Source organism: Gymnogyps californianus, chromosome 13 (assembly GCF_018139145.2).
Source record: "Gymnogyps californianus isolate 813 chromosome 13, ASM1813914v2, whole genome shotgun sequence".
Taxonomy (NCBI): domain Eukaryota; kingdom Metazoa; phylum Chordata; class Aves; order Accipitriformes; family Cathartidae; genus Gymnogyps; species Gymnogyps californianus.
This window is the reverse complement of record NC_059483.1, coordinates 8,554,521-8,668,034: the sequence shown is the minus strand read 5'-3', so window position 1 is coordinate 8,668,034 and position 113,514 is coordinate 8,554,521. Positions and strand designations below refer to the sequence as shown.

At 39.7% G+C, this 113,514-nt stretch overlaps 3 protein-coding genes across 7 annotated transcripts; 1 reads left to right on the top strand and 2 right to left on the bottom strand.

Annotated features, from left to right (window-relative positions):
* Positions 1-297: 297 nt before the first annotated feature.
* On the bottom strand, positions 298-9,535 carry THOC7 (THO complex subunit 7). Of its 3 annotated transcripts, none has more exons than XM_050904612.1 (8): positions 9,339-9,535; positions 8,692-8,809; positions 7,717-7,838; positions 7,282-7,368; positions 5,771-5,828; positions 2,152-2,218; positions 1,958-2,027; positions 298-865 (listed from the first exon to the last, which is right to left on the bottom strand). In XM_050904612.1, the coding sequence occupies exons 1-8, from the start codon at positions 9,355-9,357 to the stop codon at positions 798-800; spliced, it is 609 nt and encodes a 202-aa protein (XP_050760569.1). In that variant the 5' UTR covers positions 9,358-9,535; the 3' UTR covers positions 298-797. The 3 variants fall into 3 exon arrangements, with proteins under 3 accessions (XP_050760569.1, XP_050760568.1, XP_050760567.1); XM_050904611.1 differs by having other exon boundaries at positions 299-865; positions 7,717-7,844; positions 9,339-9,532; XM_050904610.1 differs by lacking the exon at positions 9,339-9,535 and having other exon boundaries at positions 299-865; positions 7,717-7,844; positions 8,692-8,941.
* A 26,563-nt stretch (positions 9,536-36,098) lies between these two features.
* ATXN7 (ataxin 7) lies at positions 36,099-97,201 on the top strand. Of its 2 annotated transcripts, XM_050904913.1 has the most exons (12): positions 36,099-36,225; positions 36,364-36,624; positions 37,291-37,359; positions 60,186-60,290; positions 87,990-88,242; positions 88,939-89,201; positions 90,006-90,088; positions 91,821-92,086; positions 92,505-92,703; positions 93,613-93,734; positions 94,023-94,980; positions 96,299-97,201. In XM_050904913.1, exons 2-12 carry the CDS (start codon positions 36,375-36,377, stop codon positions 96,314-96,316), a joined length of 2,586 nt encoding a protein of 861 aa, XP_050760870.1. In that variant the 5' UTR covers positions 36,099-36,225; positions 36,364-36,374; the 3' UTR covers positions 96,317-97,201. The 2 variants fall into 2 exon arrangements, with proteins under 2 accessions (XP_050760870.1, XP_050760871.1); XM_050904914.1 differs by lacking the exons at positions 36,099-36,225; positions 60,186-60,290 and having other exon boundaries at positions 36,521-36,624.
* Positions 97,202-106,021: 8,820 nt separating this feature from the next.
* On the bottom strand, positions 106,022-112,520 carry PSMD6 (proteasome 26S subunit, non-ATPase 6). 2 transcript variants are annotated; one of them, XM_050904915.1, is made up of 8 exons: positions 112,354-112,520; positions 111,477-111,682; positions 110,776-110,921; positions 109,453-109,672; positions 109,236-109,344; positions 107,885-108,053; positions 106,475-106,552; positions 106,022-106,326 (listed from the first exon to the last, which is right to left on the bottom strand). In XM_050904915.1, exons 1-8 carry the CDS (start codon positions 112,496-112,498, stop codon positions 106,230-106,232), a joined length of 1,170 nt encoding a protein of 389 aa, XP_050760872.1. In that variant the 5' UTR covers positions 112,499-112,520; the 3' UTR covers positions 106,022-106,229. The 2 variants fall into 2 exon arrangements, with proteins under 2 accessions (XP_050760872.1, XP_050760873.1); XM_050904916.1 differs by having other exon boundaries at positions 111,477-111,684; positions 112,473-112,498.
* Between the last annotated feature and the right edge of the window lie 994 nt (positions 112,521-113,514).

Genomic DNA, 113,514 nt, shown 5'->3' with positions numbered 1-113,514 from the left:
ATTGACAGATAAAATCCAGAAGCAGATTGTAAATGGTATCAGGATTAGATTCCTGGTTCTATAAGAACAAAGCTTTTAAATTGCTGTTTTAAACATGTCATTTCAAAATGTGACTTTTGATGTGCTTGCACAAAACACAGCACAGCGAGGCTCAGATCACTGCAGTTCTTTGTATCACCTTAAGGAAAAAACCAAAGCTAGTACAGTATGATTTTTGTTGTTTTACACCCCTTGACAAGCATTAATTCTATAGAAGTAATTTGTTTTCTATGAAACTAGCAAACTTCTAGTCTTGTCACAGGTAAGTTCTAAAATGGCAGCTACTTTGAAAAATTAAGTCCCTACTTAGTTCAGTTTTAGGTCCCATCTGGACTAGGGTATGGAAGCTGGGATTCATGCAAAGATGCACTGTCCTCAGTCCAATGTCAAGTAAGAAAAGGAGCCCTTACTATAAGGCTCAATGCCTACTAGAAATAGGAAACTCTCTGGAAACACCTTTTATTGACAATGTTTTGCAAACATCTTAGTTCACAAGTACCGTGCAGAAGCTTCATCCTTTGTAAACCAGAATGTATTTCTTGTCACAATTACAAAGTTTGTGGATTAACGCAAAGTGCCTCTCTGCACAGATCTGTAACTGTTTTCCCCTCAAGCATATGCAAAACAAGTGTTTTCGTATAAAAATTCACAGAAGCAGTAGAAAACTATTTTTCGGCTCAGTCTCTTACTGTTGGTTTCAACACAAAGTGAAGACACTGGGACATTCTTCAATAGTACAGTCAGTCTTCATATTACATCTACTGTTTGGTCTCTGTTTCCATCTGAGTTTCTTGAGATTCTTCAGCTTCTGAAAGTTTTTCATCATCTAAAATTCAGTATTACTGTTAGTCAAACACGCTTGGTTATATTTACAGACTATATTGCAGAGCTGTGTCCCACTTAAATATTTTATGTTGATTGCCTTAAATAGGAAGTTGAGTATCTCATTATACAAAATGCTATGTTCAAACGAAAAAATCCTTCAAAGCTTTAAGGCTGTTATCTGTAACAGCTATTACAGGAAACATGGGGTAAACCCTATAGTATCAATCCCAGCAAATAGCACCGGATTGCTTCAAATTACTTGCCTTCTCTTTGCCTATTAATGGTTTATCTCAAACTGAAGCTGTGCCTCCCACTAAAATGTTACTTCCTTCACAAAATTCTAGAAGCTGAAAGGTAATCTATACATTCATGTGAAAATGTATTTTAGAGACTAATAATTAAGCAAGTGTTAGTAACACATAATAACCTTCTGCTAAAGTGCACCTAGGATTAACAGTTCATTCTGCTTAAGAAGATCTAGATGGCCTTAGAGAATGAAAGTCTGCTCTTACAGCCATCTCTATGTTAATCAGGTCATGCTCAAAGGCTATACCAATTACTCCGTCTTGGAAAGACATGGCAAAAATCCAGCAAATAATATTTAAAACAATATTATCCATATTAGAGCATGAAAAGTAAGCGCTGATTTGAAAACATCAAGTATTTGTATGAGAAATTATGTGTATGACTAAATTCCTGAATTTAGCTCTTGTTTATGATAGTTTTAGTCCCTGCTTCATTACAGACTCACTGTCTGAGTAGGTAAGTCACTTAGCTTTCCTGTATTCCAATTTCTTTTTAGTAAAGCCTCAAACGATACCATGATGGCAGTGACGTGTTCAAAACCACCGAAACACGAATTATACAAATGAGTTTGGAAACTATGCACAAGAATACTTTTCTGTAAGAAATACTTTTTCTGTTTTAAAAAAAAAACCCTCAAACTGCTATTCTCAATCCCCACATTTTAAAGTCTGTTGCCTACAGATTAATCTGAAGCTAGTCAGGAAATGACATGGTGTGGCTAGCTTGTAGAAGAAAAAAATTCTGAGCAGTTTCAGGCTCTGGACTGTTACCTAAGTAAACCACTTACTTTCCAGGGTTTGCTGAAGTTCATGAATGGTGCTCAGGAGAACATGAAACTGCTTTCTTCTCAGCTCCAACTGGAACGATAAAATATATATTTTAGGAAACAGAGAGCACATACAGCCAAACAACCCATAGCAGATTCTCCATTAATTATGTAGCTAATAAATTATTATATAACAATCTCAATGAAAAACCTACCTTATCTTCAACATTTTCTTTAATGTGAGAAAGATGTTGCAGTTCTTTTCCCAAAGCTTCTAGCTGCCTGAAAAGAAATTGTCATAGCATTTTTAAAAAGTTCTGTAAAATTCTTGCAAAATAGATTTGAACTAAGTAGAGGGAAAAACAACCATTAAATAAACAGCATAGGTGGACAAAGCATAACAAATGAAATGACACAGAGGTAAGACCACGACACGTAAATGTTAAACTATTATGTCATAAACTTGTAATTTCAGGACTTCTACAGAAAGCAAGGCCTCCAAGCTGGAATACAGTTGTACACTGGGCATTCGGACTGTAACAATTCAGTCCTGCCACAAACATGTTATTTACTTGACCATACAATGAAAGTTAAAGAAGTGGGTTACATGAAACACCCATGGCATTTTCATAGGCCTTGCTACTTCACAGATTTTTTTATGTTGACATGAATAGATTAAATAAAAACATAGCATCAGCATGGAGAACATATTTGATAAACCTACATACCCAACATACAAACACAACAATTCCCAGACACAACAGTTGACCAAACACAGTCAAGCACCTTATCTCTGACAATGGCCTGACCAGACAGAGTACTGGATAACATGTACTTTACAGTAGGCACATGTAAAATAATCCACGTTTTTGATGAAACTACGTGATATAGCTTATGCCTCGGCACACAGAATTTAACACTGTGATCCATGTAAATACTCATTTCCTTCTCAAATGCCAGTTTTTATTTTAATTGATTGCCTCTGGCATTAAGAGATAAGGGAAACATGCAACACCTATAATCTTCATTATTATTCATATCCTTTTGAAATACAACATCTTTCAACACCTCTTCAGGATCTTTCTGCAAGCGTTTGATTGTTTTCTGTTCTCACGTGGACCCACCATGGACTATCACAATCCTTTTTGAGGTAGGGCAAAGCACAACAGGTACCATAATGTACGCTAGCTTTCAAATGAGGATGGAGCATCAACTCTTACACTCAAATCTCCAGTTTGGCCCTTCTACTTTTCCTGTAATGCCTACCATAATTTATGCTCCATGCAATGAGAACACTCTGTTTCTTTAAAGGTGAAGTGGATTGAGGCTGACCATCCCTGATTACTTAGCAGGCAGAGCCATATAGGGGTCATCAAGGAAATAAAACCTTTTTTTCTGAAGCACTGACAGCTGCTGCAACTAGTCTGGGCAGGGAACCACAAAAAGGCCTCCAGTCCTAACTCACCATGGCTGTGAGAAAGGTCTGTTTTAGTGCTACCTGAGGGTGTTGTCTTTTTTTGAGCCAGTATGCTTGGTACCTTGAGGGGAATGCCTGAAAGAGGGTTGGGCGTGACATTATCGCTTCCTTTAATGGAAACAGGCTAACAGCTTACAGGCTCATACAGTGATTTTGCTTGTATTTGGTTTCTAGTTTCTGAATGACTTCCATCTGGCTAAATCTTGCTGTTTACACTGTGCTGTCAGGTATAAGCAGATTGTGAGAAGACATGCAATTTTTTTCTAGTAACATTCAAGCTACGTCTGGAATTTTACTTTCTACTCCAGAGACTCTTTGCCTAGCCTTCTCATTTTTGTATCTCCTTTTCTAAGACTCAGTGTCACTTCTTGGTCCCCTTAACAGCTCTTCTGATACTGCATCTAATTACAGTGGGCACTGCCATTTAGTAGTTCAGCTCCTGTCACTTCCTGAATTGGCTCCTGTGCATTACTTGTGACTAAGCTGATAACAGCTTCTCTTCTTTTGTGCTGTATGACTAGCTGTTCCAAGAAACAGTCCTTTAAAAGCATAAGGAAAGTATTTTTCTGAACTTTGTCCTATTGTACCATATAACCTGCAAAAGCTATAAATGTAACTCTTGCAATAAACCACGACATTTCTCCTCAGAAGAAGTTTTCTCAAGTGTTTTTAGTGATTAAGAGTTCCATTGAAAGTGTGACATTGTTAGTGAGGCTTCCTCCATTCTGATTTAAAAGTGGCCCTTCTTGGGTCATAGTACGATTTTCTGTATACTTTCCTCAAACTGGAGAGAAAGGAAGCCTTGTAATTAAAACATCGGATGAAAACTTCATCTAGTTCCTATATTTAAAGTCTATTCACTTGGAGAGGTCAGTTAAAGCTAAAATACCTACGAACCAAGCTCTCTTTAAAAATGTTCCATTCTGTTACTATGTCTTATTTCCTCATCTGTAAAATGGGGGATCATACTCTGCTATAGTTCAAGTCTGTGTCTCTGACTACAGATACGAAGGACTAAGGACAAAAGGGCATACACTGTAGCCATTCTTCCAGTGGAGGAACACACTGGTATTTCTAACTGTAATATATTCTTCTAAAGAGACGATAAAATTAAGACAAAATACCAAATTTACTAGCTGTAACTTACCACCATTTCTAGCTTTGCTCAAGAAACTTATGCTTGGATGTATTAAGCAAAATTAGAACAACCCTCCGAACCTAAACAACTTGGCATCCTCTAAGAAACAAGTATTATCATTTAGTTGTTTCCATTCTTAATCAATTGACTTATCTGAAAAACTTCACTTTTGATAATTCTTTATTATGAAGCCTCACTTGATAAACGGCACATGCTGACTAATGAAGTAAGAAGTAGTCAAGCCTCATGAGAATTGCCTGTAATAATCAAAGTTGTGGTAACAAAATCAAGGCACAGTAAAAAAACATACAAGAGAAATGTGTGAAATATTCTCGGTGGCTTATAGCTATAAAAATCCTACTATTACCGTAATAATGTAATAAAAAAATCTTTCTTTTGCTATAAAAGGCCATGGACGTGAAAAGACAGCCTCCCTCTGCAATTTCACTGAAAGTGGGCAACAGGATAGGTGCAAGCTGCGCTTAAATGAGAACAGTAACCCCATGCTACATCTTTAATCAGGCTAAGAACAAACTCATAGATGCAATGAGTCCTGGAATGTTTCTGTGGCTTGATAAAGTTAAAAAGATTATGTCCCCACAACTGCCCAATATGACCCAAAAGCACAGATCGTGATCCAAATCCAACAATGACACAAGCAATACTCTAAGTTACATGTAAGACAAGTTGGACAACAGGTAGGTCTAACCTGCATGCCAGGGCAGGTTATATTGTGGCACACAACGTAGTAATTTATAACCGGGTATGCAGGAACAACTACTACAAGGAAAACATAAAAAAACCCAAGAGCTTTCTCCTGCTTTCTCTCATTTGACCTTACTTGCCTGTGTGTTATGTATTTTGTGTGACTACTGAATCCCTTGCTGGTGCGCTTTACAGCACTTCCCCCCTAACTCTCTTTTCTGAGCAACTCATCCCAGGTAAACTGACATTAGATGCGCATTTACATCTGAGTTCACTTATTCACCTTAACAATGGAAAAATTTCAAATACAAAACGATTAGCAATGCTTCTGAACCCATACAGATGGAGATTAATTAAAGCAAGCTGATAAGGGCACAATTTGAAAATGAAACCCAAGTTTTTCTTGTGTCAAAAGAAATTATATAAAAGTGAGGAAAGGTCAAACAAAGCAAGGAACTGTCAAATCTGGTGACTTCTAGCTTACTGGCTGCTTATAATGCAGTCTCATACTTACTTCAGTGTTTCATGTCTATCTGGATGGTGCTGTATGACTTTGGCCAATGCATCATATTCTGAAAGAAATTTAAGTAGTTAGTCTAAATAATTCTGGAAGTATAGATTCAAGAACCAAAAATCAGGTACCATAGAATGTTACAGATTCTTTCTCCTTGAAAAACTGTTTTAACATTTTTCAAATTTTTATGTATGTTATGTACAAAAGTAACTGCAAATATACATATATAAAAATGTATATAATTTATACCATGCTATAACATTTCAAAGTAGATGATTACATCAAAAGAGATTTTGAATAAACTACAGATATGATTGTAGGCCATTACCTACTCACTCAAACTTACTCAGTGCTAGTGATTCTTAAAGGATGAGGCCAGAAAACACAACCTTTAGATAGCTCTGCATTGCTGCACACTTTTGTCTTTTGTGTATGATTCATAAGCATTGAGTTTTAGATACAATGTAATGTATATGTACAGAAAATGGTGCTGATAAGATGTTACACATAAACATTTAAGATTTTTAGGAAAAAGTATAAAATGCTGCATGAGAAACAACAGGATTTTTTTTTTTAAACTGTATTACACATAACAACAACATTATGGTTATACAGGCAAGTAACATAGCCATTTCCTTTTAGTAAGATAGTACATACGTCAACTACCTCATTCACATGGAAAAATCTGTGCTGCGCTGGACAGAACATATCAAAAAGCAAACACTTCAGACCTCTGTTTGTGAAGACGTAAGAACTCTACATTCCTACCGGTTAAGGTTCTTTTAATTTCCAGTTGAGTCTAAAATTATCCACAAAATCGATCAAACAGTTGTATTTAAAACCTTTCATCTGTTATACTTTTAATCACTTTCTTTTTGCATTTCATTTATCAAGAAAAAACAAATTCTTGCTTCTCCTTAATTGCTAATCTTTTGATAACACAGTATTACAGGGAAATGCTTTAATTTTCAATTGAAATTATCAGTACATACTTTTAAAAGTAGGGAAAAAATACACCTCTCATAACAGGTATTCAGTAAGGACACATACAGAGTTGTTGGGTGTGTAACTGGCACCACTGTGTATGCCAAGACATTACCTTCCCTTAATAGCTGAAGGAATACACTTGCATGATCATCAGTGCTGGGTCTAAGTCTCTTCAACTCTTGTCTCACTGTTAACAATGTGTTTTAGTTCTTCTCAAGTCACCTGAATTGTGACAGGATGCTTTTGGGGTTTTTCTTTGGCCTGAAAACATCTCTCTGAACTACTCTTTTAGGTTTTCCTGATGTTGTATGTCATTGAGATCTACTGATTTAATCTTGCCTGCCTCATCCACCAAAAACTTTCAGTAGTGGGTGTGGAACCCACCAGACTAAATATAGGATTCATGATGCCAGTATATTCCCTTGCACTTTCAAAAATTTGGAATCTATTTTCTGATACAATGTATTTTAAAAGATAACAAAATAATGAAACTGACCAGTGTAAATACAGATATTGCTCCTTACCCTGGCGATTTTTTCGAATCCTTTTTGCTTGCAGGATTTGTTTTTTGCATTCAGAAATTTTCTCATGTGCTGCAGCTATGCTATTTTCTTAAAAAAAAAATATATATACAGGGTTATACTGAGATCAAAGAATACATGTGAACAAGCAATTCTGCTAAATTAGAAAAAGATAGAGAGCTATTTGTGACATGGTGGCCTGCTAGCTCCATCAGCTTCAAAACTACATACACTTCAATAGGTTAAAAAAGCTTTTATTTATATGTATTTTACATACTGATAAGATGCTTACAGCATATGTATGAATGCTATCCATTAAGAAAAAGAAAACCCAAACCACTCATCATATATATACATTATGTTCACCAGAACTGGCTCAAGCTTGTTCATAAAAGAGAAACTGTCGAACAGAAACAAGTAATATTTTCTCATCTTTACCTATATCCTTATAGATTTTTTCATAATTTTCCATTTCTCTCAGGTTCATATCGTACACCAGGAGAGTTTTTCCCATTGAAAATTCACACTGTGATAAAGTACTCAGCATTCGTTGGTACTGGCTGTAACTGAAAACAGACAAGATATTTATTCCTAAGCAGCATAAACATACCCCCTACCGTTACAAAACAAGAAAACAAAGCCTCATGTAGCGTAAGGAACAGTTAAATAACAATTATTAAGGAAATAAAATATTTCAAAGATTCAATGTATAATTTTTTGAAAGTGCTGTTAGAAACACTGCACCCATTAATTCCACCATCACGTCCTTATAGGTGTAAAGTGAGTATTAAAGCAATGGGCAGATTGATCCAGGGCTTATAAACTCCCCGGCTAGGGCTGGCTCTGTGACCACCGAGATGAGTATTTTAATACTGCAGTGCTTCTCCATACACACAACCGTTATATTGTGTCCTTCGGCAATTTATATCTAGTACTAGTACGGACCCCACAGGAGAACACCACGTTGTCACTCATCCCTTACTACTTTAGCATGTTTTAAAAAAAAAACAAAACAAACTGAAGCAGCAGTAATACCAGCAGTACTACCCTTCCCTAACAGAACAAATGCAGAACTGCCAACTAAAATATTCGAGTCATGATCCTGTCATAATAGCGGGACTCCCGGACGGATCACGCAGCGGCACGACAATCCCGAGGGCATTCGAGCAGCGCTGGCAGATTTCATGATACAGCCTGCAGCCTTCAGTAATTTCTGACCCGTCTCTAGCCCTCATCTCCTACCACAGTGCTCAGCGTTTGTACTGGAAACACCACAGAGCCATACCGAAAAGCAGATGCATACATTTTAACATGGATCTTTTCAAAACGGATCAAGCCCAGTTTTCCACTGAAATGCAAGCTAATCAGTTCTGAGACTAAAAAAAAAAAAAAAAAAAAACAGAAAACAAATACCCTTCCTCTTGAGATCCGGAATTGCACCACTTAATGAAACTCTTCACCAACAAATTGATCCGCCTGTCGTCACCAGCACCATCGCCATCGATCAGCAGTCGCTTGCGGATAACTTCATCTGAGGAAAAACTCCTGTTTAATGGCAGCCGCATCCCAGAGCCGAGCGCGGGTTTCACCCCAGGCCTTCAGGGAACGATTCCCGGGGCTAAACCGGGAGGATCTGTTAAACAGCAGGCGTCCCAGGGCTCCGGGCCGGAGCGCGGGGCTGAGGGACCCTGGGACCCAGGCGGAGAGGCCTGGGGGCGGGGGGCGCCCAAGGCCCGGGCGTGCCCCGGCATGAAGGGCCCGAGAGCGGGGCTGTGGGGTCGGGGCCAGGATGGAGGCCCGTCTGCGGGGTGAGAGGCCGGGAGTCGGGCTCGGGGGGGCCGCGGGGAGAGGCCCGAGGCCGGGACGCGGGGAGCTCTTCCCTGGAGGGCGGCCGGGGCCCTGCGGCGGGCAGCCGGCGGGCAGCGCCGCGGCGGGCGGGAGGCGAGGCGGGCCCGGCGCTGAGAGGAGCCGGGCCGGGCCGGGCAGGGGTCGGGGCGCGGGGTGGCGGGCGCGGGGAGGGAGGGAGGAAGGAAGGAGGGAGGGAGGGAGGGAGGTCTCACCGTCGGTCACGGCCCCCATGGCGGCGAGTGCCGGAGCCGGCGGGGCGGCGGCAGCAGCGAGTGAGGTCAGCTTCCCACAATGCAGCCGGCGAGAGCGGCGGCCATGGAGGGGGAGGCGGCGGCGGCGGCTGGGGCCTGAGCCGGCTGGCGGCGGACGCGCGGCCCGGCGGCGGCTGCGGCGGGGAGGGCCGGCGGGCGAGGCCTGCGCCCCGCGTGGAACCGGCCCCCTGGCGAGGGGCGGCCCCGCCAGGTGAGGGGCCGACGGGGGAGGGAAGCGGCGGTCCCCGCGCCCGCAGCCAGGCTCCACCTCCCCGCCCCCGCCACCGCGCCCCCGGCCCCGCCGCCCCCCGCCCGGGCCGCCCCGCCATGCCCCCGGCACATGCTCCCTCGCCCTCGACGCGCCGCGGCGGGGAGGCCGCCGGGCCGGAGTGCGCCTCGGCTGCCCTCCCGCCACGCTCCTGCCTCAGAGCGTCTTCCCGGGGTCATCGTCGCCATCGCCCTTGGCGGCCCCATCCTCCTCTCAGAGGGCTCCCGCACGGCCTCGGCCCCGCGATGATGGCGGCGACGGCACAGGGGAGCAGGTGGACGGTCCCGCCGTGGTGCCGAGCACCGAGGCGATGGCGCCGTGAGGGTGGTGGGACCCACCGCGGTGGCTGGCCGGTCCCTGTGGCTGGAGGGAGCGGGAGTGCCGGCCCCTTGGTGCCTGCTCGCTGGCGAGGGTGCGGAGGACGTGCCGATGGCGTAGGCATGAGGGAGCTGGGCTGGCCTCCCCTGGGCCACCCCTGGGCTCATCCCAACTTGCTGCTGGGAAGACAAGCAGCAGGGCCCAGGGTGTGCCAAAAATTGTTATTCTGATATGTTTCCTGGCAAGTTTGGCTATCACCAGCAGATAGAAACAAAAGTTGTTTCTTCCTACCCTGAAAAACTAAGCTGGCCCTGGAAAAAAAGGCTGGAGGTGTCTGGAGAAAAGAGAGATTAAGGTGTTACCGATACCAAGTGTTGAGTTTTAGGCTTTTCATCCAGAGACTTTGACACTTGGGCACTGCTAAAGCTGGCAATGTTATTGTAGTATATATCATGGTACATGAGACATATGTCCGGAGCCTGACACCCTCCTATTCCCTCTTCATTTTGGTTTGGACAATTGTTCTGCTCAGCGCTTTGCATTTACAATTTTAGGGTTGTGGGGAAAATTGGGGTAAGAAAAGAAGAAAGTGAATGTGTGCTATAACCTGTGCTTTCCTGGTTTTAGAGCTGTGAGTGATTACGAGGCACTTTTTTGTTCTGGATAGCGGCATTTAATAGCTATTTATGGATTTGTAGATTGTTTCAAGCCAATACTTTGTCTTCAATAGGCAACTGGTCAGATTCTTTGGAAGGTGCTATTGGGAAAGCATTGCAGGGAGCAGTCATTAAAACTCTGCCTGAACTTTTGGGAATAGTTTCCAACATAGAAAACCTGGATAAGTGATTTCTGTTCTTGAAATTTTTATGTATTATTATGTGATTTGTGAGTGATATAATTTTATGTGAAAACCTAACTCTCTATTCAGTTATACAAAGTTTGGGCCAAAGAACGGGCCATGAATTCATGAGCTATGTAAGCGCTATTAAAAACGCTCACTTTTATGAACTCTGACTTTGTTGCCATTGAATATAGTTGGTTTGACAAAAACCTTTGTTTTTTCTAAGGCTTTGGTCACTATGGTATAGCCCTAGTATTTTGCCAAAGGGTGAGAAGACGACCTATCTGAACTTCTATACACAAATTGTATACAGTGTGGTTTGTTGCTGCCTTTCCCTCTTTACCCACTGATTACCTCTTGGAAGTCTTAAGTATCTTGAAGCATCCAGTCTTATCAAGACTTAATATTTTTCTTGCCCTTCTCTGAGCTCTTTCCGTTTTCTGAGCCCTTTCTGTTTCTGCCACAGAGAGAAGTTGATCTGAACCGAAGACTATTGTAGGTGAAAATCCACAATTATTTATTTAATCACGTTAGAATACTTTTGTGTTATTTTCTATCATTTAATCCAATATAATCTTTTCTCACTTTTTGTTCATCATTCCAGTGTTGGTCAGATAGTCTTATTAAACTCTCCACAATGACAAATAGATGGTCCTTGAGTAATTAATTTAGAATACAGTAGTCCGTATGATTAGTTAATAATATTTAATGACTTTTGTGCCATTCTTGTCTTCATATGTGTTACTAATTACAAGATTCTTACAAATTCTCTGTTCTGGATCTTAGGCTCATAAGAACAATTTTGAGAACAAAGCCATTATTTCTCTTTTTAAGACAGGGCTTTCAGGCATCATCCATGTTCATTAACTTTCCTCTTTTAGAATGGGAAGTAGAACCTGGTAAATATGTCATGAAGAATCTCACTAAGGCTACGTATTGATGTAATAGCCTGTTCTCTTTCCTGCTCTGTTTTGCCATTTTAAACATCCATGAGATGTTTTGGCCAGGAAGCCAGTTCCAGCTTGCTGGGTTTCTATACACACTTGAGTATTCACTATGTCTTTGGAGTCTTCCTTCGATTTGCTCCATTTCCAAGTGGAGTTCTTCATCTTTTAAGTATGAAGCAACCCTTGTTTCACATGTATGGAGTGTGTGTTGCACTGGGCTGTATACAGGCATGTTTTTTCCATTCATTCAGTGTCATGTATGATGTAGACCTCTGGAGCAGGGTTGACCTACTCTTATTTATTTGTCTTTCACCAGTTTGTGTATTCTGTGCAGATTCTATTAGCTACAGTCTTTTATATAATCTTTCAATTGACTGGCAGAAATACTGACTGGTATTGGACCTTCCTTAAGGCATCAGTATTGGAGATTCATGCAGTAGGAAAAAATGTCTTGCACAGGGTATAGCACCTTACTCCGTGCCAGCTCTTTTGGAATAAGTACCTGTGTGTGCAAGCTTTCAACCAAGCTAAATGTGATGTAGTTTTCCCTCTTTCCTTGAGTTCCTTTATGTGTGCCATATGGTAAGACCCTGAAGCAGCTTATACGTAATAATTTGTTGCACACCTGTCCTTGTCAAAAGTGTTAAATGATCCTCTGTAATGTTTCCAGGTGACTCTGGATACAAGAAGTATAAGCTAGGTAAGTTTAGTACTGCAAGATGTAACACGTGTGTGGAACTGGCGCAGATTTTTCATTAGTATCTTTTTTTTTGCTGAAAAAATGGCTTTTAAGTACACCGTTGTTTTTTTTTTTTATTGAGGAAATCTGTTAATGTTGAAGTTTTCTTTCCTGAAAAAAAAAATCTATGAGAGTCAAAGTTTAAAGTGACTTTATACCTCCTCCCCTTTTCTTTAACTATGCATATATATTTTTTTTCCAACTGCAGAAGAAGTTAAAGGGGAGGAAGCTTTTTATGGTATTCCAGGCTATAATGAGCTATGATTTTTAGAGCTAAGAAAACAGCTTTAACTATTGATGAGGTGGATTTAAAATATTTTTCCTAAGCCTCCCTAATAATTTATGAGGTGGTTTTAGATTCCAGGTTTTCTTCGTGTTGAATAACTTCTAAATCAGACTGTTGTGTGGCACTAAATCTTACAGAGATCTAAGTATAGTAGGTCAGAAACTACAAGGTATTTTTATCCAGTCCAACCTATATTCTTGTCAGAAAGCCATACCAAATTTATTTAGCGAGACCTATTTTCTGTAAGCCTATGTTTAGCATTACTTTTTACCACTGTCCTTTATTTCTTTGTTGATTGTGCACCATGATTTTGTGTAAGATTGATATCAAGCTAACCTATTGGTGTCACCCTGTTTTCTCATTTTAAATTATGTTAGTGTTATATTTTCTTTGCAGTCTTCTTTAGCCTCAGTGTTTACTGAAAACTGGCATCAGTGTTTCAAGAGCTTGTGATCTTGTTCTGTAAAAATTCTTAGACACTGGCTGTCTAGTTCTGCAGATATTAAAATACTCACTTTTGGCAGATAAACCTGAAATTTTTAAAGCCAGTGATTTGGGTAAAAAAGTAGTAGGTTTTTGGTTTTGGTTTGGTTTGGTTTTTTTTTTTTGATGCTAAGCGATGTGGTTCTTAGCCTTGTAAAAAGCTTTCCTAACATGGACCCTTGTGTTTCTGCAGAGCTAGCACATTTTCACAGAATTACAACATAACGGGAGAAGGGAGAGTGAAAATACTTGTTGCGACTGTAGTGACAATAACAATAATTGAAAAATGCAACATTTTATTATCCGAACAGTAATCAATTTTGCTGTCTACTGCCTGTGTTACCAAGATTGATTAAATGTGCTGTTAATACTGTACTTTAAAAACCAGGCTTCTATCAGATAATAATGTAACCGCAAGTTGTGGGCTACAGGATTGTTTTTCTTTCTTATTTTTCACTTTGTAACTGAAAGAAGCATGTAAAATTCCAGAATTTTTGACAGAAGCAGTTTGAAAAATGCAAGTACTAGAAATACTGTGTTTGTTATAAAGACACTTCATTACTACTACTACTTTTCTCATGAAGGGAGACAAAAGCTTATCTTAGTAATTAAAAAAAAAAAAAATAGTGCTGCAGGATCCTTTTAAATAACTTTAAGCCCCTAAGTAAGGGCTCTGTCTCTTGGTTAATCTAGATTATACAGGTGGCATTCTGATATTGCGCTTTTACAGATATCTTCACAGGAATTATGTAACAGCTTTCTACATTTCATATCTGGATCCTACTGAATATTTATGAATTTTGAAGATCAATTATTTTACATTTTAAGGTGATCTGTCACTAATTTATTAAAGCTTATGAAACTCAAGTTGAAACTACATGATAGTGGAAATTTAGGTATTCAGTGTAGAAAACTGAGTTTACAGGTGCAGGGATGTGCCCAGCAAACGAAAGCATGCCTTGCATGCATGTCAAAAGGTGCTTTACTTGAGGCAGTGGAATTATCGGAAGTTAGAAATGGTACACTGGGTCATGATACCTATTCCCAGTGACTTGTTAGGTTCCCACTTGGCAAGAAAGTCAAGGTGTTTTAACAGGTATCTCATGAAACTCAGTGTCATGAAACTGCTGCAAGACGGATTAGATAGTTAGATTTTTCTTTTAATCGAAAAATCGTTAGCACTGTAGACTTCAGCTGCCTGTGCGATGCCTCGGAGATCCTGCACGGTGTCTGCATTCTGTGATTTAAAATGACTGTCAGGTAATTTTAGGGTGGCATTTCGTGTTTCGTGTATTTTGTAAGGAAGCAGCCGTTTATTCTTTTGGAATTATTTTTGGCAGGATTAGTTAGTTATCTAGTAGCCTCTTAGTTTGTTGGCAGGATGTTTTCAGTGTGGTTTATTTTATTTTTCTAATAAAAAAGAGCATATTTTAATTTTTCTTTCCCCAATCATTCCGTTCATGGGTTTGGTAGCATTTACATTGTGCCCTGAAGATCATCAGTGGCGTGCCAGAGTTTTCAGAGGAAGAGATGGATGTTGAATGAGGTTTTAACACTGACTGAGAAGAGGAATTTGTCTTTGTTGGCATTGGGCCAAATGGTAAATGTTTGTATTTAACTGTGGCTTGAAACATTGGATGAACAATAAGAGAGTTGTGAATATCGTATTTACTTGTATCATGTTTAAATAAGTAACTGTTAGTGCTACTGAGGAAATTTTGGACAAAAATTACAAGGGAAAACAGGCATTTCCTCCTTTGGAAAGCAGCTCTTGCCCGACTTCAGAGCGGCGTTTTCTGAATCACGTGGCCAGATGCTTTGACTCGGCTAAGAAAGCTGAATCAGAGCTATTGCGCAGCTTCTGAGTCAGCTTTTCAAAGTTTAATAAAAGTTGGTTGGTTGGGTTTGTTTTGTTTTATTATTTTTTTTTTTTAAAGCAGTCCAAATTTGTAAAAGAAGACCTAGAAATTTTACAAAGCTTTGAGCTTGGCCGTGTCATGGAGAGATGTTGGAAGAAACACTTCTATCTCAGAAGATGAAGAAAGAGAGTATCAGGTCTATATCGATAAACATATGTTTCTCGTTTTAAATGGGGTTTATATTTTGCTTTGGATTATTTTATGGTTTATTTTCTTTTAATAAAGTAACTCTGTCAGTGGGTAGTGTTTAAGCACAGCTACAATTTACAGTTCACATAAAACATGATACATTGAAGCATGTTCTCACCCCCTGATTTCTGAGTGAGGTACAAGTCTGAGCAGTGAAACAGAAATAATCGGAGGCATGGTCGCACGCTTTGGTGATGCCTGCTCAGTTTTAGGTTTTAGTATGTCATATGTTGAATGAAAACACTGAACTTTGTTTCTGACCATTGTTATCCTACCAATAGTGACTGGAAGCAGGGTAAAACCCCAAAGAGAAGTTGTGGCCTTCTTAGGAAGAAGGCACGCTCTCCTCAGTTTCTTTTTCTTTTTTGAGTGGGCCAAATGTAACTTCTAAACTATTGCTTCAGTTGCCGTCAAAGCAGATGGTTTAAAAAAATATTTCGAGAGATGTATGATGAGAAGATAACTGGTCTTTTCCAGCAGAGACTCTCAAACCCAGCAGGGGCAGATTCAGGTTATGGCATTTCCTTACCTTTCTCAAGCTGGTTGTACCAAAGGGAAGGTTGGTCTGGCTGAGGCCAGTTGGGTTGTGTTTCCATGAAGGTGGATGGGGGCCAAATGCTTCAATATTTGCTGGTGTTTCATTAAAATTATATCAGCCGGAGCAGCTTGAAGGAGATGATGAATCCGCACATTTTCTATGCAGTAGCCAAAGTAGGAATGTGTTTAAATCCCGCCTATATCCAGGGCTAAGCACCTTTCTCTAGGGAGCATTTTGGATTCATGCTCTCTTGAAATTAGGATCATAAGCCCTTTCTTTCAAAAAGGGAGCAAAGGTCAATCTTTGCTTTCAAAAACCAGGAGGTGGCAATGGTTCTGGTTCCCTTTTCGTCATTAGCAGAGCTGTTATCCGCTAGACTGCTCACCACATGTGTGGGAGACTTCAACCCAGCTATCCTCCTTCCTGAGGGGATTAATGCCCATAATTCTTTCCATCAGAGTGAATTTTGTAATCACCAGGCTGTTGACTAGTATGAGGTGGTGGTGCTGTCAGAAAGATAGACTGAACACGACGGTATAGCCCAACACAGAAGATACTAGACAACTGAGGACTAAGGTGTTTAAGGAAATAATCCATAAAAGCAAACTAGTAGTTTCAGAAGTGCAAAAGAAGAGCATGCAAGATAATTTTTGCATTGCAGATCAGATTCTGTTCAAAGATGTATGAGTGCCTTCCTGGTGATTTCCAAATTTTATTTGCAAGCAGGGATAGAATTTGGGCTTGAAAAGTATAGGCAAACAGAAAAAAACAAATTGTGGAATAAAATAATCTGTTTCATAAACTGTTTTGGTGAGTTGCAAAAGGTAAATAGAAAAATTAATGTCAAGCATTGGGAAAAAGAGAAATTGGACACAAAACACATTATCTATAAAGAGTGTATATATGCGTATGTATTTATATATACATGTAAATTTTCAGTTGAGATATGAAAGTGATTATATGTGTGCCCAAAACATTAAGCCCAAAATGTTATTTCTCTTAATAATATTTACAAAACTCCCAAGGTAACTTTTCTTATAATAATGTTTTAGTCGAGACGTGGTATAAACAAGCATTCAGGTTTGCTTATTGTTTTTTCTTCTGCAAAACATTAGTGCAGAATGTTTGAGAACCATGAGGAGTTCTTTTTGGTCCTTTGCCTTTTGCCTTTTTTTAAATAAAAAATTAAATGTTGATTATACATGGAGAGAATTGAACTAATAAAAGAGGCAAGGCAGATAAATTGGATTTTATAACTTAAATGAATACAGATTGGCTTGTAAGAGATGAGAGTAAAACAAAGCCATGCTAATAATAACTACAAGTATGCACCTGTGATTTTGTGGTTCATTATAAATATTTTCACTTCAGTTTCATTCCAGTGTCACTTTGGCAGTTATGGGTTGGTTGGTTTTTTTCATTTTTGAGATCTGCTTGTGGTTTTTGGTATATGTGTGTGTGTGTATGTAAAGTTAGAATGGTGTTGAACAATAACGTATCCTGAAATAAAATTGTGCACATGTATATTAAAATAAAACATATGGGAATTTTTTTTTTAAATTTCATGAATTTGAAATTTAATTTTAAAAGTACCTAAATTGTGCTTGAGCTGCAGCCCCTTTGCCTGGATTGGAATAGGGGGATATTTACAGTCAGGTTTTCTGGTAAAGCTTTTCTTTCCTGTTGTTACGTGAAAGACTTGCACAAACAGGAGCAACTGACTGTAACTGTAGTTTATGTCATCCAACAAATGGAAGGAAATAGCTCAAGAGCTGCTGTTTTCAAATGTTTATGTTAAAGAAGTCTGTCCTGCTCTTGCAAGCTCTTGAAGGGATTTTGAACTTTTACTAGTCCTCTCAAATGTTGGCATAGACTTGTAATATGATGATAATACAGGTAACGAGTTTCCTAATGACTGGATTATTCTCATCGAATCTTTATTTGTAATTGCCTCTTTATAGAGTCTGTTCCCCATCGTGCCTTTCTAGGACTGGCCTACTAAATTTGGCACAGAGAGTTACAACTCTGACAGCCATTTTGCAACCTACATTTTCTTCTCTTTCTGCTAGTATCAGTGAGTATAATTGCTATTCTGTATCTTTTTTCTGGTGGTGGCTCTTCTGTGGAGATGGATGCTATGAGAGAGAATGCGTTGCTCCCTTGAAGAGGCCTCTTAAAGTTTTTCGGCAAGTGTAGTCGTCTTTAAACAAGCAGTTGTTCTCTGTTGGCTTCTGTGCAGGTGGTATCTTTTAAGCAGCTGCAATACTGTCATTGCTTGGGGAAAAATAACTAACGGGTAGCCCTAGCACAAGACAGCTTCTAGTAGGTATGGGTAGGGTACAGGACTGTTTGTTGTGGTCGAGAAATATATTACAGTAATTCACGTCAAATGTGGATTTTTTTTTTCACAAAGCTATAGAAATAGGAAAATATTACCTTAACTATGTGTCACTGTAGTTAAAGAAGAATGATTTCTGCTAATCCAGTTGTCAGCAGGGCCCAGACTTTGCTGGGCTCCATTATCCTTTTTGTTGAGGAAAGAGGAAAGAGTTACTGGAGATTCCATGATCTCTTTTGCCAAAAATCATCTGATGTCAAGCCAAAGATCTTCCCAGGCAAGTGGGATCATCAAGAGGAATGCTGAGACTGTGATATAGTTGCCTGTTGTTATCAGAGAGTTTAAAGGTTAAGAATAAAATTTGCTTTAGAAATACAAATACTTCAAAAATAGAAAATGTAACTATTGAGAGTTTATGCATGTAAATATATTGGAGGATATATAAAAGAAAACCCTCACTTTTATGTGGTCATATTTTGCGAAGCTTTACTTTGATGCTTTCAGAGTAATTTTTGACTTTTTATTTTTCTTGCCATTTGGCAAGTATTTTTCTCTGTTTCTAGTGCTTCACCAGCTCTTCTTTGTGCACCATCTCTGATATCAGTAGGAAAGTGCATAGTTTTGCTGCAGGGCAATGGGGCCAACCTCATTTTTATATTTGTGCTTACACCATAATAATGACATTTTATTATCTCAGGAACATGATTTGAATTTTTAAAGTGATAGGAATATCACGTATACTTTTGCTTGGTTTATTTATAAGTACAAAACACTACATATGGAAGGAGTGCCTACTGTGTTCCAGCTGAGCTTCCCAAACTTTGTTAGATAAAAAAATACATACATTATTAAGGATCCTGAGTTTCTGAAAATCAGACTACTCAGTCTCCTTTAGTTTTGAAATAAAGTTTTAATTAACTGCACACAGGCAGGACAATAGGGTCTGTATTGAATGAAATGAGGAAAGAGGAAGTATGGAGACGCCAGTGCAATTGCTTAAAGATCTGAAAAACACGATGCACAAACAAGTGCCAAAAGAAGGCAATTCCCTAAGTAAGAGGGGACTGAGAAAGTGAGAAGACTGATAGATTGAAGAGCATTGCAAAGCGGCGGGGGCTTATGGCGGGTAGGGGAAGAAATAGATCAAATTGCAGCAATGAAGATTCAGCATGGACAAACACAGTTTTCTAGTGGAAGTATTGAAAGGCTGGAATAATCACCTGCGGGGACAATGGTGCTTCCATTGCCCAAGGTCTTTAAGAACAGGTTCGATTACCTGTATTGTTCCCACCAGATAGTTTCGTTATCATGCCCTGGGGCTGAGTGACAGACTGTCTGACCTTTGGAGGTTCCTTCCATCCCTCCTTTGGTTAACAGACCTCTAACTACATTGCACAGATTTTAATAGGATCAGAGTACATAACTGATACATGCTGAAACCTATTTTCCACCTCTGTGACCTGTTGAGCAGTTTTGTTTCGACTGGAATTTGTTACATCTGTAAGAAAGGCTATGGTAGTTGTCAAGTAAAGATTATGTTTTTCAATGGGTTTGGTTTTTTGGGGGGTGTTTCTTGCATGTCATCCTCCAGGACCATGCTATAGTGAGTACCTGTCCTCCTCCTGTTTAAATACTGTTCTCTGCTATAATGTTGCATCCAGGCCAGTTACAGAATTGTTATTCTACTTGGAAAAACTAAGAGGATTTGTGGAGTGCCTTGTAGCAAAGAAGTGTGGCCTGAGTGTGGATCAGAATGAGCAATTGTTCCAGCTGACTGCATGCATGCACGAGGTAGAAATTGCTGATTTCAATAGACTACAGCTTGACGTTTGGTTCATACATAGGTAGCCATGTTCAACAGCAAGCTTTGTAATCCCACTTAATTTAATTTTATCTGTGAATATGTATCCCCTTAGGAAAAATTAATTCTTAGTGGGACTAGCAGTAAGAGGAGGTATACTGTGTGACCTGGAGGTTGTTTATCTGTTACAATGATGAATGTGAGAAGAAATCTTGTGTTTTTCTAATGCTTCATTACCAGTCTTCTTGACCATGAGTAGAAGAGTGAGGAAACTGGAGAACTGATGTCTTCACGAGACATTATTAGCCATAGCTAATAAATGATTTTAATAGCTAAAGAGTATGCTAGGACTTACTTACACAGCTGTGGCTTCATATCTGTGTATGGTTTGCAGAGAAGGTAACTGCTACTGGGAATATGTTAAAATGCAAATTATTATATTCTCCAGGTAAATAATAACAAAAAAAATCCTTCCTTTTATTCAGTTAAAGAGTATCTAGTGGTTGTTTGATTAATGCTTGAGTATTGAGTGCCCTATTAATAGCTACATAAGTAGTAGTAGTAGTAGTTAGAAAAAGATATGATTTTTATATAGTATAATAAACAGCCATGAATTGATACTATATATAAATATGTGTCAAATTTACAGTGTATGAGGAGTGTTATTGGCTTGGGTAGGCTTTTGTAGACATTTAAGCCACTAGTATATTTGGGTTAGTATGAATGTATTTCTTAAAATGTTAAGGTTTTTAAATTGTTTCATGCCACTAGAAGGACATTTTTGATCTCATTAGTATCACTAATGTCATTAATGTTAAAGCCTTGTCAGCATTTTTACACAGGTAGTCTTTGAAAGGTGACTTGCATCTTCAGCTGATCATGAAATGTTGTATTCGGTTTCTTAGCATGGCCTAGTATATTCCTTAGCAAACAATCTGAACCACAGGATTTACTTGAAAAGCAGTATAGTGCTATTTTATATATATTTTCCCCAGATGTACAACTTAAGTGTTTAGAACAAAATGCAATTGCAGTTTTTGGAGAAAAGCAGGGAGACATGGGTCAAATGCTCGTTAGTCAGAAGGCATGTTAAGAACAGAAACCCAAATAATTTAATTTTTTAAGCTAGTTGTAACTTTCTAGAATGTGAGTTCTTGGGTTTTTTGAATGGGATTAACATTTCTCTCATTGCTCTAACATTTTTCTCCTCCTTGTTACCAATACTGTTGTTTCATGTGAGGCAGTGTACTCTGACTCTAGATGGCAGTCACTGGTAGGCAAAGGGAAGGATTGTTCTCGGTTGCTTGGCTTGGACCCTGCAAGTCCCTGCACCGGTTGGCTTCTGTAGCTGGAATTTTTATGGTGTTGGACAGCAATAAAAGTGTCACCTCAGCTTCTCTCCCTTCCGCACTGCAACAGAGATACTATGAAGAAAGAAAGGGGAAAAAAAAAAGGCAAAAAATAAGAGAAACTGAGAAAATGTTGCAGTGAAACATTCACAAAAGAGAGCTTTAGTAATGCTGACAATAGTGAAGAGATTTCTTTTATATCAGCAACACTCTTGTCCTAGATTAACAGAAATAAATCTGTTTATAATGGAAGAAATACCAGTTTCCCACTAAATTCAGTTTGAGAGAGTAAAATAGATTGACCAAGGTGCAGCCGGGGATAATAGGAGTGGAGGAATGTGTGATTGTAATCTCATTTAATCAAATGAGGATTTCCTCGCAGTCTCATGGACACATGTTGTTGGAGAAATAGTTCTCTCTCTGCTTAAGACCTCGTGTCTTCCACCCCCCCCCTGCCCCCCCATCCTCCCTTTGCAGTGTCCATCCTCTCTTAATTTCCAGACTCCTTCCCATCATTTTACAGGTAATTCCTTCATACTTGTTAGCAATCTGTCTCTTGACTCTCCACTGTCTCTTCTCTTTAAAGTAGGATGGGCTTTAAGTTTTTTCTCTCCCTTTCTTCGTACAGCTGCTGTTTGCCTTCCGAACTTGTCACTACTAAACAGTTTGATATAACATTGCAGCTAGAAAAGGCAGAAGCACTCAAGCAAAGGAACAACAGTTTCTCAGCACTTGCTATATAGGGATGATTGCACTTCATGAGATGAATACTGCTTGATAAGAAGGCTATTGTTATAATAAATACCATTCAAAACCAGGAATTAATCTATACATTTTATTGATCTCTGGTTTCAAACGCAGTGCCAAATTACAGTCTTGTTTACGTATGTGCAAATCCCAAGAAACTCTTGGGAAAGCGCTGGAGTCGATCTGGATTTACAGAGGTATACTTACAATCAAGTTTTGGCCTTCAGTTTCAATAATAAGAAAATGATTTACTGTTACATTGCTTATTGTATTAACTACCAGCATTAGTAAAGGGACTGTGATCCTGTAAGCGCTTTGCAAATATTCTGCAGGACATTTTTTGCACTAAAAAGGAGTACCTAAAAATCAGAAGATCTTGATTTTTGCTTAATACAATTCTAGCAACAAGCTTTTAATTTCTTCATGTACTGGTTTAACTGTGGAAAACTGCTGATTTTTGAAAGGAAAGATGCCTTAGTTGCAGAAGAATGAAAGATCAGCAAAAGCTTTAATTAGGTCTTTATTTTGACATGTTTATAGTGAAAAATACCACTGGCATTTTATGCAAAGTTTTACAATTCACAGTCAAGTGCATTTCCAGAGCCAGTTTGAGAAATGCGGTGTATCGTTTGTGAGGGAAAGCTCTCTGAGAGTTAGCAGTAATCTAGTACAGTTTCCTGTGTGAAGTTCACGTGCAAGAAAGACAAGATACAGATAATTTTGGTATTATGTCAAGATTATATATTGGGATGACAGGTATCACAGTCCCTACTAGATTGCACAGTGCAGAGATAATGAAGAGTGATGCTTTCTGTTCCTAACCCTGCCTTGGGCCTGGTAGGTAACTGTGGGCAAATCTCTCCTTCTTCCTCAATGTCTCTGTCTGTAGAAATGATCATAATGATGTGGATTATTTTGTGTTTCATTTTGAGATCTAGAGGGAACACATAGAAATGAAGCAGTAGGAACATGATGGGAAATACAAGGTGGCAAAATAAGCATCTATATTACAGACAGCTTTCTACTGGCAACTGATTATAAAATTATTGATTCTACTGTTCTTTCCTGTTGAGGGTATTACTATGTACTTGTTCACAGGATTGTAGAAAAAAAATCTTGCTATTTCTTATGCTAGCCTATCTTTCAGCTTCTCATTCAGAACTTACCATAAGGCTATTCTGCTTTTATTCTTGCCCATTACATCCCCACGAGGGACAGTTAAAGCTGTAGTTAGTGGAGGATAAGGACAGCAAAGGTCTGTCTGTCTTTCTTTTCTCTATCTCCTCCCTTTCTCTCTCTCTCTCTCTCTTTGGCCATTGAAAATGTAGGTCATATTGCATCACCATAAAATGGAACAGTCAGAAAGGTGTTTGAAAAATGCTGACATCCTTAGCCTGGGGTGCATGCCAGTGTCCTTTGTTTACATTGAGAATAGTGTTGTACCTGTGTAAGAACCAGCATCTCTGTTAAGGTTAGTGGTATGGTACCTAAATTATGAGTCAGATTTTAAGATGACTTTCATCTGCCTGCAGTAATTTAAAATTAGACAGATAAAATGCAACCACTCACAATAATGATATACATGAGGAGCTAATTTGAAATCTTTAATCTGCAATAACCATGACAGTGTAGTTTGAATAATATTACCTTTAACAGAGAAGCTCAGTAATAAATTTTGCAAATCATGTTAATCATGTACTTTGCATTGTCTTGATTAGCTGTGCCTTTCTGTCTTGAAAAGTATGTTTATATTATACGTTTGTATATTCTTTTTAACATTACTGTTTTACTTCACGCACCCTTTTAAATAAGCCAATCAGAATTTTATTTATTTAAAAAAATGGGAAATCCGATGTCCAGTGTCCTATTGCTTGCTACCAGTCTTTTGTTGTTTGTGTTTCTGATGTAATACAAGTTGTAATTGGTATGAAATATTCCTATGGTATGCCAAATGCAGAACATATCTTTTTCTTCTCTACAGTTGTATATAAATACCATTTTTAAAGAAATGTATAAGTACAATTTCAACTGTCCTTATTTATCTTAGATGCAGTAAGCTAATATGTTTTATGGATTGAACTTTCAAATGGTGATATAAATCATACTGCAAGATGCAGGTGTTTTGAAATATAAGACAAGATACTCGCTTCTAGAATATCTTTCATTATTTCTGAAACCAAGTATTTTTTTAACCTGTCCTATGCTTTGTGTGGTTGTACTTAAACAGTTGAAGTGCAATATGCAAAGGCTTCTTATGACTGTTAATCTTACTGCTAATGAAGACTTCTAAGTTAAAAGAGAAATTCTTGGAAGATAAAACTAAAATTAGTGATAACATGGTTTGCTGAGCAAAATAATGAATGCAAATCTTTTTCTGTTGCCATTAGACAAAAGAAAATGACAGTAGTCAAAGTTAAGACCCTTCAAGTGCACTTTGCTGTGCGTAATTATTTTGCAATTTTTATCAATTTATTTAGAATTATCCAAAAGGTGTTGTTGCTTCTCCATTGACTAAGATACTAGTTATTTAGTAGCTAAGGTATTAGTTATTTAAGTTTGACCCTTCTCATTATCTATGAAGATACCTATGCATGTTTGAAATAGTTTCAGAATAACTTGTATCATTACTATATTTTGCACCGAATATTCTGTTGCATTTGTGTTTGCACAAATAATAGTAAATATTTAGGTAATTCTGAGAAATATTTTATATTGGTGTACATAGGAACTATATGAAATCTTGAGATGCTGTAATTTCGTAATTGGTATTTCCAGAAGTTTGGTATCTAATCTCTGTTTGAAGCATGTAGCTGGTATTTATTTTTTAGTCTGTGAAGATGTAAAGAATTGTGTTTCCCAAAGAGAATAGGAGGGCCAATTATGTATTGGTAGAGCTTGTAGTTCTTACACCATCTTTGACCCCCTGAGATTCTGTAGTTGGCGGGTCCTGAGTCAGTGTCCAGCACAAATGAGATTAGCCTGAGAACTGCTCTGATTTACTTAGCAGCCCCTAGTCTTCTGCTAGCCAGCTCGTGTTCCTTCAACACATGCCTCCTGCACCCATTTTTCCAAGGGACAGAATAAGACCTCATTAGGTTATCCCCATAAACAAAATGTCTAAATGAAGCCCAGTATTGGGGTGATTATACCTAGCATGTCCAAATCTTTGTTTATATAAATGTAGACATTGTGTTTTAACTTAAATTTGGATATTTAGTAGATAACAAAGGAGAAAGAATGTTCCAAAATGTAGGCACATTCTTTGGTGCCTGTTTCTGACAGCTGAAAAGAAAAAGAGTTAAAGGAGTTTGGATAGCTGAGGCATTAGTTTTGATACTTTTAAAAGTTAGGGATGTTTTATCACATACAGTTACATTTCCTTTATTTTAATGAGTTGCTTTGCAATTACAGTTTTGATGTAAGTATGTTTTCCTTAAATGGATAATACGCATTAGTCATCATAACTATGCCTTTATTGTATATGTCTGTGTAGATACAATTTTGACTGGGATATAGCTTTTGCTCTGTCAGGCTGTGGTTTCCTGTCTTGCATATCAGTAACTCCTCAAAGTATTAAATAGCAATTGCAACCAAGTTTCTTTGATAGTCAGACATCGAGAGTGACATAATGCTAAGTCTGCTTTGCTGGTTTGAAAATGCAGGCCTTTTTCCATTTTCTTGGATTGCTGCTTTCACTATTTTTTGTCATCTTTCCATCTTTGAACTAGCTCTCCCTTTTCGAGGGTACCAAAGTGCTTACCTTCTGGAGAGAGAGCTCCTCCTGGCTTATTCTCAATCATTCTGTCGCTTCTTTGCATTACTCTTTGCTGACAGTTGTGGTTGTAATTGACCTGCTGTAAATTCTCAACAAGAATCATTCCTGTTCTTTGCCACCCATTATCCAGAGAAAGAGTTCTCTTTAAAGGGTCGTTAAGCTGTCACTTTACTCTTTTGAAACTTATTCTCTTAACTGCCTTCAAACTCAACTCCAGATGTAATCCCTACAGCAAAATTCACAGGTGGTGACATAGTATGCTCTGATCTCTCCTATATAGGAATAAAATTTTTGCTGATCCTTTCTTCACCCTCATCTGGTCCGTTTTTTGTACTTACCACTTACTTACTGCCCTGTTTCTAGATTTTTAAGTCTTTGGAGAAGTCTTCTGTTTTATAGGTAGGGTTTTTTTTCATTTTTGCATGAAGCAATGGAACTTGCCTGTTATGTAACAAATAACATTTACGTCGGGATAAAGGAAAGAGCGTTTTGCGTGCAGAGCTCTCATATCCCCTAAAGAAATTGGGGTAGAGATGAAGGAGTGAGTTACTTCCACAGCAGGGAGGTCATATGCTTGAAGGGATTGGGATTTTGAGGCTAAACATTGAATGATCTTCTGTGAAGGGAATGGTCCATATGAATTCAGAGTCTCTTGTCCTAAACAAACGAAGGAGAAAAAGGATTTTTGACAAACACTGCATGGCCTTTCCCAGTGAGCAGCAGCAAGAGTTGAAGAGAAAGTTTTATACTGTAGTATTCAATGAGATTTGTATGTGTAACAAGGAAATACAATGTTTTCTGAGACTTCTACTAGTGTAGAAATTTGTTAACAATCAGTTTTATTAACCATAAAGCAGAACAATGATTGCAGAGGAGAGAGAGAAAATAATACTGGACTTGCTCTCAAGTGTTGTCCACTGAAGACAAGAAAATCTTGGATTTTGTGGAGTAACTAGAATATAATAAAGCTCGGATGTGCTTCTTAGGATCAGGTATGTCACTGAGCAGAGTAAAGCTTAGAAATAGAAAATATATCTGTAGGTGATCTCAGTCAAGATAGTGTCAGCTGCTAAGCTGCAGTTTAAAAGAAAAGCAAAAAAAGGGGTTTATCCTCAGTACATAAGAAGACTTTAAAGACATGAACTCAGTTTGCAGACAGCTTCCCAGAGGAGCAGCAGAAGCCAGGAAAAGCTTCATTCTGCACTTTCCACAGGGGCAGAGCCCTACAGCCTGTGGGACGGCTTGGATGCCCTCTTGGACTGCACTCCTCTTGTCTGGACTTTAATCCTTGCAGGGGAAAAAAATAGTTTTCTCTGAAGTGTCATCTGGTCCCAGCGCTAGATTGGCTTATTTATATCTATCTTCATGACTTTTAGTAGATGAAAAAAAATCACCAGTTTAATTTCAAAGCACTTATAAAAATCAATTATTAGATCTTTAATATAACCTGTGCACAAGGATGGTTGAAATATTTTTTAAGTTTTAACAGGGCTTTGGTTTAGCTTTAACCAATTAGGCATTGATTTATGCTAAATCAAAGCAAACTGGGCTTAAATTTGGTTTATATAAATAGTAAGTTTATAAGCGTTGAATGAAAGGATTTTAAAAACCTGAGCTTGAGATGATAAAAGTTCCTTTTGTGGGAAAGGCCTCAATCTGTACATCCTCTAATTTTTGTTAAATTCTTCATCAGCGATACAGTAATAGTCACTAATGACTGTTACGTGAGGGATCATTTTTAGCTATCCACTTTCTATGACATGGTGGTAAAAATGTCAGTGACTGCGTACCGAGAGCCCCTGTTGTTGGAGTCGTGCTATATTCTAGAAAAATCCTGTGTAGAAAATCCAGCGCTGTTGTGTTACCAGCTTGGGATACAGACACAACCGTCTGCTTGGAAATCTGGTCAGTAATCGTCAATGTAAGTGCAGTAACTGGGCTGAAGATTGAGATTTCATCCAATGCATACCTTTCTGGTAATGTCAGGCTGCCATTTAAAGAGCTGCTCTGTACATAAGAGTGCATAACAGCTCCCTGCTTACCTTTCAATTTTAAATCCATTGCAGAAACTGTATTTGTAAAATTGATAAAATGCTTCATATTAGTTTTTAAATATATACATTTATAGTTCTGAAACGGAGATAAGGTTTCGAATGTCTTATTGCTGTACTTTTTGTTTTCTTTCAGAATTAATCAGGTACAAGTTAGAAAAAGCTTCCAAAATCTGAACAGATGAAGATCAATTGATAAATCAACCCAGCGATTCACCATACTTTCAAGGTACTGTGACATGCTTACCCAAATATTTTCCTTAAGCATAATATTCACATACTTTAGATGTGAGAAGCGTGGAGAACAGGATATTAACAGGGTTGCAAAGCAAGTCTGAAGTGTTACCAGATGCAGTGAGGAGACTTTTTTTTTTTAAAATGCAGGTGTTTAATATATGTTTCAGTGGGAAATAAAGTGACCTTACAAACAACCTAAAGGGAGTTCAATGCATGGAACAGTCAAACTTAAAAAGATAAAAGTAAGTTGGATTATATCTCTCAATCACTTAGATGAAGTGATTTGGACAAGTAAGATGTGGCAGACAGGCGATATTTTTAATTTATTTATTGTATTTTAGAAGAAGTAAACTTCTTTTTCTGAATAATTATTTTTGTCTATGTCCATGTTTCCATGACACTTTAAAGCATTTGAAGGCTGTTAGGCTCTGGTATATACTGTAGCCTACCAGCTGCATCAGTTTTGTTATCTTACAAGTTCAGAAAGTAGAATTGTAAACTGAGGCAAAGCCTGTATGGTTGCCTAACAGTGGGGTTATTCTCCATGACTAGCATTCCTGGCAGAATGTTAGGAAAAATAGAAAATGATGATAATAAATTGAAATTTTGACTAAAAGGCTGCTAGTGCAGATTATTTTGTCAGGTACTGCTAATTCATTGAAACAATATCTGTTTCTTTCTCTGTTTCCCTTACATGTATCTCTACTCTTTATCATCACATGCATTTCACCATTTTGTATATTTTTGCTTGACATGACGAAGGAAAAGCCTTCACTCTAAGTTTGCATTTTTCTTATGCACAGACTTGAAGAATCCAGTCTGTTATAGCCTGGCTAGTATTTGCTATGCAAGTCGTCTTTTAACATATTTAAAAATAGATTGCAGCAGAAAGGGCCATTACAGTTAGCATGGAGCTGATCTGTAGAACTTATTTAAGTGGCAGAGTTAACCTGGGCTCAAGAAGAGCGAGGAATGTTTGTCATGGTGTGGCTCCTGCAATATATAACATTGGAAGCTATAGTATCTGAAGTTTCTTTAACAAAATGCTTCCCTGGATTTACCAGCAGCCTGAGAAGTGGCTATATTAGTGAACCCAGAGTGCCTGGGGTTGTGAAAATTGGCTTTGTACTTATCTACCTCCTTGCTCCTCATCACTAAATAGGGCCACAACATCTGTCAGATTTTCATATAATCATAGGAAGGTCTAGATTGGAAGAATCCTCTGGACATCATCTGGTCCAGCCTTCTGTGGAAAGCAGGTTATCCGAGGCCTGGTCAAGCCAAGTGTTAAATATTTCCAGCAAGGGGAAGTCCACCATTTCTCTGGGCAACCTGTTCCAATATTTAATTGTTCTCACGGTGAATATTTTTTTCTTGTATCCAGACAGAACTTCTGAAGCAACTTGTGCCTGTTGCCTCTTGCCCTGTCACTGTGTTTCTTGTGAAGAGAGTACCTCCATCTTCTCTATAATTATCTTTTACTTATTGGAAGACTGTGATTACATCCCATCTGAGCCTTCTCTTCTTTAGGCCAAGCAAACCCAATTCCTTCTCATATCTTCAGTAAGTTTTCCAACCTTCTAATCACTTTGTTGGCCTTCTGCTGGACCCTGTCCATTTTTTTAATGTGTCTCTTGAACTGGCCCAGTCTTCCAGCCTGTCACAGTCTCTGTACATAGTGACACTTCCTCCGGGGGTATCTACCTGTCTTCCAAGTTTCGTGTCATCTGCAGACTTGGTGAGGATGCATTTATTCCCATCATCCAGATCATTTTAAAAAATATTGAATAGGATTGAGCCCAATATTGACCCCCAAGGAACTCCGTTTGTGACTGATGGCCAGTTTGATTTTGAGCCATTACGACCCTTTGAGCACAGTTTAGCCGGTTTGCCAGCAATCTCATGGTCCACATCCATGACCTTTCAAACTAACTCTCTTAGCACCCTTGCATGCATCCTGTCAACTCCCATAGACCTGTCCGTGTCCAATTTGTATAATATTGTTGCTAACTTGCTAAGCATGTGGTCAGTGTAGGTAGCATCAGCAAGCAGCAATCAAATGTGAGAAGAATGGTATAAATTTAAATTTCCTTGTGCCAGGGTTCTCGGGATACTTGATTTGATGTTAATCAGCATGTCAAACTTCTGAGGGTATGAGGACTCAGGCAGCTTCACATCATAGGTAGGCATCATTGTGGTCTCAAGGAACTCTTGAGTCCTGTGGGCTGTGCTTGGACCCACAGTCTTCGGCCTCAATGAATTGCCAAGGAGCCATGTAGACAAGCTGGCAAGAAACCAGGCAGGGTTATGAAACCTTGCGTGGTAGTTAGGTTCCATCGGAAGATCATTGATACCAAACTGTTCCCATTAAGTGCTTTGATTTCAATAAATGGAAATTCAGCACTAATGTTTTGTTACGATTGACCTGAATAGCTGTGTATTTTAATCATTCTAAATTGTAATATCGTATTCTCTGTGTATAAATGAGAATTTAAAAGGTCACACCCATTTCTGATTCCTCTGATTACAATGATTCATCTGCATAGTTAGGTTGCCGAAATTGTTTTAACATTTCCAAATTCAAAAGGTGATTTCAATACCTTATGTAAAATTAATAAACATTAGTTTGATTTCCAAATCATTAATTGGATGTATTTTGTATAGTTGTACGTATTTACCTTTAACACTTGAAAACTTTGTGTCACTATTCAGTGTTTTCTCTGTAAAATTCTCTTCAAGAATTGACAGTATTTAGTGACATCTAAGCAGGGCAAAGATCTGTGTTCCTGTATTCCTTATGTTCCTTATTCTGCTTTAGATTGCTACGTCATCAATTCTTGCAGAAATTTGACTTGCATTTAAGACATATTTGATAGTTAAGTAAAGAAGGAAGTGGTTGCAATGTTTTGCTATATACTGTATATTTTATTAACACATGGAAATGACATTGGCTTATAATTTGGGTGTAAAAATGTTATACTATCTTCAGTATAGTCATTGTGATGTTTGGATAAATATATAGGGGCATCTCTTGCATTCTCATCCTAATGCAGAATTCTTTGCAGATTTACTTACATTTTTTAGCCTCTGTTCCCCCATTCCTTCTCCTCAGAAAAGGATACTTTAAGTTAGTCTTCTAATCTTAATACTATTGTTCTTTCCCCTGGTACAGGTGGTTTATAGTAGGTATCCACAATAATTTCGTATTCCAGTATTTAAAGTAGCTGTATTCCAGCACTTCTGAGCATCTTCAGCTCCCCCTTTGAAGAGTTACTCATAAATAAAATTATACACATCAACCTGTTCCCAGGATCTGTGGGAAAAACGATAATAGACTGGCATGGTTTGTTGTATAATTTTTTATTGTGTGCTGCTCATGATTATTATTCTTCGGGATCACAGTCCTGTGTATAGTTATAAAGGGAGAAGTTGCTTGATTTCACTGGAGGTGAGAGTGAACTAAAGATTACCATAGTGCATTTTTCTTAATGTATTAATATTTTTCTATAGCGAGGCTTAAATGAAATGGTCTGTTTTGTTATGGCTGGATAGTTCTCTCATCATCTGGACGTCCCGATTCATATGAACTTTTTATCTCTTGCTTCCCTACTTGCCCAATTATATTCTTATACTTCTCATACTGGAGACATATTTTAAAATGTACAAAATGTACTCCCAGTTCCACTGCTGTCAGCAGGAGCTGACGGGAGGGTCAGGACTTCACTTTAGCGTATCAGCTACTTGAATTGTCATTTCATCCTGAATCTCATCTACCAACAAGTCTTCACTAATGATATTTGTTCTTAGTTTTTAAGAACTTCTTGATCATTTCATACCTTTTGGCTAGAATTAACTTATTTGATTTCCTTTAATGCTGTAATGCCCCTCAGATCTTTTCCTTGTCAGACTTTTTTTGAATTCACTATTTTTCTTTCTTCTGAGTACTGATAAAGTGACACCCTCGTAGGTTCTCCCTGTCTCTCCCTTCGCACGTCAGTTCTTGCATCCTTTCACTTGCATTGTGGAAAATCATCGGTGAATCATATCATTGTCCTTCTGTTCTTAAAAGAGTTCGGCTGCAGATTCATCCTTCCTTTTTCATTCCACTTAAGAGTTATCATATCTCAGGTCCTATACGGAGGCTGTCTTACAGATTCTAACTGAACAGCTGAGGTAGGTGTTCCCTGTTTGAACGGCTTTCCCGGACCACCTGGCAAAAGAATGAAACCTGCTGGTACAGGTGAAAAAATGCCTGCAGTGTCATGCCACAAAATAACCATCCTCTGCAGTTTTAAGCAGTTGCATGCTGTTTGTAGGCATACATTTAATCATAGTATCGCCAACCATGTTTAATATGTCGTTAAATCTGTTCAGTGAGCTTTGAAATTGTGCGTTTTCTTTTTTTGTATGTTTTGTTTTCTCTTCTTGACTCCTTTCCTTCTTTCCTTTTGCAAGCTGTGTTATATTTTTTGTTTGTTTATGCTTTCTTCAGCCCATTATTTGGCTGTTTTCTCTACATCATCCACTGTTTTCTGCTGTTTTCCTGCCTCATGTTTTTCCTTCTCCACTTTCTATCTGAGCTTAACTTAACTCCTCCTTGTTTTTTCTCTCTGTTCTCTGAATACCTGTTCTCATTCACACATACGAGCAGTCTGTGGTTATTCACACACTGTCTCAATCCCAATGCTACTTCTTAGGCTATTTCGCTTCCTCAGTTAAGCCCTTTGAACTGATAGCGTTTCTGGGCCCCTTCTTGTTCTCTTAAAGGATCATTGGCTTCTGGACAGTGCTTTCCACACTTGAGTGTTCTGCCGACTCCTGACCAGATTCAGCCCACTTAATGCTGGGTGCCTAATGCAGGTGCCTAATTTATGTGCATGGTCATCCTTGACTACTTCTGTGGTCAGTGGGAAGAGAAGGGCTTCTTCAAAAAGTGCTTCGGACCAGGAGGGACCAAACTGATCCCAAAAGTATCCCTGGCTCTCTGCTGATTGCCAGGGGAGCTTTGGATGACCATACTCCTGACCTGGATGTCTCAGATTTGTAATAGTCACCTCTGCTCAAAGTCTACAGCTTGTACATGTGTTTTCAATTCTGATCTCCTTCTAACATGATGGATTTTCAGGGTTTTCCCCTATTTTTCCCTAAAATCATCAATGCATCCATGTATAGCACTATGGAAACAATTTAAGAGAATTGAACTTGTGTGCTTAAAAAAACCCAAACAGATATTCAGCCTAGTGAGTTTGTGGGAAAAGAAAATTCTCTCCACCTCCAGTCCTTGTAAAATTAGTTTTTCATCTGCCCCTATTCCTGCTCTCTGACTAATCGGTCTTGTGCATTGAACTGATGAACTGATCTTTCTGCTGCCACTTTCCTCCCTCTACTGGAATACTGATGTATTCACGGCATAGTGGGAAAATATTTTACTAGTGGAAGAAGGTTTACTAAAGGACAGCCTGAGGCCCAGACTGCAGAATTAGATCTTGAGTGGGCATATATAGGAAAAAAAGAAAAGCTGTGAAAGAGGGAGGGGAAAAAATGCAACAACCAGTTTGAAAGAGCAAGAAAGGGGATAATCAAAGTTGTATGAAATAACAGCGGTGTGTGCTTTACCTGTTTGGCTGGCACTTTTAAAGCAAGAGGCACTTTTGAGTAACGTGATGAGTGTCATACTTAGAAACTGAAAAGTTGATAATATATTGGCTTGTTAAAGTAGCTAGCTAATCAATGTAATTTTGCCAAAATAAGCCATTTTACTTTTGTGTAATTTGACATACATACATCAGTAATGTTTATAGAAAAGAACCATGTGAGTTGTGAACTTTAAATTGATATGCCATGGTAAAATCTGTCACTATTAAAAGGTAGATGATGGTGTTCTATGGCTCTGTTTGGTCACCCATCACTATATTTGCTTTATGATCTATGTGAAATAAATAATAGAAAAAGCCTTTACGAATTTGATGGACACTTGGACGTATTGAGAATTCTTTTTCAAACTGCAGCTGAGGCAGCTTTCTGACAGCTTTCTCCAGAACAAAGGAGAGCTGTATGAATGAAATTTGTAATATAAACCAGAATATTTGACACACAGAATGTAGTTCTGTCTGTAACTTGCCTTATGCTATGGCTGGAGTCTCAATTCAGCTATGGATGTTATGTTAGACTGCATCCATGGAGCACTTGAAGAACTAAGCTTGAAAGAAATCAGTCATAGATTTTTTTTCCTATCTGGCTTCTACACCACAAAAAAAGCTTAGGTTCTGTTCAGAAATTGTTCAGCACCTGACTGACATTTTTCTTCCAGTGATGTCCTTCGCTTTAATTATAAGTAGTTTTCTATGTTATGAAGTATACTATTTGATAAGTAATCAAACAATAATGCCCTCCATTCATCTTTTATCTTTAGACTCTGGTTCCATAAACACCTTTACTCATGCTCAGACTAAGATGAAGAGTTATTTCACTGTTTTGGGAAGCTACCGTACAGTGAAGAGCAAGTGTAACTGTCTGAAAGATCAGGGCCCGGCTCAGGAAGTTGATAGCCTTTGTTAATTAATCCTGCTACAAATGTCTGCAGTAGAAGTCATTGTTGCTCTCTTTATCTAAATCTCACGGTGTTTGCCTTCTATTAAGGAGTTAAGTTAGACTTGCAGTGATCAAGAGGAGAGAAAAATCTCACTAGGTATTCTGTATTAGATTTACAATTTTACAAGATACATTCCGAGTGTGACATAAATTATCAGTTGGGTGGAACACTGAAACTATTCTTATAATTATAACCTATCCCATCCGATATGACGATTGTCGATGAGCTTGTATTTATACATCCTTTATATGCATAAATTTGGAAAGAAACTTCTATAGCTTGTATAGTTCCACACTTCAAATGAAAATAGCGAAGCCTTAGCTAAGCCTGCATGTATATACACCTCTGCAGGAATGGGACTGTGCGGTCTAAACAAATTTATTTACAGTTTTGATTTCTGCTATCTGATTTTGCAAATACGCACATGTGATCCATGAGCAGTTCCACTGACGGCGCAAGTCCCATGCTCTCGAGCTTACGCATGGGCTGAGTACCTACAGAGGAGGCGTCAGATCAGATTTATATACGTTTTTAGCTGTTTGTTGAGGATGTTATTACTGACGGTGGCATCAAGCGTGGCCAGAAATCTTTGCAGGTCGTGGCCTGAGAGTTTAATTTGACATCGCTACTTGAACGTTTTAGTTGATTGGAGAGAAAACCCTGTAATAAATGGATCCTAAACCCCAGATTTTTAATCAAATAACTTGATTTTGCAAAGCTTAAACTTTGTTACGAAGCGTTTTCAGGCACGAAAGCATCCTTTAATCCTCGCTTTCGACACCGCTCAACGTCATCCCAAAGTTTAGGGGGGGGGGGGGGGGGAAAAGCTGTTGTTTAAAAAGAAATACGGAATAACAATGAACAAGACACTTCCCCCCCCCCCGGGAGACAGGTTACGAGTATAACGAAGGCAGCGGCGAGCAGGAAACTCGCTCCGGGCGGGCGGCGTCCCCGTCCCCGTCCCCCCCCCGGTCGGGGGGGGGGACGGGGACGGGGACGCCGCCCGCCCGGAGCGAGTTTCCTGCTCGCCGCTGCCTTTAAGGAGGCGCCGGGTTTAAGGTGGACCGGTCAGGAGGGGCGGAGTCGGGCTTGCGCGCCCCGCCCCGCCGCGTCGCGTCGCTGGTCCGCCTCCCCCCCCCCCCCCCCTTCCACCCGCTTCCCGGGGCAGCGGGTGCCAGGCGGGGGTTGTGATGCGGCCGTTGTTTTTGTAGGGTCGCGGGCCGTGGTGCGGAGAGAGAAAGGCGGCCCATGGAGCCGGGGAGCGCCTGGCGGGCGGTGTAGCCCTGCTCTTCCTCCTCCCCCCCCAACCCCCTTCCGCTGCTTTGTTAGCGCAAACATACAAACGCGCCTCACCTACACGGTGAAGAGGAAGGGAGAGCTCCCCGTACAATAATGGGCACCCGGCTCCTGCCCCCCGGGCCGCCGCAGAGGTGAGTCGACGCCGCCCCAGGGCCGCAGGTTCCCCGCGGGGAGGAGAGCGAGCGAGCGGGCTGACAGCGCCGCGGCGCTTCCTTAAAAGCGCGGCGCCACCTTAAGCGCCCGATGACTTTTTTCTCGTTACATTATAGCAGCGGAAAGAATGTCGGCGCGGGCCGCGGGTGACGTCAGAAGGGAGCAGCGCAGCGCGGCGGCGGCCAGGCAGCGGCAGCGGCGGCCCCGCCACGGCGAAGGAGGCGGAGGCGGAGGAGGCGGGAGCGGCGCCGGCCCCGCCGCCACCGCAGCGGCAATGGCGGCCGTCGGGGAGCGCAGGTCCTTGCCCAGCCCCGAGGCGATGCTGGGGCAGCCCTGGAGCCACTGGGTCGATGCTGCTAAACTTCACGGGAACGACGGTGAGCGGCCGCCCCCCTCCCCCCCCCCCGCCCCAACCCCCTCTACCGGCCCGGCCCCCGCTCCCCGCGGGGCTGGGGGTGCCCCGGGCGCGGCCCCGCCGCGGGAGGGACCGCGGGGCGCTGATACGACACGGCAGGGTGCCCGGCAGGAGGGCGCCGCGGGTCCCGGGCCCGGGGAGGAGGTTGGGTCCGTCCCCCCCCCCGTCCCCCCCAACGTCGCGGCCGAGTTCGTTGTCCGGTACGCGGTTCCTGAGGCGGCGGCGCCCCGCGGCCGGGAGCTCGGGAGCGGCGCGGAGCGGGCAGCGCTTGCCCCAGTTCCTGTAATCCGGGACACGGTGCGAGGAGGTCTGAGCCAGTCCCCGGAGGCCGGCACCTCCTGCCCTCGATTCAGGCTGGGCTTGGGGCGGGGGCAGCTCCCGCTTCAGGTGAGGCATCCCCCTCCGCTGACAGCGGCTCGGGCAGCCCCGGCCCCGCACCCCGCTCCAGGGGACGGGACGGCAGCTCTCAGTCTCTCTGGAGCTGTGTTTACTGCCGCAGCGATAGGAGCGGGTATCCCCGATGTGCTGGTTTGTTCCATAGGGGAATGGGCTACAGGTCAGTAGCGGGGCGTCAGCCCTACTCTCTGGCTTCTGCGTGGATTGAGATCTTGTGGCTTTTTGGTTTTAGGAACAGCGTTAGAAGAAAGTTTCAAGGAATATGGAAGAAACCGAGAAGCAATGCGACTTTGCCGAGAAGGTGAGTGCGATTCATTCTCGAAGAAAAGTGCACGGAGAAGTTTTCCTGCTCGTAACTAGTTACGAGAGGACGTGCATGGGAAAGAGAAAGGAAATGTCAACCCTATCGCTTTGGATTTGGGACTTGCGGCCTGTCAGTGAGTGGTGTTATTAGCATTATTATTAAATTACTATATAATCTCAAAACTACAAGGTAGGGCATAGGTTACTTATTGTCTTTACTGTGTTTCTAGTTGGATTTTTTTTTTTAAGACTATAAATAGTCCTAAGGAAGCTGTGTGACCAGTACTGATAATATCTTTTCTTGAGCTAAAACATTTTGATTCTTAATATAATCCATGTCAGTATTTGAACACTGATCCCTTTCTCTGTCATGTCAATGTGTTATGTTTATTTCTTAGTGTACTGCTAAATGAGAGTGACCTTTCACCTGTGATTAGCAAAAGCCCATTAACGGCCCAGTTCGTTTCAAGAGTAACAATGCTACTTGAAGTTGTAAGCAGATGATGAGTGAAAGCTATAGATTATTGGTAACTTTGTAACAGGGAGTAGAAAAAAACAGTAATGAGTCTGATTTGTGATGTTCAATTTTTTTTTTCTTTGCTTTTCCAGTTTAACAATTGTTTTATAGCAGAGAAATGTTCTAAAACTTTCCTAATATTGTTGGCGCTAGCTCAGTTCTGTCGGAGTTTCTGAGAAGTATGCCATAGAGTAGGCCTCGTTGTTTTAAATACTAGATCAGTTAGACGCGAGTCATTTATTTGACACTGTTAGAAATGGAAGACTGAGTTTGTAAACTTGGTTTATGATCACAGAATGCAGGACTTGCCAGGGACCTTGGGAGATGATCTGATTCAGCACTTATTTGCTGTTTGTAGCTCACAAGTAGATGAAACCTAAAGCAAGGTGGCATGGGCTAGTAAGATTGGGAGGCAGTGATCCATATTGAGGCTGAATCAAAATATCTGTTTATTGTAGAATTCCTAGTGTTGCTAAAATTTGGAAAAAATCAATTTCTAGGACCAGAGTCAGTGGTCACTGACCTGTAAGAAAGATGTAATAAACAGCTATGCTGCGGCATTCAGAATCACTTGTGCCATTTTGCCATCTTCTAAGTGTATGTATAAGTTCTTAGGCATTTGAAAAATCACTTTATTACTTCATTGCTGAGTTCCAATCTAATAGTTGTGTTGGATATTTAATTTATTTTTCTGAATAGGCAAATCATTCGAGTGCTAAAACAGCATTTATAACAATAAGCATACACATTATCCTAGTAAAGATTTTACTAATAAGGATTTTCAAACATTCTTTCTTATTTCTACCTCTTAAAATGCAAGCATCTAAGGTTTCCAGATTTTAAAGATTAGCTGGTAGGGTGAAGAATAATCTTTTTTTTTTTTCTTCCCTCTCCCCTCTGGAGAGAGATCATGAAACTGTTTTTGCATCGGCTGACCACTGAGACACAGCTTCTCCGCACTGACTCCAACCATGTGAATGATTTGTAGCGTTATGAGTTGAAGGAAGTTCATAGAACACTTTGAGAATTAAAAGTGAAACTTGGTAGCTCTGTCAGGCTTCCAGAAGTCTATTTATTTTGGTTGCTTTATGACATATGAATGAGCCACTGACTTGGCGTATACCTGTAGCTAGTCTGTAGGGAGCCTGGCCTACTGCAAAATGAAGGACAAGAAAAAGTAGTATTAATTAAGCTTGCACGTAACTAGGGGAGCAGCAAAACATGCCAGCATATGTATGTGTTGTGTTATCAAATAAAATTTCGAGAATACTGCAACCGATTCCTTTTCCCTGGAAGAATTTTGCATTCAGAATTGAGGAACAGACATTTATTAAATAATTGGACTGTCTAAACCATGGATCTTAACATAGAGAGGTGAACCAAAGGTATAAATTTTGTCAAATCAACTCTAACCTCAAGATTTTTGTCATGGTACCACATGGTATTTTAAATACAGCTAACAACAGAACTCGTTGTGTAAGAAAGTTATTTCTCTACAGATTGGGAGTTGACTCAGAGGCCCAACTTCACAAAAGGATTTCAAGGTTATTTAGGCTAATTTAACCTTGCATTGCAACTCTTCTAGTTTGCATAAAGGAATTAAATATTCATGGCCTGGAGAGGGAGCGAAGGAGGGAACATGACTTTACAGCCCACTTAGTTCTTGGTTTTGAACCCCATTCTAATATTTTCTTTATTTAACAGTTGTCAGTTTTCAGGTCAGGCTCCCACCGGCCTGTGTACCCACTGGATTGTGGATTGTAGTTGTTCCCTTTCCCCCATGCCGTTTCTGTGCGTCTTCTAGTGGGAATAGCTTCATCAGCCTGCCTGGTGGCGAAGACGTGGATTTCAGGCTTGCAGGCAGTAGAGTCTGGGTCTCCTGAATGAAGAGTGAGCGTCCCCGTTGTCATAACACTGTACTAAAAAGGGGCTTAACGTTACCAGCTTCTCCTTTTGTTATGCTTTAAAGGAAAAGAGTGATGCCTGTTATTCTTTTAAGGGAATAAAGGACATAACTGTGTAATTCCAGGACAACGTTTGCAAGCTGTGGAGAGAGGCAGGATTTCAGACACACCTTTTGTCACTGGCGATTCCTATTTGCTGATCAGGCAGCTCCTCTCTCAGCATGCTGCTGGTTGTGAAGCCTGATGAGTGCTTAATACCTGTCAGTGATGCTAGTTCCATGTAGGGATCAGGCAACTAAAATTAGTTCATAGTGTCAAACACTTTTTTTCTGTATCTAACCCTCCTTGACGTAACCAAGCTGACATGGAAGTAAGAACTAGGAATTGAATTTGGGCTTCCCAAACTCCCAATGTTTGTCTCTCATACTTCCTTGTTTCTTTTTCACTGCTCTTATATGCTTTCTCTTCTGCTAATCCATAATATGCAATCATTCCTGCCGGGATCCTCACAGACCTTCACCAAAGTGAGAAACTTGCTGGATGCTTTCCTACATGTTGCTTTTTGAGGCAGTAACAGTCCACGCTGAGCTTTGATGTAGGAATTAGAGCTGCAGGAATAAGGTACGGGCCCAATGGACTTGGCTCACTTTTGGTACAGAAAATCCCCAACAGGTGGAAATGAGAAAGGGGCATCCATCATCATGGGACAATTTTACTTTAAAGTACCCTTTAAAATTTACTTTGACTTTGTACACTGAAATCTTCTTGTGATGAGCAATACTATCAGTGTAAGAGTGTGTTAGAAGCAACTGTACTTCAGTTATTTTCACATGTGGTTCACATGACAGAATCTTTTAGCTCATACAGTCACTTAATTACTTACTGCTTGTGAACCAGCTAAAGGTGTGATTTCCCTGCCACGCAGCTTTTGCTGTAATGAAGCAAGTATAACATGTTGTGTTATAATCTGTAAATGCGTTCTAAAACAGCGAGGCAGAAAACGTAGTCGTCTTCATGGAGTTTTCTTACATTTTAAAATGAAACTTTGCTGAAGTGCATTTTTCAAACTTGTTTGTGTGATACTGGGAGCGTGTGCCATCAGATGCAACCAACGTGCTCACGTACACTCAGTTCATCTTGGAGACACAGCAGGTCTCAAAAGGCGGTTGATGTGTCTGTAGCATCTGATACTTTTTCATTTCAAGAAAACGATTCTTAGTGTCAAACTTTGTAATCAGTGCTTGAAACATTTTGGCAAACAAGTTCATTTTTCAGAAGATTCTTGCTAACCTGTGTTGAATTTGGTTTGCTTTTAAAAAAATTTCTAGCCCATTGTTGTTGTGAAGTTGATCTCTAAATAGAACTGTGTTTGTAAGCGTAAGCGTTCATTTGTGGTAACCTTGACAGGCTTCAACAGAGTGAACTTTTGCTTCTTGCAAAATTTGACAACAGGTTGGCTCGTTTTGCTCTGTGGAAGAATAGAGAAGCTCTGAGTAGACACAAGGAGGCCTAAAGTTGTTTACTGGGACTGGGGGCTTAACCCTCCCTCATCCCCCGAGAAACTCTGACTCTCCCCACAGTAAATTTCCGGTTGCTACCAGTTATCTTGTATGTTGTTTTAAAGAAAACAAAACAAAAAAAACCCCAGACCACCACTACCCCTAAGGCTGTGTTGGAGAGAGAGAGAACCTATCTGCTCTTAACAGAGGTGATCGTTACTTGCAGTAATACTTGTTAATCTGTGCAACCCTTTTGAAGTGGTTGGGGTGAAAGTCTGTTAGATTCTTACACTGACTCATGAAATAATTTTGAAATATGTGTAATAATAAAAAGAGCGAAGGAAACTATAGCATCTCAGAATGGAAAATAAAAGCGTGGAGAACGAGAGATTTGGTTAGACAATTTAAAATGGTTCTAAGAGCGTATTCAGTGCATGCTGAAAGCATGGGGTGTCTTTACTAGAGCTGAAGCATCTCATTCTTTCAGTTACACATACAGCCCCTTTTTTTGGTTGAGTATTTTGTGTGTGTGTGTGTGTGTGTGTTACATCCTTTGAGAGGTGAATCCCTTAGTACTGCCTATTTCAAGCACTTCACTAGTACCGTGACCATAGTTTATAGCTAACTGGCAACAAAGGATAGGAGGAGGAGGAGGACAGAACATTTGTAACTTGTGTCTTGAGCTTGACTTGATCAATTGTCATTGATCAAGATTGTTGAATCTTGGCTAAAAAGAGGTCTTTGCCACCCTTACAGCATCCATACAGTCTGCCAGTGATTTGTTCTAACTGTTTGTACTTGGTGCTCCTGAGAATCCCGAGGAAGTTTCTGATTGCTCCCTGTACGTAACTGAGCTATTTCGGATTAGGTGGTCCTCTCTATGGTCATGGAGGGAGATGCAGAAGAAGCAATTATTTTATCGTAGATTGAGGTTAGTTGAGCGATGGTCACTGATGCATTAGATGGTGCTCGGAGGTATCGCAGGTCAGAATTGATACTGGCTGCGTGGTGATGTAGCATGGTACCAGTCTTACAGTTTTTAGACTATACTGGATTTAATAAAGCAAGTGTTGAATTTTCTGTGGGAATGCAGATTGTCGGTTTTTGGTAGGCACCTTCAGAAGATGCTCCAGAAGACTTTGTGACCATAGGAATCTATCAGGAGAGCAGGTGGGAGCAAATTCTGTTCAGCGTCGTGTCACCTGATAACAGTTGAACTTCTGGTCTTGGACAGTTAATATGTCCGGGGGCGGGGGGGAAAAGAGACTCTATGACCCTCTAGGGCATTCAGCAGAAGCTTTGAGATTTAATTATATTAATTGTTATTAATGGAAGTTACCAGAGCTGTGAGGGTACTGAGAGCTATGCAATGAACCCTTGTTCTTCTTGAGCCTGTGCTGGGCAGGGTTGAGCAGTGAAATCCAGGACTGGGCCAGGAGGGCTCACTAGAACCATCTTTATCTTTATCACATAGACCCAAGGTCTAGAATTTTCCCAGCAGCATGTTCAATAAATAAATAAAGCATTGGTGAAACTTTTGTTCCAATATTAAGTTGTAAATAAAAGTAAGAGACAGCATCTTATTTCAAATTTAAATTTGTTTTTGTTCAGCCTTGGGAGGTGCTCAATTGAGTTGATTTTTGTTGGGTTAAATCATGTCAAAGATGCTTAGAGGGCTCTGTAGTCCTTGACTGCCTGCAAATACGGTGAGAATTTTTAATAGCTTGAAATAAATATTTTAAGGTAGCAGTACAAAGTGCCATGCTTCTTTTTTGACATTCTGCATAGCTATTCGCAGTCTGTAATCAGATAAATCTCCTCTTCATTTCATTGCATTTTAATTGACTATTTATACAAGGCGTTTTAAGGATTTGTGGACTGGTTATCGTAAAACAATTACAAGGAGACTTTAAAAGTGCATTGAACCGTTTAAGAAAATTGTAGAGATTTTATGAGATAGCCTGAAAAACATGCAATTTGAAAGGATGCTACTTTTGAGATTATCTGCAGTGACTGGCTCTCGTTTTCTTCTTGTTATTTTTTCCCTTAAATCCAAGTTCTGTTTACAATATTTAATTATTTCTGGTGAGATGAGTCACATGTTATAAATAGAATATTGTGATGTTAGACTGCAAGTTAGAACTGTGTCATCTTTTATGCTTTAAAGATACTTTGCAGGTTTTAGATATTACCATTGTATTAATGTGATATTGCAAGGCCTTGGGGACTTTCACTGGAACTGCAGCCACAAAACTGCCTCAATATATCCATAATTTGTGAGGAAGCAGGATTTTTTTTTTTTTTGTAAGAACTTTTGAACTAGTTGTCTATATACATACATAACAGTCAGGAATTCACTGTTATCTAACGCTTCTTAAGTGGTATGTGTGATTAGCTCCGTTATCCCTATGCAGAAAAGGTGATGTCTTGATAATACCTGATTAAATACTGCTTTTTATATAGTTTCTGTTCTATATATTAAAATGAATGATCAGTAAGAGAAGAACAATGCAATAAATATTATGTAGAAATATGACTTTCACACGAGTTGATAACGCTATCATCTAAGTAGAGCAGGAAAGGCAAAAAGGCTTAGGGAAGGGTACTTTTAAATAAACTGGGTTAAGAAGATGCAGATTGCTCTCTCTAAGGTAACTATTTTAAAAGCTATTTCTTCCTTTGCAGTGGATCTAGAAAAGAAAATGCGTACAGTTCTTACACCTTTTCTGACTATGCCTAGCCTATAGCTGTAACTGCCAAAGGCCGGCTGGGGATACATGTGACCTCTTATCACTTACAAGACAGAAAAGATTTCATCTTTCACAAATCATTACAATATTTGATTTGTAATTAAGTATTCTAAGTAGTCTATAAGATGCTTAAAAATTGTTTCTCTTCCCTTTTAATGAATAAAATCACCACTGCTGTGGAAGTTGCCCATATGTATGATACTCAACATTATTTCCTACACATTCTTACAGTGTAGGTGACAGCACAGAGATGAATACAGCTTTGTACTCACACTTTAAGTTTTTAGCAGCAAGTGTTAAAATCTGGCAAAGGGAATGCAAAGTATAATAGAGCAGAGTAGCATGACTGTAAAAGCAGTTGTCATGGAAGGCAATGAATTTATTGTAATCGGTGTTCCTGTTGCTAGAAGGCTTTGCACAGTCAAAAGTTCTCCCTGCTTGTACAGGCTGTGTGCAGCTGTGAGCCAGGACCCGTGGTGCAGTGGCTCTCAGAGTGATTCTCGTGGTAAGTCAGATACTCGTGGTAACCCCAGATAGTACGGGGTATGACTTCATCAAAGTAAACTGCACACGCAGCTGCTCCCACATCACTTGGAAGTCATGATCGCTAGCTTTGGAAATGATCCCTGTAATGGTAAATATTCCAGGTTATGGGCTCAAGTAGATTAGAAATACTCAAATGCTCAGTTATTTGTGTGTGAACGCTGCTTGTCAGTCCTCGTGGAATAAGCTGTTTTGTGGTAACCTGTTTTCCCATGAGAAAGATCGTTTATTTACAAGCTCACTCCCACCCTGATTTCAACTTTCGATAGCTTCAGCTTAGCCCATAGACAAACTTCATTGATAATAAAAGGTGAAAGGGATAATTGGTTATGCCTCCCTTCCCTTCTGGTAGGATTGTAACAGCCAGAAAATTTACGCAGTGTTCTTGATCAGCTTTTCTGTGGCTAAGCAGGACTTGCATCTTTCATCAACTGTTTGTAGTGTAATAGAAAATGCAGTGTTCTCAACTGGCACTGATAAAATGTATACAAAGCAGCTGAAGGGCCAAAATCCAATAGGGAGCAGCTTTGAGGTTGTGAGTTCGTGATGTGTGCTTTTGTTCTGAAATCTAGAGCGCTCTCAGTTTTATTTGCAAGAAAGTTTGTTGGACAATTTCACACTGATATAGTTGCCTGAAAGTCCTATAGGAGCTTGCATTAAAATGAAGTATGGAAGCTTTAATGAGTTAAATTTGAAAAGCAAATAATATGCTGAATACACAGTAAATTGGATGTTTGTTTTCCTTTAACGTCAAATTCTGTGGTGTTTTGGCCTTCATAAATTCAGTTTTCTGTCTACAGTTTTTTTTCGTTGACTGCATAAACGACATAGTAGATGTTGTCAGTGGGAAAATTGGAGTTCTGGTAGTTTATTAAGTGGTATCTGGGGAGGTGAGGTCTTGTCGTGAGCCACTGAAGTTAACGAAGGTTTTGCTTGTGACTGGAGGGAGGATGCAGGACCAGGTTATGGGGCTTGGCAGGCGAGAGAGCTTGCATGTGCGAGACAGCCATGTTCGCTACAACCTTGTGATCAGACAGCCGGCAGAGAAGTACTTCGCTATGCAAACATTTTAATTGTCAGTCCTGAGATATTGTAGCCATTGCTTTGTCAAGGTGTGTATAGCCTAAATGACACCCTCTGGCTATTGTTTCAGGCTAAAATACAGAAGAAAATCTGTATCAGTTTACACCTAGGGTGTGGTTCTACAATCTTTTTTTTTTTTCCTCCCAGTAATGCTGGATTAAGCAGTTCCTCCATCTCTGCTGAGTGAAACATTTGTGAAATAATGGTTGCATTCTAACTTTAAAGTTGTTTGCAAAACAAGGTAATGGTTGCTTAAAGAAGATACTGAATTTTCCAGCACGTATTTGGTCTGGTAATCCTAGAATCCATCAGACCATCCTTGATTATGTATCTTTTCAGAGTGAATCTGATCCGATTTTTACATGGCTACCTACATGATTGTATAGCATAGTAGATCTTGTATCTTGGTTATCTTTAGGAGTGTTAGAGATATTGTATCAGTGAATAACTGCAGTGTAAATAAGGATCAGTTATAAGTAGTATATTGTGAAAACTAAACAGCAAGTAAGAATTAGTTTATATTACTTAATGTATTGGTTAGTATTTTTTTTAAAATTTGTTTTTGGTAATTAGCTATGTCAGAAAGCCAGGTAATAGAAATCAAAAGTTTCTTTGACTGAAATTCCCAAGGCGGTTCCCAGTAACTTTGTGAACTGGAGAAAATACCATTTGAATCTGGGTTACTCTGCTGAGGAAGAGTTACGGTGTCATTTATTTTTATCTCTTATTGGAGGGCTGTTGCAAATGATGCCAAAAGGAGAAAGAGGCATCATCTATACAGTATACGTAAATGTGAGCCATACCAAATATTATCCTTACCCCTTCAGAACAAATCTGTAGTAGTGCGGAATATCCAGAGGCCTCAAACTCTGCAAAGATTTGGGTTAATTGGCTGTATTTTTGATTGGATATGTCAAAGGAACGAAAAATGTTCCCAATAGTCAGACGGTGTGGGTGTTGGATTATTAAGACAGCCATGTAAAATAATTTGGAAAGCAGCTTTCAAAGTAATAAATTTCCCAGGAATTTCCCCACTTTTCCCAGGAAATGTTAAAATTGTCCGTTTCATTCCTGTTCAGTTAGAATGACTCTAGAAATGTATTAAAGGAGTTTAACTTGCCTCTGACAACTAGAAGGCTTTGGTTTGTAATGAATATAATTTTGGTTTTTAGCACGTTTTCTTCAGATAAATTGTTTTTTTAAAACGTAGAATCTGTGTTTGAATGTGTATGTTCTGCTCTGCTAAGAGAGATGGCAGTCATCCTGCTCTTGCTGGTACTAAATGGAAATATTTGAGGGGAAAGGGTTAAATGAATTTCCTGATAGGCAGCATTGACTTCATAAAAGTACTTAAAGATGAATTTCGGAAAGCAATTTTGTTTTTCATTGCTGTGTAAGTTGTGTTACCCAAAGCAACCGTCTAGAAATCATGCTTGTTAAGGAGCTTCTGTTCCGTGTTGTAGTTTGTAATTTACAGAGAAGTTTTGAGCCAAATTCAATATATCTGCATTGCCTACCAAAGCTAGTGTAATACGTACTTATATAATCGATTGCAAATTTTTGTCCTAAATACTCTTCTTTTGTGGCTAAGTGATTGAAGGAAGACTTCTAGTACCAGTTGCGTTATGAGACTCTGGGGGAAATACCAATGTCTGAACTATACCTGATACGGTTTGATTATGTTTTGTATCTAGGCTGAGCAGAGCCCTCTCCTTCTCTGTTGTTCCTTCTGTAGAACCTGCTTTAATAGCCAGCTGACTTGGTTTGCTTTGCCTGGCTATTTCAACACCGCTATTTCCGTGGGGTGTTTGGAGAAGTCCAAAATGCATCAGCCCTTGTTTGGGAAATTTCCTTTTGGTTCTGCCTGACTGTCAGCTTGTGCCCTGAAATGTAGGGGTACAGAACACTGTGTCATTTGCTAGAATAAAACTTGCAAGTCTGTTCTGTTGTTTTTGTGGCCTGAATTTAATGATCTGAAGTGTTAGCTTGATAGCCTTGGAGATAAGAATGCTATTTTTATCTGCGGAGTAGGTAGAGCACAGGAGTAAAATCTTCAGTATGTCTTGTCTGAGGCTTGTTTACAACTGCTTGGGATGAAAAAGGGGTTCTCTCTGCAACACTGCAATTCTCTGTCCTCCTGCTGACACCGTCGAGAGTCGTTGTGGATAACCACGACGATGTGAAGGAAGGCCCCCGTCCTGGGAAAGGACCAAAACCACAGTCTGGATAGATGGTGCTCTTCATTGTAAAATGGGAAGACACGATGGTAAGGTGCAGCAGCAGCAGTTCTATTTATAATTTAATCACGCTCAGAGTTTTCCTGCACTCCTGTGAGTAGTGTTGTGAGATCAAGGCTTCACAGGAAGCGCTGTGTTGTTCGTCATCGCAGTGAGTCAGGGTGATGTCACCATCTGACAGGAGCATTTGGGGTGTCCGTACTGTTATGGTGGCCCTGTGATACCCTTTCTTGGACTCCTTTGGCATCTTCCCCAAGTGCTCCGCGCTGTTGCTGGAAGCAAAAGCTTTTGAGCAATTTCCAAACGCGAAGCGGTGCATTGTGGGCCAGCGCTGGGAAGACTGGCTCAACAAGTTTGGCAGCAGTGGCTTTGGCTTCCTGCCTACCCTGGATAGGCACCAGTAGAGATTGCCATAGTCTCCGAGCAGGTTTGAGCTGAAGACCTCAGCCTAGGTCCTGAAATTCATGTGCGTGCAACTGCTGTGTCTGGCAAAGGATCCGCTTCTGTTGCAAACCACGGTTTTGTTATCCTAGATATGTTTGCAGTAGTTATCTTTTGTCTGCTTTAGGAAGATGGATGTGTTATTTGTTATCAGTGTACTGGAGGGTGGTAAACTCTACAGATTTGTTATAATATCAAAGGATCCTGTTTACCTTTGAATTTTCTGTTATCTATTTAATCTTACTTACCGTTGTCATCCTGAGTCATCTAGGGGCAGTTAACTAGTGCTCTGAAATGTTCTTTTCCATGCCTTTTTTTAAATACCAGCTCCGTATGTTCTTTGCTGTGCCTCTTGCTTAATACTGACTCCATATGTCTTCTATGACATCTCCTCTGCAGACCTTTGCAAACAGGCCTAGTCTTGTAACACAATGCATCGGGACCACTGTTTGAGGTCTGTGGGGTTCTCGGCAGGGTGCAGGACATCACTTGCCTGTGTCTCATTGTACAGTCATGCACCGAATGTGCATGTGTCGAATCTTCTTGTATCTGCATAAGGATGTCTTGCTGCTTGTATAATCAGGTTTATTGTTTTTATGTCCTTTTTGACAGGAGATGTCTAAAAATTAAAACTTGTGCCCAATTCAGTACTTTTTTTCCAAGAGTAGAGCATTTTGCTTCCTAGCTGGCCTACAAAAGGAAGAAAAGTTCTTTTTTCACCTCCCCCTGTGTATTTAGGTTCATTCATACGTATCCATATACCTTCTTCCCAAGTGTGACAAGAGCGCTGTTAGCTGCAGAGGGACCAGAGGAGAGAAGTAGTCTTAGAAGTATTTATCAAAAACATGAGTTAGACCAAACCAACCAAATCAGTACATTAAGTAGTCTGAGCAAATTCTTCTCTCCTTTCCTTTCCTTTTGTTTTGCTGAAGCTATTACCTTCTGTGTAGATCACAAGTGGGCTGGTGTTCCAGTTACGTTACAGAGGCCCAGACCATGAAAGAGCAGAACAATTACTTTAAAGCACGTCAGCCCTTTCAGATCTTCTGCATGTATAATGTGATCTAAGTGATCTTCATTTTTGAATACATCTAAATTTAAAAATATTAAAAGTTGCAGTCCTTCTCAACCTGTTTCTATTTAAGAGTGAAATGGGTGATTTCAGTAGCACTAGTGCCAGATATGGAAGAATAATTCAGATTTGTTCATCCAGTGTTTCGAAGTCTTTTTTATTCTGTAACAGGTATCATGTATTTTATGTGTAATGTTTGGAGATGGAATTCTGGAAAATTTTGTGAAGGCGGGCTCCTAAAATAAGGCAAATCACTCTTAACAGTGAAGAAATACATCTTGAAATAAGGATAGTGATGGGCTTATTCTAAAAGGGAGATGACATGCAAAGGCAAAACCTAAATTTCTTCTTTAGAAGAATTTGAAATTCCATAACAATAAAAAAAAAATTCACTTCCATAAGGTGTTTTTAGGCTGAACTGGGTTTGTGTTGTATCACAAACAACCAGCGGTGGAATTACGGACCTTATACTGTGAACAGGCAGCCTGATTTTCTTCAGTGCTTACCTATTTAGTTACTATAACTGTGTGTCAGAGGACAACTAGCACTGGTTTAAAGCCAAACACTTTTGAACAGATAGATCGCCTCTTGGAAGGGAAGCTCTGACGACTGTAGCTCTGTATGTGCTGGAATATGTCAATTGTGAGAAGTAAAGACTTATGGTTTACCGGTTCCTCAGCTAGATAATTGAAGTAGGCATATTTATTTGTCTAAAGGTATGCAATAGCCAAGTTTAAAATACTTTGTGCCACTACATGTGTGTTCAAATACATAAGAAATAGGTTAGCTCTTTTACTGCACTATAACAACAAAAACATTGTTTTATTTTCCACTTTATCTTTTAATCTTATTAAATATCACAGTACTGTTGGGTTTTTTTTCGATACAGTACATTTATATGCCTGTTGCTGTGCAACTTGCTTTTTTTTTCAGTTGTATCAAATCAACTGCTAGTAAATCTGTAAAGCAAAGGAAGTAAATTTTAATGGAAAAACTAATAGTGCCTGCCAAATTGAGAGGGGTGCAGAAATGTAAGTTGGTATGTGGAAATCAACAGGCATCAGTTTCCTTATAGCTATATTAGACATGATTGAAACAGTCTTATTTTTGAAGTGGACGTTCCAGTGCATGGAGAATGGGAGGGGCAGGGGTGGGGTGGTTTTAGGTAGTTGGGTTGCCTAATAAGAGGATATACTGAAATAGAATTCAGTTGACAGGTTGTCTGTATTATTTTCCTTAATTTTTTTTTTTTTTTGCATATGCTGATTTGCTCCCTCAGGTATCAGGTGCACGATGTAAAATGTATGCAGAGTATTCTTTGTGCAAAGATGCACTGTCTTTGCACAATTAAAGAATAATGCCATGCTGCTGTCACACAGGAGTTGGGGCCGCGGTCAGCAGGGAAAAGGGTAGAAGAGGTTGAAAGAAGAGCACTACACGTGTCCTATGTGGCAGGGAAAATAATGCGTTAACTGATGATGTTTTTAGTATGAAGATTGCAATAATGCCATCATGCAAGAGATGCACAACTGTCTCTAGTTCTTATTTTTATTGGTTTGAAAAAGTTTATATTCTTAAAGACTGTATTGGCTCTGGTGTTTCTGATGTCACTTTTTTGGTTTTTTTTTTATTATTACTAAATTTTGTTGTTTTCTCCTATCACAAAAGACGTAGTCATGGGTACATTGTATTCCTCCAGTTCTCAGTTAGTAAGAAAATGTGTAAATCTGTAAGTGAACGGTTGTGACCGCTCTACTTCCTCAATTACTGGGCGCCGAGATACAGCCAGCACCCAGTTGCGTTGCTGTGATATGGACAGTTTCAAAGGGAAAGATGGCAAAAACTACACATGCCAAATTTTTTTCCTCAAAAGCATGTCTAGAGAGGAGATGGGAGAGGGTGAGGAGCTTGGAACACGTTCGCCATTTGCAGTCACGAGGTATCAAAATACTGCTGCTGCAATGAGCAGTTTTGTGTAAACTGAGTTTAGGTTTAAATGAAACTAACTTCCTTTTTCCTACTACAAAAGTACAGCTGCTGCAAAGTACACAGAGTGCTGTGTGTGAAAGAGGAGAAAAGTACCAAACCTGTTGATGTTAAAACAATTCGTAATAGTAGCATGCTTTAGGGTATATGACTTAAGATACAATTTAGACTGTTCTATGGATGATTTATTTAATTTTAGTTGAGGCTTCTTTTGTGACTAGTTGCTTATCCAGAACTTTTTTCCCCCCTCATAATAGACCCTGTTTTTCTGCATAATAACTGAAGTGCTTCTGTGTACACTTTCATATTAAATTAGCCCAGATTTTGATTTTACTGTGTAAATGCCAAGTTTTTTATTTCCTGAACTCTATTTAATTTTTGTGTCATAGTTGCAAAATTAAACTCAACTTTGAGGGTTCCTTAAGCTATTTTAGGAATGGATATGTAACAATGGGGGGGGGGTTGACACAAAAACATAAATAATTTGTTGGCTTCCCTAAAATACAGCAGTGGCAGGATGAGATCATGTCACCTAAAAATAATGCATGACTTCGAATGAAGATTTCTTACGTGACAAATTGTATTTTCAGCATTTGCGTAATATTATACAAATTGGCTGGAGAAGTTTAAAATGTCTTCAACTCTGAAAGCTCATGAGTAAACGGGAATAGTTTTTGCAGATGACTGACTTCATTCAAATCGCTGATGAAAACCTGATGTAACGGAATACAATGTGTGGGGGGAGACTTTTTCATCTGCTGAAAAGCTTTAAATATGCTACTTGTGTTTCATTGAGAAATTTATTAATCAGTCTCTCTACAGACAATCTTCTGTAAACTTGCTCACTGAAATTTTGTATTCTTCTGTATAATAAACTTAGAAAACCTGTTTAATAGTTTTGAATGAACAATTGACATACGTTTTGTGTTAGGTTTTCCAAAAGATTAATTGTGTGTAGCTGAATTCGTATACAAAGAATTTAACTAAATACTTAGATGTCTGCTTTAATATGTGTTTTATGTATAATTACAGGAACATTCAAATCTTGGGAGCCTAAAATTAGAACTCCCAGCTGCACGCTAGGCTGCAGGTGCATCTGTGCATGACACACTTCTCTTTGGTATCTGCTGCTCAGTTTTTATCAGTGGGCACGATACAGAAATTTCCCAAGACTTAAATTTTAGAGATCAGGAGACGTAGCGACTGTCAGTGATGCATTCTGCATCCTCGCAGAGAGAGGGAGGAAAGGCTACAGGAGAATTGCAGTGATCATGTGCTCGTAGCCTTGCAAAAGGACTGGTGTTTGGATTTGCCACTTGGGTATGCACGGAGGAGTGTTACTGCCCGCAGCATGTGGCAAACTTTTTTGCTGGAGGTGAAGCTGGAGAGGGCGGTGCAGGGGATGGGATTTTGGAAATGCAGCATGGCTGAACCCATGGAAAACGTGAGCCAGGAGAGGTAGGTCCTCCTTCACCTTTTCAGGTTTCACTGGGCAAGATTCTGCCTTGAATTTGGGAAAGCAAAGTAAAAACTGCAGAACCGTAGCTTTGGAAAAATAGACGGTCTTGAGTTTCGAAAGGAGACTGGACAGAGGGGACTCTGCTTTTAGAGATAAAGCGCTCTAACACTAGTAAAGATTTACGACAGTGATCAAATCTCGTAATGCAGCTCCTGTGCCTAGTTAAACTAGATTGTGGGGTTTTTTGGTCTTGAAGTGAAATTCATTTCTCTGAGCCAAAACTTTGAGGTTTGGGTATTCTTAGGACTTCAATAAAATGCTGTGTAATCGCTATATTTGCCAAAGTGGAAAATGCAGTAAAAACATTTAATCAAGTCTTCAGCTGTTCCTTCCTTCATCTGATCAATCAGCAACTGCACGGTGAAACAAAGTTCATGCACTTGTGCTCAGAACCCAAGGAGAGCTGTGCCTTTCAAATGTCTCCTCAAATAGCTGGGCTTTCAAGGCTGTATGTGCAAAAAATGTAAGTTACTTAATGTACAGAGCGGAGTTGGCAAGGGATTTAAAAAATAGGTAACCTTGCAGAAAATACTTTAGCAGTGCTTCCCTCTGAACCTAAATGAAACAGCTCGTGTATGGGAATGTCCATTTGTTTTGCTTTATTTTGTATTAAAAGGTTCTTTTGTATCAACATAAGCACAAACCTTATGGGACAGATTTTTTAAAAAAGTGTTTCTGTATGTAAATTTGATCGCTTTGTTTGATTTGTTTGATTATGCATATGTTCTTTGCAGGCACAAATTTGTTATGCCTGCACATATGGTTCATAAAATACTTGTGTTCTATTAATACATAAGTGTTCACTACTTGAAATTTTGCAGAAAACCCTCAAGTATGTGTATTTTACTGAATCTCTTATTTTGGTTTAAAACTTCTGTAGACCAGAGCACTCTGAATATTATATGGTTTTAGTTATTTTGTTAACAATATCTGTTTAGGAATATTCTTTTTTTATTACCGTCTTGCATAGTACACAGTAAAAAATTTGCCAGTAGTTTAAATTCACTTCAACATTGATAAGTATACAAAAACACATGTGTGTTCATGACTGATAAGCACTTGAGTATTTCTGGAAAATAGTTTGGAAAAATATTGTGTAGAAAATAATATTTTAGTTGCAGAAAGTGAAGTATTTGTGTATGAAAGGTAAGTTTTGAGATGCTAACTTAGATCACTTTATTTTTTTAAAACATTCATATCAATTAAAATAAAGGACTATACAACTTAGAATTGATTGGAGCTTTACTTAAGATACCTAAGTTAGTTAAGATACCTTGTACTGCTGTTTGTGCAGAAAGCTTGCTGCCTCAGGCTTACATCTAAGATCCTCCTTGCACCTGAAGATTACTGGTTGTTGACAACTAATATCAGCAATAGATCCAGCAAGACTCGCCTGGTGTACAGTTTTCTTGGCAGAATTTTAGCTTTTTGGGCTGACTATAAGCCCTTAGTCTAGTTGTAACCAAGATCAGCTTTCTGTCTGAAATCTGCCTGGGTTTGGTGCAGGCTGTTTCACGTGGTCCTCAATGCTAGTGAGTTGCCTTCCTTCTCCCTCCTCGTGCTTCTCCCCCAAATAACAAGCTCTTAAAAGTAGTAATTTGGGAGGTTTTGTCTGCTTTTAGATATTAAAATGACATTCATATTCTCCACAACCATAAAGGGTAAAACAATAGAAATATTTTTATTACTTTAACAGGATCTGACAGGACCTGGGACAAGTGTTATAAGCGAATTACAGGAGGTGGCACAAAACTTCTTTTCCTTCAAGATGTCAGCTAGTTACTGCAGCTGTGTTTTTTCTCCCCTTTTCGAAATTTTTTCGGATGCTAGTGGAGAGTTGTGTTATCTTAAAGAAAAGTTCTAATAAAAGCATGCCTTTAGAGAAAAAGCTCTACCAGTTAAGTCAAGTTAAGACAAGGTGTACTCACGTATTTTTTACCTCGGTATGATCAAGACTAATTCTCTTCTAATGAGAAGAGAAAACACAGCTAGTACGGAGCAAATGTATTCAAGATAGCTGCTGTGGACATTATTTGAACTTACTTTGTCCATGAAGTAAATAGTTCAAACAATCCAGATTTGGCAACATATCAAAATAATGGGATATATTTACAATTTCTTTATATAGTACCTCCAACACAGTTCCCTGATGTCTTAATGGAAAGCCTAGTGAATCGATAAAAGTTGGTACATTTACTTAGGGTGGATTTGGATCGGGCCTCAGTAAAAAGAAAAATAAATCCTGTGTTTGGGGAGTTGTAAAGATAATAGGGAGTTATATCTGTTGTGAGTGTAAAGTTAATAGTCTAGGGCATTGCGTTTTTAATACATCTAATATTAACTGTAGTGATTAAAAATATTCTGGAAGTACAATCAGGTTGGTGTTGTGCTGAACGCGTGTTATGCTATGCTGTGGGGATATTCATAGTCAAAACATTTTACTGTTCATATCGGGCATCAGCTTTACATGTCCATTGTCAAATTACACTAAATGGCAAGCAGTGCATACATATTTGTGATAAATCGGACTCAGACTTTTAAAAATAATAAGCAGATGTTTATGCTGGGAATGGATGGGGAGGAAGTGAGCATTAGCAGTGTTCTGGCTTAAAAAATATTTCTGCAGTACTTTTATGTATTCTTGTTGCTCTTTTATCAAGCTTTCTATTCTTTTGCCCTCACTCTGATAGAGTTTGTTCTTTGTCCTTTCACTTCTGCCCTTGCTAGTTTTGCTTTCTCTTCCTCTGTTTCAGTTTTCACTCTCCTTGTTTTTTCAGTTGCAGTGAGCAGACTTCTGCAAAATAAGAAACTTGTGTTCTGGTCACCGCAAACAGCCAGGATTAGGGCTCCTTTTACCCCTTTCTCTAGAGTTTGCTGTCCTGGAGAAGATCTTGACCTCACTTTTTTTGGTGATACTTCATTTCGCTTCTAGAAGGGACGTTGTCTTATTAGATGCTAGGATGGATGGATGGTGCAATGGTCCCAGTCTGAAAAGGGACAACAAGACTTGTAGGAAATTTGATGAATTTGGGGGGTTAAAAAAAAAATCCAATAAAAATATGTAGTGGAGCTGTGGTAGTCACTGAATCTAGTGGCTCGATAAATGCAAACTGCCGACCTGTTCTCTAACTGCAAGTTTTTTCGCCTGTTTTATTTGTTCTGTTGTCTGTGATGTTAAGTAATAGAGTTGAGAGTACACAGGCACAGTTACTTTTAATGACCACAGGCATGAATTTCTGTAGTGTAACTGTCTGAAAGAGAACGCTGGAAATCCTAAGAAATTACTAGATGACTTACGTGCTTCTACTTCCCTCTGGAGAAGAGGGGATGGCACCTCAGTTTAAGAAAGTTTTTCAGAGTAGACATACTTGATGTACGGTATGCCAGATTGTCCATTATTGGTTTTCCTTTTTTATTAGAAAAGGTGCTATGTTGGCCCTTTCCACATAAGAAGCATTTTCCTTATTACACGCTCAACAAATAATGCAGTTAAGGTATCTCAGAATTGCTTATGGCACGGGCTTGTTCTAGTCTTGGTAAAGAGTACAGCAATATATCATTTAAAGTTACCTTTTTAAAAACACACTAAGTTACATTTGAAAGGAGAAGTGAATTCTGGAGGTCACAAAGTTCAGAGGTTTCATATTGTGGAGGTAAATGAAGTTGTTTTTCTTTATGGTGTTAATAGAATTAATGTAACTAGCAGTTCCTGTAACAGTATTTGTATGTTGATACCATATAAATACTGCATTTATGGAAAAATAAATGGAAAGTTTGAGGTCTTGGTTTAAATTTTTAGTTTGACCTTGAAAAACATTCCCAGATGGAGAGAGTTAAATGAGCCCAGCTTTGAAAGAGGAACATATGAATCATGGTTGCTAGGCTCTTCCTTGAGAGGCATGGGCTTTACATTTACAGTGAAGTATTTCAAAAAGTAATCTTTAAACTCAGAGGAACAGCGCATTTGAAATGACACTGGTGAAATACTATAAACTTCATTAGAATTTTAAATAGAGAATTTGCATGTCATTAAATGAAATAGGTATAAAGTATTAGATGTTAGAATATCAACTGCAAGACGTGAACTTTCATAAGTGGTTGAGGGCGGAACAGAAAAATTAGGCATCCATCTCCTACTCTTGGTGCATACTTCTTACATAAGTTTTGTTAAACTATTCTGTATATCATTCTGTAACATTTGCATGGTCTAATTTGTCATTCTCATAACAGTGCTGCATAGGTGTTTGCCCCATTGGAACACAGAAACAGAAATAAGATTTTCCTGTAACCTGCTCTTGCTCTGCTCGACTAAAATGACAGCGAAGCACGTTAAACACGTGGGAGCTTACCTGCCTAAGACTGAGGCTCCTGGGTTGGGAAGCGTGGATTCAGATCTCTTCCAGTTGTCTTAACTGATTTTGGATGGGTCACCCTCCTTACAGTTTCAAACCCATTGTTAAAACTAATGTTCAGGTCTCCGTGAAGTGTTGATACTACTTTTAGCCCAGTGGTATCTAGTCTGTGGCCCTTACGGGTTGGTCTCGTGTGTCCATGCAGTGCTCAGCATAGTCAGGTTCCAGTGTTACTTGGGGCCCTATGGGTTTCTCTAACAAAAGGATTTGATTGTATCTATTTTAAATAAATACTTTGATAATAAAAAGCTATAGTTTATTTTACCTCATATGAGAAAACAAAAGGAATTGCATTTAGGGCTCTAACCTTCACTACTCCCTCGCTGGTTAGGTTTAGATGCTGCTTTATTATCAGTACCGTAGGAGAGTGCTGTAGGGGTAGAAGATCTTTTACACTGATTTGTGTGATCTGGCTGGAGTCTTGTGCGTGACTTCCTTTGAAATCACGGTTGTGATTTTGGGTGTGCAGCAAATCCTTTTTTCTGTGTCAAGTGGTTTTACTCTTAGAATAGTTCTTTATGAGTTTGTCTGTTTCCTAGTATTTTGGCACTGCTTTCTGTCAGTTGCAGCTTTGATTTTAAAACTCTGAAGGTGTGCTTCCTTGGGCTCCCCAAACTGAAATAGGAAAACATTTCTGTTTACATCAATTTCTGCAAATTTTTTTCACTTGTCATTTAAAATTGCAGCTATGTATTGCCAGAAAATATTCATAAAAGGGTACTTAAATAGAGTGAGCATGATGTTTCAGACTAGTGTCAAGGAGTGCTTTATCTTGCAAGAGACACAGAAGTAGGCAATCCTTTTCTCGCATTAACAATTTCTCCCCTGCATTCTGTACAAGCTGGTGTAAAGTCTGCGAATCCAGTATTGTCTGAAAGGTGCGGTTATGAGAACAGGTTACAGGTGTGGATTTACAGTTCGTTAGACATTATACAGTAGTAGCCTGTCTGTGTGCTATTAACAATGTAAATAGCAGGCAGTGCACGCTGTTACTGTCCCATTCATCATGGTGTATTAGTAGTCAAATGGAAGTGACCCTGGAGTATTTGCTTGCCGCGTGGAAACCTTTTTATGCAGGCGTACCTAAAGAGCTCCTGCATGAAATATTAGCAATGACATTTAAGGTTGTACTTTTTTTTTTCTTACCTAGCTTAATATTACATCACAGAAAGTACATATTGAAAAATTGAAGTTTATTATTCCTATCTGGTTTTTTTCCCAGCATATATTTAGTAGTTTTGCCTAGTTTGCACTAAGTTAGGTGTGCCTGAGGTCTTAATACTTTTAAAAATAAATATCATATAAATAAATAAGCAAGAGTTGCTACTTAATGAAACGCAAATCAATTTATTTATTTATTTATTTAATGTAACCTCAGTTGCAAAAAGGTGCCTGTGACTCTGATACGTGTAGCTCTGATCTATCACAGCCATGTCAGATGTCCATGGTCATTGTATTTGCATCCAACTGCAAGATCCAGTTGCAACTGTTATTGCAGGTATCATGCTTAATTTTAATGTAGCACTAATAAGGTTTTTGAAAAACCTGGGATAGACCTTATTTTTTAAGGAAAAGTAATTAAATTTTTATGATGAAGATACTTACTACAAAGGGAGCCCTTAATTCTGGAAGCCGTTTGGTGTGGATACATTCTTTTGTCTGCGAGGAACAAAGTGGAGTCCGTGGGGCTCTACAGGGCTGACAGTATCGTTCTGCCAGAGGTTACCTTGCGTTATGGCACGTTCACTCTTAAAATGCAGCCCACTCTATTTATTTCATAATTGGTGTTCCATTTAATGAACAAAAATACGGATGTTGTTAAAAATACACGTAGGCAACTTAATAGCTTTAAAACAAAACTCTGGGGTCAGTTCTAGCACAGACATAAATAAGTGTAACTTAATTTCTAAGTTACTGTCAAGATAAATCTATTGGTTGAGTATTTTTTTAAGAAAATAAGTTTTCTTATATCAGTTTTAAACCTTTAAATAGTTTTATAGATCCCTTAGCCACATGTTTGGCAATAATGAATTTATACTATTATGTTTGCAGTTTCCTATTTTTTGTCTTCCAGTGATTGAATAACATTTTTAATTATATAAATGTAATATATCTTTAGGTTGTGTAGTAAATGTTGTATTTAATGCTCCAGTAGTCTCTGAATGCAGTTTTAACTGCTAAGCTATATTTCTAAGAAACCGTATTCTTAAAAACAAAATTGTAGAAACTAATTTTATTAGTAAAAGTCCGCAAGTATGTGTGTTATCTCTGACATCCACACATGCTCTGACATACTGTTATCTCTATTTCTCTCTCTTATATAGCTGTTACACAGATCTCTGGCAGCAGATGGCTGGACTATAATGCACTGTTAAACAAATAAAACCATTAGGCATGTAATACTGCCTGGTAAACGACTGTGTGTTTAAAATGGTTTAAAAAAATTAGATAGAAAATAAAGTTCATTTTTTAATTCATTTAATGAAGTTGGAATAAAATCCAAACCCCTTTCAGAATACATAAAACATCCCTCTTATGTTGTGTTTGTCATTTGAAGTCAGTCTTTTTTTATTACATTCTTGCATCTGGTATAAGATAATCACTCCTAAATCAGTTTTCTAATAGATGTTTTCTACAAGTAATCGCTCATTTTACATTTATCTTTGTAGGAAGATTTTTGCTTTTGTAATACTCCAGCACAAAATTATCTATTGCATTATATGCTCTTTTTTCCTCATTTTCAAATTTGGTACAAATGTATTAAAATTATGATTCAACACTGGTGTCATGGCTCTGTAATTAAACTGTTTTTCAATAATTGTCAGCAGCTGAGAGATGCCATTTTGTCTTTTTGTTTTTAGATATGCCAATATTTGGTCTTTGCCCGGCTCATGATGATTTCTATTTGGTGATGTGTAACCACTGTAATCAGGTCGTAAAACCACAGGCATTTCAATCACATTATGGTAAGTGCTTAACTATTTTTAATAATTAAGGGTAAGGTTAAATCAGGATTAAGCCTGGCAATTTTTTTTTTAAATTGATGGTATATAGATCATTACATTATAAATAATGTCAAAGAACATAACCTGTGTTTAATCATTTTATATACATTGTAATGCAGTTACGTAAAGATCTTGTTCCTTTTAATTTTTTTAATGCCTTCTTGAAATGCTGCATACAGTTCCATTTTGAAATGACATACATATATAGTGTATTTCACAGACAGTATGTGTAGTGTGTTTGTGTCTGTGTGTGTCATTTCTCCTTGTGTATTTATACAGATGATTTTTACGCAGGTTCTGTTACAGTGTGAACTGTGAACTTGAGCTAAAAGCTAAACTTACAAATTTTAAAATAAAAAATAAAACATCGTATGCTTCCAATGGCCAGTAAGCTTATTTATTTATTTTCAGAAGTATCAATTTGTTTTACTGGTCTGATGGTTTTGTATATAAACTATGCTAGGAAGCTCTTGTTGTGTTGGTTGGTGTTAGCCAGTGTTTATAGAGGACTGAGAAAATGTGAAGTGCTACGCAAGTTCAAGTGCTCAGTTACTTCCTACAAAGCTAACTGGAGGAGGTTGGCAGTTCTTCTTTTCCACACTTCTCTCAAGATGAGAAATTAACCTCAAAACAATTTTATGCCAATATTTGGATAGGAGGTTTTTGGTATTCAGCTTTTCGTTTCTTGAGAAATTCATGAGATGTTTTCTGACCAAGTGCTAATAAAAAAGACGGACACAGCATCTTCTGAACTACTCCTTCCTCCCTCTATGTGTGCATATTTGTATGCATTCCCTTTTTTCTAGGCCAGTGCACCTACCGATTGCCTCGGTGTTTAAAAGGATAGAAGATGCTGGATATGGGTAGGGAGCCTCTTCTAGTGTTGAGAACAAGGGATAACTTTTCTTGCATCTTAAATAATCCAGCCCTTTGGCAAGAAAAGATATACCCACTTCTGTTGCTTCCTGGAGACTGGGAAAGGGTCTTCCTATGCTGCACAGAGGGTGAACTTCTTATCTTTCCACCTCTCACTTCTTTGTTTTTGTGTTACAATGCCTTCTGGATTATACCCCTACCCCTGCTGCTGGATTCTGCAGTTGTGTCACACAGAGTGACTCAGAGAAGAATATGAATAGGTTTTGTGACATAGTTCTTTGCTTGTTATTCTGTGGATGGCAGTACTAATAAAATTTTTTTAAAAACCCACAGTTTTCTGGACCTAAGTCTCCAGAGCTGTAGGGAGGCAGAAGAAAAGGGCATCAGCTTTTCTTACTCTGGTTGCTATAAGCCTTTGTATCAGCCAAAAGCAAGTCCATCCCTTGCCAGCGTGGTTGCTCACCTGTCACTGAATATCAGTTTGGGATGTCCAATAAGTCCTTCTAAAATATCATATTAAATTGATTCGAACAGTTAAAAATAAACTTATGGGGGAGGACTGGATGGTACCGAGTTCTGAGTGTTGGCACATTGAATCTTCCATCTTGAGGTCAGGAACTGGCTTAGGTTGGTGGTGATGGAGAGCTGTAGATATCTGCAGACGCTTTGGGTTGTCTTTCTGAAATGAGCAGGTGATCTCCAAATACTGTCTGACAAACAGGTATCCGTACTGTAGGAACCAGTATCGTAGTTGCTGGCAAGACAGCCTTATGGGCAGATTGAAGAAGCAGCTCAGGAACTGAATAGGTACGGCATTGCTTCTTGACCGTGGACATGAAAACATGGGGTGTTGTAATGCTGCTTGTACCAGTGTTAAACTTATTATGTGAAGTTAATTCAAACTCTTCTGTAAGCACTACTTGCAATTTAAAAGGGACAGAGCAAAGAGGGAGCTGCAAAATGAAGGTATGGAAAATATTTAAAAAAAAACCCAAACCATTAATGTAATGTTCCCATTCTGTATCGCATTGTAGGAGCGTGATCTCTAAACATGAAAATTTCTCTAAGGTAAACCTTACATCAGTGGCAACTTCATACTTTGAGAGAAATGTAGAGGGAGGGGATGGAAGTGACGAGGTTATTCTTAGTATTTCTTAAGCCCATTCTGAACAATGAAGACGCTCGGCAAGGGCTGCGGTGTGCAGAGGAAACAGGCGGGGTCATTCTGATGAGAAAAACAGGCTTGGGTGGGGTGAACGTCATTAAAGGACCTTAGTTTGCCAAACTAACAGCCTCAGAAAGGTAAGAAGGCTGACTTGGTGATTTTGTGTAGCGCTAGCTCTCATTGCTTTTTATCAGCCTTCATGTTCTTGAAATCCTTACGCAGTTGTCCCTCGTTTTAGCAAATTGAATGTGAAAGCTGATAAATATGGCAGGTGATTGATTACCAAGCAATGGCGTATTTTTTTTTTTTAAACACTGTACTTCAGGAGAAGGAAATTGCTGAAGTCCTCAAAACACACTTTTAAAACAGAAAGTGTGCTGTCGTGATAACAAGAAAGTAAAACACTCTTTGGATTCATCACAGTCAGTTTGCCCTGAATTAGGTCTTTTGTTTGTGGCCTTATTTCAGAGATTGATAAAGGAGAGATTACTTAATAAGTTCTGAAAATTGCAGTGCATCAATGAAGCTGTACCTTTTTGTGATGTTCTTAGGGTCTTTTAAAGTTATTCTTAATTGTTACCAGAGAAATAGTAATCTCTTAAAATATTCTACAACTCCTGGTGGTATGTGTCGCTTGTACTTGGTGTTCTTTGAAACTTGTCATGTGGGATTTTGTTTTCTGAAGTAGTAGAATATGCTCTTTTAAAATGTCACTTTTGTCAAAGGAAGGCTAAACAAACTATTAACTAAATCTAATGAGCTAATTAATTTCTTCCAAAGCATATTGGTGATAAACTACTTAACTAGGTAGGCTGAAAGTGCATTGCAGGACATATGCTGGCTTTTTTTCCTGGACCACAAGTAGTCAGAAATAATTTAAATGTAACATTTATGCATCAGAATATTTGACCCTTTTAGTAAAATATTTTATTGATAAAAATCGCAGGTTTTTGTATGTAACTGATACTTTTCTATTTCATGGGTTTGACTAGAAGAGAGATTAATTAAAAATTAAATTCTACTTTTTGAGGCAATCTAGGCATGCATTTGGAGTATGAATTGTTTTAATAGTTTATTCTATACTGTTTGTAAAATTTAGTGATGTATTTGGTATGCATAACACCACGTGTAGGTTAGTTTTTAAAAGCAACCTAATATACTGAGATATCTGAAGTCTGCTTGTGGTATTTCTTCTAGCCTGTGTACAGCAGCTGACTGTCAGTACACTCAAACAGTTTTACCCTCTTGGCATAGGGTGGCAGTGATGGTGGGGATCTGGCAGGGCAGGAGCAGGCCGGCCAGCCGAGGAAGAATTGTTTCAAGACAAATCCTCTGTTCTGTCAGGTCTCAGCTGCTTCATTTGTGGGGCTGGACAAGTGATTTAAGTCCTTTATTGCTGGTATTCTTGCTGCTGCTTTTTGAATGGTTATGCTTTCATGGTATCAGCATCTTCCTTGGATGGCTGAAGATCAATTCAGAGGTGAGAGATGGAAAAAAGGTACAATGTTCAGGCATTCAGTCTTGTGGGTGAAGCACCTGAGATCACTTATCATGATACCTGTTCTGAGAAAACACAGTATTTTTCTTCAGCTGGAGTATTCCTCTACACTCTGGATGATCGTGCCAGCCTCTCCAATTTCCATGCCACGTAGACCCTCCCTCTGTATTTAAATCAGGTATATTTCTTAAGTCCCTGCACAGTTTCTTCTCTTAATATATAAATTCTTACAGTAAAAATTATTTCGCTGTCTGTCAAATTGCTAACTGTCACGCTCCTCAAGACAGCGGGATATGCCTGTGTCCCTTCTATTTTCTCTCTCTCTCCTTCCCACAAAAATGTGCTAGATACAGTTCTCATGCTGCACCGAAAGGTTGCTCTTTGAGGAAGCCATCGCGACAGTTATTTCGGGTTGTTCGTGGAAACCCTGAAGTGACGTGGTTTTCGGGCCATATGACCTTTCATTGGTATTTCAGCCGTTCCGCAGGTTTATCGCATCTCCCTGTGGTTATCAGCCTCCTGTCTGAGGAGAGCTGCTTCTCTGCACCATCTGGGCTGCTTTGTGGCTCAGAGAGAGGAGATAGCTCAGCAGTGTGAAGTAGCATCAGTGTAGAGATGTGGGGTTTCTTCCTTCTAATTTTTCCTAGTTTTTTTTGCAGAGTTGTTTGTTTCCTCTGTGCCTTGGTTTCCGTAAATACAAAGTGGGGTTAAACTCTCAGCAATAATAATGAAGGCTACCTATAAAACTTAAACTGAGAGTGCCTGTGAGTCATGTAGTGATTGTGAAAACCATACAGTACATATTGGAAAGAGATGATGATAGTGTGTTGGGCTCTTGAGTCATTAAAAAGCTATGTCTAGTGTTTTGATTAACTTCCATGGGTTTGACATGCAGTGGCAAAGGTGAGCAACTACTGTGAGCTTTGCTTGCTGCTGCTCTGTGAGCATTTCAGTTTCCGATCAGTGCATGTTTAAACCTGAAGCATAGGGTCAGAAGCGGGATGATAATACAGATTTACCCACCTTTTGTGATTTCTAGGAGGTTGTGAGATTGGAATAGAGGTCATCACACAACCTTATACTCAGCCTGGAGAGACTCAGAGGGCAGACCCTGGCAGTAAAGAGATGTTCACTTGTGTTAGTTACTTGGGTCCATCCTGCAAGTCAGTGTAAGGTCTCTCGTGAATCTCCTTCATCTAATTGTATAAACATACTTCTTCCTGCCTCAGCCAGTTCTCACACCCACCTTTAGTTAGCAGGTTTACTACTTTGGCTAGTCATAAGGGGGTTTTTTGGTGTTGGTGTTAAGTGCTTGGATTCAGAGAGAACATGCGATATTTGTTGTGATTTTAATTGGGATAAATGATCCATTAACGATCCCTGCCAATATGCTGTTGTATTTTGGATGTTATATCATATGTAAGTATTACAGTCTGCAGCATTACATATTTGGGTTCTTCTGACATACTGTGATTTGAATATAAATTTGTCCTGCCCTCTTTCTGTTATCTCAAATTTGGCAGCAGCTAATTGTTCTGGAAAATCTGACATCAGTATTTAATATTTTTATGTTTTATTTTTTGAAGTTGTGCAGATGTTGCTTGTTTAGAATAGAATAGAGAGAGCGTTTAGCATGGATTCCAAAGTCGAAGATAAAGTGTCTGTACAAGGCAGCATTTGAAGCAGATAGGAAAAGAAAGGAATGTACTGAATCTTGTTCCAAAGCCATTCGACCTAAGGATCGGGAGGGTTTGTTGTTTGGTGGGGGGGGGGGGGTTGTTTTGTTTGGGGGGGGAGAAGTTGGGGGGGGTTCTTCCTCGTAGGAGATTGCCTGAGCTCCTCTGCATTTTGGAGGGATAAGCCTTCATTATGGCCTGCATACTTTTGGCAGCAAGCAATTTGTTTCAGTAATTAAGTGTCCACTGTTCGCTAATGTCTTTTTAAAGCAGTATGAAAACGCTTTATATAAATCATAAGAATTTTCTTGGGTATCAGTAATCTTCTGTAGTAGTCTAATAACCAAAATAAAACTTGAATGTTATGTGGTATGTCACAGATGTGCTGCAGTAATCTGCCAAACATATTGCCAAACGTGTACAGGTGGCATTTGGCATATTATGGCTTGAGTTAATGTATATGATTTAACAAATTACCATTGGCAGCTTCAGCAGCTTCTGTTTAAATACACGGTCCTCTCACAGTCGTTCGCACAGTCCAGATTTCAGCAGTTGGATCTTAGTCTCTGGGTCCAGCAACAACTAGTTTCATTTCTTGGCAGAGATTTGTGAAATTCTGTAGCTTTTGCAAGAATCATCTTGGCATATTCCCAGAAAGGAATGGGCTCAGAGGTCAGCACAGGATTCATTTCAGAAAAAAATGTTTCAGCTGATTAGTTATTTTTAAATAATGCATCATTAAATAAGAAAGTATTACCACCTGGAAAGAAACTCTGTAAATATATTTCGGGCTTTGAAATGTGTACCCCAAAGCCATTAGCTGAATACCAAATGTGCCATGCAGATTTTAAGGAGCGATGAAGTTAGGCACTGTGGTTAATTGTAACATCACAAATGGTTCACATGCAGAAGGTTGTTTTTGTAAGTGTAATGGCTGTGGTCTTTGTTTATTACATGAAAGCGTAGGGAGTCTGAGAAGCTGATGGCAGTTTTCTAGTAAAACTTTCTCTTTTGTGGGTACATGGATCTGTCAAGCTCTGGTTGAAGACATAAAACAATTTTGAGTGTCAGCTAAGAAAAAAGGTGAATTTCAGCTTCAGATTTAAAAAAGAAATTGTTCAGTTTACCACTTAACATGTAACTCATTCTACCTGCAGCACTGTGTGTGCTAAAATATTACAAACTTAAAGTGCTTTGGTGTGCTTTTGGCTTTTCTTACCTTTAGTTAGCATGAATCGAATTTCATGCTGTTCTGCCATAGCAGAAGTCCTTGTGGTTCATTACTGGCTGAATAGAGAATATATTTTTTTTTTTTTTTTTTTAATTTATTCTATTCTTACTAAAATGTTAAAGTATTTCAAATAAGTCTAACAGACAAAATTATACAAGGGTTCCATGAAAACTCTGCCCCTTTATAATGATCTCCTTGCTAGGTATTTGGAGACTGGGACTGACTGCTCCTTGTTCAAGGTGAACATTGACGGGGGAAGAACAAGTGGAAAGAAAGAAAAACAAAGATATTTATCTTTGTGGGAAAAGAGGAAGCAGTGCCGTGTTCACTGTCGCTTACAGAAATACTCGTTCAGCAAGAGGGAGAAAGTTAGTACGTTGATCAATAGATTGGAGTAAGATCTGAAGAGAACAAGTAGTTCTAATAAAAAGTAGCTATTGAGTGTATTTGACTACAGCTTCACTTTGGAGGAAGCCAGCTGGGATAGTTGCATCAGGTCTACAATTAAAAATGATTGACCATGAGAGAGTTAACCGATCTAAAAGTCAATGTTAAGTTTCATCATTCAGAACTCATTTTGAATGATGAAACAGCACGTGGAGCAGAACACAGGTCTCATAACCATCGTTTCAGATTTTCTGCAGGTTCAGGGAAGGCTGTTCTGCATCAGCTTATGTGCTCCACATCCTTGGAAGGTTTCCTTCACAGCTAAAAGGGCTCTTTCTAACGCCTAAGCCACTCCTTCAGGCTGGAGCTCAGCCAGAGGAGGTGGCACGCATTGCGAGGGCAGGCCGTGGGCACGCAGGATTTGGCACACAGCCCTAAGCTGAGTGCAGAAGAATGAAGCTGCAACCTGTTTAAGAGCTGGGGAGGTGGAAGAAGCCTGAATCGGAGTAAAAAAGGGCAGGATTTCTGCTGTTGTGGAAGAGAGTTGGGAATGTGTCAGAGCCATCGAGATGTGAACTTGGTGTTGGAGGGTGGGGTTAGAAGTAGTTTAATTTCAAAAGCTAACCACATGCAGATCAATTATTCATAAGGACTTCCTCATTTATTTTTTGGGTAGAAGTATGTGTTCTCATGAACTGTGTAGATTATTCCAAGAACTGCAAACCTCAGATGAACACCACAGCACTTCGTGATTCCAGGGAGAAGTACTCTGGGAAGCTTGTAAAACAATGTTGAGTATTGAACTGTCATGGAGAGAATAGTTTGGGTTGTTTTTTGCCTTTTTTTTTTTTCATGGAAGCATGTAGTTTCAAGTTGCACAGACTACCCTCTCATCCCACCAGCCGACTTCTCAAACAACTGCCACATTTGGAAGAGAGAGGATTTGCACATTGTCTCTTTTTCTCTGCAAGCACGGCTACAAAGGTCAGATAGGAAATCTCATCAGTAACCATCAATTACATTGATTTTTTTTTTTTTTTTTTTTTTTTTGGCCAAGATACCACTGCTCCCAGCGCAGAGCCGTGCAGCACCTGGCTGGGGCAGCAGTGCCCAGCTAGCGCGGGCAGGAGGATGGCAGCTTTGGCAGGGCTGGTTCAGCATAGCTGGAATTAAGTGGTTTGCAGTCTGGGTGGGTGTGTGTCTGAGCAGGGGAAAGAGAGCACACGGGGGAATAGCTAAAAAGGGAAATGTAGAACAAAGAACTTAAGTAAAATACATATGAAAAGAAATAGGTGAAGACAATAAGGAGGAAGCTAAATAAGGAAGGTGGGAGAAAATGACCTTGCAGGAGGGAGAATGAAGTAGGTACGGTGCTCGTTTTATTACTCTGTATTGAGGGGGAAAAGTGGAAGAAAGAAGGAGAGGTTTAACAGGGCAAAACAAACAAAAGCTTTTTCATTAGTTTTTTCCTCTCTTAATGTTTTGGCAGCAATACTATTAGCGTGGTTTGTGTAATGTCATGGCATTCTTGGATTTTGCACGTTTTGGTGGGGGGCGGGGGGAACAACAGTGTATCCTGCTTGAGACACCTCTCCTGGCTTTATCAGGCACTGACCATCAAGGGAAGAGATGGATATATGCATGTAGGTGCAGTTATTGACAGGTCGTCTTACGTTTGTTTTCTTAAACATCCCTTTTACTGTTTCTTGCTGGACTTCTTAAGTTTATTTAACATTCTCATTTGCTGTGCTCTAAATATTTTTTTAGACAGTAGGATGTACGTGTAGCTTCCAGCAGCTTTTGCAGTAAGAGGAATGCCCGCCACTTCTCTACAAGTGGAGAGAAAAGGAGGTAGTGTACTAGATGGAAGAAAGTTACCCATGCTGGACCTACATAAAAGCAGTGTTTTGTAGGAACATCTTCATCTGCTGCCTCGGGAAAAGTAGGCAGCATTCTGAAAGCTATGTTCTCACTTACAGCAATAGTGCACCAAATGGTAACCAGGCATGTATGTGACTGTCGTGCTTTTGGAAAAACTTGAGACAATATTATTCTTACCAAATTAAAAGAAATCAGTAACATTTTGTTTTTAGGCACAGCTACAAAGTAGATGCTACCTAGTTTACTTAGGCATTATGTCAAGTAATTTTCACCTGTTATTTATTTACTCATTTTTGATCACCAGTTTGCTGGCTTCTTAAAAACAAACTTGCAGGTATTGACATGATACTGCTTTGGGTTTTTTTCTTCCAGGCAATATGATACACTTAAAAATCTAACATGTGATACACATAAAGTCTAGAAACTGTGTTTTTAAGATATTACCAGAAGAGGGAGTGTATAACACTTTGTATACAATGAAACTTGTAAGTTTATTGATGAATAGCAATCAATAACCACATGATTTATGTAATAAGTTAAAAAAATAATAATGCAGGCTGAAATTCAGTTTCAAAAGAGCACAATTAAGGCCAAGTTTTTAAGCTCCTCATTAGGCTTAATTCAGTTTAACACTAAATAATTATATCGAAGTAATGTAAATGGCCTTGAAGTCGGTTCAGATTCCTAAATGTTGCGTTGTGTCTACCTGTAACAGATTCAAACAGCTTTTCAGTAGCAGTCTTGGATTAGCTCTTGCAGTACCCAGCTCTATAAGAGCTCCATAACAATCTGAAACTTGAAAAGGATTACAAATATATTTTAAAAATGTAGAAAATAACAAACAGAAATAGATAAATATGATATGAAATTTTACGTAAGTCTTTGATACTATTATTGACTAAATAGGCCATCATTAGCTATCTCAGGCAGTAACAGCCAAAATACTTCCAAACCCTATTATCTGCTATTGCTGAAACGAAAACATAATGTAATGCTTGTATAGAAAATCAATATTTTTACTCTATAATTTATGTAGATGTTCCTCCAGTTGTCATGCAGCAGGGCAACAGGTTAATCCTTTGAACAATAGCAAAATGATGTAGGAGAAAAAGCCATCAGTGTGTCTAATATGTAAACTCCTGATAAACTTTGCATGTTCTGCTGCTTCATACAAGTTCTGCAATGTCTGACAGCGCTGCTGGCCACAAAGATTGCAATTACATTTTGTTTCCCCAGGTTATATTAGAGAAAGAAGAGCCATCGTCAAGAGATTCTTGTCCTCTTTTCTGTTCTCTGTTCCCCAGATAATGAGTTGCCCATGTTGGTATGAAACTCTCACTCTTTACACTGCTTTGTAAAGGATGCAATTAGACCAGGCTCCTGGAGAGTTGAAGCAGTTCCTACATAACTGAGTTTTTCCTCGTTGTTTGGCAAGATTGTCAGAAAATCTTTAACTCACAATTCTGTATGGAGCAGCTTTTTGAAAGGAAGCCTTCTCTTTTAGCCAGATCACCTTCTTATGTTTTTACCCCATAGGATTTTCTTCCTCTGCCAGGCAGAAGTTGTATTGTGCCATGTCCTCTATGCGTGACCCCACTGGTTGCAAAGAACCTGTTTGTTGTGTCTGGTGGTGGGAAAAGCCCTAGTTTCTGCAGTGCGTTGCAGCTAATTCTGTGGGTTAGGTAGAAGGTGTACCCCTTTCAGTGTGCCCTTCCACCTTTGAGCCTGAAACTTTCAGATGTTTGTGGATTATTTGTAGAGCTGGATTTGAGCTGATCAGAAGTTTTGTTTGATATACTTTGATAGTTTTAAGAGCTGTTTATTATTGTCCGTAGATATTCACATGGAATTCATAGCTCCTCTCCTTGCTAAGAGGAAAATTGGCTGTGTCTCCGTTGTTACTACGTGGCTGAAGTCTTCATTTGAGTTCACAGGCTAAGCATTTTGATATTCTGCTGTATTAGGGTGGACTTAGTGAAGTAATTGTTTTCATTTTTTTCAATTTTCTAGATCATAATGGGAAACCTTGCAGTACTCTGTAAGGCTCTGGCCCTTCTCATCATTGGCATGGGACTAGCTAGCACTCATTTTCTTCAGTTTCATTTTGGCTTACAGCCTCTGACAAGCCACATGTAACCATGTATATGCCTGGAAGCGTGCCATGTTGGCCCTCTCCTGGCCTCTAAGGTCAAAGGAAACGTTTTTAAACTGCCGCAGTTCAGTCCCCTCCCCATCATAGTGCCATGTACTCTTTGACCAAAGGTCATCTTGTGGGTCACAAAGCTATCCACCAGCTTCTAAAAATACCTGTGACTGCTTTGATAGCCATAGAAATGATATAAACTTACAGATGTGTGTAGTATTGCAAGGCTTGATGCTCACATCTTGCTTGTCACAGATTGAGAGTGACAGCTAGTGTCACTTAAATTTGGTAGTGACCAGTTCTTTTCTCAGTCCAACTCTCCATGGGATCGATCAGTGTTCAGAACGAGGATGGGTACTGACCTTTAGGACCATAACCATCACCTTTTTCTGTGATCACAAGAGTGTACCCGGGGAGGCTGGAAGCTTGGCAGGTAGTTAGGACGTGCTGAAAGCCCTGACGAGCTCTTGGGCTGCTTGCTATTTCCTCTGCCCTGTCCCAGTTGTCCAGGTGGCAGTGGTCCACAATAGCTGTGGCTGTACGCTTGAAATCTAATGTACTAAACGTCTCTTTCTGGTTTTAGTCCCTGAAAATGGCATAAGACTATATAGAAGCCTTCGCTCTCTGTGTGTGCACACACGCTATATAGGTAGCAGGTATATTTTGTATTTCCGGTATAAACAAGCATGTTGTGTAAGTGGAGTTGATACTAAGGCATAAAGTGCTGTCACTTGATTGTGCACCAACAAGCCTGTCAAGTTGTTCCTCTGTACTCAGTCATCTGTTTTATTTTGGACTCGCTCCACTTTTCTGAAACCTGAGGAACTTCTAAGCATGCCCACTTGGAAAAGAAAACACCAAAACCAGAAATTTTGCCCAATATATTTGTGTTTTCTGTAGCATGTAAGACACTCTCCAAAGTGGCAGCTGCTAGAGAGAAATACCCACTGATTTCAAAATCCATTGCACCATGGTCGGAGGTTCTGGGAATTTCATTCATGATGGTGCATCGGAGCACTTGTTTCCAGCTTCGGAAAAAAAGACACACAAGGCCTTAAATACAAGTCAGTAGCACTACTTTTTATATGATGTTGCTTCTCGCTTCACTAAGGCTGGTTTTGTGGTGTCACATAGCACGTGGCAGAGTTCTTTCCGTGCACCCTCCATAGCAGCAAAGTTGGTTTTCCAAGTAACCACACTGGAGTTTTTGATTGATCAACTTTAAGAAGTTTGGTGTTGGCTCAAGGCCCATCATTCTCTTCCTTCCAGGAAGAATAATAGTAGCCAGTAACCAAACAATCTCTTTAAAGCAAAATATTTACAAGAAAACCATTTGAGACAGTACTAAATATAAACATAAGCAGGCTGCAGCGTAAGCAAGCCCAGCTTATGCAGCGTTGATATCAATCAGATGAAATTCCTTGGAGGTCTAAATTTTTTTATGTACCCCTCAAAACTTCTAGGAACTGGCAAACTAATCATTACTGCAGCTCACAACCCAGTTCTTTGTCATCCCCAGTTGCTTAGGCCTCCAGCCTGTTCCCTGGGATCAAGTCACACTTTAATTCTTGCTAGTCCTCGCTCTGTTAATTGCTAGCTTTGGCACGAGAAGGCTTGTGGTTTGTGAGACTGTCAGGTCTTTGAACGGATAGTTTTGCTCTTTGTTACAGAGAGAGCAGATGGTGTGAAGGCTCGAACTGAGCGGTCAGGATTGGGGGAGAGGGCAGGAACGCTTTCTGCCGTGGCAGTATTAGCTCGCACCAGCCAGCTTAAAGTGATTGTGAAATTGGTGCCTGAGATTGCTGAATTTTGAGAAAGGGTAAATGAGTTGTTTCATGTGCAGTGGAGATAATGAAGCCTGGTCGTCTGTGGCTTTGTCCCGTGTGTTTTGCCATCGCTCTCCCTCCTGTTGCAACACCTCCTGCTCCATGCACATACATAGCTTCAGGTTTCAGGTCATGTTTTGCCTTTTTTTTTTTTTTTTTTTTTTTTGCCTGCCAGTTTAATAAGACATACGCGTGCCACAGCTAGGCTGGAGTGTGCACATGATGACCGGGCCAGTGAAGATCTTCCTGCCTTCCTTCCATAAGAGCACTGAGAGGTCCTACCTTTTGCTGTCTGAATGCTGATTTTAATGCTAATGATAAACCCCAGTATCTTTAGGACCTCTCTCAGCGGGGTGTGGGAGAGCACACCATCTCAAATCCAGCTCTTCAGTTTTCTTAAAATTAACCTAACTTCAAAATACAGAACACTAAAATGTAGACAAGTGGAAGGAGACGTGGTAGAGCTGCATTTCTCTTACTTCACAAAACCAGACAGGAAAATGTAATGTAAGTAAAAGATTTAAAATTCTCTAGCCAATCTTAAAAACAATTTTCTTGGCAATGCAAAATGTGCAGAATACTTCAGATTGTAGAATGATTTTTTTTTTTTCCTTCATTTCTTAACATTCTATAGTACTCATTCATACTAGGGAGCTACTGTATGTGTGTGCATAGCGATAGCATCACAAATGATACAAATATCTTCTCATGTTACACATCTTCAGTGAGGAAATGAAGAAGGGAGAGGCTTGATGCTGTTCTTTACGTTATCTTGAGTAGTAGGAAGCAAACTTTCTTCCATTGCAATGGTTTCAACACAATTCAAGTTGTCCTTCTTGGACGATCTTGCAACACCAAAGACCTGGAAATTAGGTTCTCTGCAGTGATTCATATTGAACTGCTGCTCTCCCTTCTGCCCTGCCCGTGCTGTCCTTCTGATGTTAGAGCAGGAGTCTCGTCACTTCAGCCTCGTTCTCTCTGAGTGAGCAGTGTGCGCAGGTCTGTGTCCCTTTGCGTATGTATCTGCACAAAGTATTATCACAGCTTGCAAGGCTAATTTTAGGCCTCTGAACTCAGGTATTAACTGATGGTATAAGTGTTTATATTGAATCTAATGTAGCTGGTGTTTTGGGGATTTTTTTTTTTATGACTTTAAGTAGTGTTGATAGCAAATAAAACTTAAAACCTCTTGCAATATTTAGTACCAGGAAAAGAACTTCATAATTTCATTGTCTTATATAACAGGTTGTTTTTACTACATTAAGTAAAATTACTTTTGCGTTTGTCAGAGTACACTTGCAGCACATGATTTAACTGTGGCACATGCACAAGCCGTTTCAAGGTGAAACCCCATGAATATTTACTGTATAAAGTTACTTAGAAGCCTGAAGTCATTGGAAAATAGTAAATAAAAACAAATGCACAGATTGAGACGGTTGGCATATATGCTGCTACTATACCATAAGCAAGCATAAAATCCCATTGCATTCTCTCTCTGCCATTGTGTGCCTTCCCGTGGGCCGTTCCTGTTTTCCTCCCATGTGAATGTACCGTCATGCCTCTCCCTTCCATTCCAGCTCCTGCCTTGATGCCCAGCTGCTGGAGTTTCTTAGCGGTTGGGTTCTTTGTCCTCACTCAGAAGGAAAACAGCTTTCTGTATTGTTCCACATGGGAATTGAAGCGCCTGATCTTGGTCAGTTTATTTGTGGAACAAGCAACAAAATAGAAGTTACTTGCCCTCTTGGTCCTAAAATCAGAGTAGGCCAAATCAAAGACTAAAGAAGGATAAATTCTAGTTTTTAAGAAGACAAATACATCAGTGCTGGTTCCCCACATAGTATTTTAAAGTCAAGAATTTTGTGAACCACTAAAATCTGTTGGAGACTTACCCAGTTTTAATTACGGGTGTCAAGTAGAAGAGTGTACAATAGAAACAACTCCTCCAAAAACATGCATGCCTCTGGTACCAATTTTAGCGATGGAAGGAGATGTGTTTTAAAAACAGCATAATCCAAGGAAATGTCTTTGTATTCCTGAGTTGTCCTTAACATTTAATGGGTAGGTAACATGAGCTGTCAACTTCTCTTGAAATTCAGAGCAAAAGAGGAACTGGTTGCTGTCTTGTATTCTGAATGCATAGACATGGGAAAGCTAGTATTTAGTATTTGTGGTTTAGGATTTAGTATTCATTTCTAAGCTTGTTAATGGGAGCAGTAGAGTCCAGGTTTTTGCATGTTCCTTAAAAAAAGAAAAAACAACCCAAACAAAACCCAATCTGCTGAAATGGTGCTCCCTGCTTCTGTTTAACCCTTCTTAATGAAAAGAAAGTAATATGCTAACACACTGATACTAATACACAAAGGCATTTGTACAAGCCAACTGCCTTTCCTCTTGGCAAACTTTTAATTTTAGTGGAAAAGTGATTTGCTTGGTTTTAAAAATGAATTTGGGTGCAATTCGATAAGTGAGGAAAGACCAGAAATTTCAGCTTTGATTATGGTAATTTGAAAGGAGCAAAAGCCACAAGCTGTTTCTTCCTTTTTTTTTCTTTTTTTTTTTTTTTTGTCAGCAGATACACTGTAATTTTTCTGAGTGATTACTTAGGAAATTAGAAATTAGTAATTTGGTAAAAATTAAATTTTAGTATCCACACACTGACTTTGGGTGGAAATCAGACCTTGGCGTTCAGACCTCAGAGTCTGGAAATTTAGGATGTCGAGACCTGACTGGAAGTTCAGGACAGTAAATACTGGAGTGAATTTTTGCTGCCGGAGAAGCACACCAGGAGTGTCCTCTGGTGCTCTGCCGGGGTGGCAGGGGCCACGTCTCCCTGGGCCACCGACAGCCCAGGGAGCTGCAGCTCTGGGGATGCTCGGTGCCCCAGGCTGGGTGATGCAGCCGCAGGGGAACCGTCCCAACGTGGGGTGGCTGACGAGCATGTTCGCCGGAGGAACCATCCCAGTGCCGCAGGCACGGGCCTGGCAGCTCGCCGCGGGAACCGTAGAGGGGATTAGCCTCCATCTGCGCGGCCTGCCGCCATGGCCGTATCTGACCGGTGCCAATGCTACCTCCGTGGCTCCGGTGCCCATCATCGGCAGCAGGCTTGTAGGTAAAGCTGAGGCTGGCCAGAGGCCTGGGGGCAGCTGTTTGCCACAGGGTGCCTGAGGCCGGCCTGGAAGCCCCAGCACGGGTGGCAAGGCAGCCCGGCGTGGACGGCGGCGTTGCCTATGGGTGTCGCGGGGCCTCGGCGGAGTTCGCCGAGCAACGTGGATAATCTCACAGCGAGGGATTAAGCGCTGCAAGCGGCCTGCGTGAGCCCTTCTGAAATGTCACCGGAGCGGTCTGGCCCGACTCCAGAAGCAGGCGGGCGGCGAGTTCGCCCCGAACGGGGGCAAACCGATGAGCTCTGCTCCGTGCCGTGCTGCGCAGCCCCTGCCGAGGCCCGCGCTGGGTGCTGGCGCTTTTCGCCGGAGCTGCAGGGCTGGCTGTATGAGTACCTGACCGGGGGGCTGCGGGGGGCGGCCTCTGCTCCCAAGTTGTTTCCCTGCAGAAACTTGGAAATCCCCAAAAAGCGCTCTGAAGCCACAGCTCCGAGGGGGAGAGTGCAAGGGGAGAAAATAGCAATAAAAGCTTAGACAGCCGGTTGCAGTCCTGTCAGGCCTCTAGATAAATTGGCAGCTGTTAATCAAAGTGTTAATTAAAGAAAGAAACTATTAAGAGCGTGTTCATTTTAGCTTGTTTTCCTGAGTGTGCTCATCCGTGTAATTTATAAATCAGAGGGCAAATACATTCCTTGTTACGGCTCTGCGGATGGCTGGCTGCAGGCAGGATGGTCTGTGCCATTATATCTCGGCTTTGGAGGAAATGGGAAATGCAGACACAGCGTGGATGTGTCAAGTGCAGTTGTGTTTTTATTTAAAAGGTTAAACTTGCACTAACATTTTAGTTAGCACATCCTAATTACAGCATTGCTCCATTCTTTCGAAGTGAAGTGTGAAAAGGCTGGTTTATTTAATTTGAAAGACATTATTGTGCAAGCACAGTAGGTTTGTGCCCTCGTTTGACTGTATTAGTGATTTCTGTGAGACTTTGCTGTCCTAATGCTGCAGTAAAATTTTAATTAGTGTATAGTTAACGTGGTCAGTGTTTTTAAACATGAAAACAGTTGTTTCATGCCAGTTGTGATTGACTAGTGTTAATGAAATAAGCTGTAATGATCCTTTTTGTAATTGAAAAATGACTAATGCCTAAAAATGTTAAATCAGGGTAAAATAATGTAAGGATCTAACTTAAAACAAGAAACCAAATGATTTATTCTCTGTTTTCCATTGATGTTGCAAATAGAGTATTTATGTTCCAAGAGATTTCAAGTTTTGGAAAGTTATTCGGCTCCTGAAACATCTTTTAAAAATATTGCAGTTGACCCTACCAGAGGTTTGTTTCCCATCTTCCTTTTTCATCCTGAAAAAGTTAAAAATTTTGTGTTTAAAACCTCAGAACAGAATTTGGGGTGTTAGCTGTGCAGGCAGAACCCCAGCCTGGATCCCTCATACTGTTCTCATTTCTCCACGAGGTTTTCCTGCAAGTGGGCACTGCCCATAGGTACAGAGGCTCGGTAACGCTTTAGTCCCGTTTGCCGTAGCGAAGCGCATGAGTTGTCCCATCCATAGGGTGTGGGTGGTCAGAGGTGAGAGACGGGTAATGTCAGAGATAGCGAGGGGAGCTTCCTTCTCAGCATCATCAGTCAGCGTTTCGTCATCTCCACTGTGAGCAGTAACACCTCGGGGGAGAGGAGGGGCTGTTGTAGTTGGCTAGTTCTAAGTAGCCATGTGCATGGGGTTTTTTTGTGTGTGTTTTTTTTTTTTTTTAAATCTTACAAAGCTTTTGTATTGTGTGGCAGTGGATTTCACTAGTTAGTCGTGCAGTACGTAAGAAAAATATTTGTGCTCAGTGTCTTTTTATCCTGTAGTTTCTTCATGAGAAAATCAAAGAATGTGATTTACTTAGCTGACACTACTATTTTTGTGTATATCGTGTGATATTTCCTCTTATTCCCCTGTTCAAAACAAAGTCAATTCACTCTTCTTGATCTCTTTCATATGGAGAGCTTTCCATTTCAAGGCCTTTTTTTTACACCCGTCTCCAGAACTTTTATCAGTTAGCCTGTAACCCCCTTTGTATTTTGGTTCACTAACAGCTTTTAAGCAAGTTTTCAATGTCAGCATATTTTTTTGTAATGGAGCTGAGTTTGACAGTCAACATACAACGATTAAAGTTTGCTACATATAAAGAAATAGCTACAGGGGAAAACATTAAAATTCCTGATTGTGGCGTGAATAGAAGCATTAGCAAGATGAAAGCTAGACAGGCATTTGGATCTGTGAACTCATCTGAATACATTACACAATATTATAATATTATGTGATAAGGTCTTGTAAAGAGTACTGTTGATGCTGAAGGGGAAGAACATGGTGTTAAAGGTGTAAACCTGATTTCTGGGTAGAAAATGGGCAGAGAGAGAGAAAATCAGAAATTAGATGGTGGTTCTTCCCTTAGTTCTTTATTCCCATGCTTTCAACACACAGTTCTTTGTTAAACTTCTGTTTACTCAACTTTTTATTAAACTTTGGAATAATTTTTTTTATTATTATTTTTTTTAATTTGCTTTAGACTTGTTTTGAAAAACTGAGGCTTTTCTTTAATGTCATTCAGGGTAAGCATATGACACAACAGTTTTCCAGCTGTATCTTTGAGGAAGTTCACCCATACTGCATCTTGATACACTGCTGATCTGTACTGGTTACCTTTGTCTGTTTGCTTTTGTTTATTATCACTGTGGCTTTTCTGAAGTTTATTCCAAATAACAATTTTTTTTTTAATAGCAAAAGAATGATTTATTCAATACCTGCTTTTTAATCAGACAGTGCAGGTATTGTCATGTCATCAACAGGCTACACAGAGATTAGTGCTCATAATGTGGACATGGCATAATCTCTCCATGGCCCGATTACCATCTAAGACACTGTACTGTCCTTCTGTAATAACTTTGCAATATTTATATTCCGGCGCTTAACAGATTTACAAGACAGCTACTGACTGAAAAGGCCAGGGCCGGTTCCCTGGTGAGAAATCTGTCCTTTCCCCCACCTCTTGGCAAGTTGGTCAGGAAAGTGTACCAGAAGTTTGATCTTGGATATTACGCCAGAGTCGTCTTGAGATGTTAAAGCCCTTGTGTTTGGGTTTACCTGAGCAAAGAGGGGGGTGGAGAAGGATGGGGAAAACATCCTTCTCTGGGTGATGAAGGGGGATCTCCCAACAGTTGGTCTACCTGGCTCCATTTTGCTTGTGGTTCTGCTCCGTGAATAATTTAATGTCCTGCCTCTATCAGTTTTCCCACGTTGCTCTTGAGAGTTTTACTGGTCTCCGCGGGGCTCTCGATAGCTGAAACAAACCTGATGGCAGCATCCCTAATTCCAGTTTGCCGCTGCACGACACAGCAAAACCCTATTCTGTCTGCAGGCTTGGGATGACAGTATGTATTGGTTGATGCTTCAAAGGTTATTTTACATCTCTCAGGGGCAAAGCCTGTGTATTTTAAAGAGGAATTTTAAATCCTGTGGAAATTGATTACAGAACTCATGTGCGCTGAATACAAGGGGTTTTGAAAGGATTAGTAACAAATACGGAAAAATGGAAAAACTAGCTTTAGTAATGTACAGAGAGTTGTGGAGAGGCAGCAGTGGAGAAAGGGATGTACTTGAAGGTTATTTATTTAAAAACATTTTAGTGTTGCTATTTTTTTGCTACATTCTTAATAACTCTGTTTGCATTCTGCTCCTCGCTCTCCTTTCTGTGGTGGTAATCTTGGAGATCAGGGGAGGTGTGCTGGGTTTGGGGCCGTTTTGCAGCAGTTACTGTAGCAGATGGCCATTCCTGCCCGGTTAATGTTGTGCTGTTAGAGAATTACAACACCATCCTGGTTATGCTGTAGTTGTACCATTTTTAAAAGCATCATTTAAATACCCTAAATTATAGTTACAGGATCATCTCCTTTTTGAAATATGATTTTAAAGTATTGAACTTGACGTTCAGAATCTTACTAGTGAAAATGATCTTTTTCCACTCCTCCCTCTGTTTTCTTCAATGGCAGCAACAAAACCGTGACCCTGCTTACGCAGAATTTCACACTCCTTTATCTAACATATTTTGCACAGTGATCGCTTGTGAGTGGATTTTGGTTTTCGAAAGTAAATCTCTAGGAAAATTATAAACGTATGTATTTAGAAATCAGAAGTCAAGTAATTGGGTTTACAGTTTTAAAAGTAGCCAGTGCTTCTCCATAACTACTGTAATGAAATGAACAAAATAATAATAATAGCTAATGTTTGTGTTCTGTTTCTGTTCAAAGGCATGTGGTTAACTAACCGTCATAACACCTCCTGGGAGTTGAGTAAATAATTTGCAAATATCCAAATTTAAATGTTGGGAAACTTCAGAGGGTTGGAGTGGCACACCTAAGGCGGCGCAGTGAGGCTGGGGAAGACAAAAGCCAGAATACTTCTCAGAGGATGTTTTCCAGTTCCCAACTTTGCTTGCATTTCCTACATTAAGTGCTCTAGTAAACCTGCTTCTAAAAACAAACCAAAGTGAAAGCTGAGTTAAAATCTGTCAGTCTAGGACTTCTGGACTGATAGGAAGTAGATTACATGAAACTTGTAGTTAAAGTAGCTATTACAAACACATCATTCAAAATGATTGGAGGCTTTTGGTTGCATTGAGGTTTGGATTTCATGAGGAAGATTAGTTAAGTGTGCTGGACCATCATAAACATCCAGATATGTTTTATTTACATGTCTTAAATCAGTGTGAATTACTGTAGAGGAATTTTGGAACTGGAATGATATACTGAAACCCAAATATTTGTATATATGAGGGCTTTGGGTTCTAAATTGAACATTTGTAACCAAAGCATATCTTAAAAAAAAAAAAAATTTGTTCTCTGTAATTATGAGTTTTCATAATAAATCAAGGCACCCTAGTTAAAGCATAGCCAGATTTTATATGCTTTTTAGAGAGACTTGTAGTGTGTGTTTTAGAGGTGATTGACAAGGGAATGATGCAGGAATTCATACCTGGAACAGTGGGACCTTCACCCTGACAAGGAGTGCTGGACAGCAGAGCGGGAAGTAAACGCACCAACGCTGCCGTTAAACGAAGATGCAGAAAACAGATGACATGTAAAGCTTAGTGTGATACAGCCCTCATTTGAGAAGTAAAAATATCCTAGGAGCTGACATATAATTTTGGAGCATGCCCAGTCAACAATTAGAAAGGTCTTGATGTATTTGCTTTATTTGTCTGTTGGCTTCAACAAAGGATTTTCTCAGAGGAAGATAATTTTCTGAGTTCTCATTGTGGGAGAACGTAAATGTTTCATGACACTAACCAAGCTGAAGCCTCCACAAATTGCTTTAATGTGAAAGAACATTTTAAAGGGAATTTTAAAAATCGTTGATCTCTGTAGTTATGTTTTGCTCTGTAACATATGACTTCAACTTAAATTCTATCTTTTGCCCCTAAGAAGGTGATTTTTATCTTCTTGGGTATTAACCATCTCAATGTAAATGTAAGACTGTCTTTGAACATACTGTAGCACGTATGTGGTGAAGGTGTAATGTGAAAACATATAAACCAGCACGTTTTAAATCTCTGCTAGGCAAAGCAAATCTGTTAACATATCAAATGGTGGAGGTGAACTCTGGGTTTTAAAATATACTCTTCAAAATTGGCTAGGTATTGCATTTGAATGGATTTTTGAGAAGAGACACATTTTAAGTAAAGTTTTATTGTTGTAGCTTAACTGCCTCTTTACGTGGTGGTATCTACACAGGCAATAGAAACATTCTGTACTGCAATTGCACTGAATATTTTTAAAGTGAGGAAGTGCAGGACATAAGGTTGCATCAGTATTGCTAACTTGGACATAGTGTGTGTAAAAGATATTATATAAACCTATTTCCAAGGTAAGTAGTTTATACCTCTTACTATTTATTTATAATATTGAAGAACTCTGGTCAAGATAAGGAAGACCATTGTGGTAAGTGATGTAAATACATAAACCAACGTAATGCTTACGTGTGTGCCACCCTGACTTGCATTTAGTATGCTGCAATATAAATTATATACTTCCTTTTTTTTTTTTTCCTTCTGCTAAAGTGTTATTTTTCTGTGAATGGAGTGCCATAAGCATACATGACTATCAGTCAGATTCTCTTTGTGGTTTTGCTAACACTGAGTGATAAACAATAATATCAGCTGCCAGTTGCAAAGCAATGTGTTTTTTATTAAATAGTAAGAAGAATTCTCTCTAGAGACATGACAGATTGTACTGGTGCCAATCAAGCCTTGGCAGTCAGTCATACTGATAGCTTGGACTCTATAAATATTCTTTTCTGTAACTTTCTTGCCGGAGTGAAAAATATAACTTTGTTTAGATGCTGTCTGTTCAGCTAAGAGTGTAGATTTAAACACCACACAATGGAAGATGAAGTGACCTCATCCTGACTTACAGTGCAAACAGAACTGATGGGATGATTAAAGGGACATCAGTGGAAGATTAAGGCAGAATCCTTGCTATCTAGGCCCCATGATTAGAGTGGGATAATGAAGCAGCAGTAAGTGAGTGAGCAGCAGATCAAGATCCCGCACAGGCGACTGCTCCCAAGCAGCTGCACCCTGCCAGGGTGGCATCAAAGGAACAGTAATTTGCCTGCTTATGCCTGTGATTGTTTTAGCTCCCGAATTTCCCCTGCAAAATCCTCATGGATCTATTTTTTTTTTTCTTTTTTCTTTGTCATCATGAGGTCAGAGTGATGGTGGATCAGAGCCCAGCACAGGCATTTGGGGTAGAGCTGCAAAAGGGATTTTAGTTGGTTGCTGAGTAAAATCTGGAGCCGTGGTGAGGTGCCCTTCCACAGCAGTGTCCCAGTCTGTGCTCTCTGTCATGTCATGGATCTGATCCTTTTAGAGAAATTAGAAGATCAAGTAAATTAGCTCTCCACAATTACTCTAGAAATGTAATAGTCATACTGACAGAAAAAAAATTTTATCAGGTAAAAGGTGTTTGTTTTAATATGGCTGTACTAAATAATTTCTCAAATGACAAGTCAAACAGTAGCTCAGTATGATGGGAGAAAAGGTAAGTTTGCTTCAAGTTGCACTTTTGTCATGCTTATACTTTAGGTGAGACAGATATATGAAATAATAATTACTTAAACATAAAGTTACCTTTACGCTTTGTTTCAATATACACATCTAATTCTATAGTCTGAGTGATACTCTTACACCTAGGCTAACCTATGTTAAAACTGTCTTTCTGAATGTTAGCTGAAGTTGCAGCGTATTTCACTGAACTAAACTTGTGTGTGTTCAAATGGGTGTGCTTCATTTTTAACGACGGCTCTGCTAGCACTGACACAGGTCAGTTTGACTTTTTGCCCTGTACTTACGTAAGAAGTCAGTAAAAAAAAAAATTTGGTCTGTACATCTTGTATTTGCTGCCCAAAGCTATTAATTGATGCCCAGACAGACTGAACAGCACAAAACACTTCCTAGATTTTGGGAACTAAGTGTAGACCTGGGAGGAACATTTTGAAAAATTTTAAGAGTATTGTTACTCTAATTTTTTTTTTTTTTTGCTAAGCATACAGCAAAGAAAGTAGCATTTTATGAAAAACAGAATATTTTTCTCTATAAAAGGATATCTTCTTTTATTTTAATATAGAAATAAAGTTATAAATCACAGTAAGTCCAAGTGTTTACCCATTGATGGAAGAATAAGTAGTAGTAGCCAAACATGGTGAGAAGCTTTCTTTTTTTTTTTTTTTCCCCCCTCTTTTTTTTTTCTTCCCCTTCCAGGTTACTTTTTTGCATTTTGTCAGAAATTAGTGCATGTTTAGTAGGAAATATACAATGGAAAATAAGATTTTAAAACCAAGAAAATTGACAGCCAGATGAAGTGAAGCTGTTTAGGTTTTTTTTAAAGCTCTTGAGATTTAAATTATCAATATCCATTTTATCAGGAAGTCCTGTGTGCTTTGGCAGTATGCATATATAATTCTTGCTCAACCGTAAGTTCTGTAGCACACAAACTATCGCTGTATTTTTCCAAATTGATAGCTAACAGATCCCGGCCACCGAGCAGAGACAGCCTTTGCTGGGATACCGTCTCTTTTCACAGCTTTATAACTCTCTAAACAGCCCTCCTCCTTAGGGTCACAAATATGTTATATAAATGCGAAGATATTTAGGGACGAGTTTATCTGTTAAGGTTTAGTGTTGAATGCAGCTTTCATTTTAGGTCAGATTCTACCCACTGCTGTGGGATCAAGGAAGACTTTCAGGTTCTTTGTCCAAAGCCAAAACTTGCATCTTTCTGATATTTAAAAAAAAAAAACCCAAACAACAACCCCCACCCCCCCCCCCACCCCCCCCCCCAAATTCCTCCTCCCAAATTTTAGAGTTTAGAACCGTGTTACACAGGCGCAGTATTTGAAATATCACTTTGATGTGTTGTAAAAGCAATCATGACATTAAAAAAATCATTTTTCTTTCAAGAGTTATGTGAAGGGAAGGGCCGTGAAGTGCTAACTTTTAAAATTTGAAAACTGAACACCTGGAGATAATTATATTTTTAAATGTTTTCAGGCTGAGTCAGAGTTAATGGCAAATCGGAACCATATTAGATTGGCAGATGATTAGTAGAATTTATCATTATAATATGCTTAGCATAATAAGCATGGTGGTCTTGATTATTCAGTGACAGTTTATGTAGTAATTTTTCCATTAAAAGACTATGTCAGTCTGTCAATAAATACATTCATTAGATCAAGTATGGCATGCTTAAAACATGTTTGGTTTCAAAAATATTAGCTTTCTCCAATAAGACACCAGTAGTATTCAGATGGTTTACAAAACAGACGTTAAGCAGATTTCACTTAAAAACATGAATTTTATAAAGACTGAAACATTTAATATAAACAAATCCTAGTAGCAGCCCTACATCTACTTGCACGTAAGTCAACACGAAACAGGTCCAGGCAGGTTACAAAAAATTAGCTTAAAAGTCTTCTCATTTTGTTGATAAACTACACAAGTCATGGTTACATACAGAAGGAGTGAAGGTTTCACAGGCTTACAATGTTATCTCTTTCAGAAATTGTCCCAAAATTCTAGAAAAAACCTCATTTGGCTTTTTTTTTTTGTGTGTGTGTGTGTGTTCCAAATCATCCGTCTGTCTGTACAATGGAAATTCTCTGACGGGTAGACTGTAATCTTGATGTGTGATCAGCCATTAGCCTGAGTTCTCTTAGGTCAATTTTTTTTTTATTATCAGCAGTTTAAAACACTTTCTTTTTATATTAACTCACTTGTTCGAGACTGGTGCTATGAAACATTTGTGCAAATAGTAACATCTCAGTTTAGTACAAGAGCAGTAACAGTTAAAGTTGCCAGAAAAGAAGTGTTCATGTCATTTGGATTAATAGCTGAGATGAATATTTTGTCTAGTTTATTCCTAATGATGGGACCCAAGGAGGTACTCAGTCTTATTCTGGTCCCTTTCTCTTCTCATCTGCTAGGTTTTCTCCAAGGAAGTAACACCCTCTCGTCCTTCAAAAAAAAAACCAACCAAAAAAACCAACCAAAAAAAACCCCCCAAACTCCCAAAGATTGCATTAGTCATCCACTGGTTTATTAGAGATTATTTGTAACTGTGATAAGAACTTGGACTTTGAATTTTCTAAATATACAGAAGGTGGAAGAGTATTGAGTAATTTTTCTCATTATCTCGCAGAGTAATCTCACAGGGTGTAGCATCGCTGAACTAATGGCCCTCAAATAGTAACTTATCAGAGCTGCTCAGGGATTCTTGCCATTGCTATAAAAAGACATTTGGCAATAAGCAGTATGTCATATTAGAAGCACAGCCATTTACTAGAACATAAATATGCTAACATACTTCACTTACAAACTCTTCAATGACATCTGGTTCTAGGAAACTAAGTAGATGATTTTGAACATCACAGATAACTGGTCATTCTAAATACTATAATTTTAAAGCACTTGTTTCTTGAGATGGGTGATAAATTGTGGCATTTCTTACGTATTTTTTGGGGGCATTTCACCTGACCTCTCAGAGCTTTTTGGTAAATACTAATTAAGGAGTGATGACTTTTGTAGAAGGTTCGTTAGGTAGTTTGCACCCATTTTGCAGTTAAACAGAGAAGCACACATCACTTGAAATTCTCTCTGAGACTGAGCCTTGACTGGAGTTTCCTAGTCTAAGGTCTATGCTTTTTCTTCCTCCCTGCCAAGCTAATGAACATACTTAAAATGCTGCTTCTGCACCTCTGTAAGAAATCAGCTTGCCAGGTGTTAGACTCCTATGTCTTCCTCTTGCACTGCTGCAGCGGCTTGACTTTGTGCCCCTGGTTCCTGCTGTTGCACTCTGCTACAGTCCTGCTTGCAGGAGCCGTGCAGTGGGCGATGTGCCTGACGACGTCGGTGCAGGGTTGGTGCTGTCTTGTTTGATGGCTTCCAGCTATGAATGGAGTCCTGGTTGGTCATCATCTGAGTGGCATATGATTGTTCTATTTGGGATTGGGGGGTAAATAGGTCATATAAGCAGAACATGTATTAATTTGCATTTTCCAGGGCGTTACAGACTTCCGTACAGGTTGCACTAGACTTGACTTTCACTCTTGGCTGTAGTTGTTGTAACTTCATGAGTAGCCTGCTGCTTTCACAGGTTTAAGTGAACTTAAGTCAAAATCTGTAAGGTGATCCTGGGATTGATGCGTGGTGGATTTGGGCACCTTTAACAATACTTGGCTGAGAAAGAGGTGTTACCGCTGTCGAGGAGAAAGGTGCCTTTCCAGTCCCTTGATGAACCTGCTAATTCTTAGTTCTTTCTTAGATCTGTGGTTTGCATATCTTGTGATTACACAGATGATCGAGGAATCACAGGTGTCCAAGTATCAGTCAAGCAAACGGTCAATTAACATGTCCATGTGTAGGCAGAGCTGGGTACTCCCTGAAGCTGTCATGCGTTTTGTGACTGAGAATTCGTTGTTCCGAAGAACTACCTTTATAATATACACTGTTTTAACTGAAATGATCCTAGCAATATATTAATGTTAATGGTTTAACGTTAATTAAATAATTTCTTTTCCAACGCATTCATTGATGGAACTTGACCACTCTTAATTCAAATGTTCAGTTTTTTGGTTTGTGGTTTGTTTTTTTTTTTTTTTTGTGGAAGAATATCTGTTGCTCCTTTTGATGTTCCTAAATAGAAGTCCTCCCTAAACTGGTCATACTATGAAAAAAATAATAAATTAATAAGAGGAAAACAAAACAAAAAACCCCCACAACACCCCAAAAAGCAATGGAGGTCAATACTTGAGCTGCTGTTCTCAGGGGTGTTCCACACTGGAGGTCTAGTAGACCATACCAAAAGGTTGTCATGAAGTGAAAGTTGAAATGTTGGCTCCAATACAGTTTTGACCATTAGGAGACATACTTACAGATAATGGTTATCCTTTGAGGAAATCTGATATTTAAGCTTGCTTGGCCTGAGGATAGCGGTCTCTTTGCTTTGTGTCTGAGGTCTAGGTTTGGTTCTCACTTTCTTGTTCTTTAAGATGGAGAGAGAGTGGGGAGTGTTATGAAATGCTAAGCTTTAGTGGCTGAGGAATGTAGCTCCCAAAGTTAAGAGACTCCCGTAACTGACTGGGGACCAGCAATGAGTGGAGCCTCGTGGATTACAGTGAGGCTTGAATCCTCTATGCTCTGTGTGTCGCAGGGGACCTCCCAAGCCAATAAAGGAAAAATGTTAATGGAGTAAATGACAACATGAAGTATTTAAGAATTGTTTCTGTATGGGAGCTTAAACCCTCTGTTTTTTTCTCCTTTTCAGAAAGAAGACACAGCTCCTCCAGCAAGCCGCCTTTGACTCCTCCCTCCTCTTCAGTATTTTCCCTCATTTCATCTTTCCCTTCAAAAAACAAAGGTAGCAGTGGAAGTGGGAGCAATCGTTCATCCAGTGGAGGTACTAGTGCATCATCATCAAATTCCAAGTTGTTGAAATCACCCAAAGACAAGCTGCACATCAGCGGAAACAACAGGTTAATGCATTCGGTACAGCATAGCAAAGTTCCCCATGATAAAATGTGAGTATGCGTTTTGACAAAGAATTAAATGTTATTACTTGCATAGACACTGCTATATCAGTAGAATTTCCTTTTGTTTAGAAGGTTTTTGGTTTAAGAGATAATCACTTTAAAGTCCTCCAGATCTTTTCCAGCAGCCTAGTCTAAGATTATAGATAATACTCATGACTGTGTTGAACAAGAACTCTTGCAAAGCTGCATCTTAAATAGCTATAAATAAAGGTCATTTTACTAGGGGCTCTTAATTCTTTGATCTGATCTGCATACTTTGATCATAAGGGAGTTTTAGCTCTGATTGAGGTGATTTTTGACCTGCACGCTTGAGATTGCAGAACTGATAATATAATTTACTGTCACAGAGTGGGGCATTTCTCACTGGACATAACAGGCCCATTCCAGTTGCTTTGGTGATACGCTGTATCTGTGAATCCAAATAACAGTTTCTGAAGTCCCTGATGACTCTCTGAAATACTTACAAGGAAATGGGGGAAAAGAGGACAGAAGAGATCATGGACATCATAAAGAATGTGAAAATAAAAAAGATAAGAGTAAGAAAACTGGGAATAAAGGAGGAAGGTCTACATTTGCATTGTGAATAGATCAGAGTATTGTTGAGTAATAGTATATTTTAAGTACTTTTTATAATTTATGACTATAATTTTCGATTTTCCCCGCTTTGTTTTTCATAAATAATAGTATGACTCCATCTGTCAAAGTGGAAAAGATTCATCCAAAGATAGATGGTGCCCAACTGAAAGCTGCTGTTGGTCCAACTTGTTCTACTACTGTGAGTTCCTCAATAAAGACTGGCCTTAATTGTCCCTCAATACCAAAGCCACCCTTGCCTTCCCCTGGACAGATACTGAATGGTAAAGGTCTTCTCTCTGTGCCTCCATTTTTGGAAAAGAAACCTGAAGAAAATACAAATAATAGGAAATTTTTACATAAAAGATTGTCAGGTAATTGTTTTTAATTATTATTTGCTATATTCCTCTTAGTAGTGTATCTATGGAAATACATATACAGAATATATATGAATATATATGTTCATATAGATATGAATTTCAGAAGTAAACACTTTTATAACGCTGTAACTTGTGATTAGGTACGTTTTATATATTAGAATTTAAATCTATAACTTGACATACTCTTAAAGGATGCAAACAACTTGAAATGTGGCTGTTGCTTTCCGAAACCATAGAGACCTCAAAGGCCTGTCAGTTCTTAAGGTTTTAAAATTACGCTCTTCTACTATCTTTAAAGGGTTTTTTTTCCTTCTTTCTATACGGAAGGTCCAAATGGACATAGAAAACGCAACAACTAGCACCTCGTAAACTCAAAAATGTAAACCCAGACTGCTCTTTACACTTTTTAAACACAATAACTTTGAGTGTTAGTAGAATGGTAGAAAAGTTCTTAACACCAAAACCAACAACAAAAACCCACCATTTATTTATCACAGTTCGTATTGATGGTGATCTCTAATCCTAACATGCAGGATCTACTCCTCCTTTGGGGTCCCTTACAGCTGTAAATTTCTCCGTTCTGTTTGTAGACTTGAGATCTGTATTTCAGCACACTGTGAACTTGCTGAGAGTGTAGAAAACTTTATTTGTACAATTTTATTGTGCATTTTTATTTGTACATTTGCCTGTGTTACATTTGAAAACCGTTTCCAATGTGGTTAATTTTTGTAATGAAAATAAATGTTAGTATTTCAAAATGTCTTTTGATAACTTTTCAATACTGTGTACTTTTGACAGAGAGAGAATTTGATCCTGATATATACTGTGGTGTCATTGATGTGGAAACCAGGAAACCTTGTACTAGGTCTTTGACATGCAAGGTAGGACGTCTTAATCAGAATAGGATTATGTAAAGTTTTAATTCAATTTCCTGAGGAATATGACAGAAAACAGAAAACTACAAATTCTTGCTGTCAGTAACTACCACTGTAATTGGTACCTCTCAAAACATGTTGCCCAGAACCAAGAAGGAATTGTTTTCGAAGTTCAGTTAATTATTTATCCAAAAACGTATTTCTTAAAGTAACCTGGAGATCTGTATTTTTGTATAAACCCTTTAAACATGGATGTTGACATGGGACAGATTACATTACTCCACATGTAGGTAGTAGGGAGCCAGCACGTTCTTCTTTTTGAGGATAACCTTTGGGTCATAGATCATGAATTTTAAAATTCCTCATAGGCACTAAAAGTATTATTTGTTTATGCAGGATTTAAATAAATCAAGCTCCTCCCCTCTCACACCCCATCCTTTCCCCCCAGCAGAGTCTGCAGCAGATACTCAGGAGATATTTGTGTAAATGCTAATACTGCTTGATGTACAACTACAGCCAACTCAGAAATGAGTCTTCTGAAAAAGCCATGGAGTATGCCTAGAGGTCAAACTCTAAATTAAACAATCCGTAAAAGCTTTCAGTCAGATGAAATGTGTCCTCTGGCTCAAAAATCTTGGGGGACAGAGGGGTATCAGTCCCGAGGAACCAAAAATCCAGATCCCCTGCAATTGTGTAATATTTAGCTACTTTCCTGCAAAGCAGCTAAACTGTCAGTAGGGGAAGCATCTGGTAAATAAACCACCTACAGAACAAAGGTAAATGAAGCTAGTACTAATGACCCAGAGGAACTGAACTTGAACACATTGCCCTTTTGGAATTACAGGGGGGAGGCAATTGTTTTGCTAATAGAGGAGGGAAAAGCTTCAAGATTTTACAAGAGAAGTAGGCAAATAAAAAGTGTAAAAGAGAAAGTAAAAACGTTTCTCAGCAATTCCTTATATTATACCTACTCATAAAATATTTTTTGGAATTGCTGTTTGTGTCTGAATTACGTGATGATAATTTTTACCTACTAAAATGAACCCAATCAAACCTTTTATGCCGTATGAAAAAAAGGTGTTGTCGCATGTGACTTTAACAATCCATCTATTTCACTTTACCGGGAATTTGTGCCGTATATACACATATATATCTTACTATGTATAGCATTCAGGACACTCAAAGGACTTCGAGTTCTGTCTGACTGTGGATTCTGCTGTATTTTTTTTGCATTCCTTAATATCTATTTGATTACATTGGTTTTCAAGGAATATATTAGTATATAGAAGGAAGCAAAGTATTTTTATAAATATTTTTCATGTCTCCCATTAAAAGTCTGATTTTAAACATTATTGTGTTAAATATTTTCATAAGTGAAAGTAAATATTTTAGTATTTTTGGTTGTACACTAGTTGGCAAGTAAGACATCAATGTAAAAAAGATTTTCAGTTCTAGTCTTAACCTTGTAAGAACTTTGGCAGTTTCTTTTTTTAAAAAGAAATTTGAAAGAAGCCTTTTACTCAATTGCTTTTTTTTTTTTTGTTATGTTGGATCAGACAGGGACATAATCATTCACCAAGCAATTTTAAAGTTTGTCTTCAAAGTCATTCTTCCAGTTGTTTACTAAACCATGAGTGTGATGATTTTCTCTGTTTCAGAGCTCTAGACACGTGTTTTGAGTGTTTGATTTCCACAAATCTAATAGCCTGGGATTAATGATTTATTCATGGTTTTGCAGACACATTCCTTAACCCAGCGGAGGGCTGTACAGGGTCGAAGAAAACGATTTGATGTGTTATTAGCCGAGCACAAAAGCAAAACCAGGGAAAAGGAACTTCTTCGACATTCGGATCATCATCAGCAGATGCCCCCTCTCAGGGAACCACATCCCTCACCTACTAAAACTTCCCAGGAGCTGCACCAAAATTCTCATGGAGTTACTCTTACAGAATCAAAGCCTTTATTACCTAATAAACCCAAACCTCACCCCCCCAGTCTTCCAAGGTAAGGAAAATCTGCAGATCCAATGGTATGAAATTAATACTGGTAGCTTCATCAGGTGGATTTTGAAAGAGCGATATGGATCTGTTGGACAGGGCAGTATTTTTGCTCTAGGCCTGGTGACTGTCTGCAATTAGCAGTTACATGCTGAGCTGTAACTCCTAGCGAGGAGGGTTTGGTGTTTGAAATAGTAAAAGCTGACTTGCATCACTGAAAGTGGTTCAGCAACGATTGGGCAATGCTGCTTTTCCAGGGGTACCATACCTCCTGCCCTTCCTCTTTGTACATGTGTTATGAGACTATGGAAAACATCAGAAGTCTGTTAATGTAGATTTCCTTCTGTCAGTGACAGTAAGCACTTAAGCTTGGAATTTTTAACTAGACTTAGTTCACTAACACCTTTACTGCTTGCCTTGCCCAGGCCTCCAGGCTGTCCAGCCCAGCACAGTGGAAATGCCCCTAGCGAGTCTCCTTCTGTCCACGAGTCCCCGCACCCTCCCTTGCCTGCAGCTGAGCCAGCATCTCGGTTATCCAGTGATGAGGGAGAATGTGATGAAAAAGAAGAGCCTGTTGAAAAACTGGATTGTCATTATTCAGGTCATCATCCTCAACCAGCCGCTGTACGTTTTAAGTAAAAGTTAACCTTGGTCTCTCGCTGGCTCTGAACTTGTAAACAAATTACTTGGGGGTTTTAAGGATGGTTTTCTGTTGGGTATGTGATTTTTTTTCTTCTAGACTTTTAAGAAAATTATTTTGTTGCCTAGTAGGTAGTGAAGGTATAACTGTAGTTGCAAAGTAAACATGCTAAAGAAATATGTTTGGAGCTCACTTCCCCAGTCCAAAAGAATCAAAATACCAAAATACTGAAGATGAAATTGGTAGCTGCTCTAAAGGGCTGTGGTTTTGGAATAAGGACATGTACACAGTGCCTTTTTGGTGAGACTGGTTTTTTTATTGGACTTCCCCCACACACACACGCACTTTTTTTTTTACTCAAGTTGCTAATCCTCACAGTAAAGGTAGCAGTAATGTGTTGTTTTAATATTTAAATCTTGACAAAAGCTAGTTAGTCTAGCTAAAAGCACAAGCTTTATTGCCTAGCCTGTATATCAAATTATCTCCTTTTTTTTAAAACAGACTACGAACAGATAGCTGGTAGCTCCTCAGAAGCATATGTTACATATATATATATATATATATATATATATATATATATATATATATATAATGTTTTTATACACACACACAAACACACACTACTGTCCTTGCCTGTTTAATCAGAGGGATTCAGATTTGACCGCAAGTATGGGAGTATCAGATGGGAAGAAAATGATCCCAATATACCAAGGCCAAAAATTTAAAATAGTTGTTATACCATAGAAATAAAAATTCTAATTTATATTTTTTATCCTTGATTTAAACATCTAAAAGCATATTAATTTAGCAATATTTATTTATAAACAAGTGCATTGTTATTCAGAGAGTTGTTACTGAAAGTGGAAAACACCAATAAAAATCTATCTTTTCAGTTTTGCACATTTGGTAGTCGGCAAATTGGAAGAGGTTATTACGTGTTTGACAAGCGGTGGAATCATATTCGATGTGCACTTGACTTCATGTTGGAGAAGCATCTTAATTCACAGATGTGGAAGTGAGTAGAAGTGAAAGAGTTCTTATTCTTCTTGGTATCTGTAGAAATACATGAAGCCTGTGATTCTACTTGAAGAACAGTAATCTTGTGTTCAGATTAATCGGATCAAAGGTTGATAGTCTATGCTTTACATTTTTTGCAACAGTTAACTTTTAATTAAATAAAATAGTTTAGTGGCATTAATCAACCTCAAGATACAACCACTTTAACGTAGCATTATTAGACTGGGTGTTATTCCAAAGAGTGGTAGCTACGTAGGTTTTTGTTTGTTCTTCTGTTCACCTGCAGGAAAATTCCTCCGGCATCTAGTAACACAGCATCAGTTCGTGCACCACATCGGACAAACTCGATGCCTGCTTCACAGTACGGTGTCAGTGCAGCAGGTTTCCTCTTACCCACCACGGTTATGTCATCGCCAGCATTGGTATCTCCTTCCTGTGTGTCTCTGAATAATAAATCGGTACCATCGCATGGAACGACACTAAATGCCAATCCTGCTAGTTTGGGTGCAGTGGATCCTGTCTGCAGTATGCAATCAAGACAAGTGTCTTCATCCCCTTCAACACCTACAGTGCTTTCCTCTGTACCTTCACCTATGCCCAGCAAACCTCAGAAAATGAAATCCAGCAAATCTTTTAAACCTAAGGAATCTTCTGCTGGCAGTGGCACCTGTAACAGTACCGGCAGCGTCAGTAGCAGCGGCGGCTCAGGAAAGAAGCGTAAAAACAGTTCCGCACTGCTAGCACCTTCTCATTCCACGGAGTCCTTTAGAAAAAACTGTGTGGTTAACTCTGGAAACTCTGGGACCTCCTATCATCCATCGGTGACAGCTTCGTCCCACAGCGTTGGCCTCAACTGTATGACTAGCAAAGCTAACTCTGTTAGCCTCAAACATGACCAATCAGGGAGGGGTCCTCCGACTGGAAGCCCTGCAGAATCGATAAAGAGAATGAGTGTGATGATGAACAGCAGCGACTCCACGCTCTCCTTAGGGCCGTTTGTTCATCAGTCCAGCGAGCTGACTGTAAATTCACACAGCAGTTTTTCACATTCGCATACTTCCCTTGACAAATTAATAGGAAAGAAAAGAAAGTGCTCACCTGGTTCAAGCAGCATAAACAGCAGCAGCAGCAGCAGCAAATCAAACAAAGTTGCCAAATTGACATCGGTGAACAATGTTCATGCAAAACACACTGGTGCAATCCCAGGGACGCAAGGACTGATGAACAACTCTCTTTTTCATCAGGTATGAAATTTTGTCTCGAACTAAGCCAATATGAACATGCCTCTTCACATGCTTGTATTACATGTGTTCTCTTAATTATTAGCTAGCCAATTCCAGATCCTATTGAAGTAAAAGATAGCTCTCTTGTCCACTACTGATTTTGAGTGGTTTTATAGTACCTTTACACAAGACTTCTATAAACACTCTCATGAAGTGTAGCTTTTTTTAAAGTAACCCTAAATATGATGTTCCAAGTTCATTAGATGTTGCCTGTGAATTGCTCTCAGATGAAATTCAGTCCTCACATTTTAAAAATAAATCTTGCTAGCCAGCCATGGAACTGAGCTGCATGTCTCAGCCTGACTTCTTGTTTCTGTGTCAGTAATAAACATTCGACAAAGTGGAACATAATGATGCTGATAACAGAACTGTGATACTGTGATAAAATAAGCCTGTTATCCCAAGGTGTCATTGACTAACTTCGTAGTAATAACAAGATTAAATGTTATAAATAAGATATAATACCTTAATATAAATAAGATAGATAACTTTTTTAGTCAGTAAAGCAAACAGATTTACTCTAAAGGAAGCAGATCTCATGAATAGGTAAGATCCCATTTTAAAAATTAGTTTGGAGTTTTGTTTTTTTAAACAAATCGCACTGGAAAAGTAGTGTATTGGGAAGGAAAGTTCTTGGTAAGCTAGGATGAGAGATAATTTAGAAACTGGTAGCTCAGACTTCTTAATAATACTATTCAAATTGACTTGGAGGATCACTTGGAGGGGTAAAAATAATTTGATATAGCTCAAGGAGAGTGTAGAAGATGGAATTTTAGAGAGTAGTTTTAGAACTAGATTTTTCGAGATTGAAAACCCAAGAAACCTTTTGTTTCCTCTGGTGCTAATAACCTGAAATCTGTGTACCTGGAGAGCTAGGAGGTCAGTAGGAGCTTTTTCGGAATGGTTTCTTAATGTTCAGTTTCAGCCGTAGAGGAAGATTTCCACCATTATGTTGTGTTTACTGTAACAAAAAAAAAGCATTCAGATGGCTGAATTTATTTCTGGACTTATCTAATAGTTACTATTTCAACTATGCAATATAAATAAAGGAGAAATATAATTTGAGTGAATGAAGGAAGGAAATAATGTCTGAAACCATTATAACTTTAAAGAGCTTTAGCTTGAGAATTGTCAAGTCGTGGAGAAGCCAACCGCATGTTAGTGGTGTCGCGTTGTGCCTGCTGATTCTCCCCCGAATATGCTCTCGTTACCCAGAAAATGTCTTTTAAGGGCATCTGCTATATCACCCATCCTTCTGTTTCTTTTGCTTGCTCCAAAGCCAAAGGCACGTCCCTGATAGCTGAATGCACCATGGTGAGAAACGAACTGGACAATTTTCACTACAAGCAAAACCTCCATTTGGATTTCTGGACTCCAAGATGCCTTGAGTTTTCCCAACTTCCCATGGTCCTCAGGTGTGGAAATCTACTGGACTGTCACTTAAACAAGGAATTTCCCTGAAGCCATGTCTGTAGCAGCGAATATACTAGAAATGGACACTGGATGAAGTTCAGCCACATAATTGCTCTTATCAGTGTTAACGGTGGTCTGAACTGTTTGCTACAAATCTGTGAGATTTTACTTACAGGAGTACATCATCTTGCCACTATTTGACATAGATTGGCTGGGCAAACGAATGTTTTTTGGGGGGAAATAAACGTTACTGTGGACTTATTTTTATACTGATGGTGTCTTTTGTAGGTGATAGCTGACCAGACAGACACCCTCAATGGAGAGGACCCCGTGACAAGGGGGAAAAATGTGTGAGGCACAATGGAAAGAAGCCCTCAAGAAGGGAATATGGCTTTAGTGTTTTTATAGCAATGTTCCTTTAATGGAATATAAAAATAGCACAATTCAAAAAATAGTCTGTGTTTTGCCCAGCCTTTTGCAAGTAATTTGGGATAAGAAGCTATCAGGAGTTTAAAAAAAAAAAAAAACACCACAAAACAAACCCAACAAAACCCAGAAAAACTTGTTTGAGGCCATCGCTCAGAAAACAAGTATAAAAATGTCGTACTTGCATGATACAAAACCTACTTTCTATTATTTTGAATAAGATTTGATTGCAGAAGAAAAGTTAATTTTGTTTTTTAAAAAATTCAAAACCATCAAACAAAGGCAAATAACCTCTAAAACTATGTGCCCAAAGAACGTATTTATTGACCTATACTGTATACCATAGGCCTTTGTTATTTAAAAAAATAACAACTCTATTGGTTAAATTAGGCTGGATTTGCCTTCCAGCCGGTTAAAGTAGCCCTTTTAAAACTAAGTATTTAAAGTATTTAAATATTTTCTAAAAAACATAAAAGTCAGTTTCTTTATGCCTTGTTTGTAGAACTAAATCATTAACATGTTACGCTTTCAACCACTCAGTAAGATTTTTTTTTTTTCCAAAATTCTGGCATCAATGCCAATTTGACAGCAGAGTTCACCGTAAAGCGCAGATGTGTGCGTCACAGTCATCCCACGCCTACCCAGGCTTTGTGAATAAAGGGGGCTTTACACAGTTTTATATAGTCCGGTCAATTTTTATGAAATATTTTGTCTTGCTTCAGAACACCTCAAAAGTGAATTCCGCTAAAGGGCTTATTGTATTATGATTTGATTTGTCCGGGTGTTTTTGTTAAGTTTTTAAACGTCAGGTAAAGTCTCAAAACTGACTAAACCTTCATTAAGGGGGCAAAGCAAAGGAAAACCAATTCCTAACCAAGAAGATATTTTTTTTTCTGCCTTAAAGGGGCACCAGCTATTGCTGAGAAGAGACAATCTGAGCCTGTCCAATTGTTCGCGTAGCCCAGCCTTCTCCCCGGTTCTGGTGGCAAGTAGTACATCAGGGAATCCAAAGCCACTCTGAGTAGCAGTTGCTTAGTTGTTTACCTAACGATGCTTTCAGTTTAACCTGAACTTGCTATGAAATCATTGTTATACAGCAAAACAACAAGAAGCCTCTATGCAGACACTTTGAATTGATACAAAAGATGACATTGAGAAAGCAACGTACTAGAGACACTTATTATGCAAACTTAAAAAAAAAAATAGACAACTTTTCAGGAACAAAAGGATTCGTATTTAATAAGATGCCCTGTTGAAAGGTTTGTTAGAACTGCAATTGGTTTAACGTAAAAGGAACCAAAGTGATATGCCACAAAGAGAAATCAAAGCGTATTAAATCCTGCACGTTTGGAGTGAAATCCACGCTCTGATGAAGTCCCTGGGGCAGAGCTTCCGCTTCAGGATAGCGTCAGTCACAAGTGCAATTTGACTCTTGATAGACACCAAGGTAAAGGAAACAAAAATTTGGCAAGATTGAACGCTAGCGAGTTTGTGATCGAACTCTCCTCTGTTTTTGTTAAGGTTCTGTTGATCTGAAAGCATAATGGCAAATTCGTGCTCCTTCGATAGCATGCAGACGTGTTAAAAAGTGAATTCCTGCTCGCTGCTCGTACAGAGCCAGTGTCTGCAGTCACCTGCGGCATGTGGGTTTAAGCCATTGGGAGTAGAGAGTTAGAACATCGTAAATTCTGTCTGCCCTTGAGCATAGACCTGCTTAAATATTATGTTTTAGATCTTGGTTATAAGCAGAACATTGTTCCTGAAGCTTTTATTGTCACATAGTTCTTACTGTAAATAATTAAGGAAGCTTAAAATTAATTTTCCTTGCAAAATTGAATTTGCAGTGGCTGGGTTGTTTCTAGACAGATTTTGGTATTAATTTAAGAGATACAGTTTTTATAGTCTTTCCAACTTCTCGTTATGACTCCTGCAGTTTTCTTAACCTAAAAAATTGCTGCAATGATGAACAAAGAATTATACAAGAAAAAAAAACATACTTTTGTATCTTTATTTTGGAATTTCTTGTTCTATTATAAATATTGAAGTATCCCTATTTCAGAAGACATATTTTGTTAATTGATTGTACATATTTAAATATGTATTTTTGCACAGGTCTTTTTTTCTTATATCCAGTTTTGGTACAATTGAGATCATCTAGTATTTATTTATTAATTAATTAAAAAAAAAAAAAGCAAATACCTTTTTATAATTTGAAGTGGTTCACTGCCAAGCCAATAGTTAACATGCCTACTTTGCAACTGAAGGGATGCCTCCGTTTTGTGAAGGCTGTGTCCCTTTCCATGTCTCGGGAGCGGATACACGCCAACCGTTGCCCGGGTCCTGCGGTCGGGTTCTGCCGCGGGAACCCGAGCGCAGGATTGGAGCCGAAATGGTCGATACGGCATTGCTTATCAGTTGCCTGATTCCCAGAAGACTACATTTAGTTCAGTGACACACTGCTTCTCTCTTTTTTTTTTTTTTTATTTTTTTTTTTTTTAGTGTTTGTGTGCGTGTGTGTGCGTGCGCATTTGTGTGGGTCTCATGTGGTTTAAAACTAACGGAAAAACTGAAAGTGCCTGATATAACTAGTTTTAAGCTTGGACTGTTTAGACAGCTTCTCCTTAAAAGACTTGAATGTTCAGTTGAAATTTTGGAGCTTGCTTTTTCCACCTATATATAATATATGTGTGCGGATACATATGTATGTGTGCGTGTATATATATACACACATACATATATATATTTTCTGAAATTAATGAGATGGGTTGACAAAAGAAAGCGAATGATGCTGGTAACTTTTGTAAAATCTTTTAATTAGAATACCTTGTGTTGGAACAATCCCATTGATAACTCGTATTTAATATAATGCCAAGGGTTTGAAACATGGTTTTAACCAGCAGTCTATTTTAACTGTCTCATTTTGGGAAGGGAGGGAGCGGGGACGGTATTCATAAATGAAATAATTTAGAAAATGTTCAAAATAGTTGGTATTCCAGGAAAACAAAACAAACAAAACCCCAAGTGAGTACCTCTTAAAACCATTAAAAAAATAAAGATGTGATTTCCAAATGACATTTTTAAGGCAGTTGTCTTCCTGTAAGAGTTCTCTTGCCAAGGAATCTCTCTCTCGTCTTTCACTCATTCTGTCCTGGAGGAGGGAATTGGGCTTAGAAAGATTCTTAAATGTTTCACTGTTCAGCAGAAAATAATCATTTTTACCTTTTGTGCAAGATATTTTACGTTTTAAAGATAATTTTAAAATGAGCACTACATAATGTCAATGTGAATGTAGGCCTTGAAAGCGTCTTGCTCGGTGTTGAGCCTGGTTCTAAAAGCAATCTCCTGTGTAAAATGTGTGAATAGTTTGATAATTTGTATACATAATCAAGAGCATCTGATCAGCTGAACTCTGTGTTGGCTGCTGTATAGTACATGAACAAATGTCATGGGATAGAAAAATTACTTTGGATATTTAAAAGAAAAATAAATATATAGTCTATTTGTTTTGTAACAAGTTTCTGTAAATAAAATAATTTATACTATTTATAAGAAAAAGTTGTGCTTTGCTTCATGAAAAAGATTAGTTTGTTGAACAAACATGTTACTAAACAAGGCAATAAAATTAGGACTTTTCAATAAATGAGGTTGGTTGCATGGAATACATTATATGTTTCTGCTTCATTATAAAATCATTCACCATTAAAGGAAAACATTATCTGTATCGGTGCCTATGTGAACTAATTTCAGAGAATTGGATGTGGTCAAATTCTGTCACTGTACGGCAGCGTCGCGAGAGCGGCTACAAAGTCAGCCCGGTAGGGTCGGATTTTACATCCTGCGGGGTTTTTGGTCCCTGGTTTCAGAGGTGCCTCTATCAACTCCGCAGTATTTTTCCTGTGCAAAGGTTGTTTTGTTACTTAAGGCTCATGCTTTGTTTTGTTTTCTAAATAGATTGTTTGTTTTCTAAATAGAATAATGAGCAGCAGCTTTTACCGCGTTCGGGGTTGTATGTTGAACGGTCATGCTTCCTTACTTTTTTTGGGGGGGGGGAGGGAGGGGGGAAGCTTCTGTGTTTTCACAGTTTAAAGATCCCGTCTGTGAATTCAACAGGTTAAATACTCTTGCAAGGCTTTTCTCTGCATGTGACTCGGGACTCGTGTGTGGTGGACGACTTCTGAGGAGCCGTTTGTAAGACCGGTAAAACTCCGGTTAGTGGGACAGGACTTCATAGTTACATCGGTGGCAATGCTTCCTTTAGTCTCTCTCTCTCTCTCTTTTTCTTTTTTTTTTTTTTTCCTAACAGTAAGAACAAAGTTTTCCTTAGTATTTGGAATAAATGCTACAACATATAAATGGGGTGCAGGCAACAAGCAGGTTCTGCTTTGTCTTTTTATAATGAGTACTTCTAATATTTCTAGATTTACCTTCTGCGTTGACTGAAGATTTTTATTTATTTTTTTGTCTCGCCTTCCTGCAAATGTCTTTTTTTTTCTAGTAGGAATTTCCAATGTCTGCGCGCCATCCTGTATAAGCTGTTGGCACTGAAGTTGGTTGCGTTGGGCTGTATAAGTGACGGCAGCACGGAGCGTGCAGGAGACGGGAGCTCGCGGAGCGGAGTTCTCTGCTTGTCATCACATTCAGGCAAGTTCGTAACTCTGAGCTGTCTGCATCTGCTTGCAAAATTGAAGGATTAATTCTGCATTTAACTGCCTTTAAAATAGGGTTCTGTATCCTCTACAACTGGTAAGGTGAAGAAAAAGGGAAAAAGATGTGTTTGTCCCATATACCCCTGAGCTCTCTGAGGTATCTCGGAGCTCTGCAGGTTTGGAGTGTCTTCCCTCTCCCCTTTCCTTGCTGCGCTAGGCACCGCTACCGGCACCCTGCAGCGCGGTGCCAGGGCGCCCTGACCTCGGGGCAGAGAGCGGGGCTGCGCAGTGCGTTATCGCTTCCCCCAGTGACTCTCTCCGTTCAGTAAAGGGGTTTGTCGTGAAAAGTGCCTTCTCACCGGTGCTGGAGTAGAGCACCGTAAACACAGACTTCCCTGAAGTGGGTAGAAAGCGGTTTCTCTCCTGTCACTGATTGTCTCATAGGAAAATACTCCAGTTTATATCCAGGAAGAGTTACTTGGTGATGTAGGAGTTTGAGCCTGATCGTGCGTGCAATGCAAATCCAAATGTCAGAGGTTCTCTGTGTGTGTATGGTTTGGTGCACGTGCGTATATTGTCGACGCCCTTTGCATTTAAAATGGAAGCTGGTGATGTGTCCTTCGAACCCGACGGTGTCAGCCTTCTCCTGGTGGAGACGTGTTGGGCTCGAAGGCTACAACCTGCCTTTGGTAGAAAAACTCCGAAATCCTGGTCCCGCACCTGCAGCACGCGCAGCTCTGGAGGCAGGGGTGCGAAGCTGGCCCCGTGCCCTCGCTGCGTACGGCCCGGCCAGCAGCGAACGGCCCTGGCACCCGTTGCCTTTGTAGGCTGAAGGGCTCTGTGGCCGCCGTTACTTACGCCAACTACCGAAACAACCAATACAAGGGCTTGCAATTGGCTTTATTTAAATGCAAATTCCTGTTGGTCCATTATTATTGCAACAAATAATCAAACGCACGTGGCTTGTAGGATCCACCATGGGACTGAATTTGACTGAATGCTTTTCTCAGTGCTTTGGCTCAGAACTGTGTTAGCTGCTGGATTTGTTCCTAACAAGCAGCATGGGATCTTTGTCGCAGAAAAGCGGCATATGCTTGTTTTGTTTTTTTTCTGGCCCACCAAACTTCAGGGGAATCTCGAAAACCTGTTCTGAAGTTGTTCAAACTAACCTGGTTTCAAGCTTCATTGCAAAGGACGAAAACTGGCCTGAGAAACGCAGTCAAAAAGCTTTGTCCGAGCCCATGAGAAATGGCTGGAATTGACATGCGTAGCCAAATCGGTACAAAAGCTTTCTTCAGCATCGGCAGGGACGGTGCGTTGCTGCTCAGTTTAGGTGCTCTTTGGCAGTGCTGGAAGTTTTCTTTGTCCTCCGTTTTGCAGTTGAGCCCCCTTCACCTGCGTCCCTTCCCGTCCACAACAGGTGAGCTTTTTGCAAAGCGAGGGCCTTGCCTCTTGTCTGCAAGGCCAGACCTCGAATTCTGGAGCCCAGTGTTCAGTGAGAGAAGAAACGGAGCTGTTGGCAGGTCAGCAGAGACGGGTCAGCCAAAGAATGTTTGCACACAAACTAGATTTCATCCACTTTGTAGCAGAGATTTACTAACAAACCCTACAACACCCCGTCTCCTGTCCTTCCCTCCTGGGTTCCCACAGCTTAATGGCAGGGAATGTATTGCGGAGCAAGGTGGAAATCGTCTCCCTGGTGTGGCTGCATCGTGAACTCTGTGTCTGATTCTGGCTACCTTGTTGCTAGTATGAAGTCAGCCTTCCAAAGCGAAACTGGAGAATGGCATTAGTTCAAGGAACTGCACCAGCTTAAATTACGAGAGAGAGAATGTACAACTTTGGCATGTGGACTATAAATCCATGGAAAAGTGTCAAGACCGAGGTATGAACGGCTGTGTCCTGAGTGCCGCTCACAATCAGAGTTAAACAAATGGAAATCATGAGATGAAATAAACCAAAGGTAAAACTGACATGACCATGGGACAGTGAAAGGTAACTTGAAGTTACTTCAGGGTTTAATGGCAGCAGAAATCCTGGTTTTTTCTGATTTGACATAGAAATTGAAGTAGGCAGTTAAAAATGATAACATAGGAAAAAATTACGCCCTTGATCAGCTCAAGGCCTGACCATGCTAGACCCCTCTTTGGAAAGACTGTGTACCAGCTTGCTTTTAATTTTTTTTCAGGAGAGCAACGTCAATAGCTGCTCTGGCTATGCTTTGTGCATCCTGCTGTGGACTGCAGGAGGCGTTGCTTTTCCCTGCAACTGTCCAGAATTTTATCCCACTATTATTTGGCACGGCTGAGAGGCCGAACTGCTGCCGAAAGCCTTAAAAATTGTTCAGGTGAAATTGCCGTGACTTTCTTGCCAGGCCTTGGCCTAAAAAGCTTTGTCAAGAAACCCTGCAGGTTCCTCCCGAACCCTCCTTTGCAGGACATAGGCTGAGATCAGAAAATGAGCAAGGCAAGGCAGGATCTTTAGAGGAGGTCTTTAAAAATTGTCTCTAGAACAATTAGCATTTTTCTAGATAATGCTGACATCTTGACACAGATTCTCACTGGAATTAATTTATCGGAGGCACACTGAAAAGGAATTCTCGCTTTGCTCTGGTTTTGAACATTCTGATTTTTCACCCACCTGAGCAGAGAACACCAGACCCTGAAATGCTTGCCTCCTGCAGGATGATAGTGATGGTTAGAAGAAAATAAAAAGTGAAAGCTCTGCAAATATCTTGCAGCACACTAAGAATCTTCAGTAATACTGTTATTTTCCCCACAAAGTAGACATTTCTGGTTTGGTTTTTTTTTTCTGTTGCTCTTACCTACACTAAAAGAGCAGCAAGATTTCTCTTGAGTGGATGAAGCCTATGTTAGCCTAGTTTTCTTGAGTAAAAGTTTCTATTCCCTTCAGCTTACAGCTAAAAATATATATGCTAATACATAGGCTGAATGGAAATCCTGAGATTTATTTTGTGAAGCTTTGATATAGTTCATTAAGGCCAGTTCAAGTACAAATATGTTGGAAAGGAAAATTCATCTGTGCACCAGAAATTAAATCCCTCAATTCAGTGAAGCCTACGGCCCATACCACCTGTAGTATGTATGGTCTTCTGATATGCTTACCATTTGCATGTATGGAAGGTGGAAAAGATGTTACCAAAAGGCAGCCAGAACTAAACTCTTCCTAGCTAGCTGTACTTTATCTGATATGGAACAGATCTGGAAAAACTGAGAGAGATTATTGCAGCTCTGAAAAGTCTGAATATTGGCCTAAATTAAAATTTTATAAGAAGTGTATGTGTGTGAACACACAAAATACAGAATCAGTAGCTAACCACACAGTAAACAAACTAGGGTTCTCTGTTATGACTCTCACTACTCTGAAGAAAATGAAGATCAGAATTTTCTTCTAATCAGTAGTCTGAAATTTAAATCTTTAAACTCTAGCTAAATAGCTGCTACCTGGAAATAAAACGAAAGAAAAAACCCAAATCAGCTTCTAGTAAGTAGTGAAAGAAATCCGAAACTCATTAGGTCATATTTTGGGTTTCAGAACAGTTTGACACAGAATATTAATGGACCCTCAACATTGTGGCTGAGGAGTCTAACCTCGGGCCGGTGGCAGCGATTCAAAGACAGGAGATCCTCCGTGATCCCCCAGTAAGAGGAGCGGGCATGTGAAATTCCACGCTGTCCTAGCTGTTGCACAGCAGCATCCAAATGTCAGGGTCACTCTGTGGGTATATCTACCTGTTGGTGTTACTTCAAGCATAAACGTTGCAACAAATACCGACAGTAAGTGGATTCTGTTGCTAAGTGCAGTGGCATCAAACAGCTAAGTCACAGACTTTCTTTGGGAGGAAAAAAGAAACCTCAAGCCAAGCCAAGCAAGCAGGGTCAACAGCTGCTGCCGTAGGCTCTGCTACAGCCAGAACCCTTGTGTCATCAGTATGGCAGCAGCCTGCCTGAAACATTTATTCCTCAGCAGTGGTGAAGAAAGAAATCGTAACCCCCTACCGTATTTGATCAGTTGTGTCAAACTGCAATAGTATCTTCCGCTGCTCCTACCATCATTTTGACATCTGCAAATCTAACAGAGGAAGGCATTTCAAATGTAATGCTGACTTTCTTTTCAACAGCTAGCAAAAATGTCATTTTAAGGGAGAGGCTACTTCAGTTAAAGATGTTCCCAAAGTTATAGTCCTTACGGTTTTCATGGTTTTATTATTGCTTCACCACAGTCATTTTCATCCTTATTCCTTCTCCCTGAAGCTGTAATCCTCTCGTAACAAGAGTCTGTCCTGTCTGGACAGTGCACAAACTCAACTAAAATTTTTGGCTGCTCTACTATTATACTATTATGCACCTGATTCTTTTCACCTTTGATTCAAATACAGAAGCAAGCACAGAACCGCCATTAATTCTCTCTGTTCACAGATCTTGACCCTGCTTTACTATTAAATATTGAACACTGTATACACAGTCAAGTAAAGAAACAAAGTATATTACAAGAGATCACCAACTGTATCATACATTTAATAAATGAACTGGGCTCCATACACCAAAACAGAATATTGTTTACATAATGAAGTGGAAAGTAAAAACACTACCTCTCTCGCTAGTAATTTTTTTACCTACAGTATACCAAGTTATACAATATATTTATAGGTTACTTCCAAAATGTTTTAAACATCTAAATTTTGCATTCCCTTGCATTAAAAAATTACATATTAATTACTCTGGAAAGTTTCTGAACTCTGTTTAGCAGCAAATCTCCCTTCTTGATGGTTTCTTGGTACTGCCAGTTCTTGCTATCAGGCCTAGGAATTGTGGGGGGAAAAAAAAAAAAGGTTTAGAAGTGAGAATATGTTTTACACCAAGCCACTTACATTTCTGTAATAAGTGTCATCAAAATGTATAGAATTCAACTGGGCTGTCAAAAATGATTTCCAGGAATTGTTAGCATACCTGTTAGTTTCTACAATCTCATTTACTTTGTCTATTTTGCAGTGTAATCTCCCAGCTGCAATAAATCTTGAAAGCTCCCTACGTAAAGAGAAAAAAAAAGTTGGTTAAATCATGTTTCACCAAGGACTTGTAGACCTAGCAGCGCTGAACCTGCTATTACAAAACAACAGTGTCACCACACTATATTTCTAAAGCAACAGCCTATATATTTTCATAAGGTATCTCATGCATCCTCATCTTACTAAAGCTTGGACATTACACACAAGAGTAATCATTCTAGCAATCTGAATACAAAATGTCTTAGTACTTCTCAGGCCAAAGTGTCATACTTGAGTTAGTGAAATTTATCACTTAGCTTAGCATCAACTGCTCTTCAAATTCAAAGGCAGCAGTCAGGTAGTGTGCCTATTTGGAATTTATCCTGAGGTAAATATCTTCACGCCAGTCAATTCATTGGAAAAGTCTCTTAATAGTTCCCTATCTCTAGTAGCTCTAAATATGCTGCTTTTTTAAAAATTATTATTTTGCTTAATCAACTGGTGGTCTACAGCACATTACTGATGGTAGAAGAAAATATTCCTGTGATCAGCAGGAAGACAAGTTACAACTAGTAATAAATTACTGGGATGCATAAGAACTAGTATGACTTTAAAACATGTAGCTTTGAATGGAATGGTATTTGGTTTCTCTTGAAACACCTATTAATTCATTTCTGAATATTTCAAGCAGTATTCATATTTCTGTAACACTTTTCTATGTTAGAAAATCCAAAACTTCTCTATGAAAGAAGAATGAGTCTTGTGAGGGCATTTGAAACAAAGCGTTTCATGTACATAGAGTAAAAGCCAACTTCTCACTTCACATTAGTTCTCATCATGATCTAAATCTGTTGGTTTTACACTAGAAAAGAATTGCAAATTGACACTGCAGGGTATGTTTAAGTGAAAAACATCAGAGCCTCTCCACATATCAGAAAGCAAGCAAAACTAGATAAGGAGACTTGTAGGGTACATAAAATGTGCAGATCCCCAAAGTTGAAACAGTTAAGTTTTCGCACAGTTGTGAACTAAGTCATCCTCTAAAATCTTGAGGATTTGAGTTTCATAGCACATGGAGGTCAATAGATATAGCAATATAAAGAACAAAGTTATTAATAAAAGACTAGTTTCTTATACGGCATTTAGAGTGAAAGAAATACTGGAAAAGTTGTCAGGAGAGACTGCAATAAAACTCTTTTCTTTACTGAAACATGAGGTTCACTTAAATTTAGCCAAGCTCTTCCATAGAAACATAACTTGGCATGTTTAGAATCAAAGTAGAACCAAGATTTTTATTCATAATGGGATCATTATAAATAATTAAAAGGTGCAAAGTGAGATCTTTATGAACTTAAAAAGCCAAATAACTTACTGATCTATGAATTCTACACTGACTCCAAATGCTTCTGCCATGTATCCTAATGTCAATGACCGGTAAGACTCTAGGAGCTGGCTATACGCATGAATTCTCATTTCCCGTACGTAGTATCGATAGTGAGGTGCAAACAGCCAATCTTTTTTCATCTCTTGCTCTACAATAGCTGAAAAGAAAAAAAAAAAAAAAAAAAAAAAAAGAGTCAGTAATCTCTAAGAAATGTGAAGTATCAGTTATGCAAATAAAACATGTAACACCAGTTAATAAGTAATCAGTGTGAACGTAACTATGTTGTATTCTTGCATACTTCAGGATATGAAAGGCACTCTACACTACAGAGAAGTAAGTTCGTATAATCTGTATCAGTTCTAGAACCAGAAGCAGTAATAACACGAAAGAATATCGTGGCAAAGCTAGTGAGACCCCGTCTGTCAGCACAGAATCCTCCTTTCAGGGTGTGAGCTAGTCTCCCCTCCACTGCAGGGGCACCACCTCACTGAAGGCAAGTGCCGGAATCTGCTGTCACATGGGAGCAGCGTGGTGCTGGGAAACAAGCAGTACTTGGTACCTAACTACTTGAAGAAACGTTCTTACCCAAAGCTGGGTAAGGAAATAAGATTAACTTTCTGGTAATAGCTCTTAAATTAATTACAAGGATTTCGAGGCACTGAAGTGACTTTTTCTCCTGGCAGTTTTAGTTCTCAGCTAGTGATAAGGCCAGCAACAGAAAAACGTTGCCCTTAGCTTTTAATCTCATCAGGCCTAGTCTTCCACAAAATGAAGGGTTCTTTTTTGCTTTTTCTAAATATCTTATTTTCTTGTATTCCAAATCTCATAGAAGGAAAACAAGCAGTCTGAGAACTGGCAAGAATGAGTTTTCTGAAAGGCTTTTCTTCAGTGTCACCCTTTTACATAGAAACCAGAGCAGAAAGCCAATGGTAATAACAATGAAAACTTTCTATGTAATTTCTTTTACAGGTTGAGATTTCAGGGCCTTTAGACTATCAGTCCTAGAACTTCTTTCAAAGATAAAACCTTTCAAAGCTTTCCCACCTGACCTGGCTCTTCAGGTAAGATGGTGCTACAGAGCCATTTCCAAAATGCTTTTCCACCTAATCATATGGGACCTTTCAAAAAGCTCACTGTATGCACAGGTTGGTTGGTTTGAAAAATCAAACAGCAGCAAATTTTAGGTCACTTTAAAAAAAAAAAAAAGAATTTTTTTTTTTTTTTGTGCATAAAGTAGTTCTAGTTCTAGACTGTAGCTACTCCACAAAAGGTGTAGATCATCTGAAACAAATAACTGAAGCACCTGAAACAGTGTTGTAGGAAAAAACCACAGCCTTACCTAATGACTGGAAAAAGGCTGCATAACGGCATTCATAAAGAGAAAAGAGATACTGTCGTACAGCTGGCAAACTGTGTAACACTTCCAGAATCTCTGCTCCTTTAATAACCTGAAAGCAAACACACATGTTTAAATACCATCACTTTCAGCCTGGAGGTAAACAGGCTAAAGAAAGGCTGCGTCTGTTTGAACCGGTGTTTTCATCTGCTTTCCTTACCTTTTCCCTAAGGTCAGGCCTGTCTAATGCAATCATGCTGACATAGACAGTGTATGTTACAAATGTTTTGTAATCCATAAGTTCATAGGATGTAAACGTTGAAACTGTATCAAGGAAGAGCTCTGCTGCTTGTTTGAAATCTCGAATAGCTACACAGTAAAGGCCCTGGTACACTTTGAGACGATTTCTCCTGTCCCAGTCTCCTCCTTCTTCTATTAGACTTAAAATAGAACAAAAAGAAATATTTACGTATGTAGATGTATTATGTAATAAGTTACATGAAACAAGTACAGTAAATCAACTGATACCATGTGCTTAGAGAAAGAATAACTTGTTTTATGTTAGAACTTGTTGAAACAGTCCAGGCTTTGTACACCTGTCGGGGTAGGAAAGTGGCTTCCTTGGGACAGGAGAGGCCAGACACTTTTGGACAGTGCAAATTTCAACTGAAAGGAAAGTTTATAGCCTCTAAAGTTGTGACAACAGTCTTTTGAGATGTGCAGGAAATTGTACTGTCAACCTCAGCTGTGGCAACATATTTCCACTGCCTATGCTGCTAAAATCAAAGCCGTCCAACTAGCAGCACAGAAAAAATTTAAAAGTTGCCACTTTTCAAGAATCATATTAACACAAAATTGATGTGGCTTCAAGCAGGAGCACAGGCTGAGACAAAATCTGCTGAGAAGGCAACACAAAAAATCACTGCCCAAGGGCCATGATAACTGGGAAGACCCCCTCTGCCTTGGTGTCTCATGGCACCAGCAAAGAGACTGGAAACCGCAGCTTGCTACAGGAACCACTGAAGTTCAAAATGTTGGGAGCACGGAGACACTGAAGCTAGCAGTGGAAACGAGGGAAGGGCAGCTGCACCAAAGCACACCGTGCTGGCACTGGGCTCTGGCTTCTAGAGGAAAAGCTGGCACTTCATACAGCCAGCTGGGTGGCACTGGCAGCAGCTGGATTCAGCTGGCAATCCTGCACTGCACTTCATCGTACAATCTAATCACACCCCAAGTTATTTGTCTTCTAACAGTGACAGAACAGAAAACTGGGAGCGGGGGGTGGGCTACAAATTAAAATCAAGTCAGCTGCTAGAAAATAGCTGACACAAAATATTAACCTTTCTTTTCTCTTTCTCCTCATAAAAAAAAAATCCAGGAATAGGAAGCTCTCTAGTTCACGGTAACACCCACCCATCACGCTGTGATTCTGTCTCACAACCAGTCTTAGTCATTTCTTGACAGCAAAGTATTTATCTTCCATTTCTTTTGTTACAGTTTGTCTCAAAAGTGCTTTAGTGCACTCAAACAACCCAAGCAGTACCTTTTTGCCTTTTCAATGTTCCGTGTGATGAGGTCGTTATCCATATAAAACAAGCCAATCCTTAGAAGATAGAACACGATATCCAGACGATGTCCCAGTGCCACAGTTTTGTCATAAGTCTTGCGGAACGCAGTCAGAGCTCCCTCCTAACAAGACAGTATTTTCTACTGTAAGCATGTTAAAAGCACCTAGAATATTTACAAAATGTCTGTCCTAAGTACACGTGTTGTCTTCCACTGATAGTCGTGACTTTGTTAGCTTCCCACAGAACTTTAACATTATGCATTCTGAATAATCTTAAAGAATCAAAGTTTAAATCAAGTGAAAAGAGGGGATCCTCATATATCTTTTAAATCTAAGCACTATGAAAATCTACTCTGTAACTTGAAATTATGTTGCACTATGTAAACAGCTTAGAAAAGTCTAACGACACAAGGAAAGTGAAAAATAACATCTGCAAATGGAAAATAACTTTTTCCCTTTTCAAGAAAAAAAAATGTTTTCTTTCAAGGGCTACTTGTTTTTTTTCTAGATAATTTAAATTTCAGTAGCACCCTCTCCTATCTCCCATCTATGTCTGAGTTGTGCCATAGAGAAAATGCACTGTAAGTCACCCAGCGCTCACTGGAACCTGCCTAGCTAAGAGGATTTCAATGCAGTCTTTTTAGTATGAGTCCATAAAGCCTCTGCCATGAACCAACCTTGTCCCCAATCCTGCACAGGTACTCAGCTTTGGCCATCATTGCATCTCGGATTTCGCTCTCCCCCAAGATCTTTTCTGCATCTTCTAATTCGTTGTCAAGACGTTTCAATTCTTCCTCGTTAGCTTTCTTCATTTTGTTCAACAGATCCGTGTCTATCTGCCATTCCAGAGACTTGCAGAGTGCTTCATAATACGGAGCCATATCTGAAAGAAAAGCAGGAAGGCTTCTGCTGTTAATTGCTGCAACAAGCGCGTGCATGTTTCTAGAGCAGAGCACTGAAGGACAACACGAGTGATTGTCAATGCCAGCTACACCCTTTCTACGACCAGGTACCTATTAAATCCAGACGTGACGGAGCCAGTGCTTCAGCAGGCCTTGCCTGTCACGCTTCTTTTTGCTGACTCTTTTCTATCACTGCTCTCTTTACACCTCTCCCACTTGGATTTTCCTTACTATTTATCCGACTCTGAGCGCAGCGGACCCCGGTGCTCAACTCATGCAGCAGCATGATGCTAACAGTGGCCAAAGCTGGGGACAAGGCACCACGCTGATATGTCCACACCTCCCCTCCCCGCCGTTGCTCTCGGACTGTCCGTGCCTCAGGGAGACACTGATGCCCTCCAGCTGGGAAACGTGTAAAACACACACACACATACACACACGCACACACGCACACACACACACGCACACGCAGACCGCCCCGGGAGAAATGAAAAGAAAGAGTCAGACCGGCTCCTCGCCTACACACGCACGCCTCTGGACAGACAGACAGACAGACAGACAGAGCCGCCCCACCTCCACGGGGGGAGGGAGAGGCTCCCCTGCACCCCGCAGACGGACAGAGGACACCCCCCCCGCACCAGGCCGCACTCACTGTGGAGCCGCACGGCCGCCATCAGCTCGTCGCGCGCGGCGGGGTCGGGCGCGCGGGGCCGGAGGCTGAGGAGGAAGCGGAGCTGGGCGATGCGGAGGTCGGGGTTCTTGGGCAGCCCCTCCTCCTCCAGGTTCTCCAGCGGCATGGCGGCGGGACGAGACTGGACGGGGCAGCTCGGCTCCGGGCGGCGGCGGGCAGGCGGCGGCGGCGGCGCGGCCCAGTGACTCAGCCGCGACGGGCGGAAACGGCGGCGCGCTTCCGCCTCGCAGCCGCCCCCTGCCGGACCGGAGGCCTGCGAGTGCTGAGGGAGGCGCGCATGCGCGGGGCGGCACCCGCGCGTCTGCCCAGGGGACCGGGGGGGGTGTCAGCTGTGAGGGCGCGCATGCGCGGTGCGGTCCATAGGGGGCGGGCGCGCGCAGGCTGTAGGGGTGCCGAAGTGGTGGCTATAGGTGCGCGGGCATTGTGCGGGCCCTAGGGGTGGGCATGCACCATGCAGGCTACTGAGGCTGTGCACGCAGTGCGGACTACCGGGGCTGAGCAGGCACGGGCTGTAGGGGCTGCAAACGCACTGGCTGCAGGGGGTGCATACTAGCTGTGCAGGCTATAGGAGCTGGGCACACGCAGTGCAGGCTATAGGCGCCGTGCACGCGCGGTCTGTAGGGGGTTGCAGATGCGCGGCGCGCTATCCCCCCGGCCCCGCGGGGCGGGCAGGGGCGCAGCTCTCCCTGCCCGGGGGCTCCTCACCAGCTCCCGGTGCCTCCGCCGTGTGCCCGAGCCGTGCCCGGGGCCCGGCTGCCTTCCCCCCGCTCCCCGGGCCGGGGCCGCGCTGCCCCTCAGCGCCGGTGCGTTCTGCTCAGCTTTGTTAGGGTGACTTTCCAGACGGGTGATGCTTTGAACGCAAGGCAGGGAGAGATGGTTAAAAGAGATCTCACGCTTTTGGTGGGGAAAACAAAGTAGGTTTGTAGCCTTCGTCGTTGCAGAAGAAAGCTGGAATGTGTTACCCAAAAGCATGCCTGTGGCTCAAAAAAGCAGAAGGGAAATAAAAGGGGCTTTAAAAACCCATGTTTTGGTTATATCTCATCCGGGCTGGGGGGGGGGGAGTGTCACTCCTGACTTCTGGCCCACATTCCCATGTACTTTTCATTCAGCTTTTCTTAACAT

Coding starts and splice junctions, on each gene's coding strand:
- THOC7 (XM_050904610.1), bottom strand. CDS start 8,843: ATGCGGCTGCCATTAAACAGGAGTTTTTCCTCAGATGAAGTTATCCGC. Junction 7,845..8,691: donor TCCGGATCTCAAGAGGAAGG/GTATTTGTTTTC, acceptor GTCTGTTTTCAG/TTACAGCCAGTACCAACGAA. Junction 866..1,957: donor ACTTCAGCAAACCCTGGAAA/GTAAGTGGTTTA, acceptor ACTGAATTTTAG/ATGATGAAAAACTTTCAGAA.
- ATXN7 (XM_050904913.1), top strand. CDS start 36,375: ATGTCGGCGCGGGCCGCGGGTGACGTCAGAAGGGAGCAGCGCAGCGCG. Junction 36,625..37,290: donor TAAACTTCACGGGAACGACG/GTGAGCGGCCGC, acceptor TTTTGGTTTTAG/GAACAGCGTTAGAAGAAAGT. Junction 37,360..60,185: donor AATGCGACTTTGCCGAGAAG/GTGAGTGCGATT, acceptor TTTTGTTTTTAG/ATATGCCAATATTTGGTCTT.
- PSMD6 (XM_050904915.1), bottom strand. CDS start 112,498: ATGCCGCTGGAGAACCTGGAGGAGGAGGGGCTGCCCAAGAACCCCGAC. Junction 106,553..107,884: donor AGTGTAGAATTCATAGATCA/GTAAGTTATTTG, acceptor CTCTTTACGTAG/GGAGCTTTCAAGATTTATTG. Junction 106,327..106,474: donor GAGATTGTAGAAACTAACAG/GTATGCTAACAA, acceptor CACAATTCCTAG/GCCTGATAGCAAGAACTGGC.